We start from the raw sequence: 121896 nt of genomic DNA on the forward strand, positions 1-121896 counted from the left end.
AAGATCAGTCCCTGGCAGGCTTAATTTTTTCATGTAAATGTGCCTGGAGACTAATTATCAGAGATTAATTGCCAAACTGGAAATCTCAAGGGACATTCCAGAGGAATCTTTGCTGGATCTACAGCTGTTGCTCTTATGATCTCAATGACAAAGAGTACTGCCATAGAAGTTGCAGGTGATGCTGGAGTGGGAAGGACCTGGGAAGGCATAAAAATGCTGGAGTCAAGTTTGGGGTGGGTAGAATGGGAATTCACAGAATCACAGAATCATCTAGGTTGGAAAAGACCTTGAAGATCATCTAGTCCAACCGTTAACCTAACACTGACAGATCCCAACTACACCATATCCCTAAGCGCTATGTCAACCCGACTCTTAAACACCTCCAGGGATGGGGACTCCACCACCTCCCTGGGCAGCCTATTCCAACACCTAACAACCCGTTCTGTAAAGAAATGCTTCCTAATATCTAGTCTAAACCTTCCCTAGTGCAATTTGAGGCCATTCCCTCTTGTCCTATCACTTGTTACTTGGTTAAAGAGACTCATCCCCAGCTCTCTGCAACCTCCTTTCAGGTAGTTGTAGAGGGCAGTGAGGTCTCCCCTCAGCCTCCTCTTCTCCAGACTAAACAACCCCAGTTCCCTCAGTCGCTCCTCGTACGACATGTGCTCCAGACCCTTCACCAGCTTCGTTGCCCTTCTCTGGACACGCTCGAGTAATTCAATGTCCTTTTTGTAGTGAGGGGCCCAAAACTGAACACAGTAATCGAGGTGCGGCCTCACCAGTGCCGAGTACAGGGGTAAGATCCCTTCCCTGTCCCTGCTGGCCACGCTATTTCTGATGCAAGCCAGGATGCCATTGGCCTTCTTGGCCACCTGGGCACACTGCTGGCTCATGTTCAGCTGGCTGTCAATCAACACCCCCAGGTCCCTCTCTGACTGGCAGCTCTCCAGCCACTCCTCCCCAAGCCTGTAGCGCTACTGGGGGTTGTTGTGGCTGAAGTGCAGCACCCTGCATTTGGCCTTATTGAAACTCGTACAGTTGGCCTTAGCCCATCGCTCCAGCAATTCAGATTGACCTTCACAAAATGAAGAACTGACCTTAAAAAATTAAGATGCATTTCAGTAAGAATACTGTTACACACTTGCCTAGGCATAATCAGCTGCACAAAAGCTCAGCTAGGTAGTGGTTCTACATAAAAGAAACCACAGGTTAAAATGACCCACTAATTATTGCAAATTTATGTTAAGCATCATCCAACCAGTAACTGCAAGAGACAGGGTCAGTCTCATGGAAATATCTCTGAGTCCACATCACTGCAGCTGGGCCACTGTGTCCTGATGCTCCCCCCAGCGTAAGGGACCTTTGGGCAAAATGACCCAGTGTGGCATGACCCAGCTTGGCTTGGGCACTCAGACCAGATCTCCCTCTGCTGGGTAGAAACACCCTGTGCCACATTTGTTCTCAATGTAGTTACCACTTCGTGGCATTTATTTCCTTACTGCCTACTCACTGTTCTTTAATCTCTTTAATGCCTTTCTGGCATCTGTGCTTTTGAGCCAGTACCTTATGCCCCTTTCCCAGGCCATCCTCAATGTGCAGCCAGATTTGTGGTTCCACTAGACCCAGGTGGCTCTAACACACCATACCATATGAACAAAAGTGATGGAAACTGAAGCATAGGTAACTACAGACTATATCTGGTCTTCTGCATGAATAGCATCTGGCAGAGGCACCATTAGCTCCTGTCCTGCCACAAAATTACACATTTTAGTGACTACACAGTATATTCCAAGCTATTTAGCAGATCTGTCATTAACAATTAAATAGCAGCTCAGAGCTCAAAGAATGCAGTTTTATTGATTCATTTGAGTAGAGAATTGGGTTGTCTGGGCTCCAGTCCTAATATATTTCCCACACCTCAATGTCTTACTATCCTGGCCCCCAGTCTCCCTACCAAGCCACCAATCCAATGAAAAGCAAGGTAAAGGAACAATACCATTCATGCAGATCTTATCCTAAATAGTGTTGGACCACAAGTGATGTCTACCTGCTGCTGGAAGCTATGAAGTACTCTCAGCTCCACAGTTTAGCTGTAGCCCCAGTGACCCTCCATTTTTGCACATGGGGAATATGTTTAGACTCACTAAGCAAGTCAGGAATGAAATCCACACAGATTACTGAAGAACTCTGTAAATCAGATGTAACTGTACCTAGGCTCATTCACATACTCCTCGGATCATTAAGCATCAATGAATGCTTTTATGTGGTGTACAAATATTCAGGAGAAGACAGAAGTTGTAAAATTTATTTTACTAATTCATTCCCATTCTACCCATGCCAAACTTGACTCAAACAATTAAATTTTCTGCAATAGAAATTTGCAGAACCTTCCATGGTATTCACTGGTAACCACTCAAGTTTAGGAAAGTCCAACCTAAGAAGTATCACCCAACCATCTTTGAACAAGCTCTATCCTAGCTCGATGCATCAGTTAAATTATATTGAGACATCACTTAGATATGGTTTAGAACACAGTAAAAAGATGCCTATAGCATTTAGCCTAGATATAATTTACAAATAATCTTATATTCTGAGATTATTAAAATCAATTGTTTCACTATGTCATTTGCATCATAAGCTATATTTAAAATGGAAAATCCTGTGCATAAAATGAGTAATTGTTGCAAGAACAACCATCTAAATTTTAAAGGCACCCATTCTGCCAGAAATGGCTAATACTGAATATTCAAACATGTTAGTTGAAAAACACCACTTACATTCAGTTACCAATCAAGTCTTGATATATAATCCCACTTCTTGCAAAGTGGGGTTTTGTATGAAAAAAAATAACAGGTGGAGAAAGGGGTGGAAAACATCTTCAGTGCTGACATAGGCTGTGGCAATATACTTTAAACCTATTCTGGATTTCTATTTCTTCTGTTGTATGGAATTCAATGTTTTCTGTCTCTTTGTAAGATGACTGCATTTTAAGTCAAATAGGAAACATATGTTCTTCCTTGTTTTATAAAAATAATATTTTTTGTATGACTAATAATTCATATAATTTCCAGTAAACATACAGCTTTAGACTTTTTCCTGTGGTCATTCAGAAAAAGTAGCAGGATGTTTTACAGATATCAGAACAATAACTACTGAGAATGTTTTATTTTCTTGAAAATAAATTTAAAAAAAAGAAAAAAGATTGAGACAAAATAAGAATAAGCATTTCTTCAACTCTTCAACACAGATGTCTCATTCAACGTATCAGTTCCTTTTATAGTGTTTGAGAAATCTGCTGGAGAGGAATTCACTGATTCAGCAGTTAATTATTTCTTTCCATAGATGGAGCACTCAGTCCAAGGACTCTGACCCGTGTGCGTTTTGTTTTTGAAAGCTTCAGAACATTTCTATTTGGATTCCTCATTTTGCTTTTTGTTCCTAGAGTGAGGGATAAAACTGCCATGGCTTTTGTGGTGCAGCGACAGGACAATCTGTTCTACGTGAACAGAGTGGGCCTCCGGGCACTGGGATCGGAAAATACTGCAGTGGCAAATCTGCCAGCAGCATCGATCAACACACACTGCAGACTGAAAAAAAAAAAAAAAAAAAAAAAGTCGTCCAAGTTCATGTCAGCTTGATAGTAGGAGTGGCTTAGCCATCGAAGTCCTGAGCCACAGGAGGCTGCATTTGTCTTGCAAGCTGCCCTTAGAGCACCTTTTCGCCAAAAGTCCTTGGATACAGGTGATGGAGTGTCAGCAGTTCTTCAGTAGCTTTTTTGACTTTGTTACTGCACCTTATTTCCATTACATCCCCACACAGTTGATCAGGTTTAAGCAACCCTTGGGATGTAGCAGTGTGAAAATAATGTTTGACATTAATTTACTTTCCATGTTGGTATTTCCACTGTTCACAACAGATAATAAAACTTCCCAATAACATTTACTTGAGATCTCACAGTAACATAAATGCAGCATTCAGTCCAGATGCGGTCTGCTACATCATGTTCAAATTGCTGTTGATCAAGAACAAACTCTGAAAAATCATGCCTCGACAAATGGCATATCAACATACCCAGAACTCAAGAAAAACTGGTGCTGATTCAACATCCGCAAATTCCAAGCTGTCTGATTAGTCAGATCATGAGGCCAAAGAAACAAATAACATCTAACTCACAGCTTTCAAGCATACGCTTTGCAAAGACAGGACATTGCCAGTAAAAAGACCTCCATATTTGAGTCTGATTTAAAAGCCATCCACATCCCACTGAGTTCCTATAAATACAAAATAATCAGTTGTGTAACTTGCAGCTATTTTCTTATAAACAGCAGTTACTTAAGACATATTTTCTGGCATCACACACATCCTTTGTTACACACTGTTAAAACACAAAACATAAAGCGCACATGTAAGTATTTATGTTTTACAATAATGTTTTCATCCAAGGAGTCAACATGTTAAAGATCATACCTATCTGAGGGAAAAGGTGCTACAAAAAGGTATAGATGCTGAAAATTGAAATGTGACTGGGTTCTCTGGACTTGTATATAAGTCATAACTGACTAGATCATTTTATCACTCTAAGTCTTTTTAAGTGTTTCAGATGAGCAGCACTGTGTCAGAATAGTCCCAGGACCAGATCTTCAGCAACTGCAGTTTCAGAAGACTTAGCTCCCCAGTGCATCCACAGGAGACTGATATGAAGAAATGTCTTGGAAATACCAGGACAGAGCCGATACAGCTATTTTTAGCATCATTTCAAGACAAGGTTTAGCTCCTTAGATTCCTGTTACAGTTGAGATACTTCAGAAATATCTGAACATTTGGTCATATGCCTCATTCTGATTTCTACAGCATGGTATGCTCTTTGCTGTATCTCAGATAGATCCTGGCTATGCTGTACTGTGAATGCAACATGGGACTGGATTAGCCCACAGGGCCAAAAAAGAGAAAAGGAACTTAAAGGGCACCCCCCAAAAAATGGGAATCTAGTACATAATACTCATGTAGGCTTCTTCTGTGGTCAAAGGAGAGCTGGCTACCCGGTTTATGGTGAGTTGAGATGAAGTACTCTCTGAAAGGGCCTCTGTCTCTCTAGCAACAATGAAGAGAGTCTGAACAACTAATTTTCAGTGGATATTTTTAGATGGGTGGAAATAGTGAGATTAATCCCACCTCCTGGGCTGATCATTTCTGACACGTAAGAACTTACAATGAGTCTAGCCTTGCTCATTGAGTCTATGCAGGAGAGACCTAAGAAAGACCTCAGGAGTGTTCAGTGGGACCCTATCCTAAATTCAGGATTCAGCTGAGAGAGAGGACTGAAAATGGAAGAACAATTAAGTAATGTATTTCCTTCTGCCAATTATCTGTTCCAAAGCTGAAATACAACTCAAGAGCATCACCAAGTGACTGCAGATTAACAGTGTATTTTAAATATAACTGCAGTGTATATTCAAAGATTTCCCTTTGGGTATTTTCAGACATCCCTACTCATTCTCACTCTCTTTTTGATGCTTGGTATTCACACCAGTAGCAACTATTCTCTAAACTGATCCCACATTGACTTCATTCCTCTAGCAAGATTTACAATACAGATTTAAGACAAAAAGAACACCACAAGTTTTTCACAAAAACATTTATCTGGTAATGCAAGACATTATAATGCTGCATGCAGCACTGAGGCAGGTATCAGTTTATCTTGTGGCTGGCTGGGAAATTGGAAAAAAATCAAGGAGAAACTCCCAAATCTAAAGGAAACTCCCAGAGTATTATTCTCTCACTTCTAACTAATTCTTCTTTAGTTTGGCTGCTTTCAACAAGTAAAGAAAATCTGAGCAAATTGACAGAACATTTAATGGAAAATTCGTGGAAAGCTGTCTTATGCATGTGGGCAGTTCAGTTTCCTCTCCATTAATGCTACCTCAGGGAATCAGTTAGCTGCTTACTATGTTTTGACCTCATTCGATTCTCATGCAACCGTGTTGTGAGAGCCTCAAACTTTAACATTGCTATTCTTAATGGGAATGGCTTGTACTATGTGTTTGTTGCTGAATAACTACATGCAAAAAGTAATGAGATCACAGAGCTATAAAATAACTTCTCTAAGGCAAGAAAAACAACATTCAGTTTTGCCAAGTTGTGCATCTCACTATCTCAGATAAAAGTCTAAAGAATTATTCATTTCTTATACAGTAAAATTCATTAAATAATGTCACTTTGAAAATGTAGGCACCTGAGAAGAAAAAGCTGTTAGCAAAAACAGATAAACAAGGGTAGAGCAAATTTAAGTTTGTAGGGTTCAAATCCTGCTATCATCATACAAAACAAACTCATTCTTCCTTGGTTCTGCTAATAGCCTTTGTGAAACACATCATCTTTGCAGGAGTTCCTGGAGCGGTAATGCCCTTGCTATAAAAACCTTTATCTCGTTTTTTTACCAGCTGCTGTCAGTCCTCCTATAATCAAATCTGAAGTCTGATCAAACAAGGTTACACACAGGTGTGAGAGAGGAAAACAGCCACAACAAGTGGAAATGGAAAGGAAGACTGCTTAGGGGTAAAAACTGGGCTATTCAGCTCTCTGGGCAATTACAGGTCAAAACATGCTGATGACAAAGCTTGACCTACTTGAACAGCAGAAGGCATATTTCATAACCATTGCACAGCCATATCCTTTGTATAGCCCTGATGAAAAATCCCCATTGTCTTTGTATTCTAACTCTCCCAGCAAAGTATGGAAGATAACTCCTAATTTGGATGCTGTAGATCTTTTAGTCTGCAATGAAAGAGGTTGAAGCTTTACTACAGTAACTTATATTTGCCACATGCTTAAAGCACATCCACAGAATTACTGTGGCTCAGCTGACTTGTAATAACTTGTCAAACTCCACCAATTTGGTTGCTTGTCTGAACCCTAACCTTAAGGCTGCTCTGCTGTGACTTATCCAGTCAGGCACAGAGCTTGTGAGGAGCTGCCACACCTCTCCTGACAAAGATGGCACAGTCAGAAGGGCATTACTCAACACACACACTAAAAATGGGGGGAAAATACAACAACGTTTTGCTTTTTCTTCCACGTTCCAAACAGGGCATACTGAGAAAATACCCTGCTTAAAAAAGATAAATGACATACTCTATGAAATCACTTGGTATCCTGCTCATTTCTGCTTTAATTAACTCAGCTGGGCTTTGCCATCCAAATATGAAAAATGTTGGCATTAGAATGTTGGAAAGTGAGAAATAAATAAGCACTGATGAGAACTCAGCAAAGTGCAAGCAGACATTGTCCAAACCACCCCACACTGTCCCCGCAACACTGATTTGCAGCAATGTGCCCTGAGGCTGCCAATAATGATGAATTTTAGCATTCTTCTGTTGGGCAAAACATTCCCATTCATTTATTTTTGCAATCTTCTTAGAGCTTGTGTCACAATCTCCATTCTGAAAAATCTCAGAAGGAACAGTTGATTCCTAGAATATTATTCGTAAAATATAACCTTGCTAAACATTATCCCAGCAGTGGAAAACTCATCCTTAGACTCTTTATTGCCTCGGACTAGTATTATCAAATGATAATTTTTATTAAATATAATTAATATGAATAATCAGTAATATGGATACTACACATCTCATTTCAGGCCATATCTCAGACCTGAATGTTAATTTAAATTCACAAGTTGAAGAAGAATCGTATTTATTCTGCCAAGCATTGCTTAGGGCAAGAACAATGTTTGAAAAATCTCTCAACTTTGTCTTACATCTCTTAGGTATCTTTGATGTTCAGACACGAAAGCTTTCCCTCTCAACCTGACTTCAACAGAAGGATACCACTATCAGCCTCTTTCATGTTTCTTTCCAGCTGTCTAAAAGCAGATTGTCCTGGCAGAGCAACTTGTTTCATTCTTAAACATCTATCCAGATATTTCTACCTCCTTTTCTCAGTAAATTGATTCAGAGGAGTTTATAGTTAATATCTTAGCAGTGTATTTCTGCTTTTGCATAAAATGTTCTACTTTCCCGCCTCTCCTTTCTGTTTCGGCAGTCTGCAATACTACAGTGTCTGCCTGCAGGCACATGGCATTTCCCTAACCTCAGGCAGCAGTCATTTCTAGTCTCAGTCTGTCCAGTACCTCTGGAGAGTGCCGTGCCATCACATTCACCCATCTTCCCTGTTTTCTGCACTCTCCCTCTGCCACCGTGAACAAGCAGTGGAAGGATGGCACTGAGGACCTACCTGAGCTGATCAAGTTTTACTATCCTCTATTTCAGGAGATGCTCCAGCTCTCCAGCAATGCCGTCCCTGTGTTTCCACCCATCTCTCATCTTTTTGCTATGTCCTTTGTTTTATGCAACCTTCTTACTGGTTTTCTTTCTGGAGTTGATCTGAGGAACTGCTGCTTGTTATGGCTGCTTTCCTGTCTTGCACACCTATGCATTACTTTGCTTATTCAGACTCTAGATTTGATCATCTGAGGACTGGCAGCATTTATAACAGCAGTATAACAACATCCATCCAGTCCTTAGTGGTCTGGCCATTTTATTTACTGTCCCCAGATGGCCCATCACAACGTTTCAGACAGCCCTGAGGTGAGGTTCTGCCACCGTGACAGGATCTTCTAGAGTGCCCAACCAAGTCTCACAGTTCCCCAAAAATACATAATGCAGCAAAGTGAAGATTATGTGTCCTGGTTCAGGATGGGACCCAGTCACCTGTGTGTGCTTCAGGGACAGCTCTGATTCAGGCTTTCCTGGCATCAAAAAGAGGGCCTGATGGCCAGCACTTTCTTCCTTAGGAGCCCTCTTGACTCCTTTGATCTCCCAGTTTATCACACCAAGTCAAGATGCAGCATCTCAAGGCAGTGGAGTTATGCCCCATCTTCTCTTATGGAACAGATACTGTTCTTAGGGTTTTGTAAATCAGCATTTTAATTGCTGATCTAATCTCTTCATTCACATTGACTGCCAGTATGTAACATTTCCTAATTATCATTTTCAAGAATGGTTTCAAGAATGGAGAGAAACAATTAGCTGCTAATTGGCTTCCACTGTAGAAGTGGCATTTCTCTTTCAGAAAACATAATTAATATTCCTCTTCACAGATGCCTCCCTAAACTGATTGAAACTTCTTCCCTTTTTTTTTAGTCACTTTTTATCACCTTCCAGCCAGCCACCTTTCCTCAGTGCAAGGGCAGTACTATACCTTGGTTTTCATTTCTGGGCCACTTCTGTCATTGCACACTTTGTATTAACATTTTGGAGAGCTATTCCTATCATTTGCAACAGTTTGCTTTCTCAGTCTTTCCTCTGCTTCCGAATGCCTGTCCCAAAGAATCCTTCCACAACAGAGTAATTTTTAAATAAATTGCTACCTGAGCAGACTACATACCTGGGCTGAAACACTTTTTGGGTTTCTGTACAGCATCGTGATGATGGTCTATCTTTCAATTCAAAGAAGGATCTGACTCTTATTCTTTCAACTATTTAAGTTGAAGTAGCCTTAGCATGAGGAAAAACCCACACCACATAATTTCTAGGACGGTGGGAACATATAAGCCTTCTCATTATTTCAAGGACTCTTCAGGGAAAGGTGCATCAGAGTACATCCTAAAGATAGCTTTCACAGAGAGATTATTAGCAACACATTTTCTAGCAGATTCTTTCCATGTGAGTGGTCAAAAAAATAAAAGAAAAGCCTTGGACTTTTTCCTGTTGTTGTTATTAAGGAGTATTTTCAGAATAAAGTAAACTTTTCTGTACTTCCTAGCCCCGGAGCCAAATCTAGAAGAAAATTATGTAAAAGGAAGCAATACATTTTTGGTCAAAGGAAGAGCCCAGAGTATCTGTGTTGTGAACGTCTTCTCCCAGATAATTTTACACGCAAATCCTAACCTTGCCGTCTAGCTAAAAAGGAAATGTGGCTTTGCAGCATGTTGAACAAACTTTGAAGCCAAAAGCACTATTTCCCATCTGTTAGAGGGACCGGAGCTATTATGTGTGAAGAGTTGAAGCTTTCTGGCAACCCTCTAAGCTAGGGCTCATGCAACAGTGAAACTGAACAGGGATAGAGCAGGGCTGAGTTGTCTCCCTTGTTGTTTTAACTATTTGATTACTGTGCATTCCCAAAGACCTGGGAGAAACAATTGTCACCATCAGACAGTCTAATGACCAGCTGAAAAACAAAGACCCACCTGAGAGGTCACAGCTCTCATAAACTGTTGCAGTTACAGGGAAAATCCCACTGATGGTTCGAAGGTAAGTGTTAGGCTAGAACAAATTAAACAACAGTCTCCTAGTGAACCTCTTTAAATACAAGTATGTTCCAACTTATGAATAACTACAGAGGACCAAAGGTGTTGTATCATATCTTCCAGCATACATCATGTGTTAAGTCTCAATAGGCAGATTTATCCAATTTTATTTGATCTCTGCTGTCTGGAACACACTACACCTGTGAGACAGACCCCATGTGCAAAGCAAGACTTGTAAATGAAAGCCAAATGTGTTTGGAAATAGTGTTTGTGAGTCAGAACATGTATTTAGCTAGTCCTTTCTCTCAAACTTTTGCTGCTGAATTCTTTCGGCTCTTTTTGAGCAAACTATAGGTGTATGGCTTCTCGGGTCTTGTTACTGACAATTTTCTTGGCACTAACCTCCAGTCAAGTCCAAGAGACTCAATTTATTAACTACCTATTTACACCTATCTGTTATGCCGGCCACTTCTCTTAGAAATAAAAAACAAGTTTAATTTTTACAGCTCAGTCACAGCAGCTTCTTGGGGGAGGATGAGGCTTCAGTACTTGTAATCAAATGTGTTTCTCTCATTGCCAGCATAAGACCAGTGGCCACCCAGAATTGTCCCTTGGTCTCTCCCAAGGTCGTTATGGCTTGATGCCCACCACCTAGCAGAACAGGAGATTATTTGATAGGAGGAGGTACATTTCTCAATTTTCACTCCTGTATTCTGTAAGGAAGGTGAGGTTTTGAAGTTTTATGAATGAGAAGGCTCTTTTTTTCTTTCCTATTTTGTCATCTTGCAAACACAAATCTGATACACACATTTTTTTCTTTTGCCAACTGATTATCTGTCTCCCAATAATCCAGTATTAAGAAGTGTAGAAGCTATGCAAGCCCATGAAATTCAGCAGCAAGTACTGGGTGCAAATTAATGGTACCAAGAAAAACCTTCTTCAGAAAAAAAAATGTAACTTTTCTTAAGACAGAGTTTCTTCTGAGCATGAAGGAATCTCAACTGATCACCAAGAAAAAGCTTCTGCCCCGATGCCCTAGCAGATACTGTACTTAAAATATCACGCAGGTGTGTCTGTATGCTATTCAGAAAAGCTGGCTTGTCATACACAAAAACCTCCAAATCTGACCTGCCCTTGTTACTGTAGTCGTATGTCTACATGAAAGGGAGTCTCAATCTTCTGAAAATTCAGGTTCTAATTCATGAGGGAAAGTATGTGAACAAGACTCCTAAAGTTACAGTTTTGCAGTTAGGAAAGAAAGTACCATTCTGATCTGGGGTCTAAATAATTTCTCCTATTGGATTCCATGCCAGAGGTAAATCCTTCATATTTTTCTTGGAATAGAATCAATACTGAAGAAGGTACAAACGATACTGATGAAGATACAAGCAGCAGAATACATTGAAACAGCCCACCACCCAGACCACAAGTTTTAGAAACAGAAGGCCATATTTTCTTGTGATACAACTGCCACAAAGTCCACAGAAGTCAATCCGGGAATGAAAGCCAACACTAGCATTTTACAGTATCACCGTATTTGTCATGTGTGGTGGGAAGAATATCCTTTTCTGTAGACATTATCTCCAATGGCTTTTTTTGCCTTTGGTTGGAAACCTACAGTCCAAAATGAATGATTGTTGAGAGCAGGACAATCACAGAAATGTTTTTAAAGGCCATGTAACATGGAATACACCCCATTTGTTTTCATATGTTGGTATCAGAGAGAAGAACATTTAATTCAGATATGTAAAGTATTGCAGAAAGAAATTTATTGCTGTGTATACATACTTCAGCTAAATAAGGTGCTTGTTTCTCTGTCTCTAGAAAATCGGTAACACCATGAACTGAAGAGAGAGGCATGAGGGGTGGATGAGTTAGGGGGGATTAAACTCTTTTTATATGCTATTCAGACATTGCTTAAAAGTTTTTAAAGATGTGGTGAATCAAAGGTCAGGTGGGGGTTAGATTTGGTAGTGGAAAAAATATCTGGCTGGCATCGTCCATGGAATGTGTTGCAATCGCTTTGAAAATCTCTGGAAATCCAAAGCTGAAGAATTTTATAGAAATTAAGGAGTTATTGGCCACATTTTTGACAGAAGACAGCTCACTGGAAATATCCTCATCCTGAAAAACTCCTGATGACATTTCTGGCTCATTTGTTTTTATTGCATGGCAATAGACTGACATCTAGTGGATACGGTCTTCTCAGGAGTGAATGCTGGGCCTAACCAGGACTGGGGAGACATTGTTCTGATCTAATTTTTTTTTATTACTTTTTAATGGAAAAGTACATTTTGACCAGGCAAAAACTTTCCTGGAAATTTTTCTCTTGCTTTTTCATAGGAAACAACAATTCTTTTATCATGTGCCATTTTGAAGCATTTCCCCCCAACATTTGACATTTTTTGGCTGAAACCTAACCTGCAATTTTCTTTTTTTTTTTTTTTTTGGATTAAATTTTAATTTTTTCAGTTTCACATTGAGATTTTCCAAGCAGCTACATCCCCAGTCTCTGTTCCTGTGAGACATCCCTTGCTGCTCTACTGTGTAAATCATCCTCATTGCTCTGACAGTTCAGGGAAACAGAGCAAAAAGGTCTGCTCCTCACAGAGGAGTCATAGTTGTACAACCGATCGTTTGCCTTTGCTTACACCCACAGGCAATCTAGGTTTGGACCAAGGACACAACTCCCAGTCTGGGCACCTGTGAAAAGGCTGAGGATTTATCCCCCAGGGAGATGTTCATGGGCAAAGCAGGACTACAAAGCTCATTTCTTAGTGGCTGGTTGGTGGAGTGTTGCCAGGGCACAGAATCCCCTGTGTGATCTCTGCTTTGTGGCCCAAGAAAAACACAAGAAAATTAAAACTTCTGTTGCTCTCTGCCTCCCAGGGACATGTCCCTTCCCCAGGTGCCGGGTTTCTCACCGAGTAATGACTGTATGAATCCTCCTGTAATCAAAGCCATCTTTTCCCTTTGTTCTGTGCTTCTGATCTGCCATTGCCACCCCCAGGTGTGAACCCTCAGGTGTCATTAATCCCTTTGCTTTCTAAAGGGTTTTCCCTCTCAAAATCCTCTCCCATGACATGGTGGGGGGTTTGGCTGACCTCCCCAGCCACCCTGCTGTGGCAACGCTGGACCACCACCCCATCACCCACCCCTGGACAGGAGCCAAACATCTGTCATCGGGGGCAAGCCCAGCTTCCCTGACATCTATGAACAGGAATGGTTTGGGGTTCCTTGTTTTTGAGCAAGCAGTTTGCTGTGTTAAACCACAAGAGACTAGGCAAGAGAAAGTGAGAGGAGTCAGCAGGGCTGCAAGGTGAGGGGCTGGGAGTTTTGCAACTATATTCAGTGTGGGACAGCAGGAAAGCCCTCCTCGTCTCCATCCTCAGCTATAAAATGGGGACTTTAACTGGCCGCCAGCTGTCTATTAGCTTGATCTAATGGGCTGGTGAGATATCTTTGTGCCTGACAGAAGAACAGACTAGTAATGGTCAACTCTGAACGACTGAAGAGGCAGCAAGTCCCTCTCTGTACCAGGGAAATGACACCAGCAATGACATCCAGCTGTGGTGGTGGCTCAGCAACACAGTCTCTGACAGTACAGGCCATGAATCAGAAGACCTTAGTGCCTGGGTATAAAACTGGTGGAAGGCTGGTAGAACTGAGAGCTGCCTGCCACCCCCTGTGTCAGAGGCACAAGCAGCAATCCCTGGGCACAGCTGCAGCTACGGCTGCACTGCTCGTTAACAAACAAAGTCATGGGATGGCTCATACCGGCTGCTTTATGCTTTTCCCATTGCAAACACCAGCAATCCAGTATTCAATTGCCTTGACTTCATTGGAATCTCTGCTTGAAAGAAATAATATAATTAATACTGGGGTTGTAAAATATATACTCTGTGGACTCAGCTGTTCACAAAGTCTGAGCAAAAGACCTTTATTCAGATAGGAATCTGTGAAATATTGGTAACAAGTTCACTGAGTTTCTTTCACTCCTCAGATTTACTCAACTAATAATTTTATTCAGCAGACTGATTTGACTATAAGCCTGTGTTGTTTAAGAGCAGCTGGGACAATAAATCACATTATGTATAAGAGTTACTATTCCCTGCTTTAGAGGAGAATACAAACAAGGCCTGTCTTAGAAAACAGCACACAGACACTATACCAGATGACGTGGTAGTTCAACTGTTGCAGAAAAATGAGTCTGGAAGAAATAATGTATACATTGATAATCAAATTTGATTTGATTTGAGTACATACATACAGAAATTGCTGTGGTTCTGAGGCTTCTTGTCTCCTGCTTTCTTTAATACACCAAATACTTTTCCAGGCTTGTTTTGATGCATTTTTTATAGTGTTATTTCATTCCTGGAACCAGAGGAAAAATGAATGAGGAGCAAATTTCCAGCACTGCTGCAACTGGGAATTTCACCTTGATGGTGAAAAGCAGTTGGATCCCAAGTTTGGACAGAGACCAGCAAGAGGTCTAACAGGTGCTCAGCCACAGTATTTGTAAACCTCCTTTCCTTCAGCCCAAAAAAGACATTGAATTTGTCCTGAATGTAATTTAAACCATAAACAAATGTAATAATACCAGAACATTGTCATTTTCCCATTACTCAACTGGTTCTGATAGTTCAAGGTAAACCATTATATTCATTAGAATTTTCTTTTCTGTGATTATTACCATCAGTAGTCATAGTCATGACAACAGTTTGGGTATCTTTTAAATACTGGAAGATCAAGTCTCAGTTGACAAACCTTCTTAAAACGTCTTTTCATTTTCTCTGGTGGAGGCAGGCAGCAGTGGCAGAGCAGATCGGCGCAGGCTGGGCACGCTGCCGGCCCCAGGGCCAGCGCTCAAACTGTCCTCCTGGCACTTCCCCTGCCAGCCTTCAGAGCAGAAACTTGCATCTGATTGCATTCAAAGGCAGATTGTCTTTGCTGCTTGGCCCCAGTCCCTGCAGCAGCAGAATATCCTAATTATTTTTGCAGACACAGAGCAGCGCTATTTTGCCATCACGGCAGGCCTGATGTCAGACTGTCTGAGGGGCAGTGCATAGGTTAAATAAGGCTACTGTGCATGCCATTTTCCTTTCTCATCCAGGAGTAACAGTGAACGTTTGCGGTCTCATCCTCCCCGAAAGCTTAGTGGCCCTTTCACTGGTGGCAAATTCCTCAACAGCAGTCTCATCAGGATCAAACAGAAACAGAACTTTCTGGGCTCAGAGAAAAATAAAGACCAAAGCCCTGCCAAATGCTGTGTCTGGTGCGGTTCCTCTCCAAATCCCCATGGGAATAGGATGGGAAATCAAGGGAATGTTTGTACACTGTTATTCGATCCTCCATAACTATAAAATGCTACAGATAGGATGCTCTTTTAGAGAGATATGTGGGAAGTAAAAAGCAGAAAAAGCAAATTTCATTTCCTTTGTTAAAGTGAAAGACTATAAACAGGATTTGTCTCACTATTTTTGCTTCCAATGCATTTAACTACTAATTTTTTTAAAAAATCCCATCCAAGCTGTGTTTAAATCAGCTGCTTATTTCCGGTAACCCAGTCCAGCAGGATGCAGCTCCGGAGGGCAGAGCCCCCCGGCTGAGGACAGCACCAGCCCCTGGTGTGCAGCTCTGGGAGAGCCACCTCCAGCCCTGCCTGTCTGCAGGCAGCGGTTGCTGCAGGCTCTACCCAGAGCCAACTCAAGAGGCTGGGCAGAACTCTGCTATAGTTGTATGCCAAGTTGCAGAGAAAGCCAAGGAGCTCCCATCTGCTGGCCCTGCTCAAAAGGCAGACCTGTCACTCAGAGGACTTTGAAACGGGCCAGGTTGTTGTTACCGTTGACTGGAATCAGCCTAGCATTGGTTTCTTACCGATGGCACAGACTGCAAATGGCATTGGCTCTCAGGCAGGCCAGTCTATCCAACCCTCATCAGATATGAACTGGATACACATTAGGATCAAGTCCAGAAGGGGTCTTCTGTGCTCTGAGCCTCACAGGATCCAAGTTTGAGGCATCTGGCTTCAGTTCACCACACAATGCATAAGGTGAGCTATGTACCTCAGGACAGGAGCTTCAAGAAAAATCCAGCACTGAGCAGGAAACCAACAAATCTCACCAGTGCTTTCAGGACAGGGCCTTCTGCTCTTGCCCCATTGATTCTGGTACTGCACCTTGATTTTTCAGATTTTCCCCCATCCACTCAGGAGTTATAACCCTGAAGACAGGAACCTCAATATTTCTTTAAAAAAGGAGCAACAGGTCAGTTGCTCACTCCCTTTACCTCTGCTTCCTCATTCCTACCCCTTTCCAGAGATGGAAGAAATTAAACCCAGTTATCTCCTCTGCTCCCCTCCCACCACGCTGTCCTCCCGCTAAGGATAGGATGCTCATGAAAGAAGGACTGAGGTGTTGTCTTGCCAGCATTATTCTCAGACATGTGGAGCACCTGCAACTCTGAAGACCTCCAACTGTATTAATGAACAGCTATGGGATGTGGTGAGGACAATACGCCAGTGACAGTCTGCTTTAAAATCACTGCTTCCACTGACCAGACCCGTCAGTTGCATTATGCAGCCCTCTGGGACACTGCAGGGTTGGCTCCGGGTAGGTGATACTGGCTGATTGTGTTGAGCAGTCAGAAGAGCTGCACTTTCTGCTCATTTCCTGACAGGTGTGTGCCTGTCTTCTGTTGTTTGGTTTTGAAGCTGGGGTGTCTGGTCAGCATCCCAGCCGCTAAGGCGAAGGTTAGTAACTGCTATAACAAAGTTTGCTTTTCTCCACTTACCAGATGGCTAAATGATTGCTTTTTTTTTTTTTTTTTTTTTGGGGGGGGGGTGCGGGATACGAACTCTGCAACTGTCTTTTGAGCCTGTGTCAGGTGGAAATGAGATGACAGTGCAGTGCTCTGGACAGGGCAATGGTTCGGCTCTGTTTGGAGGCTGCAGCTAATTAACTCAGCCTCCCACTTCTGATGAGGCATTTCCCTTCATGAAGATACCAAATGTGGGGTCTCCACAGACTTGCACTGGCAACAGGCTGTCTGCCAGACTGGGTTTTTAAAACCAGTCTTAGGAAGAAAGCCCTCTCCTAAGACATGTCCTCCTTTCCCCATGGTGACTGGTCAGAGCTGCTTTAGCAATGTGCTATTGCTGAGCCCCACTGTTGTAGGAGCAGGAGCACAGCAGGAAATTCTCTATGAGGGCTCAATGTCTTGGAAATTATTTCCCCCCCAAGCCACATGCAGTCATTAGTCTCTGAGAGAGAATCGTATTCCTTGCCTGCGTGGAGGTGGGTGGGGAACTAAGGGACATAAAACTCTACAGATGGCAGAAGAGTGAACTCATTTCCTTCCTTCTGATCTAGCTGTGTTTTGGGGCTACGCTCAAGGAAATGCAAAGTGAACATTTTAATACACTTCAAAGTCTGCCAAAGGTGCCAGAGCATTGGGAGCACTTTCTATTATGAGCATCTATATAAGTAAAAAGTCATACATGAAAAGAAAGGAGAAACAGGTTCTCAAGACTTTTGAAAAATAGGTGTTGACCCTTGCTGCTACTGTGGTCGGCAAAAACAACCTGCTTCTGCATCCCCAGGTGAGAAAGTGCAGCTCTGATTTGTGCCTGTGGGCTTTATGGAATGAAACTCTAGGGAGACATTTTTTACCCAGGAACAGTAAAACATATCCCCAGTTTGAACTGTCATCCCAACACCAATTTCATTAGTGGCACAGGATGGGAATTTTTGGGAGTAAGAACTGTTGTTAGGGAGCAGGAGTGGTAGGGGTGTGGTTATTGAAGTGAAACATTGGTTTAGCTGTGAGAGAAAAGCAGCACGATGACTGACATGAAACTTTTAAGAACAGGTTAGACAAACATCTGTCAAGCATGACAAGTTGTCATAGAAACAATGGAAATAATGATCAGCTAAAGTTCCTAGCAGCTCTGTTTTCTATTATTTCTGGGATGCTCTGTGATTCTTTGGTCAAGCATATAGCTTTTAATTATGACTTTTGCAAATCTAGACATAACCAATAAGACAGTTAGGGCTGTAATATTAGAGCTGTTTGTGTAGCAATTGGCTAGAGTAGGGCTGGGAAGATGTGTGTGTAAGGGAAATATGTGATATGCCGGGTGGTCTTTGCTCATCCTCCAGAAATGCCCTAATTGTTGACTATCTCTATCAATTAGATTTATTTGAAACAGTTTTAAATGCATAAAGCATTATGTCAATGGAAAAAGCTACTAGAGGTCTGTTGGAATCTTTCCATTTATGCCTCATCCATAAAAATTATATCAGACTAAGGAAAAAGAAAATGAGCCAAACAGAAAGGCATGCACAACAGGTGAAGAACAAACAGGGCAGCACACTACTGATTCGCTCTATCAGTTACAGGACACACTGCAACTTTGCAACTGGGATGTGCCCTAAACATCTGTCCTCGTTGATCTTGGACCTCAGAGGTGAATGGTACTGTCAAAGGGTCCTGATGGAAAATGCCTTTCCTTTTTATTTCCATGGGGCTCCTATCCACCTACCTTCATTGCTTACATCTCCAACAGCACAGTCTTGGGCAATGGAATTTTGGGTGGGATCACTGAATGACTCCAAGCTACCTGAACTATCCTGGAGCTCATTTATTACCTCACTGTTATCGCTAAAGTGTAGTTGATGGAGTTTCATGTTACAAGAGTGTATCTGTCTCTGAGCCACTTTCATTAGCAGGCATGCTCCCATGTTCCCAAGGGCAACTGTCCCACAGAAAGTGTGTTGCACTGCACTTATCCTATGATGGCATTTAGCTGATGAGATGGGATAAAGTGACATCCTAAGACAAGACTCACTTCTGGTTGGAAAACCAAAAAAAAAAGGTGATCGTAACAAACAGCATTGTTTAATTGTTTAGAAAAAAACTAAGCATTGAAGACCCATAAAAAAGCCAGTAAAACACACCATTGGTGATCACCTCTTCTTGGAGTTGTCTCTTCTGGCTGTTTTCTGCAGCCCAGCCCATAAACATAAATGATAAATTTAGGCTGGATGTTAGGAGGTTTCTAACAAGCAGAACAATGTGGATGCAAATGAGATTCCCAACACAGGAACTAAATGGAGTAGGGGACAGCAAATGAAGTGGGCTCCCAGACTGTTCTTGGAGGAGTCCAGTCAGCTGCCAGAAGCAATTATCTAATGCAGCTGGCCTCAGGTCAATGATCTGGAGACCCTCCTCCAGGGCTGTGTCCCCAGCATGCTCTTGGTCTCAGAACGATCACAGAGACACCTCCCGCTGCTGCAAGCCTCCACGTGCCCATCCCCAAGCAGACATGAACCAGGCTGTCATGTTCTCCCACCCCAACCAAAGGCAGCAGAAGCTACAGTAGTTTGACACTGCTGGAAACTTGGCCTTTAAGTCACCTCTGTGACTTAAACTGCTCTGGAAGCCAGCAGGTGCAATGGTTTTCACCCCTTTCTCCCTCAGAAATTAATTGTTTTGATTAGGTCTTCCTTAAAATGGACTAACACTTATCCTCATGGGGTCTCCAGGCTGATTAGTGTTAAAAAAAGAAACATTGCATAGCTGTCAAGTATTAGAATAAATGGTTGAACAGTAGAACAGCATGTGCTGGGAAAAAAGAGGCATCCAGGACCCTTTTCAAGTTGTCAATTATGCAATTTAGCAGGGGATGCTGGTGACAGCACAGTAATCATCTGGCCTTCTTCATTAAAAAATAAAACAAAACAAAACAAAACAAAACCACCATTTCAGCTGGACAAGGGGAAAAAAAGAGATTTATACTGTCTATACTTTCCAAAGTCTTTGAATTTGAAGAGGATAGACTGAGCTCAATTGCTGTAGATAAAAGAAGGGAAATGGAGAATTATTACAGATGTCTACTGCAAAACGCTAAGGCTTGCATTGCCTTCAACACAGATGGCAAAAAATGAGGAAGACAAAAGCTCTATCTGAAAAAACCTAGAGAAAATAAGAACAATGGTCATCAAAGCACTGGTTACCCATTGTTATTTGTTCAAAGTCCGTCATATTTCCAGAGTAGCAAAATGAGTTACAGAGAACAAAAAAAAGTGCAGTGAAAGATATAAACAATGATATGCTTTCCAATTATGTTCTAAAGACAGTTAGAAAATCCACACAATGGAACTGAAAGGAAAGAGAGAGAAGAGAAGGAGAGAATATGAACTGCTGAGAGTATGCCAACATATTAGTCATCCCTTGAGTCTACCCTGAAAGGTTAGTGTTATTTTTAAGAACATATTCCTTTAAGGAAAAGAATAATTTCCTAGCAGAGGTAATTTCTGGATGTTCATAAACTCTCTCAAGGGAATCAGAAGCCCCAGCAATGAAGTCAACAAAAACTAAGCAGAGGAAGAATCCTCAGGGCCTCAAGAGTGACCTGCTACTGGATGGAAGAGATACGGAAAAGCCTGGTAGAGAGCAGCTGTTGAGTAGGTAAAGATCTGGGTGGGAAAACATCTACAAGGAAAGGGAGTAGAAAACAGGTATGTGCTTCCTAAAGATCACCTCAAGTTAGATGGCAGTAGAGGAGGCTGATTCACTCTTGTTTATTTTAGGTTTGCTTAATTTGAACTATATGAGATTTTCATGGGGGTGAAGAAGGCAGGCCAAAATTCTGTCACCTACACTGTGGTCACCAATACAGAATTTATGAATTTCCAGTTTTGAAAAATTTTCAGGGTATCTCTAGCAACACTTAATGAACTAAGGGCTGTTATAAAGACAAATGAGTCACTCCTTCTGGTTCCATACCAGACTCCCAGGCCAGCGTTTTCTCCAGGCAGCCTCAAGTTGCACTGGAACCTGACCAGTTCAGTAAAGAAAACATCACTGACTTTGCAAGTTGAAAACACCATTTTTTTTCCTATTTTAATTTACTAAAAGACTATGTGTTTCATTGCTCCGGAATTGTAAGTGACAGCATGTTACCCAGAAGACAAAGGAAATCATGGTTCATGAGCTAGATGGCAGGTCTTATCCATCCCTAAAAGGAAATAAGACTGTGAATAGAACTCATCAGTCTGAATAAGCACTATGCCAGCTCCTCATCTAGAAGCCATCTAGAAGTTACAGGTTTCTGGGCACTCCTAAGTCCCTCTGATATGCCTGGGAGTTAAGGCTGCCCAGCATCTCTGGACAAATCTCCAAGTACCATGACAATTTGATCCATTGTCATCTGGAGAACACATCACTGTTCTCTCTGAATAGCAAAGGCTGATGCTCACTGGGATCACTTAATGTGTCAAACAAATTTTATTGCTAGGCATTCTTTTAAATTAGAAAAAAGTAACAGACTCAGTCATTCAATATGCTATGAGGTAAAGACGCTGTTTTTCAAGGTTAGTGATGACACTTCATATGAGTTCAGGAAGGAAGAAAGAAATCTTATAATGTTAGTCTATAAATTCACTTTATCAGTTCTAAATAATGGGTCGTTGCTATAATCAATAGACATAGAGACTCCTGAAACAAAGTAGTTGTCATTTATCGCAAGACTTGCAGCAAAGTTTTTCTATTGTGTTCAAGTTTCTTTTGCTGTCTGCCTTTTCAATAAATAACCTTCCCTCAGTCTGTTTTTCAGTCTATAGACAGCTGAAGGGAGGGACTATTTTAGCAGACAGTGTGCATAGTGCCAAGTCCATTTTCATCATAGTTTGAGTATATTCATATTGTGGGAATCGGTGAGAAAATCTTCTTTGTGCAAGGAAATACAGTTTGGATCTCCACTGCTTTAGTTTAATCCATAGGGTCAGTCCTGAAATGTGATCCACATGATTCCTAGCATAGATGGAAACATTTTGTTGTGCAGGGGTTAGAAGCTTTAACACTATGTCATTCACACTCTTGAGAAGTCAGATCATGATGTTATGCGATATTGATAAAAGAAGAGAATTGAAACCATTTTCTAATGTACAGTTCATCAGTAGTCTGACTGGTGCTGCCTATTGATAGCAATGTATTAATTGGCTAATATTAAAGATGTTCTTCACTGTTTTATGAGTTTGGAGCTAGGAAACTGGAATTTTAAGAACTGATAAACACATACTAGGCCAAAACTAGCTGTTTCTCCTTGGCAGGTTTTGGGCTTGGGGTTTTGTTTTTCACTAGCTGTTTCTTCTGAAGCAGCTATCTCAATATTGCCTCTCCCCAGAATCCAAAGCTTTGTTTCAATTTGAATGCCACTTCTTCCAGTCTTCTTTGATGCAAATCTTGATTTCTTTGAGGTTTTTCAAAAAAAAATTTGTGTTACCATAAGGTATGACTTTTAGCTTAATAGTTTTTTATCCAGAGCTCAGAAATTTAAATAACTTCTGGGGGAAAGAGTTTCTGTAATCCTGTTGGAATTTCTGGTTTTAAAAAAAATCAATCCATAAGAGGATAACAGCAGCTGAATATTTATGTATTTATTTAGAGATGCAGATTTCATGTGATGTAGGTCTTAAAACTCAGTCTTTTACATAACAAGTGTGTTTAAGGCTCCATCATATCAGACGTTGTCTAATCCATAACAAGAGAAATAGACACTACCATAAATAGACTCTTCTAGAGTCTTCTTTTCCGTGAATCTTCTAGAGTTTTCTACGAGAAAAACAGTATCTTTTTCAATGTTATCAAAAGAGCTCAGGGAAGTACAAATACCCCCTCACCCCCTGCCACGTTTCTGAAATATCAAAGACTAAATCAGTCTTGAGTTTAAGGCATTTTTATTAAATGAGGTCAGGAAGATCATTTAATGAAAACTATCACAACTCAGTGAATCTGGAATATTTGAATCAAATCTGAGACTCAGCTCTCTGAAATTTCCAAGCTTCTGCTAGGTGAGTTAGACTTTGAAATTTTTCTACAATTCCAGCAAAGTTTTATGGTCTTTTCCCTAAATTTATGGTGAATTGCAACTTTTACAGAATTAAATCATTGCCATAAAGTGCTGAATGATGACATTGCAAGGATATGTAATGTACTCATCATGAAACACTCTCAAAATAGAAATCTCTTGGGAATATCTTGGTTTGAAAATTCACATTCAGCATCAAAACTGAAAACAAGAGAAAGAGAAAACCAGGAAATTCTGAGAAATTTCTGCAGATATCTCCTGGAATTATATCAACATGATCAATACTCCTTCTTTTATCCCAATGCACTGGCAATAATAAATCTCAGGCCAAAACAGTCATCTGAGCCATCTTGAACTCCTGAAACTAGGCACTCAGGAGGCCCTTGTGCTTACACCTCAGTTAGGCAGGTAAAACATGTCTTCAGAATATGTATGTCTGGGAATCTGCATCCACTCCTTGCTTTCTGTTGTTTCAAAATTCAACTCTTGCAAACAAATGTTCAGCTTTTGTAACACCTTCTGATAGACCTCTGGGCTTGTGAAAAATTACAAAATTATTATAGCACCAAATGTTTTTCAAAAATACTGTCTGCTAGTTCCAGATGTTCATACACATCACATACCACATACAGAGCAGTAGATACAGCATTCTGAAGTACAGCCAGATGAGCACATACCTTTTTTACCTATGCAAGAACGTATGTTAACCTTCACTTAGACCCAAACATTTCCCAGTACAGCTGGCTGATGAAGATTTACCCAGTCCTAAAATACCTTGCTTCCTAAGCCCTTGCAATGAAGTCAATCTCTTGGAGGCATAAAACTGTTGGCTTTATTACAGTACTCGGCAGCATGTGTGCCTGAGATGGAGGAGCTCTCTGGAGATAACTCTGAACTGAGCTGCTTTATCATCTCTCCCCAAGCTGCAAAAAGTCAAGTATTAAACAACTGGAGAAATTGTACAGTTCTGATATTTCCAAATTTCAGGACTGAAACTCGGAAACTTTAATGGAGTTCAGGTTTGATTCAAATTTTCCAATATTATTAAACCTGGAATGCTCCCTCTCTCCTTACCACCCCCTTCATTCTTCTGGATCTCCTCCATTTCTGAATCACCTTCTTCATGGCAACCCAGTTCCAGAATACCATGGTCATCCTTTCTATTTATGAAGACAGTATTTGCTGAACAGGAGATGAAGCCAGCAATTTTAGGGTGCTTTTAATTTCTTTCATTTCTCGGTTTCTTGTGTGATTTTTCCACTCACCAGTTCTGCATACAGAGCTGGAGCAGCAGTCATCCAAAAGGGAGAAAAGCTAATCAGGGGAGTGTCACTTCTAGTTAATTAACTTTTTCTTTTAAAAAAAGTACAATTACATCTGCAGAGTTGACATTCAACTACATTAAAAACCTACTGTTTTCCATGGAGAAAATTGAATGCAATGATGAAACTTCTCTTATGGGTAGCATTTCTTTTTAATCCATTTTAATGATATTTCCAGAATAACTATTTAGTTACATGGGGGAGTAATAAAAACAAAGCAAAGCAATTTTTTTAAACATTTAAACGAAGCAGTAATCTGTCACCCCCAAATGTGCAATCACATCAAAAGTTTATAGCTGAACTAAAATCCCATCACAGTTCTTCCACTGACCCTTAAAACCCAACATGACACCACTAAGGATCCTAATCAAAGCAATGTTAATGATCTTTAGACGCCTTTAAACTACCAATCATGCAAAGCAGCATAAGGTCCTGTTAATTACACAGTTAAAGTAAGTTTATAGCTTTTGATGCTTTGTAGCTTTAATGAGTTTCAAAGAGAATATGTGAGGATCTGGTCCAGAATTTTGTCTACACCTGGGCTCTATCACACACATATTATGACTGAAAATTGATCTACCTGCTGCTTTGTAGTTGTCTCACTGTTTCCTCATGTTCCTTCATCTGTCCACATCCTTCTGTGTCCTCTGTGTTTCATGTGTGGATAATGAGTCTTCTGGAGTAGGGACCATATTTTTCCTCCATGACTGTATGATGTCCAGCATAGGTGGGTCAGGACCACAGGGAGGGACTCCTTAGCTGTCTCAGCCACAATACAGTCAGTGACAATTGCACATGCACCAAGTCCTGACCTACCTGAGCATGCTGAAGTGACAACTGCTCCTCCACCACATCTTTTAAAATTGGATATTGTGTGTGCATGCCTGAAGTTTCACATACCCCAGGAAAAAGAACATGAATCGGCTGTTTAATGATCTGACTAGAACATTTTTAGTTGACAAGTTTTTAATTAAGTTACACTCAGCTGAGGCTGGACACCATATTCCATTAGTTTAGCACCTTAAAGACTGTCCAGAAGGTTGATCTGAAGTAGAATCTCATTTCAGAAAATCTGTTTAGGAAATTAGTGCATTATTTATAATCAGCTACAGGAGATTTTTCAAAATGAGAATTTGCTGCTCATGGCTGCTGGGGACTAAACTGCTTCTTGAGCTTTTGAAAATCTTCTCTTTGTTTACAAAATCTTTTAACGAATGTATCCAAAATACTTAATCTGATATGCTTTTATAAAATCAGCTATAAATTCTTTCTATAATTACATTTAAAAGAAAATCCTCTTTAAAAAATCTTTGGGTACTGAATTCCACATTCTTTCTTTAATTAAGGGATCTAATTTTGTATCAGGAGTCTACACAAGACTTCCTGAAATACTTGTAAATCATCTGGAAGCTTGAGAGGAAACTTCGTAAATTCCTGTGGCTTTCAGACTCTGTAATAGGATGGTTTGGGCATAGGATCCAGTGAAAACAGGCAGCGGCTGAATGTTCATTTTCTGTAAAGTAGTGGCATTTCCCAAGTAAGCTAAAAAACTGGGATTTTCAATCACAAATTATAAGCAAACCTCTTCTGCTTCAGCATCAGCCTCTATCATAAAACATGATGGCATATAAGCTTTATATGCTCTGCTGTAAGTATTAAAAAGGAAAAAAAATCTAACAGCGTAGTCATTTGACCCTTCTACCTCCTTTATTTTCTTTGCTTAACTTCATTTATGGAACAACTTGCACAAAAACTGACTATTCTAATAAAACCAGATAAAATCCAATACAGCATGCTGAAGAGTAGAATTAGAGTTACACTGGGCTGTTTGTTGGCATCAGGAGAAAGAGGATTAAAAAAACCCTTTGTCACTTGGTTCTCAGACCCTGCCAGATTCACTCACTAGGCATTACCCAAGTTATGCCAATCCCGTATGTGCAGATTTTTTCATTCTGACTATTGGCAATGGTTTTTTCCAATGTGAACCTACCAGTACGCTCTTATAATTGTAGTTAGGTCACTGGACAGCTCATTTTCGAAGGAGCAGATCACTTACAGCTCCCTGGGACTCCAGGGTTTTCAGAAACCAAGAACTGAAATTCATCTTCATTTCTGATTCTGAAATACTCAACATAAGTACTTGAAGATGGCCTAAAAACTCAAAATAAGTGCAGCTGGTGACTGAGCATTACTTCTGCACATTGAGAAGGTGCCTCAGCTGAGACTCATTGGTGGCCTCCAAAGAAAATTTGATGCCTGGCTCTGTCTGTGCTCTAAGTGCTCCAAGGCATGCACCAATTTGTGCTAATGTTTAGAATATTGCTCTCACCAAGAATTTTTTTTTTTTTTTTAAAGTTCATAGAATATTGGAATGGTTTGGGTTGGAAAGGACCTTAAAGATCATCTAGTTCCAACTCCCCTGCCATGGGCAGGGACACCTTCCACTAGACCAGGTTGCACAAAGCCTCATCCAACCTGGCCTTGAACACTTCCAGGGAGGGGGCATTCACCACTTTTCTGGACAACCTGTTCCAGTGTCTCGCCACCCTCACAGGAAAGTATTGCTTCCTTATATCTAATCTAAACCTACCCTCTTTTGTTTTAAAAACTGTTACCCCTCATCCTATCACTACACTCCCTGATAAGGAGTCCCTCCCCATCTTTCCTGTAGGCCCCCTTTAAGTACTGAAAGGCTACTATAAGGTCTCCTCAGAGCCTTCTCTTCTCTAGGCTAAACATGCCCAAGTCTCTCAGCCTGTCTTCATAGGGAGGTGCTCCAGCCCTCTGATCATCTTCATGGCCTCCTTTGGACCCACTGGAGTAGGTCCATGTCCTTCTTATGTTGGGGGCCCCAGAGCTGGACACAGTACTCCAGGTGGGGTCTCATGAGAGCAGAGTAGAGGGGGACAATCACTTCCCTCGATCTGCTGGCCACACTTCTCTTGATGCAGCCCAGGACACAGCTGGCTTTCTGGGCTGTGAGCACACATGGCTGGCTCATATTCAGTTTTCCATCCACTGATACCTTCAAGTCCTTCCTTCTCCACAGGGCTGCTCTCAATCCACTCATCACCCAGCCTGTATTTGTGCACGGGATTGCCTTGACCCATGTGTAGGACCTTGCACTTGGCCTTGTTGAACTTCATGAGGTTTGCACAGACCCACCTCTCAAGCCTGTCCAGGTCACTCTGGATGACATCCTTTCCCTCCAGCATGTCAACTGCACCACACGGATTGGTGTTGTCGGCAAACTTGCTGAGGGTGCACTCTATCCCACTGTCCATGTCACCACAAAGATGTTAAACAGCACCGGTCCAGTTACCAACCCCTGAGGAACGGCACTCATCACTGGTCTCCACTTGGATATCGAGCCATTGACAACTCTTTGAGTGCGATCATTCAGCCAATTTCCTATCCAGCAAGTGGTCCATCTGTCAAATCCATGTCTCTCCAATTTAGAGACAAGAGTGTTGTGTGGGACAGTGTCAGATGCTTTGCACAAGTCCAGGTAAATGACATCAGTTGCTCTTCCCTTATCTACCAACACTGTAATCCCACTGTAGAAGGCCACCAAATTTGTCAGGCATGATTTGCTCTTAGTGAAGCCATGTTGGCTGTCACCAATCACCTCCTTATTTTCCATGTGCCCTTGCATAGTTTCCAGGAGGATGTGCTCCATGATCTTTCTGGGCACAGAGGTGAGACTGACTGGCCTGTAGCTCCCTGGGTCTTGTTTTTTCTGTTTTTAAAAATGTGGGTTGTGTTTCCCCTTTTCCAGTCCACAGGAACTTCACCAGACTGCCATGACTTTTCAAATACTATGGATAGTGGTTTAGCCACTTCATCCACCAGTTCCCTCAGGACCTGTGGATGTATCTCATCAGGTCGCATGGACTTGTGCATCTTCAGGTTCTTGAACCTGATCTTCTTTTATGGTGGGTGGTTCTTCATTCTCCCAGTTCCTGCCTTTGCCTTCTGCATCTTGGGTGGTGTGGCTGGAGCACTTGCTGGTAAAGTCTGAGGCAAAAAAGTAGTTGAGTACCTCAGCCTTCTCCTGAGTAACCAGGTCTCCCATTTCCTTCCAGAGACAACCTACATTTTCCCTAGTCTTCCTTTTATCACCAACGTACCTATAGAAGCTTTTCTTCTTGCCCTTGATGTCCCTGGTGAGATTTAATTCTGTGAGGGCTTTGGCCTTCCTAACCTGATCCCTGGCTACTCGGACAGTTTCTCTATATTCCTCCCAGACTATCTGTCCTTGCTTCCACCCTCTGTTGGCTTCTTTTTCAATAACACAGTTAACACAGCAGTTGATTTTTAAAATGGATGCAATTTTTTCCCAGATGGTAAATGGCCCAAGGGCAGCAATTCTGGTATTTGCTTTGGCCCAGCATTGTGGCTTCTTTCATGGGCATCTGCACCCCAGAAGAATGGAAATACAGAAAGTATCTAAACAGTGTTCATACTTCATCAACACTCATTTGGAGAAGTTGAGTTGAACTCCTGCCAGGATGTAAGACCTACATCACTGGGGATTGCATAGATTTGGGAGGATTTCAAATTTGAAGTGTTTATATATGCAGCTGCAAGCTGTAGAACAGAAAATAACAAACTGCTGTGCTTCTATCCAAGCCATACACATGTGGATATGCAAAATAAGTAACTTGCAGAGGTCAAAAATCTCTCCCTACAGTTATCACTGCTCCCACGTAATCCTGAATGTTGGATTTGGTTGATTTCTGCTTGATAAATTTGTGCTACCAGCTACATTCTCTGTCATTCTCTCAGTCACTTGAAATTGTGACTAGTAGCTCTAGCAAGCAGTGTTGCTGAACAGACAGGATAGACTTCTTTCTGTAAATGTTAATGGGATTTTTGAAAAGATGCAGAGCAGTGCCAAAGAATTTTTCAAGAGCTAAAACTTTAAAGATGTCAGGACATCTCTATATCCTTGCTCGTTCTCGCTCCAAGTTGCCTTTGTGGAGGTAGTGAGTATTCTCACCAGGAAAAGAGAAATTCCCTATTCGTTTTATTACCCATGTCATCAACCTCCATCTTGCAATGTGTCGGCCTCCCAAGGAACAGGGGTTGTTTCTGTTTTGAATAATCAGGCCAATGGTTGTCAGTTGTCATTGCCAACAGCCATGTCCAGCAGCCAGTGTCTTCTGCCTAGATTGATGCCTAACAGTATGCTGCTGAAGAGTTGACCCCTTCAAGGTTCAATCCTCAACACAATCTTTCCGGAAGAAGCAGTGTGTTGATAAATATGAAAGAACCACTCATTATACTGCGCTTTCCAGCACACCAGTGAATGTATTACATGTGATAGACATTTAGTCACTAAAATAAGGGGCCTTTTTCCCCCACCACCTCGGTGCCAGGGAACAGCAAGAGCAGGGCTACTTGCCAAGAAAGTTCATGAGGACCCCTAAGCCTAAGACACCCTAGAAGGGCCCTGACTCTTGGGGTCTTGTGTAGTCCTGAACTCCTAAGGCCCTTGTACAGCCAGTCACAGCACTTAAAATGTGGCAAAACTGTAAGCACAGCAAGAAATATGATAATAGGAAGCATTGGGACCATGACAGCCTCATCTATATATGTATTTTAAAGGTACTAGGTGTAGAGCTGCGCTTCTGCCTAACAGCCTGCCTCCAGCACACATTTAATTCAGTGATAAATAGTTCATTTGTTCAACATCTGTTTGGACAAGTTTCATGGAAAAGTGTAACTAAAAATCAAAAGTGTTCTTGTTATCTTGGTTATCACAATCTTGCTTTCTGTGAGTGTTATTATGTGCCCAAGGTATATTCAGTATCATTTTTCTAGTTTTGTAACCTCTAGCATTTTGATTTTATCCTTGGGGAAGAAAATGATGAAGTAGGAAAGTTCAGCAGAAATACGATATGGAGGACAAAGCTTGGCACAGAATCAGAGCAACTAATGAAAATACTCTCTGGGTAGCTTGCTCATACTCTGTAAAGCTGAATCTGCACACTGTGATCTAACAACACAGCTGTAACCATCATAGTCACAAATTCATCATTTAAATCTATTTATAATAATGAGGAACTGGGCTTTGAAACCTGTAAAACCTATGATATGATTCAGTCTCACCTTAGGAACAGTCTGGGAGAAGGGTACCTGGTATATGTTTATGCAACTCAGATCTATAGTTAGGTTGCCTGCCCACATTTGTTATGCATAGCAACCCTTGACACACTCAGAAATTCAGATCACTGTATCTGATACTCCTTCTTATAGGATGCCTGATCCTATACTTTCCAATGAAGCATTTTCAAGAGTGACTGTTTCATTCTGCAAGTACTGTGAACCCTGTTATAAATCAGAAGTCCAGTGTCCTGGTGGTCCCACTGTCCTTTTAAGAATCAGCATTGATTTATGGAGGGAATTATGGGCTATATTTTCATTTACACCATGTAACCTCACTGTAACTCCAGTGAACTCAAAGCAGTTTCTTGGCACTTAGCATCACCAGAAAGTTATGCCTTGCACATCTCAGTAGGTCTCTTATAAAAGCTGTCCCATGTGTGTCATTGCAGCAGAGCTTGCAGACATCGTCTCACAACAAAACAGCCCTGGATAGGACATCAAGAGATTACTTATTCCATCTCCACCACCTAGACAGACTTGTACAGACCCAGATCATTACCAGCAGATGTTTCTGTAACTTGCTCTTAAAGCATGTCTTGCTGAAGAGGCAGGCTGTCTCCCACAACAGCCTATCCCACAGTTTGTGTGTCCTATAAGGAAGGTTTTCTCTGATGTTTAAACTGAAACTTTCTTTCTGCAATTTAATCACCTGCTTCTAATCTCACCTCTCATAGTCACAGCAAACAAATTATTCTCCTCAACTTTTCAAGAGTTTTTGATATAGCTGACAGAGAAACATTTTATCCCACACCCCTACCTCCAGGGGCTTCAAACAACATGAATTCATTTAACCTTCCCATGCTGACTGTGCTTTCTAGACAACTCTTGTTGTCTGTCCCTGGGAGCTCCACAGCCAGACCACTGGTTTCCTGTCACAGACCTCAACAAAACACAGCCATGGCATTCCCAGTAGCTGAGAAGTGGAAGGGCGTCACATGTCTCCCAAGTGTACTCTTGTTTATACATCAGACTGTTGTTTGCCTTTTCCCACTGCAGCTTGACGTTGTTGACTCTTGTTGGGCTTGTTTATGCTAGCATGTCCTGTTCATTGACATCCTTCACGGAGTGATCTCCATTACACATACACTGCATATGACATAGAGCAAGAGATTAATGTTCAGGCCAATAAAACACATCTTGAATACATGTAGGAATGCGTTTTGCAACCTGTAAAGAAGGTTATGTAATGTCAGCCTGAAGAGTCAGTTTTGCTGCCAGTAGCACAGAATAAATACTGATCTGTACATTGATCTAGCACCAACAGTCCAACATCAGCATGATTAAAGTTTTGCTCCTTCTCCCTCTTTTGCTTTCCCTCTTCCACACAACCAGCTTTCCCTGTGTCCCTCAGACAGACTCACATCCCATTGCCAAAGGTATTTTTTGTGGCTGGTGAGCAGGCACAGAGGCTGGCCACTGCCCTGGATGGGAGACAGCCACTCACCTGGGTGTTGGGGCAAAAGTGTGCAAAGAGCAAGCACTGCCTGCCAGGCTGCTCTTGCTCCACGCAGCTACCTTTGCTCACTGCCCCTCTCCTTGTCACCCCACGCCTGCAGCTGCCTGGGCTTGGGGAGCACAAGGTGGCGCTTAGTTTTGCTTGCATTTCACATGACTTGTTTTCAGCCACCTCTGGGGAACAGGGCTAGGTACGAACCTTCTGCAAGCCAGATGTGCCCCACCAGTTAGCAGGTGGAATATGCTAATCTAGAGGGACTCGGGGTTTCAGTTTATGTTTGAGATTGTTCCTGCATTTGACCTTGTGCAGCATTATCCCAGTCCTACTTACTGCAAATGTAGAAGAATAAAGTTATTATGAATAAGTGGAAAAAGAATGAAACTAGAGAAGCAGCTGAGGCAGAGATGGATAGGTCACGCTAGGCTTTGTTTTCTGTATAATACACTGCTAAATGTCTCATACTGCTTTGGTGAGAGGCACCATTTTGAGACCACACACTGCTTCCTCTCAAAGAATTCACACCTTTTTTTTTTTTTTTGGCTTTGCTTCTCCTGTATCATGTAATAAAATTCTTCTAGACTGTGGTTGGTCTCTGTGTATTGGAAAAATGGTGGATGGAGTCAGGGAAGGAACCATGAAAGCTGTAGCATCCCATTTTAAATGGAGCAAGTGGAATATATAGCACTCCTTACAACTGTCTCAATAAAATTTCATGTTGTTAAACATTAGAAATATTCATATTTTTATTATTCTAACTAAGATCCAATTAAAACCGGGGAGGGAGAAAAAACAGATCTAAGCTGCATGTGAACAACTGACCAAGGAAAATAACCATGCACAAAAACAAGATGCATTAATCATATTGAGTCTCATCCAACAGCCAGCTAACACATTCATCTTTAAATGATCACTGCAGTGATGATGCATAGTTCATTCCTGAAATCAAACTGCAGACTATAAAGGAAAAATCATATGGCACCTTGCTGATACATGCTCTTGTACTGAACTTAGAATACAATGTACAGAGAGATCTCTGGCTTAATTAGTTGCCCACTGAGCTAGAGTTGGCTGCTATCTTTTTTATTCATATGAAACCACAGAGCTTTCTCAGTACATTATTTCCACGTGTGCTCATATTACTATCCCTGCCCCTTGATCCAGCATTTTAACAAGCATTCATCTCTAAAAAAAAATATAAAGAAGTGTCTATTCACTTACCTAAAGTATCCCTCAGCCCAGTCCTCCCTTTCCATCAATGTGAGCCAGAAGAATCCCCAGGGAAATCCATACAGTCTTCCTAGTAGGCAGTCCAAGAGACTCCTTTTTTATCATTTATTCCTTTTTATTAGGCATACAATTTCTCATTCTTTGTTCCAGACATATTAAAATCCTCTCTTGCCTAGGTAGGAGTGCCTAAGGTCTCAGCTGGTTTCATGACATGAACACACTGCTAGTGCCAGACAGACGTGTGCTACCACAGCACAGGGAACTGGATATTGATGTCTGAACATGAGCACCACCAACTTGCACTTCCTCTGCAAGTGTTAACAGGTGTCCATGGGTCAGAAAAAAATAAAGGAGTCAATACTTCTGCACTACTTACACATGCATCTGCCTGACACTTCCAGGACTGCTTGTGTAGGAAAAGATCGTATGTTTACACGAGTATTTAACTCAAGCTCTGTTTTTTTTCTCTGTTATATCTTTTAGACTTCACCAAAGTCACTTCTCTAGGAACTGGTTCATAGTCTACTCTCTCATCTTCCCAATTTGCTTTATCTAGGGATAATATCAATATTAAACAAGAAAAAAATAAATATAATGCTTTGATCAATGGCCAAAATTGAGTTAAGATATTGTTCCATGTTACATTTATACAATCCCTCTTTTTTCATATTTAATACAAAAATATTTCAAAATTAAACAATTATTGACAAAATTGAAATTCAGATTTCTGTATAAGTGACTCAGTATGGAGACCACAGTACCAAACATCTTCAATCAGACTGAAAAATTAACTTCTTTTATCTACCACCCTACAAATTTTAAAGTGTCTAAAAATTTAACTGTATATGAATTTCTTCTAATAATAATGTTGAATGGCATTGTAATAAACTCAGTGGGTTTCCCTTTCCTTACATGCTTTCATGAACAGTGAATCAATTTTATTGCATTCTCATTGACCGTAATAAAAGTGTTGGCCTAGAAGATACACATCTTGATTTATTAATCTGTTTATATATCAGCTGGGAGATTATGGCAGACAATAGTACATAAAGCTACATAAAATATAAGGTAAAACTACAAAGCAATCCTTATAGTCAGCTTGGAAGGAAACAGTGGTATGGATTTCATAAAATATTTAAATTGAAGGCAAATGAAGAAAATAAAACAGGATACCAAATGCAACAAACAGAACCTAAAATACAAGACAAAAACTAAATGTCAATTGCCAGTAGGAATATAAACACAAAGCAAGTTTTGCATCTAAGTAAACCTATTCTGTTATGAAACTGTTTATTCAAGTGCATGCTATGGCCTTATGAAAGCAGAGCCAATGATAGATTTTTGGACCCAGATAAGTAAGACCGTCAGGGACACTGAGAAGTCATGTCCATGTCCCAGCCAGAATTTACAACAGCTCCTTCATGAACTCCCACTCTGTCTTACACTGGCCTTTGTTAGTCTCCCAGTGCAGTACAGGCATTTCTAGCTCATTTCTACCTGGCTGCTTAAAGGCCCCACTACCAGGCTTTGCACTCTTTCAGTTGTCCAGCTACAACAGTTGGATTTCATAGCTTAGGCTTCCATGATATTATTTAGCCTACAAGCTATTTTCAGAAACGTAAGTATTCAAGATCCTTTGACTCTTTTTATTCGTATCTACATTAATTGCTCCTTGTTGCTATTTAAATCTCCTTACTACTTTTATTGTTATCATAATAACCTCTACGATAAACTGTTATCATATTAACTTCTGTTGTCTCTTCTGTAGATTAAACCACTGCTTTCTTTAACTCCTTCCTCATACATCTCATCTGTGAGGTCCCTGATCATTTCAGCTGCCACTTCCACTTGCTGCTCCTTGTCACTGGAGTACTGTGCCCACACAGGAGCAGCTACTCCAGCTGAGACTGCAGCAATGTTGGATGGAGGAAGCACTGCTTTTCAGACAACACTGCTGTTTACACAGCCCAGAATGTCTGCTTCTTTTGCAATAGCTTGGCCTGTGTTCAGTGAACGATCCATTTGCATCCCGGCTTTTCTTCAGCAGAACTTCTACCTTGTTAGTCATTCCCCACTCTGCATCTGTGCAGGTCAGCACTGTCTTTCCTGATCACAGAGCTTTGCTCTTACCTCTGTTGAAGTTGAACTGATGTTTTTAGAGCATTTCTGCATTTTGTCAAGGTCAACTTGAATTCTGGTCTGTGCAGTGCTGGAAGTCCCCCCAGTTTATTGCTGCCTGCACATTTAATAAGGCTCTTTTCTAGCTTTCCAAATAGGACCCCAACACACCCCTGTGAAACTTTCCCTTCTGGAGCTTCAAAAGATAATCCTTCCTCTGCTGCAACAGACAGTCTATGATTTTAAGGCTTTTAAAACCCAGAAGAGGATGATAAGCAAGTGGCAGTTCCATCCAGGGATCCTTGCACCAGAAGGACTTAGGGATTGTGTTATAGCAGATAACAGCAGAAACACCCCCAGGCCAGTCATGAAACCAGCAGAGGATGCTTCCAAAGAAAGGCATGAAAATTTAGCTGCACAATACTCTTTATTACATCAAATTTATTCCTAATCTCTCACAGTTCAAGGCTAGCTTAAACTCTGATGCATGAGGTTTTATCTTCTCCTTTGCCCAGGTAAGTACAGTTGTACTGAGTCACAGTATGCTTGGAGGAAGTCATGGCTTTGCTAGATTGCATTTTTTTTCACATGGAAAATATCTTACCACAAAGGTGGTCTCTGTATGAAGCAGCTCCATGTCTCACAGGGCACATCTCGCTCAGGGGCTACTCTACCTCTGACGGAGTCCCAGGACTTTCTATGTCATGCTGGAGACTTGGGTCTTTCCCAAAGGGTGCACTGGTGGTTCATAACTAACCCTTTCTTCCCCTTACAGGTATAGCTCATCTCTCCCCCAAACTTACTGAGCTTGATGACTCTTAAAATACTTTCACTAGGATATCAGTCTTCTTAGGCTCCCTCTATAGCAGAAGCACAACAAATAAATAAATAAATAAACTAATAAATAAATCAGGAGATAATTTAGGTGCTCTGACTTACCCTTTTCAGAAACCCTTCTCCTTCCATCAATTATTTAGACAGTATAGGAAGACTCGCCTACTCAGTTACTCCCCTGTCACAGTCCTGTCACCCCTCAGGACTGTGCTGTGCTTACCAGGACTGCAGCAACATGTCAGCAACAAGGAGTAAACTCAAAAGGAATCAAAAAGAAAACAAGAAAAGGATAATTTGCAGAGCATGCAAAGCCTGCAAACAACATCCACCATTTTATATTATTAGACATTCATATTCTCCACATTCAGCAGTCACAGCCTGCTGCAGTTCTGGTAGCCATTAAAGCTTACCACTCCTCAGTCCCTAATGTGCTAATAATGGGGAGAAAGGAGGCAGAAAAGGAGCAAGAACAAATGGCAGACATCAGGCAAATGTCTTGAGCATAAGGGAAAATATTTTTAGAAAACAGAAAAACCATGAAACCATCTTCAATTTTGGTAAGTGCTTTTCTATTAAAGGAACATCAGCATAAGTTATGTGTTAAGGGTAAGAACACACAACTGAAACATATGGCAATAAGATTAAGCAGAGTATTTATTATTATCTTCCCATACTGGGCAAAAAAAATATAAACCCACAAACCTGCAGCTCTTAAAGTAGTTACACATATGGCAGGAAAAAAGCAAGAAACAAGACTGAAACATTCTGTATCTTTTATCATCTGCTGCCATCTGGAAATAGGTGTATTTTCTACAAGGTCTGGGGATTGTGGGGAGAGCTCTAGGTGAGAAAAACAAATGATAGAAAGGGATTTTTTTCAAAGTTAACTAATAATTTTACTTCAGTGGATTCTTGATCTGTACAACTGAGGTATTTTAAATTCTATCAAAATAAAATATTTCCAAATTCATACTCCTAGGCTTTACTGTATTTCCCCAGAAAAAAATAATATTGGAACATACAGTGAGAGACCCCATTGTAACAAACTTGTACCGACGCAGGAAAAGGCAAGGCTTTACCTAGATGGCAAGAGGCTTGCAATCTCACTAGAAGGGAAGAGACAGCAGCAGATACACACAGGCAGAGGACCCAAGAAACAGCGAGGAGGTGCTGGTCATCGCAATAGCTCTCAGGTCCATGGGAGCATAAGGCTTGTTAGTGCTCACACACATCATCGCATGAAAAATCACAGCAAAGGAGACGTGCAGGAGGGATTTGCAGGTACACTGATCTGACTGGCATGGAGTTAATTTTCTTCATAGTAGCCCATACCATGCTGTGCTTCAGATTTGTGACCAAAACAGTGTTGATAACACACTGATGTTTAAGCTGTGTCAGGGCCTTTTCCATTCCTCATGCTGTCCTCCTAGCAAGTAGGCTGGGGATGAGCAAGAGGTTGAGAGAGGACACAGCTGGGACAGTTGACCCAAACTGACAAATGGATGTTCCATACCATATAATATCATGCTCAGCAGTAAACCTGGAGATCCTTTTCAAAATAATTATTGCTCAGAGTGGCTGGACATCAGTCTGCTGGTAGGAGGTGGTCAGTGATTGCCTTTGCATCACTTGCTTTTTCTTTTTTTTTTTTTTTCCTGTTTTCCCCTTCCCCTATTAAACTTTGTCTCAACCCATGAGTTTTTCTCTTTGCCCTCCTGATTCTTTCCCCCATCTCAATGGGGGTGGAAGTGAGTGAGCAGCTGATGGGAGCTTAGTTGCTGGCTGATACCAACCCACCACAGCAGGAAAGCAGTGATGCAGCTTTATAAGTGCGTATAAGAGCATGCAAAGCATTATGCATATATCAACCCCTGGGGTACGCCAGCAGTAACTGCTCTCCAGTTGGGCTTTGTGCTGCTGATCACAGTCCTTTGAGTCCAGCTGTTCAGCCAGTTTTCAGTCCACCTCACTGCAAATTCATTTAGCCCATACTCCATCAGTTCATCTATGAGGATGAGAGAAACCCTTATTAAAGTCCAGATAAACATCCACTGTTTCTCCTCATCCATGCAGACAAACCCCTCATCATAGAAAGCTATCAGGTTGGTTAAACATCGTTTCAGCTTCATAAATCTGTGCTGACAAGTCCCAAGTGTCCTTTATCCACCCTGAGTTTGAGTTGATATCTATTTATCTGTGAGAGAGACTGAAAAGCAGTTTAATCTTGAAAAGCAACAAAAGCTCTGAAGGAAAGGGTAGATCTGTGAGACATCAGCACAGGGATGGTTGCTGACCTCATGGACGAAATCACTGAGAGGTCAAAGAGGTGAGCAAGGCTGAACAGAACCTCATTTTGAAGCTGAAACAGGCTCGAAGCTCTTCCAAGGGCAGGCAGTGAGAGAATTGTGAGGAGAAATAGGGAAAGGTAGGGTCATGGAGGCCAAACTTCTAAAGCATGAAAAATGACAGTTAAAATAGCTGTTCACCTGAAAAAAAAATATATGTGCACATCAGTTCAGTTAGGGTTTTTATAAAATACTTTGGTATAAAGATTACCTGGAGCTCTCTTATTGCCACTTCAGGCCCATGGAGCAATAAGCTCTATGTCTGAAAGGGTTGCTCCTGTTCGCAGAAAGTACCGTTCCTACAGTTCCTGAGGTTCTCCATGACCACAGAGGGCCTGCCTTAACTGAGTTCATGGCATAATCTTAGGTATACTACTTCTGTTGATGTTAACAGCAAAGCTTCCAATAACTTCATGATGACTAAAATAATATGCTTTAAGATGTGGTGAGCCCTAGCTGGAAAAGTCCGAAACAACGATCTATAAGGTCATGGTTAGCAGCCTGACCATGAAAGTCACCATTGCACCACTGCAAATTATGAGCTTTAAAACACAGGTGAGGCAGCCCCTAAGACATGCTGAGGATGGGCAGTGGTCAGCACAGTACAGAAACTGCAATCTGCTACAAGGTGGCTGTATTGTTGAACAAGCAAACACTAGACATATATTATTAAAAGTCATCTTTAATAGAATTTTAAAATAGCTATTGCAAACTTTATTTGAAGAAAAATAAATCAATGACAATTTTCCAAAATCCTGTGAAACAGTCTAGTTCCTTAACATTTGTTTTATTATTGGAGAAGACAGAAGCAATTTGCATAGCTGGCATGTTAGTTCACCTCTGTTTGCTCAAAAGAGCTCATAAAAGCATTTTTTTTCTACCATTTCTGATTTGATCAAAAGTGGAAATATGTATGATGGTCCTAAACTCGATCAAACTAGGTATCTGACTACATCTCAAGGCAGCCAAGAATTTTAACTCAAATTGCTTAAGGCCTGGTATGGAAAAAGAAGAGATGCAATAGCCAGTAGGACAGCTAATGTATAGTACATTACATCTGCTTATATGATACTTCCTTTGAGCCAGCGTTTTTTATATTTTCTTCCTCATATTAGTATCCCACCATACCTAACAACACTAAAAACCACAACAAAAGAATCAGTTAATGTAACATCATAAGATCTGAGCAAGGCTAATGAAGCTTTTGGGTAACCACTAAGAAATACAGAAATAAAATGTATGATTTGAAAGTAAAGAAAAATCTTAACACTGGAGTTCTGGTGACTCAAATGTGGCACATAAGCAATTAATGCTCATACACATCTGAAAATAACGACCTATCCATTAGGAAGAATAATCACTGGATTGATCTAATACAGCACACTCAGACTTTACTGCATAGAATAGCATTAGTGCAATGGTATTTCCAAGTGGCACACAAAAATACAATAATCTGAATAAGAACACTGAAGTTTTGACATATTTTGACATGGGAAAAAGGAGAATCTAATAATAACTCAAAAGACCTGATTACATGACTGCTGTTGTATTTTATGGATAAATTACTAGTCAGAGTAACTAATTCCAAAATCTTCTTATTTAGAGAACTAAACACATGTTTATGGTTCACTGCATAAAGACTTATGGTAGAAGAAGAAAGGCTACAACAGAAATATTATTGGCCATTAGAATTAAAATTAAATACTCTTTCTTAAGTGTTTGAGATAGATAGAAAAGTTCTGCCATTAGGTACCAGTTGCTTTCCAGATATAATCTTTCCTAAAAACCTAACTGTGTATTTTGATAAACATCACCACACAGTGCTGTTTGTTCGGGCACTTTGTGAAGATCTTGAATATTTTTAATTGCACACACACTGCACACTGTAGTACACTAGAGCCTACATAATGACTATGTTTTCTACATATGCTTTCTGCAGGAATCTGCTTAAACCAAATCTTGTCAATTTTCATACTAACTTCAACAACACATTTGGAGAAATATTGTTAGGATAATATCTTGAAAACTGAATAAAAGCTATTTTTGAATCTTAGGTTCTATTTTCAACAGTGACTTTCAAGACAAAAGACAGGTGTGTAACCTTGGACCTTGGCTCTTATGTTTCTCCTGCACCAGTTTGGCCACTTCCCCCTTTTATCATGTGCCAGTGATGTGCAGAAGCCACAGGCTCCTGCTTGTGAACTAAATGGGAGCATGGCTGTGCCATGCTGGGAACATCAAGCTGGCCCAGCACACAGATTCCGAGGTGCTGTAAACCCATTAGGCAGCACTTGTTCCCTGTTCTGTACAACAGCATTTGGTATAGAAGGTTTCTAGATGACACCCAGAGAGAAATCTGTAGAGAAAACCTCTGCTAAGATCATGGATGACAGCAAAGGTAGAATCTTGGGGGGGGGGGGGGGGGGGCGGAGATCCCTTAAAACACATTATGGTTTTGTTCTAAACTCAATCATAAACAAATTACTATTTCTTGCTGATTTAATAGCGTATTAATGGCCCTGCACAGACCATGTCCATTGGCAGCATGTGGCTAAAAAAGGCACAGGAAGTACCAGAGAATACTCAGATTTCAAAGAAACTGCAACCACACAGAAATGTTCAGGCAATGCAACATGAAGACTCCATCACAAAATACCTTTTGCTGACTGCTTTTAGCATCACTCCTTAAAGCTCCTTAAAGACCCTGTTCCTAAAGAGTTTTTGCTAAAAGATTTTGTCCTGGTTTCGGCCAGGATATAGTTAACTTTCCTCGGGCTGAGAGAGAGCACAGCTGGGGGGCCAGGCCTAGATTGGTCATTGGAGTATTCCGTATCATGTGATGTTATGCTCAGTATATAAAGGAGGCAGGTGCTTTCGCTTTGCAGCTTCTGGTCGGCATGGTGGGATTTTTTGTGCTGTTGGGATCGCTGCTGGGGGTGGGCTGTGTACTGGTTGTCAGGTGGTGGGAAACCACATTGTGTATTACCCGTTTGGACTTCCTACTGTTACTGTTGCTTTGTTACTATCACTAAACTGTTTGTTATTTTTGGGGGGTTTTTTTATTCAACCTACAAATTCTCCCTTTTTTTTGTCCCTCTCCTATTTTATCAGGGAGGGGGGAAAAAAAAACAAGCGACCAGCTGCGTGGTGATTGGCTACCAGCCAAGTTCAAACCACAACAGTCATTCTGGCACCAAACATGGGGCCCGAGGGTTGAGATAACGACAGATCAGGTCATAACATCTACCTTTGGTCCTTAAGATTTTATCACCTCATTTGCTGTATTTAGTCCCCATGCTGCTGCTCACCACCCGCGAGAGTTGGGTTAAGATTTTGGTTTTGCTGTACTGTGTAATGCTGATCTATGACCTGATGCAGTCATTGGTCCTGGGGCTATTTTCAGTTGTGTTTGAGAATTTCAAGAATTTCAAATATCCTTGAAATGCTGACATCAACAATGTCACCTTACTGCTAGGAGCCAGTGTGTTCCTGCATGTGGTTCAGGCTTTGTTCAGGGTTAAGTAACTATTTAAGAGTATCACCTAGAGATCTACCCCAAGGTTGGAGAATTATGAGTGGCTGGGGGTGTGGAGGAGCATGGGCAAGCACCTAGAACAGTGGATACCTCCAGTGTATTAGAACTTCACTCCCGAACAGGTGCAGAATCCTGAAGAACTAGTACAATATTTGGAAAAAGTATGTTGTCACCTGGGTAATTCCAGAGAGGCACAGCTCACTGCAACATGCTGGGGCCTAGCCCATGCCTCCCGAGTGCTATTACTGTTCAACATCCTCAAAAGGAAGAGAAGGGCTCTGGATCTGGTAACAAAACAACTGACATTGCAACCACTCCAAAGTCCACAACAGAAACTGCAGGCCACAGTTTGCTTTTACCTGGAGGGGTGTCCAATACACCTGGAATCGACTGCCCCAGGTGTGGAAACACAGCCCCACCATTTGCCATGGACTGATCCAGACTGCACTGGAACAGGGTGAAGCCCTGGAACACTTACAGAACATCGATGACATCATTATATGGGGTAATATAGCAGAAGTTGTTTTTGAGAAAGGGGAGAAAATAATCTAAATCATTCTGAGAGCCAGTTTTGCCATAAAGCACGGTAAGGTCAAGGGACCTGCACAAGTGATTCAGTGTTAGAAATAAAACAGCAAGATGGACGTTGTCAGATTCCATTGGAGGTGATTAATAAAATAACAGCTATGTCCCTACCGACTAACAAAAAGGAAACACAAGCTTTCTTAGGCGTTGTGGGTTTCTGGAGACTGCACATTCCAAACTACATTCAGATTGTCAGCCCTCTCTATCAAGTAACCCGGAAAAAGAATGATTTTATATGGGGCCTGGAGCAACAACAAGCTTTTGAACAAATTAAACAGGAAATAGTTCATGCAGTAGCCCTCGGGCAGTTCAGACAGGGCAAGATGTTAAAAATGTGCTCTACACAGCTGCTGGGGAGAACAGCCCTACCTGGAGTCTCTGGCAGAAAACACCAGAGGGAGACTCGAGGTCAACCCCTGGGGTTTTGGAGTCAGGGATACAGAGGATGATCCAAGGACCACTATATTCCAACCAAAGAAGAGATATTGGCAGAATATGAAGGGGTCTGAGCTGCTTCTGAATCACAGCTCCTCCTGGCGCCAGCATTCCATATCATGTGACGTTATGCTCAGTATATAAAGGATGCGGGTGCTTTCACTTTGTGTCTTCTGGTCGGTGCGGTGGGATTTTTCATGCTGTTGGGATCGCTGCTGGGGGCGGGCTGTGTCCCAGTCGGCGGGTGGTGAGCAACCACATTGTGTATTACCCATTTGGACTTCCCATTGTTACTGCTGTTTTGTTACTATCACTAAACTGGTTTTTTTCATTCAGTCTATGAATTCTCCCTTTTTTTTGTCCCTTCCCTGTTTCACCGCGGAGGAGGGGAAAAGTAAGCGACTGGCTGCATGGTGATTGGCTACCAGCCAAGTTCAAACCATGACAGATTTCGTAATAACTTCAGTGGGAGCATCTCCCCTCTAACATCAAAACCTGACTTTATAGATCAATGGAAAAATATAGATATGTTGAGCATTTGTGTAAAGGTTCCTATATAACCATGAGAAAACCAAAAAAAGTACTATGCCACATAATATTCCCTTTCCTCTGTTCGATTCACTGCCAACACACAATACAAAACTTATCCTCTGCAACTCATTCAAAGCACTAGCCACAACTCCAAAGTGGCTGAAGGCATTGGTGTAGGAATGTTAAAGGCCACGTGGTGTAAACATTTGTTTAAAGTCATACAATGCACACTGTTCCTTTAAAATAGCTTAGTACAGAGGCAGATTTGGATGTCTGTAATGATATGCCTGCTGTATAGAGAAAAGTAAAATAAAAGAGGATGTTTGTTCACTGACTCTGACAATTTCCATATCGTGGTGCATTATGACTGATGCTTCTTAGGATGGTGTGCAAGGCAGCCAAGAGTCATTTAAAAACATGTGCTGTTTGTCTCAAAAACAAATGTAAGGGAATACTAATAAAAGCTGCACTGTCTGAAATTAGGCTGAACAGTTTAAATCCACTTTTCTGGAGAATATTTGGGAAGCTGGGACTGCCTGCAAAATAAAACTAATTTATTCCTACTATCTACTGCAAAAGGGTAGTTTCTCTCCAGTACATTCTAGAAAATAAGCCTCTTTATCCTAATATTAATCAGGGATCAATGTCTCTCTTAGAAGCTCTACGTATAGTAAAAACTGAAAGTATGTGAGCTTTGGATTCTTGAAATGATACTAAATCGAGGCAAATGACATGTCAAGGTTGCTGTCCCCAAAAGCAAAAGACGACCTGTTTTCATAGGTCATCAAAAAAGCAAACCCACAGCAAAACACATTCCAGTTTAGAGTATGAATGTTTTCCAGATCTTACACTTGGCACAATTTAATCTATGTTCCCATACATGGGTAAAGGATTTGAGATGCAATGATGTGTTTCAATTTGTATCTTGGTTTCTATTAGCTTTGGACCCATGTAATCGGGGGCATGACTTACAGAGGTTCAGATCCTGCATCCTATTGACTAAGTAGTGCTTTGGATTTCAATAAATATGGTGTTACTTCATGTGGATCAAAGCAGCATAGGCACTAAACAACTATTCAAGGGGCTAGATCCAAAGTGCACCAAAGACAAGTGAAAAGTGTGAACTGACTACAAAGAACCAGGCCTAAGATCTGCCAAAGACAGAACAGAATCCTAAGTTTGTGAAAAACATTGTACCTTCTAAATATAGCAAAAGTAAAACAAATAACTAGTTTTACTAGTTACCACCTAAACTAGATTTGCAGTTAAAAACCTATACCTTGGTATTAGAAGGCACCCAGTTTGGGAAGCTCAGGCCTCTTCCCAAGCCACCATCCACTAATTTCCTTTGTGAACAAAAGTACAGATGAGCACAGAATACAAAAATATACATTTTAAGCAGTAGCAAAATTTGAATAAAATTAGAAATTGCTCAAGGAAAGTGACTGACATATTATTACATGTGCACACATACACACTCCGTCTGAAAAAGGTAAAAGAAAGGGAATCAATAGTCTTAAAATGTCTACCTCTGTTAGTCAGCATGACAGCTATTAACTTCATTTTAGTAACTAGGAATGTTATCAGCTTGGCTTCCTTATCAAAAAGAAGTATTAGATATCACAGGCAGTGTTCAAGAAGGATAAATGGGCTGCCAGACAGGGAAGACATTCAATACACTCACTCAGGAGGGAAGAGCTCCCAAGCTCACGCATTTCTGCATTCATAGAGACGTGTAATTCTCCCCATGTGCAAAAAGCAGGTTTGGGTGTAAAAGTGCTTGTTGCTCTTCACTGTCTCTCTCTCCTCAACTCCACTTCAGCAAAGCACTTCAGCACACAAGGATGTGCTTAAAGATAAGCAAATGTGTCAATTGTTATGCTGGACTGAATGCATGTGCAGCCCACACCTCCTAAAAGTCTCTCCCGCCAACCAACAACAGGAGTTGCATGCACAGATGGCATTCAGGGCCAACCAGCTAACATGGCACAGAGAGCAGTAAACAGCTCTTTAGGGTTATGCCACTTAAACCATTGACAGGACAACACTGCAAACACAAGATGTAAATGATGCCCCAGAGTCTTTCTAGAAGACTTGCAAAAACCAGAAAAGAATCAAAGCAGCTTTCATCCTGCTGGCCATAAATATGCCAGTGACACCAGCATTCTCACACAGAAAGAGAACTAGGTTTGTTTCTGAATAACCCTGGAAAAATGAAGTCTCAAAGTGTCAAAGTGACTCCATCTTTGATACACTTACAGTAAAAGTCTTTCAGAGTAAAATGCATAAGAACATCCTGAGGCCTTATTTTTTTTAAACATGATTAGCTTATGAATTGGCAAAAAAGTCCACCTAGCTTCTCTGTAATGATAAAAAAAGACTGACAATTTTCTGGAGCATTCAGCAGTTTGTGAATGCAGCACTTTTTGGCTCTTGGATCTGCTCTAAAGCCAGCTCCTTTTATTTTTCATATTATTCCCCATGAGAGCATACAGTGAAATTCAATATTAATGTTAAGTGTCATGCCTGCAGAACAGAACAAAGCAAGCTCTGATACCAAGCTCCCAGTGCTCTGCTTACCAGCACCCCAACAGAGGAGCAGATAGTGTTTCAGAAAAGCATGGTAAACTAACATACATTCCTAAAAAACAAGCACAAAGCTGGGGTAAAAAAAGGGAGTGGGAACATGGAAGCTAGGTTTGTATTTTCTGACTGCTTTCTTGGTAACTCTGTGCTTCTTCTGAAAATAATTTCAGTATGAAACTAACACTTGGAAAGTTTTTCCAGCAGATGCTTAAAGAAGTTTTCTGGCACAGCCAGAAATTTACCATATGGGCCAGCCCAGCTCTCCCTGAACGCAGTAGGAGTTCGGTCACTGTAATCACTAAAGATGGGCTGGTATCTGAAATTTTCTTTGGACAATTTATAGAAACCTTAGATGTGAAACATAATCTGTTTCCTTTTACAGCACCCAACTGCACAGCAAGTTTACATGAAGGACAAACAGCACACAGAACAAGGAGGCCAATGAAGAGTGCTGAAGCAAGGCCGGAGAACCATCTCGGTGGCAAAGACTGCAATCACTTTCACAGAAGTCACAAGGGGTTATACTTTGCATTACTTCTGAATTGTAGCTTCTCACTGCTCTTCTCCCTGTTCAAAGGTTAGTTAACATTAGTTAATGAACTTCTAAGAACCGACCAACAAATTAGCTTTACAAAGAAAGCATTTTTAAGGGATGCACTAAACTCTGATGCAGACCTTGTCCTTAGTCCTTAAGGATATTAATTCATATCTTGAAATTAATATTGATTTATTGAGAATGTATTGATACTAAATGTATTTAAATAGAATTAAAATATTTATACATGTGCATTTGTATGTGACTTTTTAATACACATATTCATTTGCCTATCCAACAGCATTCTTATAAAAGACTAGATCCTGAGCTCTGCTAGGAATTGAAGCATGTGGAAATTCATTTTGGCCATAGATTCTAAGTGTTATGTGTTTGTCTCATAAAAATTGCTCTAATCTGTTAAGCCTTAAAACATGCTTTAGGTTAATGGACAGTGTAGTTATATCTGCTAATTTCCTATTTTAGTTTAAAATTCTGTGATTGAACAAATACTTCAGCCTACATGGAGTAAATGCGATCTTCAACTAGCTAAAGTAGTATGCATCATAGCGTATTTGGATATAGCATATCTTGTCTTGTGCTAAAACCAACCAACATGAAGAAAATTGCCTATCCAACTTTTTTATGCCTTATCTCAAACTAAACCCAAATCCTTAATAATTTTTCAGTTGGCTGCTGTAATGAAAACCTCTCTAATATCTTCTCCAGCAGCTTGTAATCTTTCTTCATTTTTCATTTTGCCCAAGAGCTTTGTACATTGCTGCCTTTCTCTAAAACACACTCTACACATACACCAAAAAAAACCACCCTAAACCAAAAAACTTTGAAACTGATTTTCCCTTTTTTACATAACTATAGAAATCAAACCACTGGCATTTTCTCCAGTGAAGGAGTTTAAACAAGAAACAGATGGAAAAGCTACTTGAAAGATAATCATTAACTTGGTAAGTGAACCACAGTGAAGTTCCTGCTTCATTTTGGTAGTTTTTGAGAACACATTGGGCCAGACTGAAGCCAATTTATACCAGCTGAGAATTAAGTTATAATGATTCACACCAGCTGAGGAACCAACCCATTAGGACAGTAAAATGTATATATGGGAAAACACTACTATTTGTTACAAAATTTGGCATGTCAATGTCTAAAAAGGCTGCAATTCAATGAAAAAAAGTAAATTTCAGTTTGATGTTGTTTTCACTAAAATTTACCCTATTTCCATGAAAATATACTTTCTTTAAAACTTCGGAATCACTAAGATCCATTTGGAATGACTGACACTTACTAGGTTCATAGTAATCCACTATAGTCACTGAAGCATCTTGGATATTTGCCACTTTGAAGTCTCTCACAGCTGGAATATCCACACAAACCTGTGTTTCATTTAGCTAGAAAAACAGAAGAGAAACATCCTGAGAACCCTGGTGATGGTGCTTTCATGGAAGAGGTAAGGACTTCTAGCTCAGCGGTAGTCCATTTCTGAAGACTTGGAGTCAGGTTGCATATAAAGATGCTTATCTCATTTGCAGTCATTTTGGCCAAACTACAGACTTCTTGAAATGTTTGCCTTCTTATATATGATTTTTAAGAGGCCTAGTGTAGAAACCCCTTACAAATATAACTGAGTTGTACCTATCTAATCAGTCTCACTGAAAAACAGTGGAACTATTAATTCAATGTGAATAGCAGACGTTGATTTCCCCAAAGAATACAATCATAACGTCTTTCCAAATTTAAACCAAACAATGGCAGACTCAAGATTAACATCACTACAAACACATTTCTTTGTTATTTTCCACTTACAGAGTCTAAGTATAGGTTGACTTTTCCATTGTCCCTTTCCATCTTCTTAACTGTATTGTCTAAAGGAATGAAATCCGGTGACACAGAGAAACCACTGAGTAAGCCAACCTCCATGAGGACCATACCACTACTGGGAGCTGTGCCAGAACCCAAGTACCTTTTCAAAACACAGAAACAAAGAAACTTTTAGTATAAATACAGTAGTCCACTCTCCAAGAAACTGTTTGGCTATTAAATCCCAACTACGGAAGCAATAATGTTTAAGAATACTTAAGAAACAAATAGAACAAAATGCTGACAAGAAAATTCCTAACGATAAAGAGATAATATTTGATTGATTTTTCTATTACTCTGCCTGATAATTTCAACTGCATATGCAAAAGCAGGTTTAGCACTGAGAAAACTACAGTACATAAATCATATGAGAGACTACACTGACACCACTAGGAGCTTTCCATTGGCATCTGTAAGTGCAGGTTTACATCACAAACATGCAGGAAATATTGCAATTAAACACATGTTTCAAAAGAAGTAATTAAGAAACTGCTGTAGGAACTCTTGAACTAAAATATACAATAGTTCCTCTTATGGACGCATTGGTTTGCTTCTGCTCATTTTTGGAGGGTGAGATAAAGGTATACACCAAAAAAAGTCTCCCAAACCTTTTCATATTTCCTTCATAGAGACTGATGGTTCCATTAACAAAGTTATCATCAGATTATTTCTCAAAGTTCCGGTTCTAAAATGCATCGCCACATTATTCATCCAGTTTTGGAAAAAGAAGAAGTGAGTTCCTTCTTTTTTCCCAAATAATGCTTATTATTACATCTTCTTCCAACGTGAGAATCAGATGCTGGACTAAAAAGCTTTGTTCTATTGAGCAAGCCTTACATACTATGGTGCACAACAGAACTATCAAAATACATTTATAGTGTTCTGTGCTACAAGTGATTCCTAAATGACCTGCAAAAGATTGTATTGCTCTAAATAAAGCAGGTGGCAGAAGAGTTTCCCCCCACTTGGCATGGAGGGTAAATGATTATTGTTATACTAGAATAGAAGTGTCTCCAATCCTCATTTTGAAGGCCTGACAGTAGTTGAAAGTAATTGAATAAAACTATTTCTTTGTAGAGCTGGATGGTTTAAAAAAAAGGGAAGACTTGCTTTCAAAGCAATGCTGTTAAGCCTGGCAGCATGGCTGATTGAATGCAGATATGACTTTGAAAGAAATACAGCACAACGGCTGACTTCAGTTGGCTCGTGAGATTAGAAACAAATGAAACCATCTGTTGGATGATGTGCTGTGCCAAAGTAGCTGCTATTGAAAACAAATAACTGAATTGGAACTGGATGTAATTATTTCTGCATAATTACCAATAAGAGGGGAGGAAAATACCCAAGCTGTCTAGCCAGCCTGGGGTGCGACCAAAATACCAACGGGTAACCAAACCAGCTTGGTATTGTCAAGTGAATAAGATATATCCCTAGAAGTTATGAGGATCTGGCTCTCTTAACAAAGAAAAGGACAGCACTGTGGGTGGCTCCTGGTATCGTCTCTTCAACATCATGGTCTCTTAAAAAATAAAAAATGAATCACCATGCAAGGAGAATGACCAGTAAGAGAAAGAAAGAAGACTTGAAACTTGAACTTGAAAAAACCTGAGAATGTTTTGAGTTGATTTTTCTGTTTCAGCAGTCCAGCAATATGAGATCTACATGAGACCCTCTCATAGATGATGCAAAGAGGAGAAAACACCAAGCTAGTGTAGGCAGAAAGCATAAACAAGAGTGAGTAGAAATGTCAGCGATCAGTTTCCCATGCCTGAAAATGGCATGCAGGCAACAAGACTGACCAGAGAAGAAACTGGCAGCCCTGTGAGTTAGCTCCTCTAACCCAGAATCCATTTAATTTGACCGAGACATTATCTGCTCCAGTGTCATAAATTATACCCAGCTGAGATGACCATGGCCAATCACTATCAAGCTTGGTTGAAAGAAGGTAGAATATTCTGCAGATTAGAGAAAGAAAAAAATTCCAAAGCTTCAGCTTCCATTACCCAACTATACATAGTCACAGCTAGCTAAACTCGTTAAGATTTCAACAGTCTTTCTGTATTTGTCTACACTGGTTTCTCTACCATGAAGCCACATCGTGTTGTAAAGATTATAAATAGACCATCTTTAAACTAATTCAGGAATTTAATATAGATAATGCATATATCATATACAATATACAGGGAAAAAAAGAACAGGATGACTAGTCTATCAAGCCAAGCAACCAGAGATAGGTCTCAGCCTAAAGAATAGAAACACAGACTTACTAGAACTTATACCAATCCACTTTCCGTCATAAGTGTTGATGGATCTTAATGTTCAAAATATTCTGCTGGGGCAGTTTTATAATGCCACTAGACTTTCCCCTATCCTTTGAACACTTCACAATTAAAACATCATCACCCTAGAGTCTTCCCAGAGAGATGGAGCCCTTCCTGTCTGTATTCCTGAGCCAAAGGTCTTAGCTAGAAAATCTGAATGCTTAGACAAGACTTATCCCAGACCCATCATGTAAGCCCTTTACATGTCAGGAGTTTGTGCTAGAGTTTAGAAAGCTGTTGACACTTCACAGAAAACTTTAAAAAAGAACAAGTCCATTCTATTTCAAGAGCTCTCATGTCCCTGCCCACCATCTGTATCACTGAATTGCTTACCAGAAACACATAAAAACAAGGTTCTGGCTTTGTGCCTGCTGGCTATTTCCCAAATTAAATGAATCCTCTCTTTACTGAAATCATATTCACTGTAGCTGATTACTTGTATGATGGTGTCACCTAGAGGCTCCATCTCCTGTCACAGCTCCCTTGTGGTAGGCAGGCATACAGTGTTTAAAGTTTAAATAAATAACAAAATGAAGATGTGGAGGAAAGGAATGCAAGAGTAATCACGGTGGATCAGGTGGTACTTTGCAAATCTTGCATTTACAAGGAACCCATTATAATGTCACAAGAAGAAAACAGTGTTTCTAGAGGAAGTATTCACAAACAGATGAAATCCTAAAATACAAACAATGTTGTCATCTCAACATCTTTGTAGATAATAAAAGATATAAGATAAAAACCATAAATATATATAGAAACAATGTCCTATAGGGTTTTCTGTAAAATATACAGTGTTCTTTATCTACAATAAGAAGTGCATACTAAAGAAACTGCCAGAGAACAAACACCTTCACATATTTCTTTTAAATACATGTACAAACACTTCCACAGCAAGTAAAAATGAGGCAGCAAAGCAGTCAAAGAAACAACTTGGTTTAATGACTGGCTGACCTAGGAATATGCAATATGACTGTTTCATGTCCCCTGTTCTCATCAGATCCAAATTCTATCCAGGTAACACCTGGTGGCTGTTCTGTGGCCTCTGACATGATAGTTCAGCAGTCTCAGCTCAGTTCTTAGTATGTGTTTACCGAACAAGAAACACCATCCCAGATGCATCCCCTCCTCCCTTATTCAACAGAAAGAATAGAATTAGCCTGGCTGGAAAAACTCATCACCTCTTTCAATTCTAGAATGATGCTTACATTATATTATATTACATTACCAAATTCATAACTATAAGACATATTGGTAAATGAAAGACCACAAAGATACTTGCACAATAAGACAAAACCCCAGTTGAATTTATCATTACGTAAACATGGATTTTGACTCCTGCCAAAATTGTTCTGAGCAAAGTTTATTAATAGAGATGACAAAAGAATGATTACTTCTATTTCATGGTGTTTTCAGCACTTCAGAACTTCCTTCCCTCTTTACAAAAAAAAGAAGTATCCACTTCTAGATCAAAAGCAAAGCATTCTGTTCATGAAAGGTAAGAGTAATGGGCAGTTGTCACAGTCTGCTACCAGAAGTTAGAATGTGGAAGATGGCGGTTCAATTTTCAAGTCTGTCCACAGTCCTCCACATAGCTAAGAAGCACTTTCACCAAAGAAGCCTTTGAGTTTTTTCTTGTATTTCACACAGATACTTCCATGTACCTCTAACATTTAGGGTGCCACCACCTTTATGCATACCAGTAAAAAAATATCACCTGGCCAGCAACAATTTTGCACAAAAGACCTATCACTATTGATTTATGAATTGCTTCTTAGTTTAACTACTGCTGTTTTTACAAAGTAATTCTTTTATTCTCGTTAGTTATACATTTATAACCCCTACATTAGTAAATCCACACAAACACATGGATAATTTAGCTCATTTTAAATAATTTAAAAGCTGTATAGCCAAAGAGGTGTATGAGACGCTCCAATTGAATTACCTACCTTGTGCACACATTCAGGGTCAAATGGTTTTTATCATCTTTGTCATCTTTTACATCAACATTCAAGTCAAATGCTTCTTGTTTCCGGACAGATCTGAGCCTCTGATCAGTGTGTTTTGTGTTGTAAATAACATTAAGCTGTGGATTGCAAGTAGAGACATTAGGTGACGTATGTAAAGCAAATCTCTGTGGTTAAAACACCAAGTTTCTAACAGTGTAACACCAGAGGAATGCTCACATGAGACAGGATACATGGCCTTGTATGGGACAGCTGCATGCATGAGATTCACAGGAATTCTCTGAAAGAAATATCCTTTCTGAACACTTTGTAATGCAGCAGAACCAATGCAATTAGCAAGACACAACTGAGATAAACACAGGGGAGCTCTAGGACAACCTGCAGCTTTCTCCCTAGTTGTTGTCTGGTGGTTTATAATGTATGCAGTTACTTCCTGACAGCATGAAATGGAATGAATAAAGAAAACTTCAGAGACTGACACCCACTGGGTTAAAAGAGACAGGCTGTATATGAAAGCAGAGCAAGAGCAAATACATAATGTATATACAGAATTTTGTCTTCAGTCTTCATGCCACAGCATTCATACACTCGAAACAGATGAGGAATAGCATGTTACTCCAAGCTCAGAACAACAGAGTTTTCTTGCAGCTAAGTAGTTTCATCATCTGGTTCATCTGTGCAAAGACAAAGCTACAGTCTTCAGTCTGCCTCAAGGACAGAGCTCTCGTTCTTTCTTCACAACAACAGCCAAGCTCTGCTAAGTGAGCCAAGTAAGGAAGTATGACAGGATGTCCAGTGCAGGACAGTAACATTAACAGAAAATAAGCTCATCTGTTAGGCACAGTTTGAAGAGTTTCCAATTCTTCTAGTGTAGACGTGTATAAGATGCTTGAAACAGTGATAGAAGAGTGGTAAAACCAGAAGCCCTTAAAAAAGGTCTGAATAATTAGGAGGTAGACTGATTTTCTCAATGTCCTATAAAATTACCAATACCAACAGCCAAAGGAGAAATGCTGAAGCTGGAATTGAGCAACCAGTGAGTACTCTCATGTTATCAGCCATGAGAGAAAATTATGCAGTAAAAAAACAGGCTGTCCTGCCTACAGAATTGAACTTGAGGAGGTAAAGAAACACCTGAATCATTACCTGCAGTGTTTCTTTAAAACTGCCTTAGTATCAGACTGGAGGATGACAAGTGTGACAGCAATTTTTTAAAGAGTACTGGGGTCTAGAAAACTGTGATTATCAAGTAAACTCTGTATCTGTACCAGAAAACATGGTCAAAACTATAATAAAGAGTCAAATTAACGGACAAATGAGTCAATATAACATGTTGGAGAATAGCCTGTTGCTATGAACCCACCAGCTACCTGGTAAAAAAACATGGACAACGGAGCTCTGTCTAATATAAGCTACCTGGTTGTTAAATTGGCATGTAGCTGGTTAGGGAGATTACTAGCCAAAGGTACCAGAACAGAAGAATGTGCCAAGGGATAAAGGGCTGTTAAGACAGGAAGATAAGGTGGGAATGAATGTTCATACATGGAAGGAGTGGAGTCCTAAAGTAATCTGTGCTGGGTGACCACCATTAAACATACCCATACACAGTGTAGAAAACAGAGTGAATCCTGATGTGATAAAGTTTGCTGATTATACTAATTTCTTTGAGGTAGCAAAGACTAGGTAGCAAAGAGTTTCAGAAGGAAAGAATTTTTATGTACGTAATAATGGGGTTTGAACTGATTGCTACCAGTTTATCATTTAACAAGTGGTAAAATAGATGAAAATTCAGCCATAAACAAGTAAATAGGAAGAAGGACACTGTAAAGGTCTACAGAATAATGACTTGCATGGGAAAGATGAATAGGGAACAATTTTTCATGCAATTAAAGATTAAATTGTGGAATTTCTTCCCACAAGATGCTGCAGATACTAAACGTTCAAGAGCAAAATAGACAAGTTAATGGAATCAAAATTTTCTAAGTCCACAGAAACTATCTCTAGCTGAAGATCTTGAATAATACATGGTAAGATGTGGAAGATAGTCAGGTAATTACATGTATTTATCTTCTAATAACCTAGTAACCTCTGGCTGTTGTGGGAAACAGAACACTGGACTAGACTGAGGTTTGCTCTGACCCAGCACAGTCCCTCTTATGCCTTCTCTCCACACAGAACAACTAGGGGGGCAGATTCAAGAGGAGAAAGGGGTAGTGCTTCTTCATGCAATACACCATTAGCTGCAGAACAACTTGCTGCAAGAAACTGTGGTTGTTAAAAGATTAGAAATATTTTAGAAGTTACATTTTTATGGAAGAAAAAAAATTTATCAAGACAGTATCTACCAAGTCAGAGAGAGCACAAAGAGATGACCTGTGGATTAGGAATGCCCTGTGTTGCAAATTGGTGAAGGGCAAGAGGGTATACCAGCAACATACCACTTTGTGCTTGCCCTATTCTAGTAGCCTTCATTGGTCATCCTCTCTCTACTGGCCATTATGGGATACAGGATAATGAATGATATCAGTTGCCCCAGCACATCTGCTCTAGCATACTCGTGTACTTATACCAAATAAAAGACACCAAAAATTAAATTTAACTTGAGGAAACATTCTAAGGTGCTTCAGACTGATTAAAACCCAATGCAATGTTGACGGTCCCAATGCAGCATCCCTTTGTTGTGGCACAAAGGGGGTATCACCTCTGACAGAGGACAAGAGAATGGGTTGCTGACTCAGCACTTCAGTGCGATGAATCAGAAGCTCAACTTTCAAAGCCCCAGAATGACAGAATCAAATACAAGAAACTAAGAAAATATTTATTATCAAAGAATAGTTGACATTATTTGGCAAAATAGCCATTTTCACCAACAACAGGACAGGAAGTTTACATAGTTTTCACATACAAACTAATAATCATTATATGTTCCCTTAGTCATCAAGATAAAACACATGGCAGGGCAGGGGGGAATCATCTTCTTCGATTTTGGTAAAAAAATAATCAGAAAGTGGCTCAAATAACCCCCTTTGCATGACCCAAACATGCACTTTGGAAAAGGGAATGAAGAGTGCTTCTGGAAAATCACAGTCCCTTTACAACAGTTTCTGGCAGCAAATGGAAAACTGCCAGTTCAAATTGAAAGTTATGACAGGGGGTTGTCCAGGTTATAGGTTAGGAAGTCAGTTATAGTCTAGCAAGTCTGTGCAAACACGGGACTCTCTAATCTCTGATTTTTGCTTTTGCTGCTACGTCTCTCACTGCTTGATATGAAAGTTATGCTCTTTCTTTCAATCTACACACATGATTCCTATTTCCCTGCACTACACTGCTGAATTTAGTATGCTGTATGAGTCCACAGCCAATACTGTACAGGCACTCAGGACAACCATGGTGCAGCTGTGAAGATTTATTCTGTACAACTGCTCTGCAGGAGAAGGCAGTACCAAGGATAAAGCCAATCTAGAAAGCGTGCCAGTTAAAGGCATGCAGAAAGTTTGGTAAAGACAAGCTGGAGGTGACTCAATGATCTGTCATCACAGAAACAAAGCTGTTTTAACTTTTGCCAGAAAAAGCTAATGAATGGGAATTTACTGCCAAAGCAGGATGTCTGAAACCACATACCAAACAGGTCAATCAGCTAGTATTTTCATGGAATAAGTTATCACTGTTACGGTCTGACTTTCCTTTCCTGATTTCTCATGAAAATGAAGGAAAAATCTTTTTCACAACACAGTTTAATTAAAGCCTCCTTCTTCATACACTCTTACTTTGGGGACAGAAGGCTATTATACAGAAACTAGTATTAAATCAACAAAACAAGCAACTGCATTTCTTCTTAACCCTTTTAAGAAGCAGCAGGCAAAGCTACAGGCAGAACTGGTCCAGTCTCGTCATACTGCAACCAGTTCTGCTGAGAAGCCCAAGAAGAGAAAACTAATCTTCTGCATGAGAGAGATGCTTGTAACAGTATCTGACCCAATCAACTGCACTACATTTCAAAAACATGACTTCTTTATATTGCCCTAACCAATGCCTCCTTCCCTATCCTTCTTGCTTTGCAATTAGCAGCACAAATGTGCTTGATTGAGGGCATGAATTCAATGAAGTCATCTCCAATATTTTTCTATCCTTTTTTGACTACTTAGTATCCATTCAAACTGTAACAGAAAAATGTGTGTGCATTTCATGGTGTACCTTTTTCAGTACCATCACATGGAATAACACTCAGTCTCTTGCCTAAGTCTAGTGAAAATACACTGAGTAGAAAAAATAGTCAGTGCTTTTCAGTAACAAGTAATAGGTGATTATCAGCTTTTTTCTCACTCCCTCTCTATACATGACCGGAACATCAAGGAGATCTTGTTCATCTATCTACTTTGCCCATACCCATTCTCCTTGAGCCTGCCCCACCCTCCCCTTGTTGCTAGTCCTGGATTTCAGTGGCATTCTCCTTCCTTCCAGAAAGCATGGGCAACGCCAAATTTTTGAGGCATTTGCCAAGCCCAGTTCATAGTGGTTCCAGACAGCAGCGAGGTGTTTCTTCCAGCACTTTCAGCAGGCCACCTAGGGAAGATCGCTTCTTCAACTCCTTTCTCTAGACAGTGCCTTTCATATACCCTAACCCTACAATCACCTTCTCTTTCCTCTTGCAGAGGTCAGTGTCTTAGGTATGTGCCCACATAATGAAGGAACAAACTAGGAGACTTGTTGACAGCAGAACCACAAAGCTACAAGTAAATGCCTGCTTTCGAACTATACTATCCAAAATAAATACATTTTATGAGATCCTGCAGGGTCAAGAGTGAATGCACTGCCAACTCGCACACACAGACAGTGAGATTTCACAAAAAAATAAGGGTTTTTTTTTTAAGAATCCATTCTGTTGGGAAAGCAGTCTTTTCCATTAATGGACCAAATCTTGTGTTTTGTGATATTTAAATGAATTACTGTTTTGACATGCTACATTCGGCCAGAAAGTCAAATCCCAGAACAGTGAATCTCACCACTGTACTTTGGCAGGCCTAAGACAATGAAACCCAGCTGAAAAAATGTGATCACGATGTCATATGCTATCTGATTTATTAAATGCGACCCAGATCTAGCTTGTGTCTGGGAAAAAGAAATCTCATTCAAATGGCATTAGTGCTCTTTCTTTTAGAATACCAGACCTGCCAAAGGAAGCAGTAGGAAAGAACTGGTCCCAGCAAAGAAAAGGTTTTGGAGAAGTTACTCCAGTGTGTTAAGTACAATATTTTGAATCAAGTCACAGCATCTCTGACTCAAAGCTGCAGGAAAAAAAAGCAACAGCACAGTGACCTAAATGAAGAAGATAATCTGGTGTTGGTTCCTGAACACCAGTTATTTGGGAGCACATTTGCATGTTCATACAACAAACCAGGAACTTAAACCATGGTGCTATACAGCCCCAAGGAGCCCTCTAACCACAGAGTCAACTACTGGCTATTCTGGGTAGAAGACTTCTGCTCTGTCTTCACAGACATGCTGATTTGGATGTGAAACTTTTCTGCTGGCAAGAACTTAATTGGAACCAATGTGCTTCCACAAAAGGCATTCATTTCAACAAGAGACAATTTGCTGAAAAGTTTTTGATCAGCTCACTTGAGAAATTAGTTGACTAATATCAGGGAGTATTTCTCAACAATGATTAAGGTTAAGTAGTCTTAACTGTTCTGGAGCCCCACTTTGTTACATTCCACATAAACACACACGCTGAAACCACAGATGTGTGAACACAGTCCTGCTGAGATGTTCATTTCTATCTTGGCCTGCAGGTCTGAATCTAAGTTATGCTCTGAAACTTTTGAACTTTGCTGTAAACTTCATTTGCACTTCTGGGAATTAATAAGCATGGGACATGATTTATGACACTGTGGGTCTTGCAGAATGGTGCTGAATGGATGAGGTGTATCTCTAGCTGCTGTTCACTGCTGATAGGCAGCTGTGAAGGTTTCTTTGTAAAGGTCTTTTATCCAAAAGTGTATTTACCAATGATCACCATGCTTTTTTGTTTCCCAGATGCATAAGAACACTGAAGTGAAGGTCAGGTTGGAAAGATCTTGAGATCGAATCTGATCTGGCACAAAATTTCAAGACGATTAAAGGCAGTCTGTGTTCGGTTTTTCCAAGTACAACTAGAAGGACTCTAGTAGAAACTCTGTCTGGTTTTGTGATACACTCAGCAATTACGAGTTTATCTATATACTTCCAGTAAAATGAGTCTGCCATACTCAGAGACTAATATTTCTGTATTATCTGTATCTTTTCAAAGGTATTCTCTTTCACCTGTGTGGTTCTAAGCCACTCTCACGGACAGAACAGCAGGGAATAAAGAACCATTAGTGGCCGTATCAAATCAGATCCAATACTGTCTTTTTCTCATATGGTATTTCTCATAGGACTAGGGAAAATCTTGGAAGTGAAATTTCTTTGTAATATAATCTCTGTTATGGAGGAAGAGCAAGCAGCTGAAAAGGCTATTTACAGTTTGCTAGTTCTAAATAGAGTACGCGCCGATCCCAGCTTAATTTGTTTAAATATAGTAAAGATGTTCGAATTTATACTACCAAAACACAGTCTTCCACAGGACAGGCAGAGAGGGGATCACTATACCTCCTTCCACTCTTTGCCATGCCCCTACTTTTGGCTGAAGTTAAGCATCTATTACTGCTGGCAGTTTGTAGGATCCTTTGACTCTGTCTTTCATGCTCTTTCAGAACAGCGCAAAAATTGCTGGAGAACCTGGCCATTCTAAATCTTGTTCTGTACTGATCTGTGCCTTCCCAATGAGGCAATTCTGCCTAGTCCACATGCCTTTTTTAATCTGACCTTTGTGCCTGCCAATGTATCACTGCAGTTTTTTGACTTGCAAGTGGACACTGCATTTCTGCAGGAGGACGGGGCTGTGTTGATATGGCTCTGGCCCATGGAAGTGCCCCAAAATGTTAATCACCCAGTAGTACTTAAAAGGCCGGGCCATCAGACAATAAATGACCACGTGAATATGTCCATTCACACAGTATTTGGTTCACAGCATTCTTCAATCAGTAAAGTGCGTTGGTACTCATTTAAGACATTTCAGAAGATTGTTCTTATTAACATGTCTTAGAAAGCTTCCCAAATATACCTTCCTTATAGAAAGCAGATCTTTAGCAAGAATAACTGCGTTGTGTACCTGAAAGACAGCAAATCCTGTTCCCTCCGCTGCCACTGTAATGGTCATTGGTTGTGCAGGGGCAATCTGGAAGAAAGATGAGTAAAAGAGTATTTTCAAAGTACTTTCAGTCAGCAGACTTTATGAAGTATTCCTTGCTTTCTACAGTACCTCCTTGGTCTGAAGCAGAAAACGGTTTTGAGTATCAATTGAAAATGTTTCTGGCGTTTTCAGAGAAGGTGCTGTCACTGTTACATCCATTTCTGTTTTGCTGGTAGTAGTGAGAGCTGCAAATAGACTCAAGGCTTGCAGAGCCACCACCGTGTCCTGTTGAGAGAAACAAATCCTTCTGTATTAAACAGAAGAAGCCTGCGCACTGAACTACCTGTGTATAGGCCGTGCCTTGGGGAGCTCACAGTCCCTGCATTGTCCCATTTGTTGATTATGCTGGAGCCTTCATGCAGCCACTTCCACATCTCCATTGGGATTCCACTGGCATGAAGGATCCCAGCACAGAAGAGGGATGGCAGCACAGGACAAGAAGTTAGGTACTGTGACATGCAACGGAGAATGAGGTGGGAGCCAGCTAAGGAAGTTTTCTCTTGTGGAAGACCTGACACACTGGTAGACACAACAGCCAGAACCACACAGCACGTCGACAGTGAAGAGAAAGCCGATGAGGAAAGTAATGATACTGCTACTTTCCAGATTTAGTGACTATGTATTAAATATCCAGTACTGCACAGGAGTTTTTCAGGGTACCTTGATCACCAAGGCAAAAGATATAGATCTGAAAAACTATTAACATTTATTAAAAAAAAAAAAAAACACAAAACCACTGAAATTAGTTTTTATCAGACCCCCGGCAAGAATTTCAAAGGGGTTCAGCTCAGTTTTTATATTCTGTGCAATTGTACAATTGTTTAACCACTGCAGAATATGCTTATACACACATTATCATATATATATATAAAATTCTCTTTTGTTTATCTTTGTGTATGACTGTAGGCTTAGCTCTCATGGTTTTGAACTCAAGAGGCAGTTTTTGAACATTTGTTCCAGCAGAGTTTAGTGAATGAGAATTTTAACATCCACTATTTTCTGAGGAAAAAAAACAGTAAACAATCATATGTCTCTAATGCTTTTCAGGGATTTCTGCTGTTCACGTAGTTCATTTTGCACCTATTTTTAAACAGTGACAGTGAAGGAGTTTGCCTTGCAGGCTCGGTATACAGAGGTGTTTTATTCATTCATAGGTCATTTCCAGTAACAAAATTCTAACATAACAGAAGCTCATTAACTACAACATGGTGACTGTGCCATACCTTAAGGTACAAGTACGTGCTGCCTATTCACTCTAAATGGTTAGAAACCACTCTCCTTCCCATGCTACATCCTTGTCTGAGATGATCTGCTTCACTGATCCAGAAAGATCAGCTGATTAGCAACAGTGCCAAAGTTGCTGGTATGCTGAACCACTACGGCTGGGATCCCAACATCATTGCTTAACATGGTGTGACAGAATAGATGCAACTAATGGACTACAGGAAGATTTAACAGTGTGGAGTAAGGGGCAGACTTTTTCAGTAGGAGGCCAGTATTTACCCTGAAAGAACATCCTCCATTACTCCTTTGCAGAAGACAGTGACAAAGCATCTGAATGACACTGCGCTTACTCAGACTACTCATATGTCAGTTTCTGATGAAGATCTATGGCTTGGAAGCCCAAAACTTCTTTCACAATGAACTGAATGAAACTACAGTGAGCTATCACAGAATGATCTAGGTTGGAAGGGACCTTGAAGATCATCTAGTCCAACCGTTAACCTAGCACTGACAGATCCCAACTACACCATATCCCTAAGTGCTATGTCAACCCGTCTCACATCTATATCACATCTATATACCTGATCTATCTTATAGACCTAAGGAGCTATAAGATTTTGTTGGAGAATATGACTTTCACAGAATCACAGAATCATCTAGGTTGGAAAAGACCTTGAAGATCATCTAGTCCAACCATTGACCTAACACTGACAGATCCCAACTACACCATATCCCTAAGCGCTATGTCAACCCTACTCTTAAACAGCTCCAGGGATGGGGACTCCACAACCTCCCTGGGCAGCCTATTCCAACGTCTAGCAACGATTTGTGTAAAGAAATGCTTCCTAATATCTAGTCTAAACCTTCCCTGGCGCAACTTGAGGCCATTACCTCTTGTCCTATTGTTCATTACTTGGTTAAAGAGACTCATCCCCAGTTCTCTGCAACCTCCTTTCAGGTAGTTGTAGAGGGCGATGAGGTCTCCCCTCAGCCTCCTCTTCTCCAGACTAAACAACCCCAGTTCCCTCAGCCGCTCCTCGTACGACATGTGCTCCAGACCCTTCACCAGGTTCGTTGCCCTTCTCTGGACACGCTCGAGTAATTCAATGTCCTTTTTGGAGTGAGGGGCCCAAAACTGAACACAGTAATCGAGATGTGGCCTCATCAGACTTTAATCATCTGAAAGCAGAAATATGTCCACCCTTACCCAAGGTGTGGAAACCAAGGAATACCTTCAAGTGTCTTTTCCAAGTCCTTACAATTAGATTTCTTATATTTACATTTCTCACCCTAAATTCAGAGAGAGTTCAGGACATCTAGAAATGCTATCTGCCATTGCTGAAGGTGACTTCAGAGCTCTTCCACATCCTAGGCTCAAATGACCCTCAGAAACACAGGTAAAAAACAAGAGGGCAAAGAATCACCTACAAGGAAGATAAATGTTCCCCTTGGCATGCTCTAAAGCAGAAGGCATACCCAAGGCTTTTCACCAGAAAATGTTCACAGCTGAAACATGAGGTACAGGGCTCAGTATGACAATGCTGCATCCAGTACACAACCTGAACAGTTAGGGAATATGGTCTCAAGCCAGACTCATAGGCCTCTCTTGCCCAGCAACACAGTCTTTGCAGAATTTGCTACTCTTTCCTACCATTTAAATATACATTCATATATATGCTATTTTTTGTATGAATTGCATTCCTGTTATCTATGAAATATACACATTTTATGCCCAAACATTAAAAGCATTATAAAGCAAAATATACTGATTACAAATTCATAGTAAGCTATACCATATATCTAAACTGCAGTGAGTTATCATACCCTAACTTACAAACATCACACATGCAACTGATTACTTTCCTCCCAATTGTTTAACAATATATTAAGTTTCTAATGTAATAAACTCATGGAAGGAAACAGTCCAAACATTTTTTTTAAAGCAACCTTAGAAGTTAACAAAAAGTATGGGGTCATTTCCACAAATTAAAAAAGGCAACTAGAGAGACATTGGGGTAATTTTGAAATCCAAACAGTTTAGACTATAGAAGAACAAAAGGATTAAATTAATTTCTTAACTTCACCGTCAGGAGTAAATTGTACACTGCTGGATTTACAAACTTCCAAGTAAAAATGGTTTCTGGAAAATAGAGCAAAGCTTTTTCAACTCACTTAGTGCTTCAATCAGCCTCTTCAAATAATAAGCAAGAATTAACACATTAGGAAAATACTAGAACCTCGGGGGAACCAGACTGGTTCTTAAATTGCATTTTATTTAGTATAACTAATTTCTCTCAGATTAATACCAACAAACATTTGAAAATCATGGATAGCCTGTACAGCCTGGTACCAAGCAGTATGATGAAATGTGACATTTTACTGTGACCAGCATTTGTAGTTAATTTAAAAGCTAGTTTAAACTAATGCAATCCAAAGTACTATATAAATTTTCTGGATGCCAGAACAGCTTACAAGATGTGGTTTCAATAACATGGAAACCTCCTGGAGATAATGAAGTTCTTCCAAATTTCATGGCCCATCAAAAATTTACGCAATAATGAGGACAAAGTACATTATTAAGTTAAGACCAACTGCCAACAGAGACACTAGGTTAGGCTGTTTCCCTAAACCTACTCCCCTTTCTTATCTTAGTTAATAGCCTTTCAGGAGTTTGAGGACCCACATATGGAAAGAATAGAAAGAGGTTTGATATTTATCATACATGCTTGGAAAATCTGATTAATTGTTTTTCCATGGGCATCACTTCTTCTTAATTTAAGATCTTTTGTTATTAATATTTTATATAATCAAGGTGACCCTCTAATTCTGTTTTTTATTATACTTGCCAAAACACTAAAACTGGTAGTCCAGGTTTAAGATGACAATATTGCAAAGAAAGCAAGCTTGCATGTAACCAAGGCTGTTACAGCAAAACAAAATTCAGTAAATATTATGTAAAAAAACAAATGGTCTTTTTTTTCTTTTTCTTTTTTTTTTTTTTTTAATAAACGGTGCTCATTTAGAAAGTATAACAAAGCCCCTTGAGACAAGATGTTACCTGAGTAGATGAAAATCCCCCAAGGTGATTTCTTTGCTGACTTAACCATTTCATAATAGGGATCCCCTCTGTGAATCTGTCTTGATGAAAGTGTGAGAGCAGAGCATATGCTGCAAGTTCAATATCGATTGACCGTGGCTGCCATGAATCAGAAATTTCAGAAGCAGGGGTTATCCAGAAACGAAATTCTCCTGAAAAACGAACCAATAACAACCTCAGATCCACAGACTGAAGTCTTCGGACTTCTGGGAAAGACTTAAGGGAAACCTCTTAATTAATGCTTACATATGGGATCTAGCAAGGTTCTTTAAAATTGTGTTAAAGTTTAGGCACATGTTCTGTAAAGAACTGACTTAAGCACTTCCTCATCAGTGGCTGAATCTAGATACAAAAAATGCTGGAGTCCAAATAGTCACTCCCACTAATTTCAGTGAACTTGACATTGATCCTTTTGTTGTCACCCCGAAGCGCTCACATAAAGGAGCCCTTGTGATAAGGCCATATCGTTGCTGGGGTCCTCCTTTCTCTTCAGGACTAGAAAAAGCACCTCAGGCAGCATGGCTGCTCACTAGGCTGATTCTTGAGTAAAAGACTTCCAAAAAAGTGACTTCCTCCCTTCCCAAAAGTGACTGTCCAAAAGGCCTAACTCAGTAAACACAGAGGGACACCCAAGAGGCTCCGTTTCTAGGCTACAACATGAATTCCTTCAGATTTTTCAAGAGGACATTTACTATTTTGAAACAAAAACTTAAATTTCTTATACTCCATATGGTCGGTTCTTCCCCCAAAACAGGGAACAACTCGAGTCATGCTGAACTCGAAAGAGGTTAAACATAATGAGATGAGTCCCTACAGAAAATGCAACAGACCTCTGTATTGTCTTACAGAAAGTCCAGTCCTTCAACTCTTCATTCCGATACTGATTTTAACTAATTGCCCCCCACACACAACCTCTTGATGTATGCAAACCATTCTGGAATAGCTAACCTCATCCATCTCTCATTAACCAGGCTGATCTTAAAAGTGCACATAACAACATGGGAAAACTGACAAGTAATGTTCTTCAACGGCACTGTGGTACTTGCATCAAGAACACAGTAACTGAGACTGAAAGGCCTAGTTTTGTTGTGAATCGTCATTCATTTATGCACACTTCTCATTAAGGCTGTCTTGGAAGTTCTTAGCTTATTCTCTATATCATACTCAAACCAGATTTGAATTCAGAAGAAGGATTCTCTTCTCCAATCCTATATGCAGCTGTAGATATATGATAGGTATTTTTAAATTTGACAAAAATCCATCTATACAACTGTATCAGATAGTTGTGCAATACCTTGGTGTTCTGCTCTCTGGTTCAGTATATTCAGTGCTTCTTTTGCTTTTGTACTTTTTGCCCAGGACAATGCATATGTCACAAGTGCCAAAGTGTAATTATCCGAAATGCCTTCTTCTAATTTATCTTCTAAAAAGTTTGTAGCACTCTTGATGACATAAGCATGCTAGAAAAGAAGATCATATTGAAGAATGTAGAGTGAATTAAATATATATTGAAATATTATAATTTAAAAGAAAAATTTGCACAGAAACATTACTATCACCAAACAACCACCAAGAAATACTGAAAATCTCTTTCAGAGTCACAGGCACAAACCTCAAAGGCAAGTTTTTTGATCTGGCACTGTCTTTTATGAACGTGAGTAATCTCAGTGAAATCAATTGGAATGACTTAACATCTCTAAGGATAGTTCTCCCCATAAATTCCTTTACAAGTTCTTGGACTAAAGCCATAACCATATTCTTTTCTTGATAAAAGCAACTGCCTTTAGATTTTGCAAAGGCACATAAAATTGAAGAGCCTAATAGCACAACTTTGTATTGTCTCGGGTAGATAAGGGAAGTTTAAAAAAATCAGGTTAAATTTTGTCTCTGTTCAGATGTCCCTCTGTTTCCTTAAACTACCAAGTGTTTGCCGGTACTATGACAATTTATGAAGTGTTCCAGAATATTAATTCTGTTTAGGAATTCCAATACCTGTTTATCTGGGAACCCTAGAAGGGATGACATGATGTAAGCTGTGAGAGTGACTGGATTATTGGTGCCTCCTTGAAGATCACTGTGTAACACTTTCCCAGGCTCATGAAATTCTCCATTTAATTTCTGATGTCGGACAATCCATTTAGCTGTATCCATGAGTACATCTTGGTCAATATCTATGAATGGACGAGCTTGAAGGAAACATCTTAATACAAAAGCTGATAACCTTGGGGTTAATCAAATATGACAAAATTAGCAATGTATTACCACTTCTTCTGTTTAAGATGATGTAAGAAGACTGTGATGCATAAGGTGTTCTACACACACCTCCCAAGCACAGAGGAAAATACATGCTTCACCCAGACAAGCAAGCAGACTAAACTTAATCCACCAAAAAATGAAGCTATGTCCTTGTTCCTGAAGATCACCTCTTTTGCAGCTGTTATGTTTCAAAAATAAATACAGAGTATAGACTTCAAGTCTGCCAGTACATGTATATCTTTATTCAAACATTGCTCTCCCGCCTTCTGCTGCTAAAGTGGCAAAAACCATAGTTTACAAAGTAATGCAGTTATGAGTGTGATGTTAATTACCACAATTATCCCTGTAATGATGTCATTGAAACAACCTTTGTTGTTTTATTATTAATAATCCCAAGTTCTGCTTTGACTCCCTTCTTTGTTAAATGTGTATTCATGTAACCAGTCACTGCACTATTTAAGTACCAGAGTTGCCAGTACGGATAAATTATCTTCATTTTCCAATCCATCAATACTGAGTCTAAGACAAATCACAGAATCATTCAGGTTGGAAAAGACCCTTGGGATCATCGAGTCCAACCATCAGCCCTACTCTACAAAGTTCTCCCCTACACCATATCCCCCAACATCTCATCCAAACGACCCTTAAACTCATCCAGGGATGGTGACTCCACCACCTCCCTGGGCAGCCTATTCCACTGTCTGACCACTCTTTCTGTGAAAAATTTTTTCCTAATGTCCAGTCTAAACCTCCCCTGTTGCAGTTTACATCCTGTTTGTGTCAATGAAAGATACTCACTGACTCCAGGAGTGACTCAATCAGTGGCACAGTAACTGGGATGGTTCTATTTAAAGATTTAAAAATTATTCAGCAACATGTACTGAAATAAATATATGTAAGTATATTTAAACTAACTTAACATGTGTTAGCTGAACGAAGTGTTGGAACATGTCTCTCTTATCTATCTAGCTTCCACTACTGGGCTCACTATGCTTCTCGGAGTGAAATTCAGCACTGAAAAGGCTTTTTCAGCTGTATTTACAGTCTCAAAAAAAAAGGAGGTGTGAGAGAGGTAAATAGGACAAATTTTTACCACGAGTAACTCTGTTCACCTCCTAGGAAATGCCTCAGTCTGTCTTCAGCCTCCAGTATGGAGAGAACTGAAAATCTGTTTGAAGCAATGATGATCACATAGCCCTAGATCGTTTCAGTCAACTGCAAGAATAAGTCATTTAATTATTATTCTTCATTCCTTTGAGGAAAGCAACAGAAAAACTTTCAGACCAAGCTATTCCCCTGGCTAAAATACTTCAGCATTCAGCTTTTGCAAAATTAAAAAGCCTTGCCCTAATAATGGCTTTGACAGCATGTTATCCAGCAGAATGACCTTAGAGTTGGCCTAAACACCTAATGAAAACCAGGCAGAAGGCTAATATAGCTGGAAATTTTTACCAGCTTCACAAAAATTTTTAGTTGCAGGGAAAATATCTAAAATACTCAAATTCCACAGTGAATCTGGTAGAACTACTTACCATGTGCTCCCAGAGGGATCTTCATTTCCAAAGGCACTAAAAGAGCCATCATCCCTCTGGAAAAGCAGCTCTCTCTGGTAGCCTGAAGTGGAAAAGCAGAGACAGGTAATGAACACTTTCCTCTCATGCAGGTTCCAGCACAAACTCTGCTGATGTGAAGCAAGGCACTTTCTAAGGCTGAGAAGAACAGAACTTGAGCTTATATTTCATAAAACATCTCCTAAATATGTAGGAACACACAAAACCGTGCAGAAGATGAGAAAGTGGGCAGCAGTAACACAAAGAATCCATCTACAAAAGCAGAACCAGAAACTGCTCCAGCTCATCTGCTACGCAAACATGACAGTGCAGTGCAGAGAGACATGCTCTCACATAACTCGGTGGCTCCAGGAGCACAGCAATAAGCCCAGAGCAGAGTAGCAGCTATAGTTCAGTGCTTTGTTGCTTTGGGGAGCTGCAGCTGTGCACCTACAGAAACACTCCTTCCAGCAGAAGGAAGGACAAGCAAAAATGAAGTATTTTCCAACTGGAAGGGCAAGGGTACAGCAAAGCTACAAATGCTGCTGAAAAACTGACCCTTTCAGCAGCTTGCTTTTGCCAAATCAAAGGACTAGCTATCAGAAAAAGCGTGCTGAAAGAGGCTGTTCTGGAACAAGTGAAAAATTTCAAAAGACCCAAAGATCCTGAAATCCTGAGAAGGATCCATTTAAAATGCATCTGAAGATTTTTTTCAGTATCCAGAACAAGTGCAGCTTTCTCCTGACTGCTGAACATCTATAATAAAAGGGCCCCAAGGGCTCACTAGCTGCTCACAACCAACAGCAGCATCCTTAGTCAACAGCTGACTTTAGTGCAGAACCGATGCTCGTTAATGTTAGAAATGAAGAGCTTCCTATGATATGCTTGATATGCTACTCACTGTAGGTTCTGATATCTAAAGCCTTCCTTCCCTTACATTTTGCTTGCCATTTGTGTATCCAGAACAATAATAACATTTATAGCATTTCACAAGACATATTTTCTTCTTTCCCCCCACCTTGTCTTTTTCCTTGGCTTTACTATTTTGGCTATTAAAATTAAGAAAGTAGATTCATTAGTTCTAACACCAGACAGATACAGACACAATACTGAATCATCTAGGCAGAAGGAAAACCCTCGGGCAACGATCATTAAATCCTACATGATTGAATTTACAAATATATCCCATGAGGTTCATCCTACTACAACCATTCCCCTGCAAAATGTTCCTTGCTTTCCCTGATAAAGGATTAATCATCTGCTTACATACTATCCTGAATATAGACACACAGTGAGTGAACCACAGCCTTAACTACTGAGGAACAAACAGCCTGGTCCCTCAATCTAAGTTACAGTATAAGACGAAATACTAGTCAGGGTCTCTCTAGAATACAAGAGATACAGATATAAAGATGTGAATCTGAACAGCCACAGTATACCAGTGCACCTTCCCATATAAACACTTATCCCAGTAGCATCAGGTTTAGTTTTTCTCTCTTTTGAGTTTGAAATTACAATTTCCACTTAAATATACAGTTTTCATAATGTATTTAGCATGACAGTGGTTAATTACATTATTAAAACTGGTAAATCTTTCCCATACAGAAAAAATCTGTCATCTCGGTTAACGATCTTGAGGAGTCAAGCACTCTTGAGCAGGAGGAAAAAAGAAGGAATGAGTGGCATTTCTCACCAAGGAAAGCAAAAGTCACTGACAAAGTTTAAGCCTCAAAATGATGTGCTATGAGAAACACAAATATATATATATACACAAATAGATTGCTTCCTCTTCAAAAGTATCTACTGCAAGGCCTGAAAACTGAGGTCTTCTGCTTCTTTGCAGAATAGGCAATATACAGCAATAAGTATTATAATCACCACCCCGCCAGTAGTTTAAAAGTGCTAAACTAAGACCAGCAGCCTGCTTAACAAAGACTGCTGAGCAGCCCTTACACAGGGATAAATTTAACCCAGAATTTGTTAAGATTGGGAGGGATCAGAAGGATTAGCAGAACCAGAGGGAGGACAGAGCGATCACTCAGCTATTTCCTACAGTCTGCTTGCTTTCTTCTCAATGTCAACCCCATTGCAGTCACGCAAAATTCTCCAAACACGAGCATATCTAACATGGGGAAGCCTGCAGAAATGCTGGAACAGGAGACCTGGGGGCTGTGATCCACCACGTCCATTCCAATGGACACTCAATCAGACACGAAAAATGATACTTCAAATGCCAACACATACAAGTGGAAAGGCAAGGAGAGAAGGATCCTATTATGAAGATGTACACTAGTACTCCTAGAGGACTGGCTGGAACCCAAGAGATGTAGGAGGCTCACTGAGCAAGGCTGAAAGAGGAGTGTATCAGGATGGAAAGGACTTCAGAAGTACGTGAAAGACTAAAGGGTCTCACATTTCAAACAGCTTGGAAATACTGCTCAAACTTGTTGCTTGCTTTGGGTCTAGCACCAAAGTTTTCCGACCAACCAGGATTTTTTTTATTTCTGAAGAAGTGATTTCAAGATGGGATCTGTCATTCCAAAAACTGAAGGAATTTTTTTTAAAGGCGACTTTTCTTTTGCTTTGCCTTTGTTCTAGGTAAATAAAAACTGCTAAAGGAAAGATCATATAGCAGTCTCTGCTAGCTATATGATCCCTTCTTCTCACAAGCATTTAGCCTTAAATTAATTACATTATGAGGGAATTAGATTATGAGGTCAATCTTTCAAATATTTAGTGAATTCTGACATGTGAAATAAGTCTATTTTAATCTTCATGATAATCCCTTCAAAAACTAAGTTTATAAAAGTTACATCTCAAACTAAATTTCAACTTTAAGGTTACATTTAAAAAAAAATCAGCACAACAACTGATTTTTTTGTTAACCGATTAATTGTTAAAATAAAGCAAAAAACAAGACTATTTTTTAGATTGTGGTTCTTTTCTATCTTAAGGTTACAAGTATTTCAGCATACTTACTGTTTTGGCTACTAGAAAACATGTATCTAAACTCAAAGCCCCAGGAACAAGTAACACAATGCTTTGTATAAAAGCAACATTTAATCCTATAATTTTCACTTGCTTTAATAATTTTAATAAATCTGTTACTGGAAAACTTCAGAAAATTATGGTACCAAAATTCAGTCTTCAAAGAGTGATAGATTGCTTCAAACTTCAGAGTAGCTTTTTACATAACACATATCTTCCTCCCAACCTTACTTTTCAACTAAGCCATGTAGTAGGAAGGGTTTAAAAAAAACATTTAACTGCTTTTGACAGAAAATTGGGATCTTGATGAAAGGAAAATTCATTTTGAGCTGTGTCTTTTCCAAAAGAAATGTCAACAATTTAAAAAAAAAAAATCAAACACCAAAAAAAAAGAATCAAAGACTTACAGAGAGTAAACAAAATTTGAAAATGTCATCATGGTGCCTTAGTACAGTTGTAGCTCACATGAGGATGGTCTCATTCCTCTCTGTGAACCAGGCTCTCAGCACGCAGACTGACATGTGGTGAGCGTGGTACGTCGCAGTTAGACACTGTCTGATCCAAAAGGCACAGAGAAGCATAGTGCAACTATGTTCTCCACACTTTGTGATGCCCTGGAGTATTTCCCGATTAAAATATACAACAATTTCCAACTAAAATTTTCCAGCTTTTGATTTCCAGCACAGAGTTCACTTGTGATCAAGCCTAAAACTTGTGTGGGTGAAAGCCAGCCACCAGAGCAAATGGCACACCTGGAGCTCTACAAGGACATGGCAGGATGTGGATGGTGTCATTGAAGACACATACCCATGTGGGATGCATACGGTTCACTCTGCCCACTGACTAATTTTCATCCTCTGTGCCTCATGCAGACATCAGAAATGTTTGCTCACACATGGTTTTATCAAGGGAGAAATAACAGCCACTTAGGAAATCCACATGACTTACCTTCTGAAATGCATTTTTCATCTGAAAAAAAAAAGTAACTATATAAAAACAACATTTTATTTTCTGAGCAAACTTGTCCTTGTAAATAAAATCATTTGCTCTCTAATTCTGTCAGCCCAGAAGAGGAAAAGAAAGAGAAGACAGGCTTTACTTCCAGGTCCCATGCCACCAACAGAGCAGTATTTCAAATACCAAATGCAGAGTCACAGACCTCTTTTTACTAGTAAAAGTTCTTAAAAATCTTTTTTTTAAGCATACAGACCTTTTCTCATAAATGATACAGCTTTTGATTTAATATCCTCTCTCAGCTGCCTGGTTTTAGTCAGGTATTGCAAAACATAAACATTGGGAGCAAAATTGATCATATTCTGTTCACCGCATCCATAAGGCATCTTAATCAATGACGACAAACCGTTGATAGAAGGCCCAAGTAAATCACCTGAAAGATTAAATTTAATGAAAATAAATAAAGGCTTATTGCAAATAAATGCATACCTCACAGATAGGTTGGTATTATCTAAACTGGGAGAAAATATGATACCATAGGAACATTTGTACTAAACACCACTAACCAGGCAGAAAAGGTACTTCATCTTCTGATCAACTTTGTGCCCACTGACCCATCTCCCCACAGACCTTTTCAACTACAGAGTAATTTCAAACAGACACCATTGAAAAACAAAGAAACAAACAAACAAAAAAAGATACAAGAGATATTTAATGCAGGAAAATGTTTCAGTAATGGTACATATTTGAAACTTCCTGTATTTCTTCTCTCACCCACAGTTATCAAAGCCTAGGTATCACAAGAAACAACAGTCAGGTTTTAGGTTTTATTCTGCAGACAAGCACAAATAAAACAGGATACTAGCATACTTTGCAAGACCTTCCTTATTAAAATCTGATTCCCTCTCTAACTCTGAAAATGGATAGTCAGTACTATAATATTGTAAATTAAATAACTTAAATGAATAACACACTCTATCCATAAGGTCTTCCTATACTTAGTCTAATGCATGATGGTAAAATTTTTAGAATTAATGAGTCAACCTACTAATGCAGCAATTAAATAAAAATTAATGCAGTTCCCTAAAAACCTATAAAGCAACAACCATACTGGGCAAAATCTTGTAAGCGTCCTTCAGCAGGGGCTCTGAGAGAAGCTCTGGCAAATCCTGCTAGGGTAGTTCAGGTTATTACACACCAGCTTCCCTGCTCTACTGGGCAGAGTTTATTACTTCTACTGGCAACTGCTCTGTTCTTTAAAAACCACCTATGCCTGCAGTGCAGAAAATGCCAGCAGCTGGATTATGAACACATGTATCTTCAATACTGGGTTCAACAAAAGTCCAGCAGGCAAAAAAATATTTTAAAAAATATAGCTCACCAGTAAATAATAAAGATGGAAACAAAACAAGATAATCCTTACCAACAGCAGTGACCTGCACTCTCTCACTGCCACTTACAACATCAGAAGGAAAAGTGAAATCCAAAGTTTTTGATACTGCTTGTGGTTTATTCCCAGTCAAATCCAAAAGGACTGTCTGAGAATATGTCTGTTCGAGTCCTTCAGCCTATAAAAATAAAGACAGGATTACTGTAATCTCCAACACTTTGTTGCTTTTAGGACAGGAGTTGTGTGCTTACTGCACAGAGGGATCTAAAACACTGTCAGGTATTTTGTGCTGCTTGCTAACACATCAAGAACCTCAGCTACTGGCCTGTCCAAAATGACACAGAAATGTTTTTCTTATAAGGACCTACCTCCAATATTTGCTTCTCGAGACCACATGTCAATTACAAAAATACACCCACAAAGTCAATGAGAGCATCTCTGATGCCAGTGAATCGGCCAAGAACATGTCAAGGCTGGAGGTGGTACCTGTCTGCAATCCTACAGCCTGTCATACAAGAAGGACCTAAACTGAAGTTAGGTACATGACCATAAAGGTTTCATTTCCTCGTGCATGCAAAATCCCTTGAGAAAAATTGTCCTTGAAGCAAAGAAAATAAATGGGTTTCTTTCCTCAGCCTACACCTTAGTCTAACAGGATTTTAGTGTCTTCTGCACAACAGCTGAACTTCAACAGAAAGGGCAATATGTGGCTCCACCTGAAAACAGCTTACAACCCTGCAGGATAGTGGTTTTAAGTGGTCTAAGGAGAGGCTGAGAGCGCTGGTCCTGTTCAGCCTGGAGAAGAGAAGGCTCAGGGGGAGCTTTAAAGATGGAAATAGTCTCTTCTCAGTGGTGCCCAAGAGCACAACAGAAGGGAATGCACACAGATTTAAATAAAGGGATTTCCTTTTAAACATAAAAAAAAAATTAACTGTAGGGATGTTCAAACACTGGAATAAGCTGCCCAGAAAGGCTGTGAAGTCTTTTAATATCCTTGGGGATATTAAAAACCTGACCATACATGGTTCTGAGCATCCTGCTGTAGTTGATCCTGCCCTGAGCAGGAAGGCTGGACTACTCCCTTCCAATCCCAACCATTCTTTGGTTCTATGATCTTAAGCATTTATTTCAGGACAAGATGTACAAATGCCTACCACCTTCCACTGAAATGAAGCCTGACATGAATCAGACTTAGATGTCCAAAGTTAGGCAAGTCTTATCAGTTTCTGGTTTATCAGAAAGTCTGGGGGCTAAATTTCCACCACTAGCAGAATACAGAGATGTTCATATAAAATAGGCTTTGAATTAAAGCCAGGTGTATGGCAAAATTGATTGAACTTATCCGTAACACAGTTATTTGTTCCACTCTCCACAGATTATTAAGCTAGCTGTAGCACCAGGCTTCACTGATGCACACAGGTTTCACCTCGCTTTCGGAAGAATTTGACTCACTATCTGTTGTAGAACAGATCTACGTGTTCATTCCTGGAAGGGGATCTAAAGAATTTTAAAGGAGAAATTATTTTAAAAGAAGTATTTTCTTCTTAAAACCAAAAACCTGACCTGAAACCAACCTTACAGAGCAAAAGGCAGACAAGTAAATTGGTTTGCTTTATTGCTGCACTCTCTTGCCTATTTTAGGGAACCATTTACTTCAGAAACAAGCCAAGCTGCAGACTGTTTACCTTTACTAAAACTTTCTGAATGATAGCATCAGAAGCAGCAGATGACACTGCTGTCACTTTGATGGGAATCTCTCCCAGCTGTTTCGGCTTGATTGGGAATTGAACAGTTCTCCCATCCTCACTTGGTACAGATATAGACTGTTGATCTTCTGTAGCATTTATTTCATTGGACGTTAGAATAATTTCAAAAGCATCATTCATATCCAGGATCACAGTAACCTGTAAATACAGTAACATTTGCAATACAAAGTGTTAATTTTGAAAAACTGCTTTCATAAGCTGTCACCTTTTTTTATGTATAGAGAAATAGCTTTATGGTCCACTCGCTGAAGAAAATATTGAAGTTCTCACAAGAAAGATGTGGTCTCCACTGGTAATGAAAACCCTGCAATGTCTAGTAACATTCAAGTACAAAAAGACTTATTTTACCTCAGCTTCTTCTTTCAAATAATTAAAGATGTTCACTTCCAGAATGAACTGCTCTCCTCTGATGATGGAGTATGGAAGGTTCAGGAAAATGAAGAAAGGTTGAAAAGCTTCTAGCTGCAAAACAAAATCAGCAGTGAACCCCTACAATCAGATACTAGCAAGAAAATGACTATACAACTTGTCTTCTGATCCCTTTTAAATTCAAATGACAGAGTACGTTTACTTGTACTCTACAGTTAACAAAATGTATTACTGCACAGCTGAAGCAGAAGCCAAAGATGCTTCTGGTCATTAGCACCTTTATGAAAACTCAGTGGCACCATTCAGATGAGCGCTACTGACAGCTTTGACAGGGCAAGTTCCAACAGAGGCACCTGAATTGGGACTAGGTCTATCATCTGGCAAATTTTGAAGCTGTGATCGTCCTGAAGTCTCATTAAGGTAACTGTGAACTGTTTTGAGTGCACAAGTAATGGATGATTAAGAATCTGTCCATTGCCCTATCTGCATGTCAATTCAGAAACACATGTTGGAATACAAAATAACTAACTCTCTCAAGCTCTGTAATTCACCAACACCTTAGAATGATGTGTTATTTTGTAAGATTAATCTTGGCATAAGTTTGTTACATTTCTAAAAATATATATTTTCATAATTAAAAGAAAAACTGCAGAAATATACCAGCAAGCAGTTACTTTTATCTGTGAACAGAGGTTTTTGCATGAAGACTTGGGTCTAAGAAGTCAGTGGTAAGCTCTCATCAAGTTCAATGAGCTCAAAATTTCACTGTTTATGAACATCTGTACAATAAGAATGGATGAAGCATGATATCCTTTACTACTGAAATGTCAACTAAAAATGGTTTTAATTTGGCTTTCATTAAAAAAAATCTTGCACGTTTTGAGTTTCAGATCCAAAAACCCCTCAGCTTGCTTTCTGCTAGCAAATATTCCAACATTTTCTTTTTAAAACTTTGAAAAGTTGTTTGCTAAAGCTTTCGGTGGCAAAAACTTCTTTAGATATTAGACATTGGAGAAGTTCTGATGGAGAATTTTTGGTTAGTCCTTAGTCGAGGTTTTCCCTATGTACCTATTTTCTTTGTCTTTTTTGTTTTGCTTTCCTCAAACTCTTTCAATGCTAAAGTTTTACAGTCAGGAATATTCTGGTATATTACAATAAAGTACGATAGGGTAAAATTATTGGCACTCTGTAGTAGAAATCAGATAAAAACAAGATGCAAAGTAGTAAATGACATTAAGCAAGCAGATGTGACTTATTTACTTTCCCATTACAGTTTTCATGCATTTCTTTTATTTGCCTCTCTGTATGGTACTGATTAACATGTTTCAGCCATATGGAACTCTAAGTGCAATCTAAACATCCCAACGAGGGTGAAGTACTGAACAGTGCATGTGGGTGATTATAGTTAAATAATAATCTCAACATCTGTTCTACTTGCAGCCTTCTCAAATTTGAGGATAAGAGGCCAAGTATATATTTTCATACCGTTTGAATCAGAAAACTATTCTTCTTTCTGTCCCATCACTGCCAAGTGAAAGAAACGAGAATCGCGATTCCAGTCTCAAAGGAGCCTTAGCTGCAAAATCCAGATCGAGCTCCAAATTTTGTGGTAGAGTTATGATCAGGATGTTCAAAGCACATGTTCTGTGTCTGGAGTAGCAGCCAACTATGAAATCTGGACCTAGATCTCAGTTTGGATCCCAAAAGTTGCCCCTCCCCAAGAATTTGAAGGCATGAGAACTTAAATGGGTAAATTGCCTGTCTCCAAGCTATGTTTGCACTAGTCCTGGCATCAAGTTGGAAATCTATGACCCAGTACTGCACAGTTTCAACCTTTCTAACCTTAGGCACTTAAGTGGAGTTGTCTCAGGAACATAGTTTCTCTAGGATCTTTACATAATGAATGGAAGGAGATAACTACCTTCAGAGGATTGTTCAACGTATATAAAATACTAGCTAAATAAGACTCCAAAAAGTAATTCCTATTTTGAACAGGCTAAGTAACTCTAGAGTAGCTGCTTCCGAGAATACAGAGTGACCTGAGGACAACTGCACTTGTACGTTGGGAATCTCAGGTTAGAGTGTGCTGAATTTAGCTTAAATTGCTGAATTTCTCAAACACTTAAAAGCACAAAAAGAGCCTCAGGAGGCAGGAACTTGGCAGCAAGAAGCATCTCATCCCACTGCTGGCTCTCAGTGTGCACTCTGCTCCTCAATCTAAGTCACTCAAAAAATAGCACCTATGTTTTGTCCAAGACAGGTTTTGACAGATAAATGAAAGCAGGACCAGATTCTCCCATCCTCCCTCCTGGGATAAGTGTTAGCAGAGCAGTGCAGTGATATGACCTTTCCAGCAGACAATGTGCCTCTCCCACCCCGGCCACCTCCTCCTAGCTAGTCTGTGCAAACCTTCCTGCATGCACTATCAACTCATGGAAAGCCCTCTTGGCAAAGCCAAGAAAACATGGAAACACACTGTTCTCAGGCATTCATTCCCCCTTCCTACATACGAAGATTCTGAAGTGGGCCCATCCTGAAAGTGCTCTAACAAAACAACTGCTCCAACAGAAACAGGCACCCAAGTATCTGTGTAATGTCTGAGATATATATTTATATGAGCAGGAAGGGGAGGCAGATACAGTATCACATATGTCTTCAGTGATGGTGTTTTCTTTACAGTTTGAATACACATGGCCTCTCAATCACTTTATTATTATAAGGAGATGGCTGCTGTTAGAACTAAAATACAGCTTCCAGTAATAAACTACAGTGTTACCAGTGTTTAAAGAACTGTCTAGTGCCATGGTACCTCCACTGGAGCAGTCGTCACTCCAAGCCCGCTGTTTTCAGACATCACAAAAGCACTGGCTACCCAAGATGTGATGGTATCAGGTACAATGACTTCCATTGTGGTGTCTGTGTCAGATCTGATGGCAGAAGAGGAGAGGAGACTTTCAAAAGCACCCATTTACAGACATCAGTAAGTAGACATGAATGTTTAAAATGCATCAATAATCAAGTCCAAACTTTTGGCAGGAAAAGCTGTTGATTACCTGGGTTTTTTTTCCTAATCATATAGAAATATTTGTGATGGGATCAAAATTATTTTAAAAAATATTTTAAATTACATGAATTGGAGGTAATTACATTAAATCACATTACACATAGTCAACTTTTGCAGAACCTTTAAAACAATCCCAGATGACAGTTGTTCCCCAACTTCTCAGCTATGAAAGAATACAAGACTTGTGCTTCACAATACAGGTCAGATTTCACCATCGTTTGACAGTTTGAACTGTTCATTGAATTAGGTGCAGACAGGAACACATTTCCCTGTCTGGGCTAATCACCATCTGCCTATGTACTGTAGAGAAAAAGACTGGGTCTCCCTATCTGTTATCTCCTCATCTGTAAAAGGAAGAGAGTTTCTTTTGTCTCCAGGATTTTTATCTAGTTTCTGTTGAAACTACAAGGCCTTCAGTCAGACATTGTCCTACTTTGTACAGCTGTACAATATGCCTCATTATTTGGTGGGTCTCCAATCTCACTTGTGGCCTCTAGGTGGTAGTAGGATATAAATAATACTACATTTTTAAGCAGTGCACTTCAGCACCAGTGCAGAATGTTACTAAATCCTACAAAATAACAACGGCAAGTGTAAATCAGTTTCCATTTGCTTCTAATCTTATACCTAGTTTTAGTGTCGATCCAAAGCCAAGTCTCTGGAAAATGTGTCCTCACATACAGATTGCTGAAATCAGGAGGTCCATTTTTAGATACTGGCATATCATCACCGAAACCATCCTCTATGGGTATCATTCCACCATCTACAAAATAAAAAGTATTTTCCTATCTACAAATACCTAGGTTTAAGAAAAATCAAATTAATACAGTTAAGAAAAGTCAAATCAATACAGTGTTCGGAGTATAATTTATAGCCTTGTTACATAAGATAACACTACTCTGTGACATTAGGAACCTTTTTTTTTTAAGAATAAAAAACGTTTCACTCAATTTTTATATGCCCTCTCTGGAGTGCTTATGGAACTGGTGTAATATGGCTACACATGACAAACCACTGCAACATATATCAGCTGGAACTGCAAATAAAAACTCCATTCACCCTCAGGCCTTTAAGGGGTAGTGTCGCTCCAGACAGCACCAAAAAGGAAGTTTTTAAAATACTAGTCATATGCATTTTGTATGTCTTGAACCTTGGAAACAGTAATGGTTTGCAAGGCTGGATGCAGCCTGTATGAAGTACAGTAAGAAGTCTTAACCCATGGACCTCCTTCCCCACTCAGTAAATTAGATTTGGCTACATTTATTTTTATTACTTACAAAGAAAATGTTCCTTATCCTCCTCAAGAATTGCATCAGTTGATACCCAAAGGCTGCATTTCTGGATAAAATTTATACAGTATATCTCAATATAGGACATTCAGGACATCAACAGTGCTTATCTATTTTCTTTTCTTTCTTTTTAAGAAAATAAAGTCATCATAATAAATTAATCATAGAACTAAAGCAAGTAATATACAGGAACCAAAAAAACTGAGATCATCTGAATATTGCCCTAATGACTGAAAACTTTCCAAAGGGAAGACAATATCAAGCATAAAGCAATCCATATTTATGAAAGCATAAACATATTTCTTTGAATTCAGTGTTTATATATTGATCATTTTCATAATTCAAAACCCATATAAACCATGGAAATAGTACACTGTCTATAGTCCCAAACTTTTAAAAGGGCATGTTCTTCTAGCAAGTGATATGCAAATCACTAAGTATAAAAAAACCCAGCTTAGAATTAAAAAAAAAAGTACCTGAAAGACACCAAAAGAACCTCTGACCAGGGGGAAATACTGCACTGTGCTGTATAAATTGAGCTCATGGAAGATCTAAGATAAGAACAAAATCATCCAAAGTGTGAATGCAAACTCACATTTTTCAGAACTTTCACTGTTGTAGATGCTGAGCTGTACCTCACACAGCAGCTTGATTAGCTCTCTTGTCAAAGAAAAAAGAATCCGTGACAGGATGAAGGGGGTTAGGCTGCAATGGTTTCATGATTAATGGAAGAGTGACCAAGACTATATAAGCATAAATAGGACCTACAGCCCACTGAGCTACTATGGCACTTAGGCTATGTCATTTGAGCACTTTAAGAATGACGTATATTGTCAGTTCTTTCAAATTGTTGATGCACTAGAGCTTCTGCAATTAAAGGAAATTCAAAGAGATGAATAATTTATTCTGCTCTTCAAAAAATAAAATTCTTTCTTTATTTTATAGTACTCATTTTAAAGACCACAAAGCACAAATCATTAAGGAGTTTTTATGGCTTTTTTGTCTTTCCTGAAAGAAGAAACTGCCAAGTGTTAACTGAGCAGTTTATCAAATGGAAGAACAATGAAGTATTAACCCGAATTAGAAATGGTAGACCTATTACCTTGTAAGCCCTACAGTCTTTTCCACTCATGTCAACAAACTATTTTCAGAAGTAAAAAATATGTGCATAATTAAGGACTAAAAATCCTGCCCAAAGAACATTACTCATTCAGCATATAAACTGTAACACTTCCTTAAACATACATCTTTCATACACACAATAATGAAAACATTTACTTACAGAATCTTCTGTTATGTCACTACTTTCTCCTAGAAGCTTCGTACTTTTATCAACAACTGCAAGTCCAATTACTGATCCTGGTTCTGTTGTACTGATTTTAAGGGACACTTTCTCAGATGGCTTGACCTTATCTTTGCTCCAAGAGATTTTAATCTAGAAAAAAGTAAAAAACAGCACTGGTTTAAATTATACAGTGATATTTACAGCCACTAATAACTTCAAGGGAGCATTTTCTTAGCTTAATTGGCTATAATTAGGACTCTGGATTTGCTTTTCCTAGGACCCTTGAGAAAATACTACGGCATTCATTTTGCTCTCTTGCTCTCCTAGCTCATCAGGTCCTTGGACTGGTGGGAAGTCAGCATCAGGATCCGTTGTTATTTCAACCAGCTCTTAGTATACAAGCAGCAATCTCTTGAGCCACAAGGATATACCAGTTTCTACAGCTGAAGGCAGTAAAAGAAATGCATTTGCTGTTTATTAATGCACAACAGCATGTAATGTATTTAGGGAAAGATAATTTGGGGAAAAAAATTCAGCCCTCAAAGATTACAACTAAGTGGTCCGCTGCGAGATCAATACAGAAAAGGGATATATGTAATAGGTGCATTGGTAAGGAATAAGGAAATAAATAGGCTAAAATACAGCATCAGTATGCCTTCCCTAGGGTACTGAAGAGAGGAAAGGTCACCTCCTGCAAGGTATTTCTAATGCATCCCATCTCCACTGCATCAGACGATAATTCAGAATTTCTGTTTAAAATGAACAATTTTATTGCTTTTCCTCATCAAAACACCACTACTACAAAGTCTTGAGGTGGAATTCAGCTCCACACTTAAGTCACCTACATTTAGCTGTCCACATTTCAGTTCAGTCTTTAAGCTCCAGTCACACAGAGTCAAAAGAAATAATTTTTCACGCAGGAGTAAGACAAACAGTGTCTCTACTGATGTCTAGTTATAAGTATTAAAGTTTCCATAGGGGAGGAAGAATTTGAACCCCTTGAGAGCCTCTGGGTGGTCTCACTTGTAAAAAGTCACAGTGAGGCTTTTATTTGCACAGAGGAGCAAATCTAATCCTGGTAATTAAGCTAGAAAGATCAACTCACTGCTGCAATAGTAGTTTTCCCACTCCTCTTCAAGCTTTTTTGAGTTAAAGTTTGCACAGTCACATGAAACACAAACACTGGTCACATTCACTGATGACAGCCCATGTACAATGTGACCACTGCCTGACTAGATCAAGGTCTTCATAAACATTTACAGTTCCATGCTTAGAGCACTTATGAGTACCTTTCCACTATACTGGCCAGAGCCAGCTTTGGCTCAGTAATTGACCTAACTATTAAAAACACAGGGAGATGCTGTACATCTGTTTAGGCGGAACACATAGGGCTAATAGAAATTTCTTTCAGATATGCAATAGCAGGATCCTAACTGTACCGGTATTATCAAAAGTCTTTCCAAGGACTTACACAAACTCGAGATTAGATCCTCAGCAAGAAAGTTTTGACAGTTACAATCCTATGATCTAAAATACTGTTTACCATGCAACAAACAGACAAAAACATGGTCTCAGACTCAAGTTCAATGTAGTTACCTTGTCATCCAAAACGGGCTGAATTGGGATAGTGAGAGCATCATTTACAACCACTCCAAGATCATCAACATAGAATACAAGTATACATGCCAAAGGAGCCCAGGAATTTTCTGCTGTTAAAGTGAATGTTTTTGCAGCCTTTGTGCCAAAAGCCATAATTTGTTCCTTGGATAACACCTGAAAGGGAAAAATTAAACACTCCATCTGTTGGTATCTCAATATGTCATAAGCTCTGCAATTTCTTCTACAAATAGCTGTTAAAAGAAGAGACATGTAGCTGTGATTGTTTTTATTAAGTGGTCAGCTAGTTCTGTAAGACTGCATATGGAACAGGTGGGTAATGTAATATTTAAATATTAGAAATAGATTTTTTTCCATGCTTTAATTCCTGTTTCACTATGGACAAGTAACAAACTACAATGATGAGTGTGCACAGCACAACATATGCTATGAGAACATAAAAATACAACAGTAATATGACTGGGCCATACGGGTCATCTATAATTGCATTTGAGTTTGCATCAGGAATACAATTTTAAAAGCAAATCTCCCAAACACCCCTACTTACCACACTTTGGCTTGCACCATGCAGAGTGTGAACTGGGGCCCACTAACATGTTCCAGGTAAAAACAGGCATTCATTTTACCAGATCAGATTAGAGCTAGTCTAAAGGTATCTCAAAATACCCAGAGTTCAGGCCCACAGCATCAACTTTTTCACTCTAAATTTGTTTCTATTGGACCATATCACTTACTAATGAAGCAGAGCCATGAAGGGCAGTTCCCTGCCTTTGATTGCATGGATCTGATTTTTTTTAAATCTGCTAGACAGTATTTCTATTTTAGAAAATACACATGAATGCCCACATTTTATATTGTCCTAAGGTTTTCCTTATTCAGTTTACTATTAAAGTCTCTGAAAGAAAAATAATTGTAGTTGTCATGATCATTATCGTGTAGACTGTGCGCAAGACAGGCACGTGTTAAGGACAGGATGGGAGACTGATGATGGCATATGTAATAAACTCTTCAATCCAGATGCTGTAAGATACAGTACAGCAGCTGAGCCATTAAACAAGCCATTTGGCAAGACATTTTTTTTAAAATGCTTTCTACAAAGTTCCCTTGTTAACAACGCCACCCTGCTCACTGGACCATCTGTTTCTTCAGCAGGCAGGTCTTGTCCTCACCCTGTGCCTGCAGGCTCACCCTTGACAGTCCTGAACCTGCATACAGGCTCCGTGAGCCCCCTGCTTCCACCTGCATCCGCAGGACCTGCCGACAAGTCCCAGCTTAGGCTGCTCCTGGGACATCCCTGCCCCGTCTCCCCTCACAGGTGCTCTGCACAGTCAGAGACAGTATTGCTCTCACAGTTGCACCTTGCCTCACACACCTGCAAGCAGAGATAACCCAACACCCAAATCAAGGATGCACTTCTCCCAGACAGCACCTCCTTACGGTGCCAGGGGAATTTCTGCTAGGTAGTGAAATGGAGCTCTCTTTCAAAAAGGACCATCCTAGAAAAAAAGAAGCTTTTGGGCCACCTCTTTCACAAAGCATGACAAAAAATGCTGAATCTCTCTAACATTCAATCACATTCCACTCACTGGAGTATTTCTCAAGTTGGTAAAAGTCATCTTGGATTGTCGCCACATGTAAAACCAGTAACTTACCAGATAGTGGAACTCTCTCACTGGCTTGTTGCTTGCAATGTTCAGCTCGAAAGGCTTCCCAGCCTAGGAAAAGCATATGATTCATATGGATGAGTATGGAAACATGATGAGTAACATGAACAGTTCTTACCTTAGCAAGTTTTGTCTCAGACTGTACCTTTATATCCTGGCTCTTTGTTTTAACCTGGAGATAAGTCTGGCTAGGAGAGCTGAACACATCATAAACACCTATGTCAGTCCTACTGCTGAGGAACTCTGCCTGCAAGACAATGCAAAACAAAGCTCTTAACAAAACAGCAAAATCTGTGTGATGTTCACATATATGGTACTGTTTACAAGAGCATGGTAGCCTTAATGGCAGTACAGGACCACTTCACTGCTTGCTTTGGGTATCTGTTTTGTTTTTTCCCTTGCTATCTGGTACAATTATTAATCACATTTAGACAATATCTGTCACTTTCTTTCCAGCTCTAACACGAATATGAGGTAAGGAAAATAGCAGTAGGTGATATAACAGCTGTTGCAGATGACAAGAACAGCATATCACTGATCACAGCCCACTCGATTTGGTGTGTCGCTGCTCCAATGCAACATATTACAAAGCAATACCTGAACTCTCAGAGTTTTTGTATCAGACTGGATTGGAAACTCAATATCAATTATTCCATTTTCTGGGACCGTGTAATTCAGGACATGGACTGTCAGATTTCTCTCCTCTGTTGCCTCATTCTCAAGGTGAGAAAGTGAAGAGTGGTGAAAGAGCAGGTCTGACTGTTGTGCAGTGATTGTGACAAGATTCTGCCTCTCTGCAGCTGTCAGCTGGTTGCTATCAGAACGTGTCACCTTTAGCTAAAAACAGAAAGAAAGAAAACACCCATCAAAAAGGGTAAAGCTAAAATGCACATCGCATAACATGTAACTATATGCACTCACATCATATCAAAAAAAACAAGGGCATCCTGAGATTTCTCACACATCAGTGTTTTTAATCACTTGTGAGCACTGCAGGTAGGCAAGTCAGCCAAGAACAGAATTATTCATAACTCTAGGGAGTGAAAAAAGAGCAAAAGTGAAGCAGATGGAACTGAAAGGTGACCTGGTTTTCAGCTCTCCCAATTACTCTTCTTGTTGAAAATGTTTGTCTCTCAGGCAAATTACACATACCGTACTTAGAGCCTGAATATTTAATTTTATCACTTGTATCTCACCACCACAACAAAGCACAACCTAACATCACATCATGTGCAGGAAAATGTGTCAGATGAGCAAAGATGGTGCCAAGTCAGATGTCTTTATGGATTCATCAAATGAGCTGAAGACTTAAAACAGGCCCAAAATTCTGCAACTTCTTCACTCCAGCATCCATCAATTAGTGCTACAACTTACATCAACCTTTATTCCCTCATTCAAGCAGATTCTCATCCATAGTACAACCATTCTCCTTCTGCATTACACACTCCAAAAATTCAACTTCTACATTTAAAAGCACCAAACTAATGCTTCGCTTTTCTTTTTCAATCCAGAGATCTGTCACTCCATTATCTCTCTTCCTCTGCCATTATTTTCCTATCCTCTCTCTGTACACCATACACAGATCTCCACTTACTAGTAATAACAGCAGTTGTTCCTTCACACTCCTTTGGGAGCATAACTGATACCTTCCTCTCTGACAGCTGCAAGCATTGCTAAATGCCTCAGCTACCTCTCAGCTCATCTTTGGAAGAGGAAAAAGAAGCAGGTCAGAGCTGCAGTCAAACTGGGCTGTTGGCAAGGAAAATGAAAAGGACAAAAACCAAAGACCCAAATGATCAGGCTAGCACAAAGCTATGGCTTAAGCCGATCTACTCTGAAAGTGTATTAGCCTATTTTATTGGCATTTAGGTCTGATTTCTATAGAGTAAAGGCTCAAGAATAGTAAAATCGATTCCCCTTTTCAAACAAAATGCAGAGATGCAATATGCAGTCTCTGCTAAATGTAGAAATACTGAATGCAGACTATAGACAGCATGAAGAACATGAAATACTTCTATGAGAGGACTGCAGCTGATATGAGAAAGACAGGACAGAAGGCAGAAAAGACACTTTCACTTGAGAGCAATGTGGTTTGAGTTTTACTGAATTTTGTAACAGCTGCTTAATTATATATATATGCATTATGTAAAGTATATACTTGTGTGTATATGGACACAATTCCATATACAAATATTATTAGGAGGGCTGGGACTAAAGGGTTAAAACAAACCCTATTGTTTTAAAGCACAGTCAACTAATGGAAAACAGTCAGCTAGAAACTGGAAAGATTTCTCTTCCATAAGAATGCTGACAAACTATGCTCAAATATATCCTGCCAATACTACAGCATTCCCTGCCACTTTATCCTTTTCTAGAGCAAGTGCCTCTAAGTTCAGTATTTGCCAGTATGTATCATGAAAAAGAGGCAATTTGAAAACAAATCTGTAAATTATACTTAAAAATCTGAGACAAACTTTGGCATCTAAGCAAAAATACAGGAGTCACATTTGTTTAAACATGGACAATAGTAAAACAAAAGAACTTACAGTAGCTATGAAGTTCAGAGAAGGTTTTATAACTCTAGAGTAGTCCATAAATTCAATAAAATAGTCACTTTGCTTTGGAAATATGATGGTACTTGAATTTTGGGAGATTCCTGTTGAATAATTGTACGTGTTTAGACAACATGCTTTTAACATACATACTACTTTAGCAGCAATACAATTTACTGTCCATGATTATTAAATAGTTGCCATTATTTTTCACCATTTCCACTCCTGTTGCTTTTCATCCTTCCAGCTAAGGATCAATACAAAGATGGTACACATACTGCTACTGTCTTCCACAATGCTAAATAAGCCATAGCACGTAGTGCTCTGCTCCACGCAGACTGTGTCAGAATGACACAAGAAAGGAACTTATGAATCCCAAATCAGCCAGCTTCACCTTGCCAGGGTTTCTACAGAGAGTCTGTCATGAAACCTAGTTTCTGGGACAGGCAGAAATTTGTACAAATGATTTTTCTCTAATATGCAAGGTGCAGTGGAACATGAACACACAAAAAGGCTCAGTTTGCAAATCAGCCAGTCTGGAAGAGAGTAAGACAGTGGACAGCATGGGGCCAGGGAACTCTTTCTACTGATGTGGTTTACAAACAACTAAGGTAAGTTTATGATTAAACTTAAGTTTGTAAGACTCAGGCTAATGATAGCAATTCTTTATGCCTGCTCTTGTCATCAAAAGTGATCAGTCACTGACTTTAAGCCCCCATCTGAATATATTTCTTGGTTATTTAATAAACCATTTAGCACAGAACTGTATTCAACCAAGTTAACAGGTGGCTAAACTATTTAATATCTAGGCAAGCAACAGTTCAGGTTTGGGGTTTTTTTTTCAGATAATATATTTGCACGTAGATGGTTCACACTGCCATCAGAACATGATGCTTTTCTAGCGCTCCAAGCCCTTCCACATAGCAGTAAGCTCTTCCAGTACCACCTACTTTTTGGATTTCTCCCAGAAGACATCACACAGCCACATACCTGTGAGCGACTCGGTGACCACCGCAATAATTTCTATTGGCTCTGTGTAATCACTGTCACCTTGGTGCCACGACTGATCAGCATTCAAGTTTTGCAACATAAGCTTGTTACAGGTTACATTCACAGATCCATTTATCTGCAATGTAGAAAAAAACAAACCTGTTGAGCCAGCAAAGCCAAGGACATCTTTCTATCTACAACAGCTTATTTCTGGTTAAGTCCTGTAGATTTCCCCACATACAAGTTCTGGAGTGTCAACACCAGAAAATTATGAACACTGACTTTTATTTTTTGCTTTCAGTAACCACTTTTATTAAATCCAGTTGCAGTTCATCACTTTTTAGAGTCAACAACGCCTTATGGAGAAATTTACTTTTTCTTGATATTTAGAATTATCCACTTTTACATTGCCAGAGCAGTGGTACCTATGCTTTACAGAAAAATACAATTAAAAGGTCCCTGCCTGAGGAGGGGGTATACCCTATCCAACATCCCTGAGCTCAGAGTTTCTGTAAGCTAAGTGCTGCTGAAGGCACTGAAGTCAGCCAGCTGCTGAAGTCAGCCAACAGAAAATGACACACCATGTAGCACAAATTGAACCTGTTTTAAACATATTTCACAGCTCAAACATAAAATGTCTGATTTTACCAAAGGATGCCATGAATCTACCACCACTTTTAAGTCTTTAGATCAGAAGTGCATGCCTTTTTAAATTTCATGCTCCAGGTTACAACTAGTACAGTAACTCCAATGTAATTACTAGGCAATTAGTAGGCAAAACGCTTTGGTCTTTACCATGCTAGAGCTCCACATAGACAATTGCAGTGGTCTCCTCTGGCCTTGTAACACAGGGCTGAGTGTGCAGGGGTGCACACAGGGCCAGGGAGCATTCCTGGGCACAGGTCCTCCATCACCTATGCTGCTACAGAGGCTCCTGGAAAGATTTTCTACCTGGGCCAACTAGCACTCTCCAAAATAACTTCCAGGCACAGTTCAAGGCACCACAGTGGCCAAGTATTGTTCCCAAAAAGCACTCTAAATGTAAACACTTTATTCTGGAAATTGAAGAGAGTTATAACACTATCCATGCAAGTCACTCCATAGACCATGCCAGTTGAATTCAGCACTCAAGAATCATCGCAGGCATATTTAACCTACAAAAGGAGACACAGGCTTAAAGTCTACAATGCTACAAACTACTAACAGAAGACTCACCTCCATTGTTGTTGTTATATTTCTCTTGTTTGTCCAGTAAGAGACAGAAAGGCAAGTAACCGTTACAGTTCCCTTTACTGGCTTTCCATATGTGTACCTGAAACACACCAAAGTCAAACAATGCATCACCTCCAGGGCTTGGACTCCTGAAGAGTTCTCAAGGCAAAAGTTTCTACTAAAACATTTTTCCCTCACTCAAAGATGGCTAGAACACAGTTGTACTTTGAAACATGGAGTTTTCAATACTGAGACATGTTTATCGACACTAAAGTCAGAAGCCCAAAACCCGGAGAACATACTGCTGCTCTTTCCTGCACACAAGCTCAATAAACCTATTACTGTTATTATGGGCTGTACAGCATAGGAAAATTAACTATATTAAGCTAAACTGGAAGCAAGTTACTGACTAGAACACCAATCTAGCATCATAACTAATATGCAGTAGAGTTAAAATGGGACATGGGAAGTGTAAGCATTTTGTTTCCCAAATGCTGCTAACCCAGAATGAGAGATCTCAAAATATTTTTACTCAAATTATTTAGTAATCACGTTCAAAGAAATCATGGAATTATTACACAGCAAACATAATTTGTAGCTGTGGCAAATCTGAAAACTGTAACATACTCACTTCTTAGAATGCCATTAGCAACCTGCAGTCAGTGAGCAGTAATAAAATAAAATTTTTGTATAAATGTTTCCAAGTTATACATAAGAGAAACCATTACACTATCAGATTCAGAGAAAGGTGGGGGGAAACCCAAAATCATTCTAGTCCATCAGCAGTAATACATTCAGATGTGATAACTTTAAGTACTTTAAATCATTATGGATTTGATTGGCAACCACTTAAGAAATATCAAAGCTGAAAAGCAGAGGGAAAGAATAATCAGATAGCGTAGTTACAGGAAGAACTCTGACAACACTATCTTGCACCTGAACTCAGTCTTTCCAAGCAGACCTAATTACAGTAATAAGCTGCCATTAACCTTGAAATGATACTGCTATTGGGTAGCATCCCTGTACTTAACTTAATCTAATAATACTCCAGAGATGAGAAAGGAAAAGGGTTTTATGACATCTACAAGTGTAACGGACATATAAATTCTTTGTATACAGAGGCATTATACCTATAAAAACAGTCACCAAGAATGAAGTCATTCCCTATAAATAATTATGACATAACAGTAAAACTTTGGCACTGCTGGGACTCAACCTCAGACAATTCACTGTGTCCAAGTCTGGATTTATTGCAGCAGATAGGTACACTCAAATACCTTATGAGTATACTTAATGAAGGAGCCAAGTACCCTGTGGAAGACCAAAACAACTTCAGAAACCAAATTCACATTGGCATATAATGGAGTCCAAAAGTAAAGCAGAATTGGGAAAAAAATTGAGGAAAACTTTTTTTTAATTGCCACTTATCAGAAACCTAGACGGTTTATAATATCAGGTTGCATTGCCTCTAGGAAAGGAAGCTTTTTCTCAGAAGTTCAAACATTTAATTTAAATAGCTTGTTAAACAATCATTTCTGCATTTCACTTAGAAACTGAGTTCTTGCCTAGAATGTATGCATTTTATGGCAATAATAACCCACAGAAGATCTTTTATTTCAGGTCTTCTTGAATGGATCTCTCAGGTAGATCTATCTGGCTCTCATCTTCCCAAAATAAAATTAATTTCTATTTGAGATTAATGCATACTATATTTTTTCTCTAGATATTTGTTCAGCTGAAAAATAAATTATTATTTATACAATAGTCTACAGTGAAGTATCTTCTGAATGTCTCAAGAGTTTTTAATTCTTCATCAATTTACAGGTATAGGTATTTTTGTAGGCTGGAGAAGTCTATACTTCAAATCCACAATGTGGATAAATTGAATCAAGAAGGATGTGCACAGAAGTTTGCATAATTTTCCAAGTGGTCTAATAAAATATAGTTACTCTACCTACAGACCTTGATGTGGTAAGTTAGAAAGCACCATAAAAGAGCCATAAGAACAAAAAAATGCCTCAAAATATACATTATAAGCAAAAGACTCAAGAAATTTTCTGAATAAGGTAGCTAAAAATGTCCTTGCTGCAGTCTAGAAATACCCTTACCAGACCAAAAAAAAATAACTAGAAGTCTGAAGATGTATCTACCATTGTTACAACAAAATCCAGTAACTAGAAATGTATGCTAGCCAACTAATTTTGACTAGAAGGCACTTTTTCAGCATTCTAAATATAAGTTTTCACTTCGACACTTAAAGATCCACAATAATTTTCTTAAGAGTGAGGATGACAATGGTATCAATGATTTACTTACTTTGCAGTGACAACACCAGTTACATCTTCCTCTCTCAAAGAGTAGTATAATGGTGTTGTTATAATAACATCAAATTTTGGTAAGACTGAAAAAAATATTACAGAAAGCACTAAATTCATACAAGAAATAATATCTTCCTCTTTTTTTAAGTAATAAGCATAGAACATGTAATATGATAAAGACTACTACAGTTTCCTAAGGAATATAAGGTAAGATATATTTTTAACCCAACCATATGCATGTCCCAGACTAAGACTTTTCACTGAAAGGAGAACAATAAGCATCATACAGGCAGCCTGCACACACGCTTATAAGACCGAAATATAAAACATTTAGCTTATTCAGCCTTTACAGAATCAGCAAGCTTCATGATCAGACATTAACACAGATTTTTGGAATGAATGCATTGTCTGCATGATCCTGGAAAAACAGGGACAATAAATGCATCTTATAGACTTAAGTATTTCAAAGATTGCATGACATCCAGACACTACAGTTGTGGGTCACTGAAACTACAATGAACAAGGCAGCTGATAAGATGACTTTTTTCCCAGGATACAGTCTCAGAGTCAGTCTCAGAGAAGCAAGAGATTTGGAAATTAGAATTTCTGGGAGTATTCAAGAGGTTCATACTAGCCAAGGGAAACTAGTCTAAATTAATGGAGAATCAACTACCAATTTTGGTCACTACTAAATGCCCTTAAGTAACACTTACCATATTCCATCACTTTAAATCTTTGATAATGAACTTGACCCTATTGAAAAAAAGAATCGTATGAGAAAATACATGCAGTTGTGGTTAGATTAGCAAATTAACATACCCTCTAGGCCAAATCCCACACATATTCAAGTTAAATTACAATTTCTGACATGATGTGATTTTAAATCATGGCTCAACCATTATCAGTTCCTGTTATGGAGCTCCTATAGGAACCAGTAGTATGCATTTGCACCACAGAAGGACACACAAGCTCACATGTCCAGATTGTAAGTACATATAATGAAGAGCTTATGGAGCTTCCAATCCACAGACATCTATATATGCCTGGTTTCTGTATAAAAAAACCCAAATATCCAAGCTAGATAGCAAAAAACTTCCTAGCATAAGTACTCACAGTCATGACTGAGCGACCAGCAGTATCTTTACTAGCTCATTTAAAATTAAGTCGAGTATTTCCATAAAAGAAAGAAGTTCCTACAGTGTCTATCTAGAGGACAAAACCATTTCAAAAGCATGTATAACCTTAAGGTTCTTCATTTACTCAAAAGGCAGCTAAAATTTTGTTACAGTCTACAGTGCATACTTACTTCAGCAGAGATACTCTTGGGTTATATCTTCCTGTCTTGTTCATTTGTTAGTTAAAAATCAATGGAAGAAATAAACAACTATAAAATATCGTTACTTGTGTTATCTTCTATTTTCCTATTGTTCTAATTTTTTCACTTATTTCCTGATTTTCCTCAGGAGGGTATCTGAAAGCATATTCTGGCATATCTTTGAGATGTGGTACATCAGGCCAAATATGGCACATCATTAAAAAATTAATTTTAAAGGCTTTTTTCATGCTCTGAACATTGAAAATTCAGCAGCTATTTTTGTTCTTCGGTACAATGACAGTTGACCAAAAAGTCATGGTTAGTCAGTCACATAAATTTTGCTTTTTGTTGTCTTACTTGATTGTTCTTCCTTGCTAAAGTGTGAGTAATTCAAGTTGCACCAGGGGAGGTTTAAGATGGATATTAGGAAAAATTTCTTCACCAAAAGAGTTATCAAGCATTGGAACAGGCTGCCCAGGGAAGTGGTCAAGTCACCATCCCTGTACGTATATAAAAGATGTGTAGGTGTGGTGCTTAGGGACATGGTTTAGTGGTGGACTTGGCAGTGTTAGGTTTACGGTTGGATTTGATCTTAAAGGTCTTTTCCAACCTAAATGATTCCATGATTCTATAATTCTGACCAAGCATGTACGTCATTTGTCTGAAGACATATAACCCTCATTCAATTATTTTCTTACAGCACCATACCAAAAGCTGCCATTAGCAGGGAAATGGCATGAGGTGATTTACCAGCAGTGCCTAGAACTAGAGCTCTGAATCTCAGCTGATCTGTTTGACACAGGGATTACACTGGAGCAATGATTTTCCAAGAGGAAAATCTGAGCTCAGCTGGGCTGGAAGAATGGGTTGAGAAACTGAACAAGTCTCCACTTCCCAAATGACAGGAAGGGAGAGGCTCCTTTTGAAAGCTTATTTTACCTCTTCAGTTAAGAGTCTTCCGGGAAATAGGGGAAAGTTCAAGACAGACAAGATCTGTCACTAGGAGGTGGCTATTTTGAAAGGTTAATATCACCAGCTGTTGCTCTATTACATGATGAGGTTATGTTGATGTGGAGCTCAGAAGTCTGATTACTTTGATTATTCCTGAGAACAGTGACACCACTAGAAGTTATCATATGTGCTGGAATATCTCAGTGAACACAGTTTTAAATAAAGGAGTCTGAACATGGATAATCAATTATCAGGTAGCATCAAGATGTGTCAGATGGAAATGCATGTCTGTGGTAAGAGAGGATAAACTGAGAACTCCTGTGGGAAAAACCCTAGGACCAGGATCTAAACTGGAAACAATTATAACTGATCTCTCTTAGCTGAGCAACAACTTTGCAAATTAGGCATCTCAGACCAAGCCTCTTATACTTCTATATTTACATGTTTCCTAGCAAATGACTTCTATCAAAGTAAAAATCAGACTGCTACCAATTTCATGATTAAGTCACTGATTGCCAAAATAATTGCTGTATTTTTATTCCTAGGTTTGAAAAGTTATATGCAGAATCTGCTATTTTCACAACATTTGTGTAGATCATAATCCTTACAACACAAAAATGTACAGCACTGACATGCAGGCCACAATCAGATTACTATCAGGTAATCTTAGGAATGGGTATCTTAGGAAAATGACCTGCAGTGAATTTATCTCATGTCTGGTTCTCCGTACATCTTTTACTTCCACATGTCACCCTTGCTGATAAGCAAACCACGAACAGAACATTACCCCAGTCAGCAGGACACAAAAGCATCTCCCTTGAAAATGAGATTTTGTTTCACATTACCTTAGAAGTCAAAAAGAGAAAAAGTTAAAACTGAGGGAACTATAAGCAGTAGAAAACAGAGATTAAAGTGAGACTAGCACTCTTGGCTGCACCTTCTCTAAAATTACAACCTTTATGACAGAAGGCAAGCCGTGCTTCACAGTGCAGGGAAAGGAAAAGACCCTACTAGGTCGTCTTGATGATTTGAACACCAAGCCACATTTCCCACTAACACACACTTTTCAGTCAAAATGGTTTGGAATAGGACAAGTGACAGCACTTCAACCACTCTGTATATCTTTTTAGTTCCTCAGGGCAGGGCTGTCTCTCTGGCAAATATTGTTCAAATATTTTGGAGTGGAAGTTGTTAAACCAGTTTTCAGGAGTGGTGGCTTCTGAGACAAGCAGTTAGTTATATATACAACCCAAGAGAGATTATTTATTTTTTTTAAATAGGAAAACGATACCATGCCTACTCCACTTGTTTCCAGAGCTGCTTTATTTTAGCAGTTTTTGTCCTCCATGCCTTCTCCTGCTTTTTAAACACACTCACCCTTCCAGACTATTAGCATTTTGGTCTGCATCAGCATTTCTTAGACTGCAAAACATCTATTACATTCTGTGCACATTGCCCAGAGTTTTAAGGAAACAGTGCCAAAGAGAGACGCATACAAGTATTCTGAGATTGTACGGATGATGGAGCCTTTCTGCAGTTGAGCCTTAGATGCTGCGGATCCTGACATCTAAGAATCATTAACAACTACAGTTTAGATTTTGCTCTGCTGTGATGAACCAGACCTGTTGAAGTCATTTGGGTCTAATCCAACAAGTGAGATCACAGGAATTGTTCCCCACAGTTTTTTTCCTTCTTCTTTGGCAATCAAAAGTCCCTGAAACAAATCTGGTCTACGTCCATTTTCTTACTTGTTTCTGACATATTCGTGCGTCACAAGTTATAGCATCAGGAAAGACTCAGGGTGTGGCCTCAGGGCTTGGCCCTGAAAAAGCTCAGTGCTGGCACCGGCTGTATTCCCGTGGCTGCACCGCCATCTCACAGCCCGTGTCAGAAACGCTTCACCACTTCTGCTTTGCAGCTAAATAAAACAGATTTTTATCTAGACAGAATTAACAGAAGCATTTCACGATCACTTTCGTGCTTTATTTTCACAGGCAGGAAATAAACCCCAAAATAAAATTCTGTATGAATTCCCAAACTTCCGATCAAATCCAGCAGCATGATCTCCAGAAACTAAGCAGAGTCCCACCAATGTCACCAGTATTCACACGATCAGATCCTGATGAAGTATCAGTGCTCATCTGCAAACTACTGAATACACAGCCAATTCCAAAGGTTTTACATACAGTCTGATTTTTAAGTAATGATATATATAATCTCAAACTAAATAGATCAAATGTGAAATCTGTAGCTGACCTAGCAGTATAACATCACAGAATTCACTGCAGATACATTGTAACATACATAAAACCTCAAAAGTTAAAAAATTCAAAGTGTAAAGTATATAATCAACCCCAGTTGATTTTGAAAGTTCTTTATAGCTGAAGGTTTTAAAAAAATATAATACTCTTTAAAAATAATTTAGGAAGCCCTTGTTGCACCTGAAACATTACTACTCTTCAATATGTGATCATAAATTTCCAAATAACAACTTCCATAAATGAGATGACAAAATGCCTTATAACTCGGAACGACTTCTAGCCGGAGGTGCCTACTACAAAAACTCAGCAACTAAAAGCCTTTCACCAACAGGCTCCACAACAGGAAATATAAGATATCCAACTAAAACACAAGGTGGAGACTTGGGAACCAGACTGTAATTACTCTGTCTTGAGTTTTCTTGGAACAGCTGTACTAACACCTGAACTCTTATTAAAAAGTACTACAGGATGTTTAACAGCAGCAAGCAGCCAGAACCTGATTTAAAACAGGATTCAGAGGCAGTGCTTCCAGGAATCCAAACTCAGTACACTTGGGAACTGATCTGTAACCACGAGAAGGGAAATGTTATTTATTGACTTAACATTATTTAAAGACAAGAGGGGAAACCTGAGATAGAAAGGCTGGACAGCTGACTATTTAGCTAGAAAGCTCAGGTCATGGCATCAGGGTAGCTAAGTCATGCAGAGATCAGCCTGGGTTTGACATCTGAAGATGTTCCTAAAGCCCTAAGCAGATCCATAAGCTGCACTGGATGCCATGCGGACCCAGGGCTACCAGTAATAGTCAAGGATAGGTAGGCACATCTATTAAAAATGCCAAACATATACTAAGTATTCCTTAGCAGTAAATCCAAGTTCTCAGTGACCTCTGTTATCAGGAAGGGATTTCAGGAAGGGATTAGTGAATCCATGCAACTTTATACATGACACAGAGAAAAACTGTACCTTTCTTGGACAGCAGAACAGCTGCAGAACAGTGAGGAATATCCATGCAACAGCTAGGAATATCCACTCAGATTGATCTGGGTCACTCACTAGCTTTCATTGAACACCAACTAAATCTTCACCATATCACCTACATAGAGACATCCACACATCTTAATCTTCAAACTGAATCCCATCCCATATGACCTTGTATTTCAGGGCATAAGCTCACTTGCAACAAAGAGAATCAAAAAAGTTTCCGATCAGAAAAGTTCTTTTCCTTTATTCTGCAAAGTTTCTTGCAGGTTTCATTAATCCAATGGTACGACATGCTATCAGAAAAATAACAGTCTGTGAGACAAACCACCAGACAGACATAGTGTAATAGTGTGAATATTGCAATACTTATTTAATATACTCTGCATATGATAGACTTATCCAAGTCAGATGCTGTGTAGGCACATGCTACAGAAATAATGCATATTGCTTTGTCATTATATTCAACAAAGAATTTGAAAATTAAAGTAGAGCAGGTGTGAGCAATAGAGGAAAAGGAGTCTGAAAGTAAACAACATAAGTTTCTATGTGTGGGGCTTGGGGTTGCTATTTTATTCCCAGAGGATAAGCATTGTAAGAATAGCCAGTTTTTTCTGGACCCCAAAGCCTGCAAATTTTTTATATGTAATATACTGTTCTTTTTCTCCTCTATTTTAGTTTTCAATTCAATTAGTTTAATGTCAGAAGGAACCATTTAGTCTGACCTCCTTTTATCCCAGGTTTGATTACCCTAGTATTCAGCTGCTGCAGCAATCTGTGTTATTATAAGGCATCTTCCAAAAAGGCAACCATTCCTGATGCTAAAACATGAAGTAATAGAGAAATCCTCACTCCCATTTTTTCGTTTGTTCCAGTGATTAAGAGCCTCACTGATGAAAGACATATATATGCCAAAGAGAATTTGTCGGGCTTCAATTTCTATTAGCTGGTTCATACTATGCCTTTCTCCACTAGATTGAAAAACCTTTTAAAACCTGTAACAGCGCTCACAGACTGTAATCAATAAATTCATTGGTTCATCTGATCCTTTGATATACAGTAACAGATGGGACTTCTGCAGTCTTCCACTGTGGAGCTTTCTTCCCCAGTTTCATCCACAAACTCTGTCATCAGTTCATATTAGAAACACCCTGGGTGCGTGTTGATTGCACAAAAATCAATCCACCCTTCTTTGACAGACTTTACGTACATTTCTGTTTTTCATTAGGATTTTCTACAATGAAAAGCCTTTACAAAAATCTGTCGCATCAGTAAATCTATCTTATTAACCAAATCCATAACAGTCTTAAAGAATTTAATTATCAGTGGAATCCCAGATCACCTTTGTCATTGTTTTTCTCATGCCAGATGACATGTCTATAGTCTCCCTTGTTACCTCACTTACTATTTTCTGTTAAGGACATTCATCTTCTGATGACCTTTTGAAATCTCCCCACGCTGAGATTCACTTAACCACCCAGAGCCATCATCCCTATTAAATGTTTCCATCTCTGCCACATAATTACTGTTTCTTCATGTTACTGGGCTCTGCCACCACTGGTCTTTCTTAAGTTTCTACAAAACCTTAAAAATTCTTTCATACTTTTATTAACCAACAAGTTTTACTTGGGATCTTTACATTTCCTACAAATATGCAAGAGTTCAGACTTCATTTATATTGATATCTATCTCCTAGTTCCTCTTTTTTCCACTTATTAAATGCAGTGTTTCTTAAATACTGTTTCCTCTTTCAATGAAAAAAATAATCCCACTTCTGTTCTGCCCAGATTTATCTCTTCCCAAAAGGGCACTTTGTTAAATGTACCAAAAGCATATTGCAGTACTTTCTACCTTGATTTGTCTCCTGTAACAGTGAACAGAGAAAGATATCCTAGAGTGATGAGCATTATCCCTGCCCCTGGATATTCTTCATGCCACTGAAGCATTTAGAGCTCTATTAAGAACCCAAAACACTCTATGCTAAAACCCTAAGTTTTACAAAATTAATAGTAGGAAAAATGCGATGTAAATATAATAAAGACAACGTAGGAAAGGTTGTACCCTGGTAGATCTAACATGAAGACCAGTGTCCAGTCTTTGGCAGCAAAAAAGGTTCAACACCTAGAAAACGGTATCAGCCAGGGTAGTCAGCAGTGACACTGTCTCAAGTTCAAGCCTCAGGGATTTCTAGGTAACAATTTTTAATGGAGTATACTTCTGTGAATTTGTCCAGACATTTTTCGATCCCACCTAAGTTTTCAGTATTCACAATACCCGCCAGCGCTTTTCTCTACAATTCAGTTATTCTAATTATTTTGAAATTGCTCTTTACCTCTGACTTCTAGCTATGTATTAGAAGAGGCAGTGAACAAAATGTTCCCTGTTTACTTTCTCCTTGTTACTCATTAGTTGAGAGACATTCCCACCCTGTCATATGTTTTCCAGGCTCATTAATCTTCTGTAGTAGTACTGAATGGCTAAAATTTAGAATACCATCAACTACAGTCTACTAAGATTTCACATCACTTGTCTGTTTTCTCACAGCTGTTTCATTAGCCCAGATGAATCTATAAGGTGTTTTTCTTTCAATTTTACAATTATTTTTTTCCTTTTCTTGTTAGTTTTGTTTCAGAAGGGAGTGGCACTCATATTCAGATCCTAAAAACAGCTGCTGCAGTTCATTCAGCAGTGTCCTCCTGACTTCAGAATTACTCAAGTCTTTGCAGAAAGCCCAAGCAAAATTTCGCAAACACTTTTTCACCTGGCAAGTGAGCTGTTGAAGGAGCCCACCACTGTCATCAGCCTTTGTTCCCATGTCTGAGCCTCACTTCCCCACTTCCTGAAAAGCACCTATGCAGCTGTGAGTGGGGCTGTGCTGTCAACCAATCAGTGAACTGGTCTGGGTTAGGCAAAGAAAAACACAGAGATGTTTTTCAATCTGGGTCACTTACCCGGCGTGCTTTAGATCTCAGCCTTTACTACAGCTGCCTCAGCGTGACTGAGAAGCTATTGAACAGCAGTGCAGGGATGGGAAGGTGTGGCCGAGCACAGAGACAAGGAACAACTTTAAACATTTTTCCCATCAAAGACAATAGTTACAAGTCCACACCCACATGAGAATGTGTTCAAAAAATCCAGTCCTGACACTCACTAGAGCATCACCCTCACCTACCTCAGCCTATAGAAATCTACCAAGCATATAACTGGTCCTGGTAAATATCACTCCCAAGTAATACAGGATCACATGAGTTTTTCTGCTTTCTACCCCATCATCTCCCTCATTAGGGAACATTAAGCAGTCCTGTTTGTACTTGCTAAATGTCTCTGAACAGTCACTGCAAGCCAAGTCGGAAATGCAGTTCCCAAATTACAGGCATTTAAAGCAGGCTGAATAAATCTGACACACAGAGTTTTGAACAGCTAAACCTCCAGCTATTTTTGCAACATATTTTACGGTGTATGAGTAGCGTACAGCTTAAAGGACTGGACAGATAGAACTATTATCAATAGCAACATGCAAACTAGATCATACCAGTTTTGTTATGCAACAGTTCTGCTTGGCTATTCAACCTGTTTTGCATAGTTATTTTTTCCTCAGTAACTCCTCTGTCACTGTGAATAGCTGAAACACCCCGAAAACTAGGAAGAGATTTGTAAATAGTCTTTGATTCCACACCCCTTGAGACAATGACTGGCTGCACAGCAGGGCACAACAAATTTCTGTATACTCATAAAATAAACATAAGGGCATTTCACTTCAAAAAAAAAAAATCAGTACTCTATAAGATCTTTCTTTTATACTAAAACCCTCACTCTTTAAATAACATCGTTATTTTAGAATCAAAACACAGACCTTAGAAAAAAAATTTTTTTTTATATCTTTCCTTACAAAACCATAAACTACTGAAAATCTTGTGAGGTTTGTATAATATCTTGGGTTTGCCAGGAGGGAAGGATTTCTTCATCTCATCATCCATGCTTATTTCTAGTTTTGCTTCACCAAAGTAAACACAACTTTATTCACATCTATCAGAAGAAATAAAATCTCCCTGTGATTTGGCAATGTTAATACTCACGTTCACTTCCACCTCTATGGACCAGTCTCCTAGTGGAGGGTTCATTGATAACTGAAATTTTTTGGAAACTACGCCCAAATCACCCTCCTCCATCAACCACTGCTGAATCAATTTCTTCCGAGGGTCCTAGGAGAAAAGTCAGGCTGCATGTTAAATGAAAGTGATCTTGTTAGCAATATATCAATATTTAAGTAGCAATACATATGACCTTTACTTGTCACATAAATTTGGAATGTATGACAAATTTCAATGTATAACTAGGTTCCTGTGGGTACTTACTCGGATATATATATTCAGAGACGCTTTGTAAGGTTTGAGATCAGGATAGACGGTGACAATCCGAAACATCACGTCTTGTCCCGGTTTATACATAGATTTATCAGTCTGGATGAATACAGAGATGCTCTTTGACATGTACATCAAGCTGGTACGGTTAGAGAAGACGCGCCGGCCATCAGCATGGCCTTCCACCAGTAATTCATAATTCCCAGAAGCACTGTTCAAAGGCAGCTAAAAAGAAAATAGTGATATCCAAATAATATCCAAAATATTCTTAAAGATTTTATTATTCCAAAAACATTTGACACAAAGATCTGACATATTCCTGAACTTGTCAGCTTATGTAAATTCTCAAAAAGAGAAAGATGATTTCAGAGCTTTAAGGGTCATTTCAACAATTACCTGAAAGTGTGTTGGCAGAAGCATCTTTTCAACATACCTGCATCTAATTTTCAGTAGTAATCAGGTTTTCAACAATGTAAGTATCTATGTATTCATATACCATTCATAGACTTACAGACACAAACACATTGTGCCCTCTCTTTTCATAGTTATTTAGAAATTTCTTGTGTTTGATTTTGGGGGCTAATTTTTTTCTGACCTCATCGCTTTTCAGTAATGAATTTCCCAAAAACAAAAGCGCTAAAGAAGCTATATGCAGGCAAGATGAGCAGAACAGTAAAAAAAACCTTGCACTTATTTTAAAAGCTTTAGCTTCATGTCCTATGGGGTAGACAAATCAAATTCAGAATGAAGATTTCATGAGGGTGAGTTAATGTTTTTCAATAGAAACCTCACTGATTTTGTCTCATTTCAGTTTAATGATTCATAATTACAGCACATAATGCGACTCATCTAGAAAGTAAAATAATGATTCTTCCCGAAATATTAAGGAATAAAGGAAGAGACATTTTATATGGTTAACTTATTTAGAATAAACATTGAAGGCTCCTTCAGTGCTGGCAGTAAACACAAGCAGGTATCACTGGCAAAGAAATCTAGACCGCATAAGATCAGAATAACCATGCACAGGTTGGTCTCTCTGTCTCTCCAGTGGACAGAGGAAATCTAGAGTCATAATACAGATGCATCAGTTTGTTCCCTAAACTTAGGTAGGAAAAATCCCAGCCACAGGGGTCGAAAGGCTCAAAGCAGAGCTGCTGCAACACATGGGAATTTCACCTCAAGCAGAGCCTACATAGACAACGAATGCCCCCAGGGACATCCCAGCCCAGATGCTGGCTTCTGTACCTCCATCTGCTTAGGAGGGTCTTTTTGAAGAACGAATAGGGTTTTAATGCAACACACAGCTCATTCCAACAAGCAGCCCTGCTAAAAAGCTTAAAAGTCACATGCTTCTGTTTGCAGTTAACAACAGTAAATCTGGAGTAAAACCTCTGAATTCAAGACAACTAAAACAGACAGGCTTGCACTTTTCAGCATAACACATGGAAATGAAGCACTCTTCTTGCACTGGTAATGAAAATTACAGCTGTTAACTCACCAGGCACAGCACTTCAAAAGTATCCTACCAAGCTCCATAATGAAAGGCTGTCATACTGTCAAAACTCATTTTAAGAGCACACAGCGAGGTAACGGAAATTCCAAAAAAAGGAAAAATGTCACAGGGTAACAAATGAGGTAGGTGCACATGTCTGTGTCGAATACATTTCCTTCTCTGTGTGTTTACCTATAAAGAAGAATCAACTACAATTTCATCCCTCTCTGTTGAGTTTCTGTTTTTAAAAACAAGCCAGGGGAAAAAAAAAAATCAGGAAGGGGAAAAATAAACAGGCTCTCTTTCACACTCATGAGCAGGCATATGATGACACAGGAAGAAGAGATTCCCCATGTAAAATCTGGACTTATATAACTAAGTTTTAGGTGCAAAGCTCCACACTGAAATACATTCTGCATTTTCTTCAACTGCAGGTTTTTGTATACACATTGCCAAGAACATATGATTCATATATTTCAACACTCTCCAACCTCCACGCCCAGTATTCTGGAATATATTAAATAGGAGGAACAGCCTTAGCTACTGTATCTGTCAAATATTACCTCAAATTTAATTCAGTTATGAATATTACCATCTATTAAAGAAGGTGTATTCCCTGAAAAGCAGACCAGATATCCTACAAGAAGCCCAGGAAATATTACAAACATTCAAAATCAAAATGGGGCGAAAATGAGCTTGTTTTATCTCATCATAGCAGTTAACTGTGCTCTTACAGCACTATTTTAATATACTTGCAAGGATTGTCTTTGATTTCTTCTTTAAAAGACTGTAAATGCCATTTAGAGACGTCATATATTTTCCTGTAGCTTTTTCCTATCATGAATAATGACAGATAGCATGCGTTGCTCCCTTGACTTTTATACTTTTTATATTTCAAAAGAACTCTCCTTCCTGCAACATAGTGACAAAACTGTGTGTTGTACCTTTCTTGATGTAAAAGCCAGAGGCAATGAAGTTTGCATTGCCACGGCAGTGTCCATTAGGACAGCTGAGGTGCAAAGTAACCCACCTTCTGGTTCACACACCTATGCTAACAGAGACCATGCTACTACAACACTTCCAGAAGGTCACTGCTACAATAACGGTAACTATTTACCTCAGCCCCACCAATTCCTTCTCTAAAAGGTACTTTGTCGACTCAAATATGAGCAAGGCAGCTTTTAACAGTAGGTAGTAGGAACTTGCTGTGAAAATATTTTATCTTAGTCAACACATCCTCCAAGTGAATGGTATTACTATCCCCATTTTGGCACTCCTAATGTAAGAGAGAAAAAGGCCACCTCACGTATTTCTCCTGACCACACCAGCCACCGTCACGAGCACCTCAGACAAGGAAGCTACTGTTTCCTCTGGAAAAGATGACGGCTGAAACCAGAAACTCATTACCCACCTTCTGCTACCAGCCAACTACACTTTAGGCAAAACATAAGCCTACCGTGGCTACACGAATGAAAAAAACATCTTACTATTAAAAAATGAGTCAATTTTCATCACTTCAGATAGTGGCAACAAAGGGAAGAATTCAGCTCGCCTAGTTTTAGGTGCTTGAACACTTTAAAACCTGTCCAGATTATACTAAGGATCTTGTTAATTTAATCTTCTGGGGTTTTTAAACTGAATTTTCTGTTTGCTAATTTGCAGTTTGTACAGATGCATTTCAACCTAATAGTCTTCATAATGCTGTGCTGCTCATTGTTGTTGATTATCTATCTATCAACCAAACATTTCCAGATTATTTCATCAGATATACAGTTTATTTGAGATCACAGTTTAAACCCACTGGATTTAGAGATACTCACAAATGTTTAAAAAAATAAAGACTTTGGTAAAACTGTTTTCCTGAAAAAAATACATAGTTCTTTAGATTGGGTTTTCAAGATGAGCATCCAGGATTATAAATTCAGGATTCATACTTGACACACAATTCGATATTATACATTTTTGTTGACTAGTTAGCTATTATGTACTTTCACCTAACATGCATTTCCAAATCCTTAAGAAGACTACGTATAAATACATTTTTACGTTAAGATTTCTCAAGTATTGCTTTGCACAATTCTTTCAGCTGCAATTAGCCTTCACGCTGTGTTTGAAATAGAGATGTGGGTATCAGCCAGTCAAAGAAACCACAAAGGAAAGTTCTGTGTTCAAGTTTTATGATAGCTTGTGCTGGTGATGAAAATCAGCTCCCAAATCATGTAATTACTTGTAACAAGCTGCAGAACACTTGATCTGAAAACTCCTTGGCTTATTGGTCAGTAAATACACTCATCTGAGAATGTGAAAATAGCTAGGATCACATACAAAATACATCATCTCATCAACACTAACTGATGAAAAGTTAGAGTCAACATTTTCTAAGGAAGCAGAAAAGAAATACTTACTACTGGAAGAACAAGAGTCCCAAAGGAATCTGAATAAAAAAGAAGAAATACCACACTGTCAGAAACCTTATAAAAACTTACCAAAACATCAACATTATCAAGGTTAATTAGAAGACCAGTGCTCCTCCCCCACTGCCTGTAATACCCATCGGACAACCAAATTCCCTTGACGCGGCAACTCTGGAGCTCAGGGCACATGGACCATCCAGCCAACACACATGCAATGGCTCCCACCAGCTGGCCAGCATGCACAAACTTATGGGTCAGCTGACTGCCGTCAAACGTTGTCTGGACATGAAACTAAAAAATGTACAGCCTGAAACAACTGCTGCATTAGTCAGTATGGATATACCATGTTTATACTTCATTCAACATCTCACTCCCTGCATTTATTCCTCCCAAGTCCTGTCAAGGCCACTGTCAGTCACCATTAGGCTATGGGATAAGCAGCTCATCTCCACAGACACATGAAGGAGCACGAAAGAAGGACGACAGGTAAGGGAACCCCAATAAGACACAGCCCTATTCCAGGGGAGCACTCAGACCATCACACATCCATGACCACAAGCCCAGAAGCACACCAGCAGCGGGGAAACCCAATACCTCAGAGACACAATCTCCGCACCATCAGGCTACCAGATTCAGCAACTCCCTAACAATCACTACCATCCCAAATCTGCAAAAAGAACCAGCCAGAACAGAACAGTCCAGAAAAACTGAAATACAGTGCTCCACTTAAATAATGGTCTGAGGGGTGCCAACAGTGTCCCAGTTGGGAGCTACTTGAACAAGAAGGGTATGGTTTGACACTGCTGTCCTTGAGAATGACTCCCCTCTCGGGTACCACTGCACTAAGACCAAAGCATCCCTCTGCTTCTGCAAAGAGGTTGATTCTGCAACTCCTTCACATAAGAGAAATCCAAGATAGTTTGTACTAATCTCCTCTGCAGTTTAGTAGATGGCTACTTTTTGCAGTCTTTTTCTCCAAACTAGGCAAGTCCAAAGTCCTTAGCTGCTCCTCATAGGACATTCCTTCCAGCCCTGTCACCAGCTTTGTTGCCCTCCTCTAGATGCATTGTGGGGCCCAGAACTGCACACAGCACTCAAGGTGAGGCTGCACCAACACTGAATGCACTGGGATAATTACTTCTCTTGACTGGCTGGTTATGCTGTGTTTGATGCACCCCAGGATGTGGTTTGCCCTCTTGGCTGCCTGGGCACACTGCTGACTCATATTGACTCATACTTTCTTTTGCTGATTCCATTCAGTTAGACCTTTTTATATGTTCTAAAAAGCAATGGGTTTATACCTATCTTTTACTCATTTGTTTCATGGAGTAAGCAAAAAAAAAAAAAGAATTTATTTATGTCCTTCTTGATCCTGGACATAAAAGCATTCCAAGATGAAGCAATCACTTGACCTTTGAACTCCAATAAATGTTAATTTTTAAAGTCAAGGAATTCTTTCTTTTGACAGTGGCAAACAAAAGGAAGTCTTGATGGACTGAACACAGGTTGTCCTGGCTGCTGCCAGAGCTCTAAAGGAAAAATCCTGTCCAGCATGTACCATCTATTCAAATTATAGCCTCGGTTAAACCAAATGACTCACATCCCACAAATGAAGTTTGTGGGTAGTACACTCCAGTACTTCATTCTGGTATTCAAAAGCTTAATGGGGATGGGTGGCATCGGGCCCTAAGCAATGCACTTCTTTCCACAACATGTTTACGCTACCGTTAAAGCCACAATTTTTTTCCAATCATCCCTCTCTCCACTCAAAAAGCAGCCCATGCATGCAGTTGTTGATTCTCAGCAACCCCACTGGCCTTTGAGGTTTATCAGACAAGAGTCTCAGGCAAAATACACACTTCTTCTCTCAGTAGCCAGCAGAGAGGGCACCCTGCCCCACTGCACGGTGGCAGGGAGCCCCACGCTCGGCCAAGCTTGCTTGGCACACAGGGCTACACAGGACAACCGCCAGCTACAGGAGAGGAATTACACAGTCCTTCAGAGTACCCAATTCATAGGCAATATAAACCCCTCTCCACTCACTGATGTATTTATTTCCAACATCTACCCAAACAACTCCATGCCCAAACAATCGCACTAAAATAGACATCATTTTAGCTAAAGGAAACATGTCTTCCTAACTCAGGAGAGACAGAGTTACTGTTAACTAGGAAGAATCTTTTTTTAAGGGATTATGATACTTCACTGGTAAAGAAGGCTGGATGTAGGGTAACTAGCACAACCAAGATGGTATAAAGCTATCTACTGAAACTTTATACTAAAAGCCTAACCCTTCTCTAGTTCCCATCCCTCTGTGAAATAAGGCTGTGCTAAAGCTGGGTTTTATACAACCACAACCCATGACACTATGTGAGAGCGGGACGTGACACACTATGTCACCAGAAAAAATAAACTTTTGTCACTGCTGATAATCAGTTATTAACAAGGAACAGAAACTTAGTTTTATTTACCACACATGTCTGAGTGGATATGCACATGGTAAGTATTGCTACACTAGCTTTGATCTATCCAACACAGTTAATTATAGCAACGGCTATAGCAGTGACTTCAGCATGCTGGGAGACACCAAGCACAAATCTGATATTCATACCATAGCCCACACCACAGGGTTTCTATCTCCATCTTTACCCACGTCAGTGCAAACACACTAGTACACAGCACCACAAGGGCAGAGTGCTGAAGGGGACTGCTACACATTGCCCTGCGCAGCCTCTAACAGCTCTCAAGGCAACCTTTCACATAACAAGGCAGGTACTTTGCAGCTTTCTCATCAAGGCGGTGCCTGCTTGCCTCCACCTATTTTGAGAATCACAGAACCACAGAATACCAGGTTGGAAGGGGCCTCAGGGATCATCTGGTGCAACCTTTCTTGGCAAAAGCAAAAGCATGGTCTAGACAAGATGGCCATACTAGAAAAACTAGCATGCAAAAGACAGAAATCTTAAGGCAGAAATACTAGGTTTCTTTCATGTTCCCAGGACTGGAAGACCTAACATCAGGTCTGAGCCAGATACAGCCATGATGCAGAGGGGGAAGCAGTTGGGGAGGAGGGAGATTTAAATCACAGTCACTTCTCCTTTGTGCAACTCAGAAAGCATTTACCTTCTGAAGTGGTGTTAGGGAGCTACAGCCTCCCTGGCTGCCTTGATAAAGCCCAGAGCACTGTCTCATTCCCAGCCAGTGAAAATCATAAAAGAGGCTCTGGGGCATGAGGTAATCTTCCAATTCGTGTCACTACGTAATTATTTTGTTAGGAGCTGAGCAGCCTGGGCAGATCTGAAACTCTTTGGCGCTGCAGTGAATTTCCCTGCCATGCAAGATTTTCCCATGTTCTCAGAGACTACCAAGCTGCAATAAATCCCCTGGAGCTCTGCTCAGCTACACCCTGGGATGGCTTTGGATATAATCAAGCAAGAGCTGTAGGCAAAATATTTCCTTTATGCCAAAGCTGAATTGCTGAGATTCACCACATTTTTCTGTCCACTTGATGAATTAAAGTTATATTTAATTGTACAGCAATCTCAAGTTTAGAAAGACTTAACCATGGTCCAAGAGCTAGCACGTGGCACTGCTCTGCGGGAAGCTCTGCTATCATGCAGCTGGACACTTTTACCCACATGCAGTGCGTAATGCTTCCACGTGATTTACACATGTCATCAGTTGAGTCCACTGTCCCCAAAAATGGCAGCAGTTGTCACCCTCTTTCGGTACATCCCTGCAAGGGATCCCTTCAGTTATTAAATACAGCTCCCAACAATTACAGGTAACTAACTCCAGGCAGTAGAAGTAGATTTAGAAAGATGCTCAGAACAGCTATGCCACCTGCACCATGTGTCACAGACCACTAAACGCTTCCTCCTGACTCATCACATCTGCTCTCTGCAGCAGCGGACTAACCGGCATGACTGCAATGGGCCACGAAGGGGAAAGACCAGGCGAGAGCACGTGTCCCTGCTACTGCAAGGGATCAGTTAAAGAAAACTCCCAGCTGGGAGCCATGCCCTAGCTGCAGGGGGAGACAGGAAAAATTCAGTGGACCATTTCAGACTAATCTTGAGGAAAGTTAAAAAGCAAACAACCAAATAAAAAATCCACACAGAAGTCACATGATCCTTCAAGAAAAAATATCCTTCCTTGTCACTCACAAAATCATTTCTCTCACAGAATTCCCGAAGCTTGTACTGTATTCATTCAATAAATACTGCATTGAGGAAATACATGGAAATACTGTGGAAACAAACACCACATTGTCCTGCCTCCTTTTCCTCGGAGTCCTTGGCATTTAGGACTGTCCAGCAGAAGAGGAACCGAAGGCAGTGTAGTAGTGATATGTCACCAGTATAGATGGCAGTGGGCAATTAAGTCACCTTTTTAATGTATCTTGCCAGCATGCCATCTTTTGGAGGTCTAATAGTCTTATTATCAGCAAAGCAAATAGGAAAAAATTCTACAGAGCCAAATACATGCATGTTTTTTCAGACTTATGGAGAGCTGTACAAATGATGGCATCTTACATTCTTCCCACTGCATGGGCCTGACCCAAACCCAAAAACGCTACCTTTTCTTGAGCTGACACCACCAGCACTAGGACTAGATGTAATTGTTTCAGCTTCCACTCCCCAAAAAGGACAGAGGTCCCAGAAAAATGACTATATGGCTTGGCACAGTGAAATACAGCTTGTGAGAATATAAATCAGTACAGCAGCACTCCAGTCTCTAACTTTACACAAACTCAGGTCTTGACTCTGTATTCTAGCTGTATTGCTACAGATCTTCTCATTTAACCTTTTCTACCTACGTCCTCATTCCTTCTTAAGTCCTGTGTGAGAACAGAAAAATATAACTAGAATCACTTCAGACTGATTTACTGAAATGATGCCACGTCTTTCTTCTGGCAGCTGTGGTCACATATCCATGCTTAGGAAATGTTTACAGAAAAGCATTTTCTTTGCAGTGGTAAAGGGAATTTTTTTGACTGCGGAGGCTATTTCAAAAACTCACATCAGAGAAATAAAAGATAATGGTCTTCAATGTCCTTCCAGATTTTTCTTCCTATCCCAAATATATATCAATTTTGTGTTTAAAAAAAAAAAAAAAGGAAGGAAGCATAAATACCAAGGCCTAAACTGTCCAGGGAGTAAAAAAATAATATTTCTTCATAAAAGAAGGCCTGCAAATCTGTCAAGTTCACAGTTTTCTTTAAATATGTTATACTCCTCATCTATTATCCTAAAATTAACACCCAAATTACCACTGGTTAGTTATGCAAGTAGCCCAAAATATATAGTGTGAGCCACTGCTGTTAAGTTATGGCTAAATTTGGGCCAGGCAATAGAAGGAGGGGCAATACAGCACTCAAACGCATGCAATAGGGATTGCTAGTGGACACCTGTATACAGGCTGACATCCAAAGCCAAATGAAGCCAACAGACCTGTAGTAAAGGGGTATACACTTGCTCCACAAAGCTTCCTAAACCCTTCCTGCCTGCCAGCACTATGTACACTTCCCTCCACACCCACTCATTACCCTACTCCCTGTTTCCATCACCCCTTATCCTTTTTAGTCCTTTTTGCAATTTTGGAGGCTAAAAGCACTCAGAAATTATAAAGGGAGAGAGAGAGGCAGAGTAGCAGCGCTGCCTATGGAGAAAGGTGTAAAGGGACAGGAGGAATAACCTGAGCTGGACCAGAATTTATCACCTGGGGTCCTGTCAACAGGGCACTGCAGCTCTAGAGGACAGGGGAAAGGCAACATGCACAGACGTTTTTTCAATTAAAGCCACATTTAACCAAACTCTGCCACTGCTAGCAAGTTCTAGCTTCAGTATGCAATGCAGAGCATAGGGATATTTTCCTGACAACCAGGACAATTAATGACAAAAAAAAACTTCTCCAGATAAATCCAAACGTTTTTCCCCAATCTGCTTTTACTCCATGATCAGAAGAGTGGTGGAAACCCAACCATAGAAAGCACAACCAAAACCACTCATGGCCAGGACAGAATAGATACAGATTTACCAGAAGGTATGAAGAGAAGGGGTGCTGTCCTTCCTCTCCTCTGTACCCTCACCATGGCATTCCCTGTGTCTTTCTAATTCACATGGCAAAGGAGTCATGGCACCTCCCTGCTTGTCCCTTTTACCAGTTCAGCCCTTCTTCTCTCAACAACACTGCCAGATCCACCCCTGAGGAAAACAGACTTCTCCCACTCCCTCAGACAGCCAGACACTGCTGATGACGAGCGACCCTTTCCTTGCCCTGCCGCATCCTCAACTCCTTCCACAAGCAAGCATCAAGTTTCCTGAAGACTGGCCCTTCTAATTTCTTTTTAGACTTAGGTCGTAATTCAGAGATTTAATTCTCCACTCAGTCTTCTAAAGTAAAACAACCAACTCTATGGATTATACTATTATTATCACTTTCAGCTGAGTGGTCAGAGAGCCACCAGTTGCAAGAATGCAATACTTAAAACAATCTGTGGTTTATCTGAGAAACTGCATGCTGGGTAGGAAAACAAAACAGCTTCATATTTCTAAAACTAAATCATCTCTTTAATCAGAGACCTTCTGACAGCTATCCAGCAGCTACCATCCCAGAGGCTCTTTTCAACTTTTCATGAGACCAGCCTCTAAGAGCCATCCACGGACTTTTTGTCATGCGCATGACATTATCACTGCCTACCATACCCAAACAACTATATTTCCATGAATCATACATTTACAGCTGTTAGCAAGACAAGTTTTGAATACTATAGAGAAAACATTCTTGATGTCAGATCCAGTCTATGAAACTAAGCAGACAATTCAGAATAATCTCAGACTTAAGCGTTTTACACAATTAAATGGGAAATTAATTTCATTCACTTAGCTTTCCCTTGGTGACTATACACAAACTCACAGGCATCTGCACCTCCTGCTTTCAAGGCACTACTGGCCATCATTATTACCCATTCTGATGTCCATGAAATAAACACAAAGCCACTATTACTGCAATTTAAAGAAGTTGCAGTTTTTATTCCAACTTAAAACATAGGGAAATCATACTAGGACACAGTGTGGCTAAACCTGGCTATGCCAGCGATTTGGCGGTATTAATACAACCCTCATCGCATCAATTGCTGCAACTGGAGCAAAATTCCGAAGTCAAGTCACCTCTCAAATTCATTCACTGCAAATAAAACATTCAGGAACTATTTAAGTTTCCTCTTACAGGGAGTGAAAGAAGGTTTGTTTTCATGTTGGTTTTCTTCCGTTTTCTGGAATGCATTCCGAGTCAAAGCCACATAACTTTTCTGAGATCACAAAATTATTTAGATATATAAAACTATTACCAGAGACTTCTTTCATCAGTAAATAAAGGCAATATAAATCCCTACCATACAAAACAGGCACCTGGACCTCACAGCTGCACCTGCAGGAAGCTGGAGAAGTGGGGGAGAAGGGGTCTATCACTCTGGCCGTATTTTCTGCGCACATACTTATTTAGACTGCAGTGAATCTAGGTGAACCATCATCATCTCTTGCCACATGCTATTCAGCCTCTGCACATAGGATCTCAACTCTGCTTTCACGAACAGGTAGTCAGGGATAGCAGAGCATGGGAACGAGCAATGCTGTCAGTGCAGATAGTCTTGAGTCTTATGAAAAGAGAAGTCACCTGTGTATGACTGGAGACCCATGAATTTCCCAGCTGCTTCCTGCCTCTGCAGGTACTTCTATAATCCTCAAAACTTCAGCTTGGATCTCCTTCTAGAGACCACTAAGTACATCACCCTAGACCCATCTGGAGATCTACTGCTAGCTCCCACCCCTTTCTCTTTAAAGCTACCTTTCACATACCTGAAGGGTAATATCCAGGTGCATAACACACTTCTCCTAACACTTCTCCCCAGTTCCTCCCATCTCTCCTCAAACGCTTCCCAGAATGTAGAAGAGTATCCCAGGATCAAACTAAAAGTCTGTTTAGCCCAAGGTCCTGCCTCCAGCAATGGTCAAGGACAGACATCTGAACAGCATAAAACCAGGACAAGTACGCAGTGACCCTTCCTTGGGTACTCTTCCTAACTTATGCAATCTGAGGCTTGGGGTTTGAAAAGCAAAAATTAGTGTCTTTATACTGGACCAACCCTTGATGGACTTTGTCTCATGAATTTGTGCAATCACATTTTCCTTCCACAACACCTGGGACATGGAGTTCCACAATTTATTTCCATCTCATGTGAAGGCCCACCTTCTTCTGTCTGGTTTGAACTTGTCTCCTGAGAGATCTCCAATCTTTCCCTCTGTTCTCCCTGGAACTTTTCCAGCTGGTTCACAGCCTCCATGAGGAGTGCCCCAAATCAGGCACAGCATTCCCCAGGATACCTAATTAGAGCTGTGAAGATTACTAGAATACTTTCTCATGGCTTACAGGAAATATATCTGTGTATACATTTGAGTACAGACTTTGCCTTTTCTTTTTTTTTGAGCACCGCAGTATTATTTACAAGCTTTCACCTTTTGATACCTTTAAACCATCACCTTCCCCCTACACACACACCCTTTTCTGCAGGACTGCTGCCTTGCCTTGTTCCCCATCCAGTAAAAGCACGCTCTTTTTTTCCTCAACAAGAGTAGAACTATGCAGTTGCCCTAGTGAATCACACTCCAGTTTTTCCCCTAATCATTTTCCATACTGCCAAAATTAGTTCAAAATCTAATCCGCCCTCCCAGCATCCTTGCCACCCTTTCACTAATCCAATAAACATTCTCCCTTTTCCATTCATGTCAGTCATACTGAACAATACAGTTTCAGGGCAACCCATTTCCAGTTTGAGAGTGAACCACTTAGACCTACTTTGTGAATATTATTTTCCATTCAGCCACAAATGTATTCCATGCTGTCCCCGCTTCTCCAGCTGTCTTGACAGAGTGCCACGGCAGACTATCAAAAGCCTTACTAAAGTCAAAACATAACAATACCCTGCTTCTTCTTCACCTACAACCCCTGCCAGCCCATAGTGGAACACATTTTATTTTCAGGTTTTCAATCTTACAGAACCTCTCTCTTCACTCATGCTCTCAAAACTTCACTAGCAGTTTTAAAATTATTTCAATCGATTCCCTAAATATTCTACAGGCAATTTTATCAGGCCTAAACATCTACCCTACCAAAGTACTCTTTAACCTCGTCCTCCTCTTTTGTTGCCTTAATTCTTAACCCTTTTCCATGGCAGTTAGTTGATCCTCTTAGTGAAGACTGAACACTTACTGCCTCTCAGCATCACTGACTAATGCCCTTCACATCAGACTGAGTATCAAGCCACATCCCTTGACAGCTTTCTTGTTACCAATATGATACTTAAAAATCCTGCCTTATTATCCTTCACATTCTTTCCTACCCATGGTTTGGCCTTTCCAGTTTTGTCCTTTCTTACCCATGCTACTCCTTTAAGTTCAACCTTTGTAATCTGACCTCATTTTCAGTTTATACAAAATTTTTCTTTTTTCTGTTTTTTCGCCAGTGATAAGACTGTGTTTAGTTACTTTATTTCTTACCCTTCTACTATATTAGCATAATGTGTACTTATCCCTTTGAGTCCCTCAAGAGCTTCCCCCCTTTGATTCCCTTTCTTCTTGCTTCTGATAGCATCTTACCTCCCAATTCCTGTTGTTTATTTGCATCACCTTTTTTCCCAAATTCACAACCTTTACTTTGTTTTTATCTCTTCTCCCTTTCCTAAAGCTGTAAAGCCCCTCCAGTTTACAGTAGCAACAGGGAACCCCCACACTGGCATATGTAATATTCCCTCCTCTGTAAGAGTTGCCCCACTGCTACCATTTCTGCTATGAGTGAATTATTCCACGCTTCTCAAGGTACTGTGAAACAGACTGTAGCGCTCAATCTGCCACGCTCTCCCTGGATGGATATTCATGGAGAACATGGTGACAAGAATGACTTCACATACGAACACATAAGCCTTGAGCCACAGAACAACTCTTTCCCTCAAATCTCAAACAGCACACAATCAATAAGATAATGCTGAAGTACTGGATGGGATTTCTACTTCCATTTTTCTGCAAACTCCTTAATGGGCCTGTTAGCAGGATGGATTCAACAAGAGGCACAGAAACCTTCCTTTTTCTTCTTCTATGTACTCCAGCAATACGAAAGCCCGTAAGAGAGCACCCTCTTCTCTACTAGCTCCCTTGTCTCTGGATCCAGCCCCAGCACCTCCTTCCCCAAAACTTTTCCTCCATTCTGATTTTGCATAGGTTATCTGCATGTGTTGACTCTTTGATAACTCATTTTTCATGAGGCACAGTTACACATACATTTGGAGATGCAAAATCATGGGACTCCTGCTCTCTTGCTGTTTGGCTTTTTAGTATTGATGCAGAATTAGGCAGAAAGGAGCTGTCCCACTAAACTGCCAGCAACATCCTTTATCCCATAGATTTTCAGCACAGATTTTGTGGTCACCAATGAGTCAGTCATTTTATTCTGAAATAAGGTACAGAGGCAACTCAAGGTTAACAAAAGGGACTGGCATACCTGGGCCATTCATTCCCATTTAGCTGTTACTTTACAACTTACTATTCCCAGTGTTTTTCACTGTTTCACATACTAAGTGGTCAGAACCATATTATTAAGTATGCAAATCATGCCTTCTGGTAAAAGCAGATTTTCCATTGTCTATATGGACGATCACTACATGTCTGAGCTTGACAGACATTCTCACAAATCATGTTTCATGTTTCATAAATCCTAGCTGAGTATTTACCATGCTCTAGCTCAGCGACCTCTGTTAACAAGTACATTTACTTTTCTCTAGAAGTACAGAAAAGCAGTGCAAATTAATTAACACATACAAGTAATTTATAGGGAACCCAAACTACGCATGCTACTGTAAAGCAGATTCTTCAGTTCACAAAGTTGTTCTCACTCACTGTGCCTTAAATACATTTTGTTGTACCTTAAATACCAGAAGCTCTAACTAAATCTTATTCTTAAGAATTAAAAACATTCACACAGTTGGGTAAACGATGATGCCTCATCACACATGAAAGTTTTTCTTAAAACTAATTTGTTTTTTCAACTTACATGCTACTTACTCTTTCTAAATCATTCTAGCACCAAGGAAAACAGACTTTTCAGAAGCTCTCGCAATTAAGGTGTAAGGTTTCTCATACACTAACACACACTGCAATGTCTGGGTAGCAAACCCTGTAAGACAACACTTCTTGCCAATTCAAACTACATCGTTATTGATCAATGACTGGATAAATATGTATGACAAGAGTCACTCTTCACTGCAATCACTGAAAATCTAGCCATTCATGCATAAAATTTCACTCGCTGTGTGTTATTCCCACCGTTTATTTTTTTTTGTTGACCTAGAAAACATAACAGCTCAAATTGCACATAAGCCATTGTTATCTTCTGCAGTCATTTTCAATCAGGGTGAGGATCTTTCTGATACTGCATCTCCACAGAAAATGTGTCAAGGCTTGATACAGTGCACAGAAACAGCTTTAGTTAGTGCTTTGTGTTTTTCTGAACTCCACTGCAGACAATGGAAACCTATTCTCTCCTGGCGACACACTGACTTTTTTTTTTTGTTGTACTTGCTCACACGAAGTTTACCTGTAGCAGCAACATCCTGCTTGCAGACATCCAGTTGGTCTGTTTTCACTACATTTAATCTAATTAACTTAATTTCTGTATCAAAACATTGGTCTTAAACAATCTCCCTTGCTACAGTACATTTGGATTCTGGAATATTGAGACAAGCTCAAAATATCAGCACTTCTTTAAATGTGTGTGCATGCACACTTTCTCCCTCACTCCAGAGAATACTAACTACTTATTAATAAATATATTTCTTTCCCTTTGTTATATGAAAAGCATGATAAAGATGTGAACCAACCTCGACTGCTAAAGCCTTTCTCTAATGGACAGTTTCCCAAGAATCACTCAGATATGAAAATTCCACTTCCAGTAACATTAAAACAGTGAATGTTTTATCAACCAGAGGGCAAGCACTCTATTTCTTATATAAAGCAAGAGTTATATTACATAAAGAAAAAATAACTTTGCCTTTAATTCAACAAGATCTTTTTACAGAGCTAACTCAGAAATTTAGACCAGTACAGGTACCATACTGAGCTGCTGCTGGAGAACCAGAGCACATCCTTAACTTTAAGCGACTGCAGACGCACTTTGCCAGACAGGTATGTAGTCGGTCTTATGCTTAGGTACTTGGCTGAACTCGGCCTACAAGACTAAACAGCACTAATAAAAATGGTGTCCTCAGCCTGTCTTCTGTCCCCAGCATCCCATTTCCAACTCTGTGCCCATCTCAGTTCCATCAGCACAAGTGTTTGCACACCAAACCAGGGAACCTATCCACCTAAAAAAGTATTCAACAAAATAAAAACTTTGGTTTTCAGTCAGATCAGTTTCTCAAAACAGTTAATCTCCTGCTTTTGCTGTCACCGTGCAAAGAAAAATATAGAGCATAATTGAGCCAGCTTAGGCAACAGTGCCACTGAATTTGCTGCCTAACCAAGGTAGGAGATCAGTTCCAGCTTTCTGGATATTCAGCACAGTCGACAACTTCAGCTACACCTTACCTCCCGTAATACTTATTTTGCATAGACACATGGCAGTGAAAGTCATCAAATTCATGTGCACCACAGGAACAGTGATACCACTGTATTAACCACTCTGTAACCTAATGGGTCCAAGTGACAAATAAAGCAATGTTTTCTGGGCAGTAATATACGCAGCCATGATGTAATTTAAAGATTTTGTGTGCCTGGAGATACGTTTGGGTTTTTTCCTTGAACTGCACCAGCTGGTCTAATAAAATCTCCCCCCAGTCCTCCTTCAGTCACATTCTTAGTCTAACACAGCTACAACAGTATCACTACATACATTATCTTAAGGTTGTTTTGTCTTCAGTGAAGAATTTAAAGCTTTAGAATCTTATTCTGACAAACCTCTTTCTCTCCGAGTAACTCCATTCACATCTGATTCACTCCTGTAGCACCTTTAGATACACACCTTCAATACTACATCCTGTTACAGGTCACTTCCCTTGCTCCTGGCCCATAACAGTTTTGCTTACATATTTGTTCACAGAGAACAAGCAACTAACAAATTATATAACTTGACTTTAAAGAATGGATAGCCACATACTATATTTTAAGATTTTTGCAAGAGGAAATACACTGCATGCTCAGCACCTTTTTTTTCTTTTTTTTGCTATTCCATTTATCAAGTAAAAAAGCACAAAAGATTCAAATATATATTTAAAAGTCAGGAAAAAGTTTAAAAATTAACAATAAATCCATGCACTTCAAGTAATGCAGTATAGCATTTCTCCTTTTTCCTCACTATATCCAGTCTGAGACAGTGTCACACCTATTCCTGATCACCCACCACTCTCTCTGACTTCAGTAACCCCCAGTGTCAAGCACTGTTCTGTGTGTTGTGCAGATAGAGACTTCCACGCATTTTCACATGCTTGGAATTACTAGTTGCTTGTCTGCTTTTAATGTTGTAAAGGACAACAACAGACAGGCTGAAACTCATGCAAGCGTCACTGAACTTCATGTTAAGCAGAACAGAAGCAGGAAATAAAAGCCAGTATAGTTAAGAGGAAGAAGAGGAGAAGACAGTTTTTCTTTTAAAAACAATAAATCAGTTGGTTTGGGTTTGGTTTGCTTTTGGTTTTGCATCAAAATACTGCCAGGAAAAGTTTGAAGAGGAATTGTGAACTTAAAAAGGCAAGCTTACTACTAATAGCGTAATAAATGCATCAAAGTTTTCTCCACAGCATAAGAATGTTCCTTTATCCACTGCTGAATCCTCTGCTATGTCTAGTCCAAAAGGCTTGGTCTGTACTTTTGAACAAGCCAAATCTAAATATGGCATGTAGTGTGTTATGCAGACTTACAATTAAGGACTGTAGACATGACAGCCAGTCTGTTTTACTTGCATGCAGATTTTAGGTGCTAACCAATCTGCCCTCCTAAAGTAACTGCCTTAAGCATACTTCACCACAACTATTAGTGTTAGATTTGGTCACTAATAGAGCAGGTGCCTAAACTTTATTTAAATCAGGAATGAACACTTTTTTTTTTTTTTTAATTAGCCATAGCACTACAGAAATTTGCCTCAGCTTTATGCTTTTACACTGGCTGCTGGATGACATGTACCTGATAACAATATAAAATTAGAGTGGATAAACAATACCCAATCTGAAGTAAAACCTGCCAATACATAGTTCTGGACAATTTTTTCAGAATATTTGAAATAGCAAGAGCTGTGATCAGATATGCTTTTCTGCATCATGGGGCCATTAATTTTTTGATCTGGTCAAATACACTCCATCACACTCAAAGCCTCAGTCTCTCCTACAGGTTGTGAAGAGAGGTGGGCTTTCATGAAGGCTTTGAACTGAAAATATGATGCTTCCAATTAAGGCATCTACATTAACTATAAGTAATTAATAGAAAAACTAATTGACCTCAACAAGAAGAAAGTGCATTAGAACAGGGTAGATTTTTCTAGGACCTGCTCCCAGGCTCTACTTTTGACAAATAAAAAGCTAGAGTTTGGGTGTCATTTATATTGCTTCATACTAAGAGCAGTTTAAAAGCTAGATTATCCAGACGAAATATTTTCTTTCTCGTGAGGGCCTTTACGAAAAGGAGTGGTGACCAGGATATCTCAGTTCTCCAGCTACTCAGAACTGCCACCACATCCTCTACTGCTGCCCAGGGGGCATACATTATTAAATCAGCCTGCTCTAAGGTGCACTTATATTCAGTCCCCAACCTGTCTTACGATTCATTTCTTAATCCTTAAAAATTTCCGTTTCCACAAATGCACAGAGCTTCCACATAATTGTGTCTGACATGGTCACCTCCACTTTCCTATTGTCCTCAGGTACCCTTTTTCTTAGGGCATAAGAAGCAGCCAGCTCCAGATGCTGTCTTACCTTGTTTGTCCCGTCCCTACCATTATCCCGCTTGCTTCCACCTTGCGCCTTAAGCCTAGCAATGAGTACCTCTTCCTCTACTACTGCTTCTTCCATGGCCCCACTACGTTGACCAGAGTACTTCCCTGCTCCTCAGAAACCTCACATCCATCACACTCCGCTACTATCTGATTACTGTCAGAGTTTACAATGAGTTAGCACACCCATGCAACCACTCACTTATCCAGCTCAGCTGCCCACCTGCACGCAGAGTCAGCAGAGTACAAGATTGTTTTCCCATAAGTGATCCCTACTTGGTAAACTAAAGTTCCTACTTTAGTACTGTTTAGAAGCTGTGGTATTTTGGGAACGACCAAGTATTTGTGGTAGAATGCAAAATCTAAATCCTTCCAGGCCAACTCCATTCTCTTACCTTTCTCAAAGACCATTTCCCCGCTCAAGATTGTCTCGTTATCTCTGATCACTTCTCCCCTTACAGTGACCTGGGCTGGGCTGTCCGGCAGCAGAGTTACCCCAACAGTCACGTTTGCTCCAGGCCTGATGTTCCAGGGAACTGCCACCAGGAACGTAGGTCTGGAAAACCCAAACGGGCAGAGGGAGAAAGGGCAGGGAGTGAAATACAATCCCCCAGAAAGTAACAGCGTCCACATAATGCATGTTGCAAAGCTCTCCTGGCGCACTCCGTGCCGGGGGCTGGAGGGGATGCTCGCTCGCCCGGCGCCACCGAGCGCGCCCAGGCTGTGCAGGACGGGGAGGAGGCAGCGCTGCCCTGCCCTGCCCTGCCCTGCCCGCCGGACGGACGGACAGGCTGCCAGGCGGGCGCCGGGGAGCCCCGAGAAGCGCCCCACTGCCCCGCGCAGCCTCCTCGCCAGGCGGGGAGGGGAGGCGCGGCGCCCCGTGTACCCGCCCGCCCTCCCCCGGCCCCACGTACCCGGCCGCCGCGGAGCTGCAGAGGAGGAGGAGGAGGAGGAGGAGGCGGCCAGCGCGGCGGGTCCGCGCCATGGCGCTCCGTGCGCGCTGCCCGTAGCCCGGTGTGTCCGCCGCTGTGCGCAGGGCCGGGGCCGGGCGGGAGGCGGCTGGGCGGGCGGGGGAGAGAGGGCGGGCGGGAGGCGAGAATCCGCCGCTGCCCCAGCGCCAGGCGCGCTCCGCCGGCGGCAGCCGCATGAGCACCGGCGGGGGCGTTCCCGAGGCCGGGCCGGGGGGGAGCGGGGGGGGCGGCCAGGCAGCGAGGTCTGTGCGGGCACACATCTGTGCCCACGGGGGCCTTTCCGCCCCCCCGCAGCCCTCGCACCCCACATC

The 121896-nt window shown here is 40.0% G+C and overlaps 1 protein-coding gene across 1 annotated transcript; it reads right to left on the reverse strand.

Moving 5' to 3' along the window:
* Positions 1-39256: 39256 nt before the first annotated feature.
* CD109 (CD109 molecule) lies at positions 39257-121620 on the reverse strand. Its single transcript, XM_074819743.1, has 33 exons — positions 121529-121620; positions 121010-121170; positions 105579-105607; positions 101676-101906; positions 101397-101522; positions 92526-92565; positions 91811-91895; positions 89498-89594; positions 88283-88418; positions 87287-87396; positions 85338-85577; positions 84886-84987; positions 84729-84791; positions 83056-83232; positions 81457-81609; positions 80651-80725; positions 80163-80223; positions 79513-79648; positions 78631-78748; positions 75801-75914; positions 75372-75590; positions 73720-73864; positions 72553-72729; positions 68337-68418; positions 66541-66769; positions 65843-66008; positions 64510-64700; positions 60297-60452; positions 60147-60212; positions 52937-53073; positions 48616-48772; positions 48098-48200; positions 39257-46829 (listed from the first exon to the last, which is right to left on the reverse strand). The coding sequence occupies exons 1-33, from the start codon at positions 121597-121599 to the stop codon at positions 46639-46641; spliced, it is 4344 nt and encodes a 1447-aa protein (XP_074675844.1). The 5' UTR covers positions 121600-121620; the 3' UTR covers positions 39257-46638.
* Positions 121621-121896: the final 276 nt, after the last annotated feature.

Source organism: Strix aluco, chromosome 3 (assembly GCF_031877795.1).
Source record: "Strix aluco isolate bStrAlu1 chromosome 3, bStrAlu1.hap1, whole genome shotgun sequence".
Taxonomy (NCBI): domain Eukaryota; kingdom Metazoa; phylum Chordata; class Aves; order Strigiformes; family Strigidae; genus Strix; species Strix aluco.

Bases quoted from the DNA above. Each gene is read 5' to 3' on its own strand.
- CD109 (XM_074819743.1), bottom strand. From the start codon at position 121,599: ATGGCGCGGACCCGCCGCGCTGGCCGCCTCCTCCTCCTCCTCCTCCTC. The intron at 79,649-80,162 runs GTAAGTAATAAA...TTTATTTTGTAG, and splicing joins GGATAAGGAACATTTTCTTT to ATGGTGGAATGATACCCATA. The intron at 75,915-78,630 runs GTACCATGGCAC...TTTGTTTTGCAG, and splicing joins TGACGACTGCTCCAGTGGAG to CTAGAAGCTTTTCAACCTTT.